Source organism: Schistocerca piceifrons, chromosome 6 (assembly GCF_021461385.2).
Source record: "Schistocerca piceifrons isolate TAMUIC-IGC-003096 chromosome 6, iqSchPice1.1, whole genome shotgun sequence".
Taxonomy (NCBI): domain Eukaryota; kingdom Metazoa; phylum Arthropoda; class Insecta; order Orthoptera; family Acrididae; genus Schistocerca; species Schistocerca piceifrons.
The window spans coordinates 291,256,812-291,400,990 of NC_060143.1; the positions used below are offsets into that span (position 1 = coordinate 291,256,812).

General features: G+C 40.4%; 1 protein-coding gene and 1 long non-coding RNA gene across 2 annotated transcripts; one reads left to right on the forward strand and one right to left on the reverse strand.

Annotated features, from left to right (window-relative positions):
• Positions 1-5,662: 5,662 nt before the first annotated feature.
• On the reverse strand, positions 5,663-51,655 carry LOC124802768. The gene is made up of 2 exons (XR_007017153.1): positions 51,502-51,655; positions 5,663-6,134 (listed from the first exon to the last, which is right to left on the reverse strand). It is a non-coding gene; the product is annotated as an uncharacterized LOC124802768 (long non-coding RNA).
• A 2,046-nt stretch (positions 51,656-53,701) lies between these two features.
• On the forward strand, positions 53,702-95,573 carry LOC124802964 (protein SYS1 homolog). The gene is made up of 3 exons (XM_047264055.1): positions 53,702-54,062; positions 73,687-73,754; positions 95,228-95,573. The coding sequence occupies exons 1-3, from the start codon at positions 53,892-53,894 to the stop codon at positions 95,466-95,468; spliced, it is 480 nt and encodes a 159-aa protein (XP_047120011.1). The 5' UTR covers positions 53,702-53,891; the 3' UTR covers positions 95,469-95,573.
• The last annotated feature ends 48,606 nt before the right edge of the window (positions 95,574-144,179 follow it).

Genomic DNA, 144,179 nt, shown 5'->3' on the forward strand with positions numbered 1-144,179 from the left:
GGATTTTGTCAACAAAATACTCGTCACAGATGAAGCGTGTTTCACTTGCGATGGAATAACTAATTTCCATAACATGCACACGTGGAGTGTACACAATCCCCACCACGTAGTGCCAACACATTTTCAGCGACGATTTTCCGTAAATGTGTGGGCGGGTATGCTCAATAATTACATTATTGGGCCCTATGTTTTACCTGCACGTTTGACTGGTAACTATTACCGAACGTTTCTAGATGAAAAATTGTTACCAACGATGTTAGAAGACATTCCGTTAGGCATACGTTATAACATGTGGTTCCTGCACGATGGTGCTCCACCCCACATTGGTCACAGAGTACACAGATTTTTGGATAGTCGATTTCCAGGACGATGGATCGGGCGTTTGGGTCCATGTCGATGGCCAGCACGCAGCCCTGATTTAAATCCACTGGATTTTTACTTTTGGGACCATATGAAGGAACTTGTTTATGCTGAGCCAGTAAATAATGTGGACGAATTGACACAGAAGATTTTAGATGCTGCCAATACCATAAAGGCCAATGCGCATGTGTGTGAACGAGTGCGACGAAACTGGGATCGCCAAAATGAAGCATGTGTAGAAGCGAATGGTGGTCAAATGGTTCAAATGGCTCTGATCACTATGCGACTTAACTTCTGAGGTCATTAGTCGCCTAGAACCTAGAACTAATTAAACCTAACTAACCTAAGGACATCACACACATCCATGCCCGAGGCAGGATTCGAACCTGCGACCGTAGCAGTCTCGTGGTTCCGGACTGAAGTGCCTAGAACCGCACGGCCACCACGGCCGGCTGTTGAACAACACACTCTACAGTTTTGTGTAGACACACACACACACACACACACACACACACACACACACACACACACACACACACACACTCCCTCTCTCTTTCTATGTTTGTTTGAGGTATTTCCTCTCTTCTTCATCTCATACTAGATGAACCAGTTTCAGGATGTTCCTTGACAGTTCAGAGCTTCCTTGTTGAAAGTTCTGCTGGAATGTCAGCCATTCCTGCTGCCTTGTTGTTATTTTCCTCATTGCAGTTCTCACCTCTTCTAAGTTAGGTGGATCCACGCTGTTTTCTGGGTCCTCTTCCTCCTGTATTTCTGTTGGGTTCCTTGGTACAACAGGTCTCGGAATAAGCAGTTTATCAAAGTAGCAATGCTATATCTCACATATCTCCTCCTCTTCACTTACAATTTCACCCCTCTCATCTTTTATTAAACTTGTTGTGCCCCTGAAACATTTCTGTGCCTTACTTACCTCTCTCTAAAAATTTCCTTGCTTCATTTGCACTTCTCAGAAGCTCCATTTCTTCAATATTTACCTTCATCCACTCCCTCTTTTACCTTTGATGGGTCCTTTTCGAATTCTCTGTTTTCATTTATATTCTTCCATTATCTTCCTGGTACAATTTGGTTGTAATGTTTCTTCTATATGTTTCATTTTTTTTTTTTTTTTCATTTGTTACTGTTTCACAAACCACGAGGTTCCTGTTTGTCTTACATTGTTCTCAAATATCTTCCTTGCTGCTATTTCCACTGTCTTTTTTATGCTTTCGTGTTGATCTTCAATGCTGTTACATTCTCCATCATTTTCAAAAGCCTGAATTATTCTCTCCTGGCGTAATTCCCTTGCTGCCTCTGGTTCTAAAGCTGTGATGTCATATTACTGTGTCCTGGGCCAGGTTCCTTTTGCTGAATTTGATATTCTTGCCCTCATCGATGCCAAAACTAGGAACTGATCCATGTCTATATTTGGACATTTTAAACTCCTTACATCCAATAAGTCTAACTTGTGTCTTGCATCAATTAGAACATAGACAATGTGATTTATTGCAATTTCATCTGATGCTGTCCACGTTCCCTTATGTACCGGGTGATCAAAAAGTCAGTATAAGTTTGAAAACTGAATAAATCACGGAATAATGTAGATAGAGAGGTACAAATTGACACACATGCTTCGAATGACATGGGGTTTCATTAGAACCAAAAAAAATACAAAAGTTCAAAAAATGTCCGACAGATGGCGCTTCATCTGATCAGAATAGCAATAATTAGCCTAACAAAGTAAGACAAAGCAAAGATGATGTTCTTTACAGGAAATGCTCAATATGTCCAACATCATTCCTCAACAATAGCTGTAGTCGAGGAATTATGTTGTGAACAGCACTGTAAAGCATGTCCGGAGTTATGGTGAGGCATTGGCGTCGAACGTTGACTTTCAGCATCCCTAGAAATGTCGGACGATCACGATACACTTGCAACTTCAGGTAACCCCAAAGCCAATAATTGCACAGACTGAGGTCTGGGGACCTGGGAGGCCAAGCATGACGAAAGTGGCAGCTCGGCACACGATCATCACCAAACAACACGCGCAACAGTATGGGGTGGTTCTAACAAAACCCCATGTCATTCCAAGCATGTGTGTCAATTTTTACATCTCTATCTTCATTATTTCGTGGTTTATTAAGTTTTCAAATTTATACTGACTTTTTGATCATCCGGTATTTCCTTGTGTGTGAACAACATGGAGCCCACTGCCATGTGTCTACATGTTCAAATATTATCAACCTTGTCCCATTGTCATTACCTAGAGTGTGTTTACCATAGATACTGCCTATTAATCTATAGATCTGTTCTCTTCCCACCACAGTGCTTAGGTCTCCAGCTGCTATTTTTATATCATGCCCTCGCCATTCATCATATGATCTTTCCAGAGATTCATTGAGAGCTTCTTTGTCCTCATTCTCAGATTCTTCAGTATGTGTGTGGGCGTTAATTATGGAGCAACTGAGGAATTTCCCTTTTAGTCTACATGTTGATAGTCTTGGGTTTACAGGTTTCAATCCTGTTACTAAGCGCTTTAGTTCATGATGCACCACAAATCTTGTCCTGAACCAATGGCTCCTTTTGTTACAACTATAAAATATGTTTGTTTCATTATTTTCTAGGATTCCACTCCCAGCCCATATTACTACTTGTAATGCTAAGATGCTCTGCTTCAGGTTCGGTATTTGGTCTAGCATCACTTTTGGGGCTCCTGGGTTGTATAGTGATCTCACTTTCCAAGTACCAACGAATAAATCCGATTTAACTTTATATTATTTTTATTTCTTTTCTTACTTTTCTTGTCTATCATTTTTTGCCCATCCTCCATAACCCTTCCATGCAAAGTTGATTATCCTTTATTTATCTGGATTTTCTTTGTTGAAGTTTCATACCAGGCTATTTTTTTTACAGACTGTGCTGTCAACACTACATCCAATCTCTATCAGAGGATGGGTAACTTTTATTCAGGGTTTTCTTCCCTTAGCCTTTGGAGATACAACTGTTGGCCACAAGGCAGCAGTTTGATAGTTTTAGTCCGCTCAGGTGTTTTATTTCCCCAGTGTCCACCACATCTGCTGAACATCGCCACCTCGGGAGGCACCCAATGGGAGACTAGCAACTCTGGCACTTCTTTGCAAATACTTTGGTTAACTATTAGCATTTTAATACTCTCACTTATGGCAGGCCTCTCTTTTAATTTTACACTGATACTTCTGGCTTTCCCACAGCCAATCCTATCAGCATTGAATGGAGAGTCACCTAATCTAAAAAGCCATAGTGTGCTCCCCACACACAGTCAGCTATCTGAGTAGTAGCCCCTGATGTGTAGTGCACACCTGACCCATTTAGGGGGACCCTACAGTTTTCAATTATATAGTGCAAGTCCAGGAAGTTGCAGTGTAGCTTGTCACATAACCTTCAAAGTCTCTGATTCAGGCCTTCCACTCAACTCAGAATCAAAAGGTCACAATCAGTTCTGGGGACAATGCTGCAAATTGTGAGCTTCATTGAAATTCCCTGTACAAGTCTGGTCTTCTCGACCTGAGCCCATATGATGGGCATCATTTTTTCCAATGTGCACCACAATCTGCAGTTGGTTGCACCCTGTTCTCTCTATGCCTGCCACAATAGCCTCTTCAACATGTTGACTGAGTCCCCAGACATCAACACTGAGTAAACCATGTGCCCTTTCCTGTCCCTTGCTGCCATTTCCCTAAGGAGTACCATCATTCACCATACATTTGAACTGCCAATGATTAATGGACCCTACCCTTTTGCATTTGCTGCCTCTTGACACCAGACAAAACAAGTTTCCTCAAAATAGGTGAAGTGATTTGCACTGGCCCAGTTTCAGTTCCAGTGAAAGACACCACCTCATACTTGTTTGTTAGGGAGATCAGTACAACACACTAAGTCCTCCCTGTCCCCATCTATCCTGTACAGGATGCCTGGAACCACCAGTGACACACACCACTCACAGTCAAGTGAACAAGTTAAATCACAGATCCCATAATTTCTGCAGAGAAGACAGGATCCAGATGAGCAGATACAAACCAGTACCACAGGTACAAGACTCTCGGGAACTCTTCCAACACAACAACCCAATACAACAACTCACAGTAGCTGCCAATTGTTTGACAGGGCAATTTCCAGCTGCTTACAAACATCAGCCAACTCATTTTGTGTTCAAGAATAGCTTTCACAGTGGGGCTGCATTTTATCTTGAGCAATGTGTTACAGGGCAGTGAACAAATAACTTTAAATTAAGCCTGTATATTATCTCTCAATCCATTGAGCTAAAAAGCTGCTACTTCCCTATAAGAATTGAATTGAACAAATACACAAAATGAAATTTCTATTCTGTAACAGAAAAACCTGAGGTAAAAATCAGTAGTTTCCTAAAACATTTTTGAGTTCGGAAACTCAAAAACAGAGTTAATTTATATTAAATGTAAATAATACAGAGGGCTACTCTTCTTTAAGGAAAAACTAGAAGTAACTACAAATTAGATTATGTGTAGGACAACAGTAGCTTCCATTAATTCTCAAAAATGCAAATTTATTTGCATTGATGTACAATGAATTTTGGGGATGATCTACTCTTTGGTAGTAACTGTCACCCGTAAACACTGATGTGTTACGAGTAAGTTACGTATCCAACACATTCATATCAGTAACTTATGAAAACATAGTTTTATAAGCATCCAAAAATTTTGAAAAATAACCTATTCTCATACAACTATACAATGCAATTAGAGAATGATTAATCCGTACATCAAGAGAAGATATCACAAAGAATTAAAAAAAAGTGTTACCTTAGGCACTGGTTCAAAGATTGACCAATTGTTATGTACTCATATCACTGAAATGATTGAAGATACAGTATTTTCTCATGAAGTGTGCACATCTATTAGTATAAAAGCAGCAAAGTAGTGCCAAACAAATGTATAGGCCAGCTGTTCACTCCATAAAATACTCTATAAGTGTTTTGGCATCATGTCGTCCTGTACCAAGGTAACCTCATTACAAAAAGGCTTACTTGAGCAATAATGTGCTGTTTGTATACTCCGAAAAACTGGACTGGACACTTAGTATGTAATGTACTTCAGAGTTACAAAGTATCCAGGAACTTTTCCTGTAAGTAATTTGACAAGCATGAAATTCAACTTGCATAAAAAATGAACATCATTTAATTTTTAAAGTTCACAATCTACCCCTGGCAGTTAATAAGTGGAAACATCATAAAAACATTTTGCAACTCATGTAAAAATGGTTACTCTTTTAAAATAAATCAGATCAGACAAAATTAATTGAAATTTTATTTATTCATCTCATCTCTGGGCTTTGAACAATAGTATATTAACATCAAAACATTATAGAAATATCCACATAAAAATTAGTAGGAATTAACATATTGTCAGCCTATATAGTGTCAGGACTGGACAAATTGACCAAGAGCTCAATGTTATCATCTTGACATTCACCTTAAGAGATTTAGGAATACCTAAACAAAGATGACTGACTGACTGACTGACTGACTGACTGACTGAGAGCAGAGGGATTTGAAATCCTAGCCTCCCAAATTCAAGTCAAGTCCAGTGCCATAAACATGTAGGAAGTACGTACTTGTGCTGAATAAATTACACATTCACAACTACACTGAAACAGTTATTTAACTTTCAATAACTACAAACGAACACCACCTGCACTCAACTTTGTTCACAGACAAACATTACTTTTCAGACTCACTTCTGGAAGAAGCTGCAGATGCAATGTACCTGAAACAGGCAAAACAGCACAAGAAAGTTTACATGAACACACTCTTTGAAATTCTGAAGGTAGCAGGGGCAAAATACAAGGAGTGAAAGGCTATTACACCTTATACAGGAACCAGACAGCAGTTATAAGAGTCAAGCATTGGTTGAGAAGGGAGTGAGGTAGGATTGCAGCCTATCTCCAATGTTACTCCAATCTGTACAGTACATATAGCGAGCTATGAAGGGAAGCAATGAGAAATTTGGAAAAGGGAATTATAAGTCAGGGAAAAGAAATAAATGTTCTGAGGTTTGCTGACAACACTGTCATTCTGTCAGAGACAGCAACGGACCATGAAGAGCAATGGAATGCCAGTGTCGTGAAAAGAGGATACAAGGTAAACATTAACAAAAGGAAAAGAAGGCTACTGGAATGATGCCAAATTAAATAAGTTGATGCTGGGGACATTAGATTAGGAAATGTGACAGTAAAAATAGTAAAGAAGTTTTGCTATTTTGACAGTAAAATAGTTGATGATGACCAAAGTAGAGAGGATATGAAATTAGTCTGACAATGACAAGAAAAGCATTTCTGAGGAAGATAAACTGTTAACAGTGAATATAAATTTAAGTTAAGTGTTATCTGAAGGTATTTGGAGCCTAGCCATGTGTGGAAGTAAAACATGGATGATAAACAGTTTACACAAGAAGAGAAAGTAGAACCTTTTCAAATACCACAGATAGACAGGTAGATGGTGTGACTAATACTGAGGTACTGAATAGAATTGTGGGACAACTTGACTAAAAGAAGGTATTACTTGAGTACTGAAAGGGGGAGGGGGTGCAGGAGGGAGGGGGGGAGAGATGGGGTCGGGGGGGGGGGGGGAGAGGGAGAAAGGGAGGGAGGGAGAGAGAGATGGGGTGGGGGGGGGAGAGGGAGAAAGGGAGGGAGGGAGGGAGAGTGAGTGAGTGAGTGAGTGAGTGAGTGTGTGTGTGTGTGTGTGTGTGTGTGAGAGAGAGAGAGAGAGAGAGAGAGAGAGAGGTGTAACATCATTGAAAGAGAACAAGAGATGCAAACTATAAGCAAATTCAAGAGGATGTAGATTGCAGCAGTTATTCCGAGATGAAGCGACTTTCACAGGATAGAATAGCTTTGAGAACTGCATCAAGCCAGTCTTCATACTGTAGACCACAAATACAACAAAAGCACACAGTAATATAGTTGGTCTGTTATATGTACATACTCAGCAAATACTGTAAGGAATTAGAATTAGCATGAACCAACGTACTTACTGAATGTGTTTAAATATATAAGTAGAAATATCAGCAAAATCTAACCAGACAAGCACAGAAGCAATGATAAAGGTGAGACATGTGATAGTAATCTGTAGACAACTGCATTTATCCCCTGAGGCTGTGCTACAGTTCAGTGTGCCACAACAATATAACTTAAAACAAATAAAAATTGTGATGTTTTATTCTGTCTGTGTTCTCTTTTGAATATCTTCTCACAGCAAAAGAAAGGTGTATTGAAAGTAGACCATCTTTCCTACTTCATCTATTTGTCAGAAGAGGCACTATTTCTGTCCATAGAGAAGTCCCTAATTTTCCTTCAGTCTGAGCTGATACTGAAATTTAAGTCAATTATATTAATACAAACACATTTGATGATCTTTTCAAACAATCTATAGAGGGCAAATTCAGAGGGTATCTCAGGTACCGAAGCTTTAGAAGGAAATGGTTAGATGTATGGATACTATGCAGTACAAAGTGACCAACTGTTTTAGAAATAAAGTTTTATTGGTTCTGTCACTATACATATATACAATAATATTTGGAGGAAAATTATTTAAGGAGAACCATTTTAGTCACACAATACAGGAAACAAAGATTATTTTGTTCTTCCCACAAGAAGCACACTAAATGAAACTATACTATTAATCTCCACAAAAATTCAACAAATTCATACAAAAAGTTCAGTATCAATCTACATCCTTAAAATGAAGGTTACATGATATTCTCTGGGAGAAATGTTGCTCTTCAGCAGATGAATACTTTCAGGATTAACAGATGACTTTAGAAAGCTATGAGTTACTAATTTATTAATATTTTGTGGATCTCATCATGAAGTCAAGCCCTCAGGAGTATATTCTTGAGTGCAGTGATAGTGTGCACTCCCCCCCTACCTAAAAATCTTGGTTGTGGTGACTCATCTATACAGTAGCCTGAGGTCTAAGTTTGATTGAAATGTGTGATTATGGTTGTGAATTAAGAAAGCCAACAAATTTTGAAAAACAAGGCCACAGTAACAGATCAATCTGGAGCTAGCCCCATGTCTATGTTCACCACTGCAAAGTTTCCTATGTATTTACAATACGCCAATACAACTTATGGTTCAGCTATTTCCAGTTTTGGTATGAATCCTTCTTAGTTAACATTCACTCCATGTTTAATATAGTCTTCTTCATACATAACAAAAACAACAAGGTACACTCAAATATTATGAATATTACATAAATGACGGAAAGCAAAATCAAAGTTGATATTACTGGTTGACTCGTGAATTATGTTCACGCTGAAAAAGATATGATGGCAAAAGAAGTCTGGGACAAATTGCATTTGAGGATGGAGGTCTTACAAGAAAAGTAGGATTATTTGTCAGTTAATTAACACTCAGCTGAAAAAATGCGAGAGTGTAGACGAATATCACTGACATGTGGGTAGGCACACTACTGTTGGCAGGACATCATTTTCACTTTAACACTGTTACTGTGATCGGTATACCTGAGCTTTCCAGCCCCATAATCGTAGGTGCAGAGGATGTAAAGAGTACTTCAAGCTGTCAAGTATTGGAGAAGGAAACTGCATCTGCTTTTTATTCAAAAAACAAATGGAAGAAATCAGTGAGCTGCCATAGATGTCAGAACAAGTGGCATATTGCATCTCAGTGCAGACAAAAAGTAAACCCAATGTCAGACACACAGCAAAAGAGGTATGTTGCTGATAGCCCAGAGAGAGGGACCAATAATAAAGGTAAGCCACTCCCATGTTTCTATTCTTTTGGAGATGCGGGTAATTGTCAACTGGAATGGATTTTGGACTCAGGTGCATCTTTGCATATTGTTAAAGACAAATCTCTTCTTTATGATGTTAAAGATAAGACTCATTAGGGAATATCTACTGTTGATGGCAGCAAGCTCCAATGTCATTTGGCTGGGAAACTAAACCTACATGTAAGTGTAAATTGTTAACCCACTATTGTTACAGCACATGAAGTTCATTATGTAAAAAATGTTGCAACTAACCTACTGTCTGCAGAGGAAATTGTCAAGAAGGGAAATACAGTCACTTTTGAGATGCATGGAGCAAGAGTTGTTGTTGTTGTTGTTGTTGTTGTCTTCAGTCATGAGACTGGTTTGATGCAGCTCTCCATGCTATTCTATCCTGTGCAAGCTCCTTCATCTCCCAGTACTTACTGCAACCTACATCCTTCTGAATCTGCTTAGTGTATTCATCTCTTGGTCTCCCTCTACAATTTTTACACTCCATGCTGCCCTCCAATGCTAAATTTGAGATCCCTTGATGCCTCAGAACATGTCCTACCAACCGGTCCCTTCTTCTTGTCAAGTTGTGCCACAAACTCCTCTTCTCCCCAATTCTATACAATGCCTCCTCATTAGTTATGTGATCTACCTATCTAATCTTCAACATTCTTCTGTAGCACCACATTTCAAAAGCTATTCTCTTCTTGTCCAAACTATTTATCGTCCATGTTTCACTTCCATACATGGCTACACTCCATACAAATACTTTCAGAAACGACTTCCTGACACTTAAATCTATACTCGAAGTTAACAAATTTCTCTTCTTCAGAAATGCTTTCCTTGCCATTGCCAGTCAACATTTTATATCCTCTCTACTTCGACCATCATCAGTTATTTTGCTCCCCAAATAGCAAAACTTCTTTACTACTTTAAGAGTCTCATTTCCTAATCTAATTCCTTCAGCATCACCCGACTTAATTTGACTATGGAGCAAGAGTAATCAATGAAAATGGTGATGATGTAACTACATCAAGTAACAAAAGGGGTATTTTTAAATTGGTTTGGTTTGTGCGGCACTCAACTGTGCAGTCATCAGCACCCGTACAAAGTTCCAATTTTTACACAACGCACTCTCACCACTGTCATGAATAATGATGATGAGGACAACACAAACACCCAGTCCCCAATAGAGAAAATCACCAACCCGGCCAGAAATTGAACCCAGGACCCCATGATCAAGAGCAGCAACGACAGTCACTATACCACAAACTGCAGGTGTACTTTTAAGCTGCATACCATTGACAGTAAACCTAGGAATGTTAGTCATTCAGTATACTTAGCAGAAAGTTTTTTATGGCACCACAGACTTGGACACCAAAATAGAAAGAGTCTGTCTTTAACGAAGGATATGGTAAAGGGAATACAGAATTATAGTGTATCCAATGTCCCTTTTCAAATATGAATAAAAGGAAAACAATTGCAGCTGCTTTTTAAGACTAGTAAAAGTAAATCTGCAGTGGTCTTTCAGTTAATCCATACAAATGTATGCGGCCTAATGGAGTGTGAATCCATAGGTGAGAGTTGTTATTTTCTTCCACTTATTGATGATTATTCACGATGTACTCATGTTTATTTTCTTCGTTCCAAAGACCAAGTGAGTGACACTTTTGAGGAATATCGTAATATGGTCGGAAGGTGGATGGGAATGGAGATTAAGATCATCATGTCTGGTAACAGGAGTGAACATATTAACCGGAAATTGAAGACACTTCTGGCAAAAATGGTAATCAGGCATCAAACTACCACAAGGTACAGCCTATCTCGAAATTGGGTTGCTGAGAGGGCTAATAGGACCATTGTCAAAAAAAGCAAGGAGCATGATAACTGATGCTGGATTATGAAAAGATTTTTGGGCAGAGGAGGTACCAACTACCATATATTTGAACAACAGATCACCTACAAAAGCATTAAGGAATGGAACCCCCTATGAGATATTGGTAGGAAACCTGACCTAAGCAACATAAGGGTTTTTGGGTGTGATGCAATGGCATACATTCCTAAACAGCTGAGAGGAAAATGGGACCCAAAAGCTAAAAAAGTATATTTTTGTATATTATTGTGAGGATTCAAAGGGCTACAGATAAATGGATCCATTGAATAAAAAGATAGTTGCACACAAAAATGTAGTATTCTTTGAAAGTAGGAAGGACTCTGAAGAGGGCAAGACTACCAAGTTAAATGCAACTAGTTCCAAGAGTCAAACCTTACGTGAAGAAAGAGAAAGTGAAGAACAGGAAGAGCACAGTCAAACGTAAATGAAGACTATTTACGATCAATGAGTTTGAGGATGAACAAAATGAAGAGAACAATGTAAGGCACTCCTCTTGCATACCAAAACCTGTGACAACGTTCCCTGCTTTCTCTCTTTGTTGATTGTCCTCAGTGTCGATGTAACGGCTGAAAAAATAGGGGATGGGCATGCAACTCTTTTACTTTCACTGTTTACAACCCCCCAATAATACACAGTTATATGGCCAGTGCACTATTGTTTAACCTTCAATAAACCTCATTTATATGTTCAGGCGAACATCCACATACTGCTACAATAGTTTACTGTTGAACATCTATGAGCAGTAAAAGCGTAACCACGTAATTCACATGTTCTTGAAGAATAGAAAAGTACTTATGGAGCAGACACTCTCATTGTTTTAACACACTGCCTAATTGTGTAACACTTATTTCACAGTTAAGTTGAAGCATTGTTGCTGTTCTAACTAACACAGGTTTCCTGTCTGAAACTCAGCTGTGGAGTGACTGTCTCGTGACCAAAAAATCGGGCCCTTATATATCCTCACAATAATAGTTGCTGAAATTACACATTGTCTGAAGTTAAATTTACAGAAATTACAATTAAAACTTAACTGAATAAATTAACTGAATACATCAAAAATTGGTTCTTTTTAACAGTTTCTTCTACTACAAGAGTTAGGCAGGATTATTTGTTTAAATGATGAAATTAACAGATATCATTATGCAAACACTGCTTTTGATGAAACTGAAAATTACTTTGGAATTAATGAATGGCTGGTTTTGCTAACATGTTTTTGAAGAGAGCCACATAGATACTTTAAGATTTCCAGTATTTCATCTTCCAAATGTTTATAATTAGAACAGAATTTATATTTGTTTATACGTCAGCAATAGACTTCAAGCTATGAAACAATTACTGGTTTCACCCTATAACAAAAGATACTATCTAGGAATAGTCAAAATAAATTATAAAATCAGTTACATGCATAAAACTAAGCACAAAATTAGATCTGGTGTTATATTCTTTCAAACTGAAGGCCAACCTTTCCCTCTTATGAAAATGCAGATTATACTCATATATGTCAATGGTAATTAATTCAAAAACAAAAAAAATGAATTTTAAGGAAGCAGATGGCAAAACAAGCTTGCTTCATCACAAGCCGAAAGAATATCCAGGTTTTGAGATGTATGCAGCCCAGTCTTTTAATGATGAGCCAGCAACAGCAGAAGAAGCAATGAGCGGCACAAACTCTCAAGAATGGAAAGAAGTGATTAAGAGGGAATTGGAATCTTTATCTCAATACGAAACATTTGAATGGGTAAATATACCAGCATATAAGAAATCATTACAGGCAAGGTGGGTATTCACTTTGAAGAGCCCGAAAATTCATCACCAAGACATAAAGCACAACTTGTAATCAAAGAATATTCGCAAAAACAAGGGGTAGATTGCAAAGAAACTTTTTCACCTGTGGTCAACTGTGCCTCACTGAGATATTTTTCTGCCTTGGCAACAAAACAAAATTTAACAATTCATCATATGGATGTAAAAACAGCATATTTAAATTGGAAATTGGACGAGGAGATATATGTCATTCCTCCAAAAGAAGTCATGAAAACCAGATCAGAAAGGGAAAGGATTTGCCGTTTACAAAAAAGTATTTACGGACTTAGAGTGGACATTGCTGGAATTGATGTCTACATAAAACTCTAATAAATATGAATATGAAGGAATCTTAAGGCAGATCCCAGTATATACTATAAAAGAGGAAGAGAAGAGATAATAATAAGAATAATAATGGCAACATGGGTGGACAACTTCTTTTGTCCTGACTGCAAATAAAAGCCAATTGAGAATTTTTAAGAAACATCTGCAAACCAAGTTTAAGGTGCATGATTTTGGAGAAGTTAAATGTAATTTGTGTATGCACATCACTAAGGATGAATAGAGACAAGAATTGAGCATAAATCAAAAATCTTAAAGAAATTTGGTATAAGTGATTGTAAACTCATAACTACTCCAATGGAAGTAGGAGTGAAGTTAAGTATAAATGAGACGTGATAAGAATGTTACATACTTAGAAGCAGTTGGGAGTCTATTATATTGGTCTCAAACATCATGATCCGACTTTGTTCTTGCCACAAATGCAGTGAGCAGATTTTGCAGAAACCCAAAGGAAAAGCACTGGAAAGCTCTAAAAAGGATATTACAATATCTAAAAGGAACTTCAAACCACAAATTAAGATACCATAGAGAGGTAATGCAAAACTAGAAAGCTACAGTGATGCGGACTGGGGGAGTGAATTGGGAGATAGGCACTCCACTACTGGCTACTGCTTTAAATTAATGGGTGGCCTCATTTCTTAGTCCTGTCAAAAGCACAAATCTGTTGCATTGAGTACCATAGAGGTCAATTATATGGCACTATCTTACACTACACAGGAAGCATCATGGCTAAGAACATTAATATGAGAAATAAAACCCAATTTAATCGTAGAAACTATAATGATCTTCTGTGACAATAAAGGAGCCATTAACCAAGCTAAAAATGATTTCACTAGTGCTAGGACAAAACATATTGATAGAAGGCACCATTTTATTCGAGACTATATAGAGCGACAGAACATTGCTGCACACAGAAAACATGTCCACTGATCTTTTGACGAAACCCTAGGACAAAGAGAAGTTTGAAAAGATTGTGGGGCTATTTGGTTTATCTTGTGAAGGCAAACCACAAAATGTATGTTGAAAGGGGGGTGTTGGAATTGTGTGAACAATGTATTTCGTGTGAGATTGCGGCAAAGTGCATCATGTGAAATACAATAGACCTCTCTGGCGCTATTGTACACTCTGAGTTTACGTGTGTCACATAATGTTCCTCGGTTGTTGTGTTCGATGTAGTTTACCTGGAAGTGCAAATATAGTTACTGGCATTATATGTCTTTTTCTCATAATTACTTATTCAGCTGTGTCATATCAATTTTGTTTCCATACTATACGATGACACATACACACAGGGTGATTAAAATTAAACTTTCACAATGCTGCAGAAATAGCACCACTGGTCAGAATGACGTCAAAATATATCAGAATATTATCGAAGAAGGGAGAAAACTTATGACATAAGAAAAACATAGTGTGAAAATTGATCAACAGATGGTGCTGTATCTGTCAGAATATGTAAATGAAAACAGCAGTTATGCGCACAACCCATTGAAGTTGGTATAAATATGCCGGGTACACAGCTCTTCCTCCTTTCACATTTGCGACGTTCGCCATCACTCTCTCAATGCAGGACCACATCCCGTTTGTAAAGCTGTATTACAAGAATGATGACTGTGTATACATTGCTATTTAGAAGTTCTGGACACTGAAGGGAATGAAAAAAGGAGTTGGTCCAATGACTGCCATGGGTCTGGAGAAAATGATTCCGAAATTCCAAAAGACGGGTTCGTTTGGTGTGCAACCTGGTAGAGGGAGAAAACAAATTGAATCAACATCAATGGAAGCAGTGGCCACAGCAATGCAGGAGCAAACGAGTGGTGGTGTGCAGATATGTAGTGCATGGAGAGTTGCACGAACACTGGACATACCCGTGAGCACGGTGCGTAAAATCCTACAAAACATTCTTCTTTGCTAACCATTCAAAATTACCCATGTGCATGAGTTGCTTCCTGTTGACTTGCCAGCCAGAGAGACATTTGCTTTAGAATTTTTTGCTCACTTGGAAGTGGACAACGATTGGCCATGGAAGATTTTGTGGACAGATGAGGCACACTTCCATCTGACAGGATATGTCAGTACACAGAATTGTCAAATATGGGCAACAGAAAATCACATGTAAATCAACCGGTACCACTTCATCCTGAAGAGGTCACTGTACGGTGCATGTTTACATCATTTATCATGGGGCCATATTTTTTCAAAGAGACAGGTGCTTTCAGTCCTGTTACCTGTACTGTCACTGGTACGTGTTATGAGTGTCTTTTGTGCAACCACATCATTCCCCCTCTCCAACAGTGTGGATATGTGGATGGGATCATTTTTATGCAAGATGACACATCTCCATACATTACAAATGCAGTTAAGCAGCTGCTGAAGTGCCATTTCAGGAATGCTAGACTTATCAGCTGCCATTTCCCTACAGCCAGACCATCCTGATCACCTGGTCTTAATCTGTGCGACTTCTGGCTGTGGGGCTATCTGAAAGATGTGTTCAGTGTTCCAATTGGAAACTTAGCTGCATTGAAGGCATGCACTGTGCAACACATTCTGAAGGTGGTCCCAGAAACACTTTGGATCAGTTGTGGAACACGCTGTTTCTCAATTTCAACTTGTTGCAGAAAATGGTGGTCATCATATTGAACATGTTTTGCTCCAGTCACACGGACATTAATAATCCAGTTTGAGTTTGATTGATGCTTTTTATGCGGTTCTTGGCCTCAGGACAATTAAAAACCAATTCTTCCCATACGATTTAATATGATCTTGCCATGGTGGATGGGCTTATGTAACTAACTGTATCACACCTATACACCCATGTACACTGAGTAGTATAGTCTGTTTAACATCAAACATACAGCTTAGGCATTGTATGATTCTTTCATCATATGTAGTTGACCACTATTAAATTATGGCACTTACAGCACCATTTATTGCTACAGTTTGTAACTATTTATTTTTCTTCTAATTATAATCACTCTTATATATAATCTTCAGACGTATGGTCAACTTTGTTTTTTTAAATGTGATGCTATAGTTTGGTACCTATTTTCTGATAGCAGCTATCAAGATGAATCCAATGATGTGTTACAGTAATGTCTTTGAAGGTCAACAAAAGTCAAATAGGTGGCATGAACGCCCATTTACAGAAGGTGTTCGAAGTGATAACCACTGGTATCAATGCAGTGCTGCAATATTCTTATCATGGATAGAGTGGTATTCCTTATCACATCGGTACTTATTGAAGCACATGCTCTGACAATTCTCTCTCACATATCTTCAGGTGTAGTTGGAATGTCTTTATAAACAATGTCTTTCACTAATCCCCACAACAAAAATTCAGAGGCGTCAAGTCAGGCAAATAAGCCGGCCACGACACATCTCCTCATCCAATCCAACGATTTGGGAATTGTCTCTGCAACTCGTTTCTAGTCATCAGCGAAAAATTCAGAGGCGTCAAGTCAGGCAAATAAGCCGGCCACGACACATCTCTTCATCCAATCCAACGATTTGGGAATTGTCTCTGCAACTCGTTTCTAGTCATCAGCGAAAAATGTCCCGGACACCCATCATGTTGATACCACAGTCTGTTCCTTGTTCCTAAAGGTATTTCTTCCAATAACAGACCTAATGTTTCTTGCAGGTATGTGGTGTACTTCCTATCATTAAGATTTCCTTCAATGAAATAGGGGCCTATAATTCTGCCCTCCAGAATCCCACACCATACATTCACCGACACTGGCTTTTAGTGTGCAACTTGCCACAGCCAACATGGATTTTCATTTGCCCAATAATGCATGTTGTGCAAATTAACATTTCCATGCTTCATGGATGTAGCCACATCAGTAAATAAAATCAGATTAATAAATGTGTCATCCCTCTGAATCTGAAGTTGAGCCCATTGGCAGAATTCAATCTGATGCATAAAATCCCTACCAGTTAATTCTTGGTGGAGACTGATATGGTAAGGATGATTTTTATGGTGATGCATAACATGAACACTAGTGCTCTGGCTCATACCAGAGTCCCTTGCAATTTGATGCAAACTAACACAAGGATCTAGAACCACAGTGGCAAGAGTACCAATTTCTGTTTCCTCATTAGTAGCTGTCCTTTGCCAGATATGTTTCTGATGGATTAAAGATCCAGTTGTTCTCAATTTATCATTCACATATTTAAATGTACAATGTGTAGGGTGAGTATGTTGAGGACACCTTTCAGCGTATACATTTCTAGCTGTCACTGAATTTCATTGGCATTCTCTGTAAATGAGAAGCATATCGACTTGTTCTTCGCAGGAATACGTCATTCACATTTGCTTGATTCGACGATACTAGTCTTACCATTCCTATTAGTGTTGTATTGCAAACAAAATCAATGGCATGTTAGATGGATATGCTGTATCCGGCAAATATTTACTATTTGCACGATATACAAGAGAGAATTGTGAGAGCATGTGCTGCTATAAGTGCCAATGTGATACGGAATACCACTCAATCCATGATAAGAAGATTGCAGCACTGCATTGATACCGATGGTCATCACTTCAAACACTCTCTGTAAATGGACGTTCATGCCACCTTTTTGACCTTTATTGACCTTCAAAGACCTTACTTTTACACATCATTGGATTCATTTTGATAGCCGCTATCAGAAAATAAGTACCAAACTTTCTTCTTCTTTTTTATTGGCCGTACAGCTCATGATGAGCCTTGGCCTCTTATACAATTTCCTTCCATTTCTCTCAGTCCTTTGCCAATACTCGCCAGTTTCTATACCCATCTTCCTAAGATCTTCAATTACACCATCTTCCCATCTGGCTCTTGGTCAACCATGTCCTCTCTGCCCTCCTGGCTTGCCTTGTAATATTCTTTTTGGTACTTCTGTATCATTCATGCGAGCCACATGTCCCGCCCACCTCAATCTGGAGGATTTCACTATCCTTCTGATGGGTTAGTCTTTGTATATTATATACAACTCATGGTTGTATCTCCGCCTCCATCTTCCTCTTTCACAGATTGGGCCGATAATTCGTCTGAGTACCTTTCTTTCAAATGCATCCAGTGTTTCAATATCTTTAGTTGTGAACGTCCACGCTTCAGAGGCATATGTAAGCACTGGTTGTATAAGCGATTTATAGATAGTTAATTTAGTGGTACAAGTTAGGAGCCTTGAGGATGAAGTCTTGTTAGGGCAAAATAGGCTCTATTGGCTAGTATTAATCTCTGCTTGATTTCATAGGAGGTATCATTTAGATGTATAACTGTCGAGCCCATGTACTTGAAATGTTCAACTCTCTCAAACGTATAATTGCCCACTGTTATTGCATTTGGCATATTTTCTCTATGTGCTTTTCCAGCTGCCATATATTTTGTTTTTTGTTTATTAATAATTAACCCCATGTTCCTACTATCCTGTTCGAGAGCTGTAAATGTCTCTTCCATTGCTTTTTGGGTTCTTGCTATTATTTATTTTATTTATTTATTTAGCATCTGTGTCATCGTACAAACGATATTGGACTTGTCATACATATAAATAAACAATATTGGATATACAAAATGAAATTGTCTACAACTGGATTTGTCATACACAGAAATTAAAATATAGAATGTACAAAATGAAATTGTCTATAATGAATGACAGCAAACTTACAGTTTCTTTCCACATAAATGGTTTATAGTAATTTGTTTCTCAGTAACAATATGTAACTAGTTCTATAGATGGTAAAGTATAATAAAAGCTGAAACAAACAAAGATAGAAAATTTTGGAGGTTAGTTTAGTTTGTAAAGTCATTTTCTTGGTCTTCAAGATATTCGTTTACTGAGTAGCAACATTTATCAATTAAAAATTTTCTAAGTTCCAATTTAAAATTTGTATTGTCCTTTAAATCTTTAATGTACTGAGGCAGTGCATTATAGAGCTCAATGCCCATGTGGCTTACATGCTTCTGAGTTCGTGTTCTTCTTACTTGTTCTATGTGGAGATCATTCTTGTTCCTTGTGTTATAGTTGTGACAGTCTGCACTTGTGTGGAGATTGCAGAGATTAGCTTTGGCTAAGAGTACACATTTAAGTATATAGACTATGTCATCTGCATAGGCCAGTATCTGCACTGATTTATAGAAGATTGTTTCCCAATGCAGGTGGTTTGCGTTTCTCATCACCTTCTCCAGGGTGGCTTTGAAGAGAAGACATGCCAATGCATCACCTTGTCACACTCCGTTTTTAATACTCAATGTATTAGACATCATTCCTCCTATTCTTACACTACCTTGTGTTTCACTCATTGTCATTCTCACCAGCCTTATCACCTTTCTCGAGATTCCCAGTTCATCTAGAACTTGATATAACTGCTCTCTATTTATGCTATCACAAGCTGCTTTGAAATCTATAAAGAGGTGATGCATGCCAACCCCATATTCGTTTGTTTTTTCCCAGATGTGTCTTAAGGTGAATATTTGATCTATACTTGACTTCCCAGGAAGGAATCCGCATTGGCACGGCCCCGTCGCCCTCTGTATGATTGGGAGTATTCTGTCGAATAGTATATTAGAGAATATTTTATATCCCAAATTAAGTAGTGTGATCATTCTGTAATTACCACACTCCATCTTATCTCCTTTCTTATATATAGGGCATATGATACCCCCCATTGTTGGGGCATTTTCTCCTCTTCCCATATTCTGGTGACCATTTTCAGAAGGCTTTGTTCCAGCTCTCTGCCTCCTTGCTTAAACAGTTCTGCTGGAATACCATTTGTCCTACCGTCTTGTGGTTTTTCAATTTCTTCATGGCAGTTTTCACTTCTTCTATATTTGGTGGGGTAATGTTGTTGTCTGGATCCTCTTCCCCATTCATTTCTGCTGGATTCCCTGGTGTAGTTATTCTAGGGTTGAGGAGACTATCAAAATACCTGCGCCATCTTTCGCTAATTCCCTTCTCTTCACTTATTATATTCCCTGTCTCATCTTTTATTAAGCTTGTTTTACTATCAAAAGGCTTCCGTGCCACATTCACCTCTCTACAAAATTTTCTTATTTCATTTTTGCTTCTCATGAGCTCCATTTCTTTGACACATGCTTTCATCCATTCTCTCTTTTTTCTTTGGTGAGTCCTCTTTTCAATCCTCCATTTTTCTTTGTATTCTTCTACTATCCTCCTCGTACAGTGTGATTGCAATGTCCTTCTATATGCTTTGTTCTTTTCTTAAGTTACTATTTTGCTTTAGTATCAAACCATGATGGTCTTACTTGTCTTGTCCCAATTCCAAGTATCTCTCTTCCCAATGTCTCCACCGTCTTTGTTATTGCTTCCCACTGATCTTCAATATTGTTATATTCTCCAATGTTTTCCAGAATCTCAGTTATCTTCTCCTGATAGTATTCTCTAACTTCCACTGATTCTAAAGTTGTTATATTATAATCCTTGCCCACACCCATGCTCATACCAGAAAATGATCTGTATCTATCTTTGAGCCTCTGAGACTCCTCACATCCAATAGGTCTGATTTGTGTCTCAAATCTGTCAACACATGGACGATCTGGTTTACTGTGTTTCCATCTGGTGAGTTCCATGTTCATTCATGTATTTCTTTATGTGGGAACAGTGTTGATCCTATTACCATGTTTCTAGGTGCTGCGAACAGTATAAGCCTTGTTCTGTTCTCATTACTTGTTGCATGTTTGCTGTGGGGGCCAATTATCGGTCTATAAATCTGTTCTTTCCCCACCTGAACATTTAGGTCTCTGGCTATTATTTTATCATCATGCCCTGGGCACTCATTATAAACTCTTTCCAAAGATTCATAGAATACTTCTTTCTCTTCTTCTGTTGGTGCATGGGCATTAACTATGGAATAGTTAAAGAATTTCCCCTTTATCCTGAGTGTTGATAATCTTGGACTAATGTGTGTAAACCCTATTACCAAATGCTTTAATTGCTGGTGTACAACAAATCCTGTCCCCAGCTCATGATTTCTTTCGCTGCAGCTTTCCTAAAAGCCCACTCCCTGTCCTTCTAATTTCTTGTAATGCTATTAAACTTTGCTTCAGATTCATTATTTGATCCAACATCACTTTCAGTGCTCCTGGTCGATATAGGGATCTCACATTCCAAGTACCAATATATAGATCTGATCTACACCTTACATTTCTCTTCTTCCTTATTTTCCCTCTTGCATTCACTTGTATTCCATCCTCTTTGTTCTTTTCCATGCCAGGTCCGTCTTCCTTCATCCGTCCGACTTCACTTCGTAGAAGTTTCGTAACAATTGTTTTTTCATAGAGCGGGCGGTCAACTCTGCATCTAACCCCTACCGGGGGACGGGTGATTTTTAATCAGGGTTTTCTACCTTTAGCCTTTGGAGACCCAACTCCCAACTGCAAGGCAGCAGTTGTTGTTTTGCTAGTTTTGGTCCGCCCCAGGTATTTTATTTCCCTGGTGTCCACCATATCTGGTGAACGTTCCCCAATCCGCCACCTGGGGAGGCACCCGATGAGAGACTAGCAACTTCACATGGGAAGTACCCAACTATAGCATCCCATTTAAAAAAAACAAAGTTGACCTTCATATATCTGACGTGACCCAACCTAGCAACAAAAAACCATCATATTATGGTCCCCCTTGCCGCCTGCAACATTTGTCCCTTCGGAGTTATTCTAAGTGGCAATAGTCAGTGACTCATCATGTATATACACACATTCTTTCAAGGTTTTTAGTAGATTTACCCATCAATTTTGTTTCCATACTTTATGAAACGTTAAATATGTAATTTCTAATGATGTGTTACAGTATGTGTTCTCATTTGTCACATATATTAATTAGAGGGACTTTCTGTGGGGTGAAGAACTGTCCTACTTCACTCCCTGCCCCACATTTGTGCTGCAATGAACCTTTAGTTCACTATGGAGGTGAAGTGCAACAGAGATTTTGCTTTTTTAAAAAGGGAAATAACACAACAAAGTGTAGTAAGTAGAAAACTGTTTATTGTAGTCCAGACCACTATAGTCTGCTTGTGTCTGTATGTGTGGATGGATATGTGCGTGTGTGCGAGTGTATACCTGTCCTTTTTTCCCCCTAAGGTAAGTCTTTCCGCTCCCGGGATTGGAATGACTCCTTACCCTCTCCCTTAAAACCCGCTTCCTTTCGTCTTCCCCTCTCCTTCCCTCTTTCCTGATGAGGCAACAGTTTGTTGCGAAAGCTTGAATTTTGTGTGTATGTTTGTGTTTGTTTGTGTGTCTATCGACCTGCCAGCGCTTTCGTTCGGTAAGTCACCTCATCTTTGTTTTTATATATAATATAACAAAGTTTGGTAGAGAATATTTTTATGTTACATTCAGAACCTTTTCCTGAAAATGTGAGAATTTTAATACACTAATACATGAAATAAATAATCTTAAAAATCTATATGCAGCTTTGCTATACTGTTCATTGCTAATTTTCACTTACTTGACTTTTGTAATATCAAGATTCTTCGGCAGTGTTGGGGAGAGAAACCTTCCTCTCCCCTGTGTCTAGATACACATCAATTTTCCATACTCTATTTGTGTACAGAACATCTCGGTTGTCAGGTACTTCAGGGAAATGGAACACTGTCATTTTTTCCATTGAAATTTTATTTAAATCATCTTATCCTTTTGTATGCCCATTATTTCTCACACACAGAGTTTTGTTCAATGGTCTTCTTCTGTGATGAATTCCATCACAATAAAGTCTGGTTTGTCCCCTTGCTGATAGTGCAAATTGAGGTTTCACTTCACTACTTCCCTTTGTAACTGCAGGAATTTGAATGTCTCCATCACTGCTTCTCCTCTCTCCCATTACTGGTAACACTTCAACCTGTTGGGTATTAGTGGAAGACTGGTGTTTGAAAATACTGTTATGGGTGGTAGAAGTTGTGGAAATATTCAGGTCAAAATCTGCAGGCAAAATGCTCATATCTGGTTGGAAAATCAGTTTCCTACCTGTGCTTCCAGTGGACTCAGACTTGGAGTGCTGAACTCTCATTGGAATTTTCTGCAGCACTTTCTCAGGATCTACTGGTATTATGACACATGCTCTTTTTATTATTATTATTATTATTACTGGACTTTAGGCAGACAGCACTTGGACAGTTTCTTCAACTTCACCAAAACAACCCTCCATGCTGTTTTAATGGGCCTAAATACACAACAGTCAGGGGCCATGTAAAATGTCTAGAATTTGGAGGCAGCACTATGAGTGACACAAACTTATCACTTCCTGGGAGAGATGACTTGGAAGACCATTCCCTATAACAACTTTTCTTCCATCAAATCTTCTCGAGCATGGCAGAGCTAATTTGACAAACCATTCTTCAAATAATTGCATGTCAAACCAAGCAGGTTTACTTGTTCCATAGTAATAGCCATCAAAACCACCTTCTGCCCAAGTTGGATAGTCTTGGGCTCACAATCTTATACACAATAAACTGGGGGAGGAGACATGAGGGCAGAGGGGGGGGGGGGGGGGGGGGGGGAGGAGCATTTCTTCATTTCCAGATACAGCAGACAATACACTGGTTGACTGTTTGCTGTGGTCAATAACTCTTTCTGTATCTCATCATCCTCTTCTTACAATGACCCTGGAAGATCCAGTCATCTGTGAAATTTGTTTCATCACAGTTTAGAAACCTTTCTGGAGGAATGTATTTCACATTAGCTACCAAGTTTTTGAAGTATACAATGGGGCAGTCTTCATCAACAGCTGTACCTGATCTCGTCACATCTTCTGAAACAGAAAATGTGAGATGAGGATGTTGATGAAAGAGATTCTGAATGCAATCCCTTCCAGGTCTACTGTTCTTGAATTTCTTCATATGATATCCATTTGAATCAAAAAACATTTTTACTGTGTCCCTAATATTATCACTTTGAGGAAGTTCCCCTCACTCTGCAAAAGTGAAAATTCTTTCTACTATTAATTTTTCATGCTCCTCACTTAAAACCTGCTAACCCCCATGTTTCTTCTTAAATTTTTGAATTGCCCTATTTGACAGTGTAGTTCTTGAAACACCATACTCTTCCGCTGTTTACCTTATATTTCTGCCACATCTCCTGTGCTCTGCAATAGCATTTTCCATTGCACGTTCATCATATTTAAAGAGTGTCCATCACCCCCTACAACTTCTTTATAGTTTCTGACCATGCCACACTTCATGCCTGAAAATGTCAATTACTTAAACAAATTAGTCTCACCAGTACATTAAAGACAATAACATCATGAAAATTTGTATACAACATAACCTCAGTACTAGGTCTGAGACTATAGGTTAAGCTGTGAACTGTATAAAAATTCTTGAAAGTTATGGAGGAGGCTTGTGAAGATACTTTATTATTTAGCTTTTTCAGTATGAAAGACAAAATGATCTGTTAATTACATACCAACAAAATTAACTTCAGACACAGTGTATCTGCTTTATTAAACTTTGCTGTCTATAGAAAGTGCAGAGATAACTTTCAGAGTGATCCACTAGATGCCAGCACCAACAGACTAACTTAGATTCTGCCTGCACTGCATATCAGTCTATCAACACTAAAACAATTTGAGGAGGGGGGAGGAGGTGCAAGCAAAATCGCTTGTTACACAGTGGGCACCTCGTGCATTTCTCTGCCTGACCCCCCCCCCCCCCCCTCTCTCTCTCTCCTCTCTCTCTCTCTCTCTCTCTCTTCTCCACCCCCCCCCCCCCCCTCTCACTCACACACACACACACACACACACACACACACACACATTGCAGAAGAGTGGTGGGGGTGAGAATACAAGAAGTGGACACTATGTAACTATCAATTTTGCTCCCACTCCATCCCCCGTCCTAAAAGCATTGTTGTTTTGACAGACTGATATGCATCACAGCAGGAATCTAGGTTAGGATGAAATGTGACAATTTGGCAAAGCCAACAAATGCAAATGCAAGTAAAGATTGTTGTAAGATTGCAGCCTATCACTCACGTTCTCACAACTTATTCAAATGTACATTTCTTCTAAATGTTTTCCAAGGTAAATTCAGAAAATGTATGTTAGAAACATAATGGTCATGTCCCTGAGGAGTATTTTTATGCCAAGGGCTTACTGTGTACATATACTGTAAATACACAACAAAAAATGCAATGATGTCCACTCTAAGTTTTACCAAAAACCAAAATGCTTACAGCTCAATTGCTCACCTGAAAACGATGAGATTTTCTACATCATTTCAGTTGCCAAAGGCACATACTGAAATCAGTATAAATGTGGATGCAGCAAGTGCAGCCAAAAACCCAAGATAAATTACATTTGCATACAATGTGTGGACACACAGTTTCAGATACTTTTTCATAGAAAAAGTTTTGTTGCAGCATATGCTGAGGATGCTTCTTATGTTTTCACAAGAGTAATGGAAATTTTGCAAAAAAACATCTAAAATTGTTAGTCATCCTCAAAATTCAGCATAACTATTTTAAAAGTTTTCCTAGATGCAATTGGTATGTAATAATCTGCACACTAGAGTAATACCCATAATATAAAAAAACTTAATTTCTAATGCATAGCTTACCTGCAAAAGCCTGGAACTGTAACATCTCTTCATTAGCCAAGACTTATTGTGAAATACCATAGACGATTTGGCAGCTGTGAATGCAGCCTCAACAAATGAAATTGCAAGATATTCACATGTCTACCCCATGAACATATGCTCCTTTTCTTTGAAAAAGTTTTGTTTGTGCAGATGAGTCTTCACACAGTTTGTGTCCATATTGCTCTGCTTGGCTTCCTGTGTGATGTGCGGGACAGTGAAGTCCTTGTTTGCTGATTATCTGTGCAGGACAGGAAAGACCTTGTTTGGTGAATGGCTGAAAAGAAACATTAATCAGGTCATTCTTTCAGCCAGTCAGGGAACAAGGCCTTTACTGTACATAGATGCCACCCCAACCATCTGGTAGGTTCTACATACAGTAAAGTCTTCTTTGGTTGACAGATGACATCACTGTTTTATCTGTCTCAACCAATCAGCAAACCAGGACTTTACTGTTCTACACAGTCAATCAGCAAACAAGGACATTACTGTACTGCACCTTGCAAGAGGATGCCAAGCAGAAGTAACATGGACACAAATTCTGGAAGTCTTGTCTGCAATGACAAAATTTTGTCAAATAGTATTTAATACAGCATATGAAGAATGATCTTGGGTCAGACACAGGAATATCTGGCAATTTGATTTGTTCAGTTTCTGAGTCCGCATAAACATTCAGGCTGAATTCACAGCCAGAACTACATGTTTAAGTTCCACTCTTTTGCAGGTAAGCAATAGATTAAAAATTAAGTTTTTCTTATATCAGCCCTATTATACTACTGTTAAGATTATCACTTATCAATCGCATCTAAGAAAATGTTTTAAATAGTTATGCTGAATTGTGAGGAACAGTTTTGGTCACACTCAAGGGGTCAGCATTCGTCTGTTGGGACAGGATGATGCCAAGGTTCCTGAGCTGGGAACTGGTATGCGCCACCTATCCTCCATCATCTCAAGCTCTGGGCATTATTCAGCAATTACCAGGCAGTGCGGTAGCAGAATGTTGTGTGTCACAGGGAATGGGTATCTTGGCTTGACTGCCCAGATCACAAGGATGGAAAAAAAAAACAAAAAACTTCAATATCAAAGTGTGCTGTACACTGATGAGATCGACAGCTGTAGAGCTGGAACAGCCATTAGTGGGCATTCTCTCATGTTGTTGTTGTTGTTGTTGTTGTGGTCTTCAGTCCTGAGACTAGTTTGATGCAGCTCTCCATGCTACTCTATCCTGTGCAAGCTTCTTCATCTCCCAGTACCTACTGCAGCCTACATCCTTCTGAATCTGCTTAGTGTATTCATCTCTTGGTCTCCCTCTATGATTTTTACCCTCCACACTGCCCTCCAGTACTAAATTGGTGATCCCTTGATGCCTCAGGACATGTCCTACCAACTGATCCCTTCTTCTTGTCAAGTTGTGCCACAAACTCCTCTTCTCCCCAATTCTATTCAATACCTCCTCATTAGTTATGTGATCTAACCATCTAATCTTAAGCATACTTCTGTGGCACCACATTTCGAAAGCGTCTATTTTCTTCTTGTCTAAACTATTTATCGGCCACGTTTCACTTCCATAAATGGCTACACTCCATACAAATACTTTCAGAAACGACTTCCTGACACTTAAATTTATACTCAATGTTAACAAATTTCTCTTCTTCAGAAACGCTTTCCTTGCCATTGCCAGTCTACATTTCATATCCTCTCTACTTCGACCATCATCAGTTATTTTGCTCCCCAAATAGCAAAACTCCTTTACTACTTTAAGTGTCTCATTTCCTAATCTAATCCTCTCAGCATCACCCAACTTAATTCGACTACATTCCATTATCCTTGTTTTGCTTTTGTTGATGTTCATCTTATACCCTCCTTTCAAGACACTGTCCATTCTCTTCAACTGCTCTTCCAAGTCCTTTGCTGTCTCTGACAGAATTACAATGTCATCGGCAAACCTCAAAGTTTTTATTTCTTCTCCCTGGATTTTAATACCTACTCCAAATTTTTCTTTTGTTTCCTTTACTGCTTGCTCAACATACAGATTGAATAACATCGGGGAGAGGCTACAACCCTGTCTTACTCCCTTCTCAACCACTGCTTCCCTTTCATGTCCCTCGACTCTTATAACTGCCATCTGGTTTCTGTACAAATTGTAAATAGCCTTTCGCTCCCTGTATTTTACCCCTGCCAGCTTTAGAATTTGAAAGAGAGTATTCCAGTCAACATTGTCAAAAGCTTTCTCTAAGTCTACAAATGCTAGAAACGTAGGTTGAGTTTCCTTAATCTTTCTTCTAAGATAACTCGTAAGGTCAGTATTGCCTCACGTGTTCCAAAATTTCTACGGAATCCAAACTGATCTTCCCCAAGGTCAGCTTCTACCAGTTTTTCCATTCATCTGTAAATAATTCATGTTAGCATTTTGCAGCTGTGACTTATTAAACTGATAGTTCGGTAATTTTCACATCTGTCAACACCTGCTTTCTTTGGGATTGGAATTATTATATTCTTCTTGAAGTCTGAGGGTATTTTCATAGTACATTGAAATGCTGTTACATTCGAAGATCAACAATACGGAATTTGTATTTACTTCATTGGATAACGTATGAAAATGCAGTGGTCGAAACTCGGGGCGGAGAAAAAAGCTCGTCTTCCACCTTTTTTTAAAATTTGTTTACTGACGCAGAGGTTTTGTCGCCAGTATTTATCTTTGTGCCTGAAAAGCATGCCTGTGTAGCGCTACATATATTTGATGGCAGACGTTAGTTGTGACGGCACCTATCAACATTTTTCAGAACTTCCGCTTACTTTGCACTCGATTCTAAGCCGCAGGCAGCTTTTTGGATTACAAAAACTGGAAAAAAAGTGCGGCTTAGATTCGTGTAAATGCTGTAGATTCTGGCTGCACAGTAACCTTGATTCTGGCTGCACTGCAGATCGCTCTGTCACCACAACAAAGATTTTAAGGGGCGAGGGAGAGAGAGCAAAATAAATAGTTACATAGTGATCACATGTTGAATTCCCCCCCACCCCTCCCCCACACACACACACACACACACACACACACACACACACACACACACACACACACACACACCAAGATTTATGTACAAAGGTGGAAATAGATGAACCATAAAGCAGTGTTCACAAGTTGTAATGCCATGTGGTAAATACACAGGAAACTTTGCAATGAAAACATAGACCATGGGCTATGCTAAAGATTTTTTTTCCCCCACATATGTTGGTTTTATTTAATCAGCTCACAACCAAAGTCATATGTACCTTTCAAACCTAAGCCTCAGGCCTCTCTATATATCAGTCACTACAATCTAGTTCTCAAGGGAATGATGTAGGGGGAGTACACACTATCACTGCACTCTAGCACACATTCCTGAAGACTCCACTTCAAATGGGATCCATGAAGCATTTCATCAGTTAATCCTGATAGAATTCATCTACTGAAGAGTAGCATTTCTACCAGAGAATATCTAGCATCCTTTATTTCCAAGAATTTACATTCATACTGATTTTTTTCTATTAATTTGTTAAACATTTTGTGGAAATTAATAGTGTAGTTTCATTCAGCATGCCTCTTGTGGGACGAGTGAAATTATCATTGTTCCTCTCACTGAGTGACTTAAATGGTTCTTCTTAAATAATTTTCCTCCAAACATTATTGTACATTTGTATATATGTATGACAGAACTAATAAAAGTGTTTGTAAAACAACTGGCCACTTTGTACTGTACAGTATCCATACATCAAACCATTTCCTCCTGAAGCTTCAGCACCAGAGATATTCTTTGAATTTACCCCTTGTCGATTGTTGAAAAAGAAGTCAAATGTGGGTGCCATTGTGTTATCAGCCTAAACTTCAGTATCAGTTCAGACTGAAGGAAAATTGTTAAATTACTCTATGGACAGAAATAGTCCCTCTCCCATAAAATAGAGGGACTAGCAGTGATAGTTTGTTTGCAATACCCTTTTCTCCTGCTGTGAGAAGATATCAAAAAGAGAAAATAGATACAATTAAGTTATATTATTGTAGCACACTTGCGTGTAGCATAGCCTAAGGTAATAAATGCAGTTGTCAATAGTTTACTGTCCTGTGTCCCATTTTTGAAATTGCTTCTAAGCTTGCGCTTTGGTTTTGTCATTATTTCTACATAAAGAAAGTTTACACACATTAAGTATGTATGTTGGTTCACACTTATTCCACTCACTCACAATATTTGCTGAGTATGTAAAGGTAGCAGGTGTACTGTTTGTTTTACTGTGTGGCAGTGGGCCTGTAGTCCAAAGGTTGGTTGGATGCAGTTCTCCATGCAACTCTATCCTGTGAAACCCTCAATGTACAGACTGAATTAACATTGGGGATAGGCTACAACCCTGTTACACTCTTTTCTTCAATCACTGCTTGACTTTCATGCCCTTAGTCTCTTATAACTGATATCTGGTTTCTGTACAAGTTGTAAATAGCCTTTTGCTCCCTGTATTTTATCCTTGCTACCTTCAGACTTTCAAAATGCCTGTCAACACTGGCAATAACTTTCTGTATTTTTACACAAGAATATATCACACATGAAGCTTGTAAGAATGCATGTGGACTCTTCCCCCTGTTACATTTTGCTTCTTCTCAAAATTTTTCTTTTTGCAAATATTTTCAATAGTGTTATTTTTGATATCAAAAATGTCAAATATTAGCACAAGACTTAGGCAATTTGACATTATTATCCATTACATTCATTTGGTTAGTTAGAAGTTATTCATGTGATTAGTTTAGTTTACCAAAAAACTGTGATAAAAACTTAGTTATCATTGTAGAGGTGGTATCTGTTCTTTCAGACATGTCCAAAAGAACAGATACCATCGGTGACCATGCAGCTCCCTAGAATGAAATGATAATTAAATCAATATCTTAAGCTGTCAACAGGCATTGATATACATCAACAGGGACAGTTGAAAATGTGTACCCCAACCGGGACTCGAACCCGGGATCTCCTGCTTACATCCACACAGAAGAAGAAGGTCAATGGCCAGTTAGCTGTAACTATATGGAGATGGAATCTGTTCTTTCAGACCAGGCACTAACCTTCTTCTTCTGTGTGGATGCACATGCACTGCCGAAACTCTTACGGGACTTGGTAAGATTGTCTGCCACGAGTAATGAGTGTAGTGGGCAGGGGCACTATGAATGTAGTGTGTGGACATTAAGTTGGGAATGTGAGTCTCACGCGGAGCGTGCAAGGGATAAATCCCTGCAGTCGCACTATCCTCTGTGCCCTCGGTGGGTCAAATGGATAGTGTGTCTGCCATGTAAGCAAGAGAGTCCAGGTTCGAGTCCCGGTTGGGGCACACGTTTTCAATTGTCCCCATTGATGTACATCAACGTTTGTCGACAGCTTAAGGTATTGATTTAATTATCATTTCCATTAGTTATCATTATTCACATGTATATTTATACCCAGTTACTAACTTTCGGATAGAACAGAGGAAAAATGTGGATAATTAATTATAGCATTTATACAGCAAATGCTGGAAATATGTTAGCAAATTCTGCACTCATTTAGTTGCAGAGTAATTAGCATTAATAGTTCAAAAATTCTTACTGAAATAGAATACCATAATTTGGCAAATAATACAGCAGAATTTAATAGCAATTATTGTTTTATCGAAAATTTTGCATTTAGAAGAATCTTCCCTTACTACTCATTTGCTCAGGAACAAAAATCTTTAACCGTAATTTATAAAAAGACAATACCTGGATGTATTCACGATGTATACGCGGACATGGGGGGAAAAAATCCCTTTTTTCCGGATTTCCTGGTTAAAAACACAGTTTCTCCAGTTGAAAATACATATTTTCCATGTTAAGTGACAGTATACTTTCCCTCGGTATTGTAAAAGTTATCAACCCTTTGAATGACCGGCGTAGAATTTTTCAGTTCTTTAGAGAGAGAGAGAGAGAGAGAGAGAGAGAGAGAGAGAGAGAGAGAGAGAGATAAAACGTTTTTGAAAGATCTTTGATGTGAGCAACATGTACACTGTATATTTTCGTAATTTGATATGCTCCATATTTTCGTGTTACGAATGTATAAATTTGAATTCCACCAAACATAGTATGTTAGTTTCCGCAGCATTCAAATTGAGATTGCGACACGATTTTGTAAGCAAATCATACCTTATGTCATGTGGTCTCTCCAGGAGATGACACCAGATATTCAGAGCATAAATGATGTATGACTTAGTTAGTCAATAGCAACATTACTGTTATGTAGTGCAAACACACAGATAGGAAAAGTTAATGGTTTAAATTAATGCACATAGTGTAGCTAGGTACAAGAAAAACTACACTTCCACATATAATACAGGTCTCGAAGATTAATAAGCTACAAGAAAAGCTAAGCTTTCACTTGTAATATTGGTCTTTCTTTGCATGTGTTCCACTTCATGACACATCACACAAAAACGTGCCAGTAAAATTTCAATAATGACATAAATGTCTGTTTTTCTAGGCTCGAAATTCTTCTTGAGGACTCAAAGTGTTAAGTTTTCAATGCAAGTCAAACACACTATGGTTTAAGAAATTCATCACACATTCTCACACGTAACATAGATCATCTTGCATAAAAGGAAATTTATTTTGATTGTAATGCTTTTCAAACAACCATTCGCAAAATTTTTCTGCTACCTGTCAGAAATAAGTTCATTTCAGATTTTCAGCAGTTGCCAGAGCGTGCCAGAACAGGTGTTACTGCACTTGCGTAGCTAACAATGACCTAAGGAAGCCCGTATATTGATACATGTAAAACATTAAGAGATCCTACATTACGTCATAGAAGAAACTGGACACCAGAGGATACTCAGGGGAAAACATTAATAAAAGCAAAATTTTTTTAACAAACTGATAAAAATAACTTTATGGAAACATGATGCATGTAGAGATATACTGAACAAACTGTCCCACAAATATCTGCACATAAATGTATATTTCCACAGTAGTCATACACATGTACACAGCAAGAGACATCAATGCAGACTCTAAGAAAATATATGGCGGCTAGATTTTCCAATCTCAGTCAAAGATCATGTTGTTCGTGGTCGATATGACCTATTGACGCCACATAGTCCCCCCCCTCCCCCCCTCCCGCCCCACAGTACAGAGTGCCACAGGTGAGTCTTGGCTGGAGACAGTGTGGGCACTGATGCTGTTGGTGGTTGTATGAGATGGTAGGTGCATGACCAGGACCACCACCTTGGCTGGGGTGAGGTGCTGAGGTGGAGTGATGGGAGGCAGGTCCACCTCAAAGTCACTGAGCCAGCGAGGGCAGACGATGCAGCGGCTGGCCCGTGAAGGTGCGAATTGTCATCGGGTCGCACTCACGAAGGAGGGTGAGGCTATGCACAACACTGGAGTTTAGCTTGTCATTTGGTGGCAAGGTCGTGGTGTCTGTGAGTAGAATGAGAACTCGGTCATTGAGAGTTACGACTGAAATGTCGTCCACGCGATGTGGGGGTACGTTGCAGAGCCGGGTGACAATGGGAGTGATTGCCTCCATAGTCGGTGAGGTAGCAGCGAAACCCGCACGCGGCGTGGTGTTGACGTATTTGAGATTCCCGTGAATGGCGACGGGGACGTGTCGGGTGAAAAAATCAGAATGGTGGCCCAAGGAGAAACATTGTCGGACTCCACGGCAAGAGACACAGACTGGCGGGAGAGAATCTGACTGAGCCAGCAGGGGGGCATCAGGGTCCAAGAATGCTGGTTTGAGTCAGTGTAACGAAACAGTTTGGGGAACAGTTTGGGGAGAGCCTTTGATGATAATGTCAAAAGTTGTATCGCCCTGCCAGAGGACTTTAAAAGGGGCCAAGGTAAGGTGGTTGCAGAGGTTGTCGGACTGAATCATCTCTCAGCATCACACAGCAGCAAGTGTTGAGGGTGGTTGGCACGTAAGTGTCCGGCAGATAGTGACTGATAGGTGGGTGCAGGTGCACATATTTGAAGTGAGTGCGCATGCAACTTATGAAATCTGGGTGGGGTGGGGGGTGGGGAATCATTGGGTACCTGTGGCTGAATGAGTTCCCCTGGTAGGACAGGATTCTCCCAGAAAGCGAATTCTGAGACAGTTCCCTGTAAGTTGGGCTTGAAAGTTGAGCGGAGGCTCAGGAGCACCCATGGAAGGGCTTTGGACCAGAGGCAGTCGTGGCACCTGAGCGCCGTTTTCAGAGTGCAGTGCCACCATTCTACCAGCCTGTTGCTTTGTGGGTGGGAGGCTGTGGTATGAATTTTCTTTATGCCGCAGATATTACATAAAATGGTGAACAGGGAAGACTTAAACTACCGACCCTGGTCGGTGGCGATGGTGGTTGGACAACCGAACCTAGCAATCTATGAGTAGATGAAACCCTTCGCCAAGGTCTCGGCTGTGATGTTAGGTAAAGGAACTGCCTCTACCCAGTGGGACATGCGGTCAATGGTGGATAGAATGTATCTGTGGCCCTCCGACAGTGGAAGAGGACCGATAAGATTGATATGTACATGACGATATCGTCCAGGGGGAATGTCGAACCTGCCCAGTGGTGGGGTGGTGTGGCAGCCGATTTTGTTGTGTTGACAGGGGACACAGCTGCATCCCAGGTCTGACAGTCCCATTTTATATTTTTCCAAATGAAATGCTTGGAGATGAGCCATGTAGTGGCGCGGACGCCAGGGTGAGCGAGGTTATGCAGCGCGTCGAAGGCCTGCCGCAGTACGTGTGTGAGTCTATATCGCTTTGGGTGTTATACAATTGATCAGTAGGTACACAGTTACTTCACACTTTGGGGAGTACAGTCCAGCGACACAAAACACAAGTCCATTTTTTGTGTTAACGGTGTAGGACTCGACCACTGTAGAGTGACAAAGTTCGAGGTTAACGTGGCTGTAGATCACGAAACGCTGTGAATTAATGGTGGAGGAATGAAGAGGTCTGGCGATCTTTATTGAGCTTCCAAATCTTTGGGCAAAGCGTTGGGGGAGGTGGCCATGGCGATGTGCACATAACCTGTTGATGCTACAACACCCAGCGTGGTAGCTGCAGAAGATGTGCAAACTTCAGGGTCACCAGTATGGGAACGTGATGTGTATAAGAGTATACTTTACAAACTGTCCCACAAATATCTGCACATAAATATACATTTCCACAGTAGTCGTACACACATACACATCAAGAGACATCAGTGCAGACTCTAAGAAAATACATGGCAGCTCGAATGTCCAATCTCAGTCAAAGATCATGTTGTTCATGGTCGATATGACCTACCAACACCACAACTTTATTGTTCTGCAACACAAAAAATGCTTGACTACCAAATACGTGCAAATAAAAAAGCAGAAATTAATAACTTATTTTAGCTTTCCATAATGATATGAATATCATGTAACTAATGAGGAGGTATTGAATAGGATTGGGGAGAAGAGAAGTTTGTAGCACAACTTGACTAGAAGAAGGGATCAGTTGGTAGGACATGTTTTGAGGCATCAAGGGATCACAAATTTAGCATTGGAGGGCAGCGTGGAGGGTAAAAATCGTAGAGGGAGACCAAGAGATGAATACACTCAGCAGATTCAGAAGGATGTAGGTTGCAGTAGGTACTGGGAGATGAAGAAGCTTGCACAGGATAGAGTAGCATGGAGAGCTGCATCAAACCAGTCTCAGGACTGAAGACCACAACAACAACGATATGAATGTATTTTAATTCACTTAATAGCTCCCGGACACAGACATCCATATTGTTTTCATTTGTCATGAGAACTGTAAACGAAGAGGAATCACTAAACTTAAACACAGGTCACTCCCCACACTACAACTCGGACTTCTCTGTACATGTGCAAGTCAGGTAGCTTGGGCGCACCAGAAAAATTTTTCTTATTAGAGTCAACACAGTTGAATAAATAATAGTGAATTAAAGACATTTAGCACCAGTAACTATATTTGCACTTCCTGGTAAAATACATCAAACACAACAACCAAGGAACATTACATTACTCACATAAAACTCAGAGCTTGCAATAGCACCAGAGAGGTATATTTTATTCCACATAATGCACTTTGCCACTGTCTCACATGAAACATATTGTTCACACAATTCCAACAGCCAACCTTTGAACATATATTTTGTGGCTTGCCTTCACAAGAAAAACCAAATAGCCCCACAACCTTTACAAACTTCTCTTTGTCCAAGGGTTTTGTCAAAAGGTCTGCCAACATGTCTTCTGTGCGCAGGTAGTCCACGGCGATGTTCTGTCGCTCTATGTGGTCCCAAATAAAATGGTGCCATATGTCAATATGTTTTGTTCTAGCACTAGTCAAATCATTTTTAGGTAGGTTAATGGGTCGGTCCTTTATTGACACAGAAGATCGTTATAGGTTCCACGATTAAATTGTGTTCTATTTCACACATTAATGTTCTTAGCCACAACGCTTCCTGTGTGGTGTAAGATAGGGCCATATACTCGGCCTCTACGGTACTCAATGCAACAGTTTTTTGCTTTTGACAGAACCATGAAATGAGACCCCCCCCTATTAATTTAAAGCAGCAGCCAGTGGTGGAGTGCCTATCTCTCAATTCACTCTCCCAGTCTACATCACTTTAACCTTCTAGTTTTGCATTTCCTTCTGTATTGCATATTAATTTGTGGTTTGAAGTTCCTCTTAGATATCAGAATATCCTTTTCACAACTTTCCACTGCCTTTCCTATGCAGAGATTGAACTTACATCTAAATACGGTACATACAAGTATGTGTAAGAAAGGTATATATTATGCTGGAGTTATATTACATAACCACCTGCATTTGCATACAAAGATGCCAACACTAAATACACTTAAAATTAAGTTGAAACAATTCTTACTTTGCCACTAATTTTATTGTGTCAGACTTTCTGGAGCAGCATAATGAGCAAACTTCACTTACACAGAACATAATCGACCCTCTGTACTTTTTGTTATGCTAACTTACTGTGGACTTGAAAAAGATGGAATAAGAGACAATGAAAGCAGGAAGCTGATACTAAACTCCAACTCAGCATGCTTTGGACACACAGAATGGACTGCCGCAAGCCAAGTTCAATGAACTTGCATATTAACCAAAATCTTACCCAAAATGATTTACATTTCCAATAACATTGTTTGTTATAATCTAATAATTGCATGCTACAATATTGTGAAAAGGAAAGTTGCCACTCACCATTCAGCAGAGATGTTGTGTCGCAGATAGGGCACAACAAAAAGACTGTCACAAACATACCTTTTGGTCAGTAGGGCCTTAGTTAAAATTACACACAAACAAACACAAACACGCACACACATGCAAACATAACTCACACACACAACTGCAGTCTCAGGCAACTGAGGTCACACTGTGAGCAGCAGAACCCGTGCATTATGGGGCACACAACTACAGTGGTCATTAGTGCCCAGACTAAATTATGAATGCACTGCGAGGCACAATGTTAAAACAGCAACTAAAAAGGATAACACTATAAAAGGCACTTTAACAAGCAAGGGATTAAAAGAAAACAGCATAATCAAATGTCCTTAGACAGGTTTCTCAAGTGGATAAAACTAAGAACACAAGCAGCTGCTCCTGCGTCATCCGCTAAAATTTCATCTAGAGTACATGGCAGGCCACGATCAATGCACAGTGTATTAAAAGTCGGACAGGATGTTAAAATGTGGCGCACCATCAGCAATTGCCCACATGGGCAGAACAGCGCCGGCGCAGCCATCATCAGACAGCGGTGACTGAACTGGTAGTGTCCAATCTGTAACTGGGCCAAAACGACCTCCTCCCACCGAGAAAGGCGTGAAGAGGTCGTCCAAGCCATAGGGAGAGGTTTCAAGGCCCAAAGCTTGTTTTCAGTAAGTGTAGACCAATCAGCATGCCACAGCAATAAAATGCGCTTACAAAAGCCCTGCTAAAATCAGATGAAGGCACACAACAAGAAGCTGTCCAAGGCTGGAGGACCGCAGCCTTGGCCGCGGCATCTGCAGCTTTGTTCCCAGGGATACCGACATGGCCAGGAACCCACATAGAGGTAACCGGAGAACCGTTGTCCACCAGCTGCTGAAGAGAGCGTTGGATCCGGTGCACGAAAGGGTGAACCGGATACGGATCACTGAGGCTCTGGATAGAGCTCAGGGAATCAGAGCAGATGACATAAGCAGAATGTCGGTGGCAGTGGATGTAAAGAACAGCCTGAGAGAGGGCAAATAGCTCAGCTGTGAAGACCGAACAATGGCCATGGAGCTGGTATTTGAAACTGTGTGCCCTGACAATAAAAGAACACCCGACACCATCATTGGTCTTAGAGCCATCTGTATAAATGAAGATTGTATTAATGAACTTCGAACGAAGTTCGACAAACCGCGAGCGGTATACCGAAGCTGGGGTAACCTCCTTTGGGAGCGAGCTGAGGTCAAGGTGAACGTGAACCTGAGCCTGGAGCCAAGGTGGCATTTGGCTCTCGCCCACTCTAAAGGTTGCAGGGAGTGGAAAATCAAAATGCTGAAGGAGGCGACAAAAGCGAACTCCAGGGGTCAGCAGGGCAGATACATACAACCCGTATTGACGGTCGAGAGAGTTGTCAAAAAAGGAACGATAAGATGGGTGGTCGGGCATTTATAATAGCTGACAGGCATACTGACAAAGCAGTATATCGCACCAGTAGGTTAGTGGCAATTCACCGGCTTCAGCATGAAGACTCTCGAAGGGACAAGTATAGAATACTCCGATCGCAAGACGTAACCCCCGATGTTGTACAGAGTTGAGGCGGCGTAAGATGGACGGCCGTGCACAGGAGTATACAGAGCTCCCATATTCCAGCTTTGAGTGGGCGATCGACCGATATAGGCAAAGAAGGATGGTTCGATCCGTTCCCCTGAGAACACAGAGGACATTTAGGTAACGGGTACAACGGGCAGCCAAATATGACACATGTGGAGAGCAGCTAAGTTTCCTGTCAAATGTAAGACCTAAAAATTTTGTTGTCTCCATGAACGGGAGAGCAACGGGACCGAGATGTAAGGACGGTGGGATAAATTCTTTGTAGTGCCAGAACTTAATACAGACCGTCTTCTCGGCAGAAAAATCGAAGCCATTGGCGACACTACAGGAGTAAAGACGGTCAAGACAACGCTCCAGGAAACATGTACGCTGCGCGCTGCAGTAGATGGTAAAATCGTCCACGAAAAGGGAGCCAGATACATCAGCTGGGAGGCAATCCATTATGGGATTGATCGCTATGACGAAGAGAGCGACACTCAAAACTGAGCCCTGTGGCAACCCATTCTCCTGGCGAAAGGCATTGGACAGGACAGAACCCACATGTACCCTGAACTTTCGATCCATTAAAAATGCACGAACAAAAAGAGGGAGGCGACCGCGAAGGCCCCTCGTATACATGGTGCGGAGAATGCCCACCCTCCAACAGGTGTCGTGTGCCTTCTCCAAATCAAAGAACACAGCCACTGTCTGGTGCTTTTGCAAGAAGTTATTCATAATGAATGCCAACAAGGTAACCAGATGGTCAGCAGCAGAGCGGCGCCTACGAAATCCACATTGTACACTGGTAAGTAGGCATCGGGATTTGAGCAGCCAAACCAAACGAGAGTTAATCATTCGTTCCATGACCTTACAGACACAGCTGTAAGGGAAATGGGTTGATAACTGGAAGGCAAGTGCTTGTCCTTCCACGGCTTAGGAACCGGGACAAGAATAGATTCACACCAGCATGTGGGAACATGACCCTCAATCCACATGCGATTATAAGTAGGAAGAAGAAAACCTTTACCCGCAGGAGAAAGGTTCTTCAGTATCTGAATATGAATAGAATCAGGCCCCGCAGCGGAGGACCGTGACCAGGCAAGTGCACTTTCGAGTTCCCGCATGGTGAATGAGGCATTATAACTTTCATGATTCGAGGAGCGGAAGTTAGGTGGCCTTGCCTCCTCTGCCTGTTTTCAGGGGAGGAAGGAAGGGTGGTAATGAGCAGAGCTCAAAACCTCTGCATAAAATTGGCCGAAGGCATTGGAGATATCTTCAGGGGGCCACAAGGACATCATTCGCGACTGTCAAGCCAGAAACTGGTGAGTGGACCTTAGTGCCAGACAGCTGGCACAGGCTACCCCAGACAACAGAAGGAGTAAAACTATTGAAGGAGCTTGTGAAAGCAGCTCAACTGGCTTTCTTTCTTTCTTTAATAACATGATGACACTGCACATGTAATCGTTTATAATTAATACAATTCACCATCGTAGGGTGGCGTTTAAAGGTGCGTAAAGCACGTCGAGGAGCATGTATAGTGTCTCTACATGCTGTGGTCCACCAGAGGATTGGTACGCGACATGGAGTAGTAGTATGAGGGATGGAATATTCAGCAGCAGTGAGAATGACTTCCGTGAAGTGTGCAACCTGACTATCGCAGCTTGCGAAGATTTGATCCTGAAATGTCACCCTGGAAGAGAAGAGCCCCTCGTCTGCTTTGGAGATGTTCCAACTAGTTGGTCATGGAGATGGAGTATGATGCAGGAGATGGATAACACAAGGGGAGTGGTTGCTCGAATACGTATCAGAAAGAGCGTACCACTCAAACCGACTTGCAAGTTGGATAGTACATATAGAGAGGTCTAAATGGGAATAGGTGTGAGTTGTGTCCGAAAGAAAAGTAGGGGCGCCAGTATTGAGGCAGACAAGATTGAGGTGGTTGAAAAGGTCTGCTAACAGGGAGCCTCTCGGGCAGGATGCTGGAGAGCCCCAAAGGGGATGGTGGGCATTGAAATCTCCAGTCAACAAAAATGGTGCACGTAGCTGAGCAATAATTTGCATCATGTCTGCCCTAGTAATGGCAGATGACGATGGAGTGTAAACAGTAAAAATGGAAAATGTGAAAGTGGGGAGAGTAATTTGGACGGCAACTGCCTGCAGATCGGTGTGCAATGTGATGGGATCGTAGTAGATATCATCCCGGACCAGCAACATAACCTCTGCATGAGCCGGAATAACTGCCACAGGGGGTAGGTCAAAACGCACAGAGGTATAGTGTGCCAAGTCAATATGATCACATGGGTGTAGCTTCATTTCCTGGAGAGCTACTACAAGTGGACAGTGCAAGCGTAGCAGCAACTTTAAGTCCTCTTGGTTGGAATATTCCAATGAAGAAGTGCCATCGTGAGAAGAAAAAGAAAAAGGAGAAGCAAGAAGGGGACAGTTTGTGATGCTATTGTAAATATAATACTGCCATTAATCTGTATATTTTAAAATTTTTTTTGTCCCATAATAATTTTGAAAAATTAAGAAAATACTATAACGAGAGTAAGCTTTTGTTAAGTGTAGTTTATCTATTTAAAATAACCTCTTTGACGTAGGTGGAATAAATGTATTAAAACATATTTTGTAAATAATTATGTAATATTTCAAGTACAACTACAATTAATTAGGTCAATTTTGTATGTATATGTTGTCATGCAATTGTAGATGGTTCATACTTAGGGTTTTTGTAAGCAGAAGTGTAAATTGAAAAGGTGTAGGGATCATAGGTAGAACGGAACTCCGTTCTGCGGTGGAATGGAAAAGGTGGTGGGGCGTGCGAATGAGATTTTGGCGTGCAAGTGGATCACACAGTCGGTAGCTGCCCTGCAAGTAGTGAACACGCATTACGTTGGTCAAGCACCAGAGGCCCCGAATTTATCCGCAAGACTGGGTTTTTGGCCTCGGACATGTTCTACATGATTGGCACAGTATGGCAATAAGTTAATAGCTCAGAAATTTGCAATTTTATCATCGCCACCAAGAGGAAGACAGAGCTATGTACATCAAGAGCCGTACCTGCGCAATGTTACTATGCAGCACCGCCTCACGCCACCTTCGACATCGGTAACAGGCAAAGTACTTTATTTAGAAGTGTATCACAGTATGAACCATCCATCTTCAATCAGTGGAATATAAGTGTTAAGTGTACCTTTGTGTTTAACCGTGATTTTCCTATGTCAATTGCCTCAGTAGGGTCCTTACCTAAACGAATTTATTCCGAGTATCCTGATGTTTATTGAACCTTGAATAATAGTAAATTACTGGCACTAGTACTGTTTTGGTAGTAAATTCTGAAAATCATTATTAAATACTAAAGTTTGCACGTATCAGTTTAAGGGCTACCACTTTGTGTAACCGTGAGGATAAGTTTTCAATAGTATTTCTGAAAGTAAAGTAACATAATTGTTTAACTGCAACAATCTTAACAGTAATTGTTCATGTTGCTACTCCATGTCAAAGAAAGTCAGACAAATATTGGTGTTAGTAAAATGTTAACAAATAACAGTCCTAAAGAAATGAAATTTAGTCATGCTAGATAATAGTTTTGATCATATGAATGATAGCTATAAGTTTACAATTTTTTTGTATCCTTGTTGAAACATGTGTGTCTCTTCTTTAAATAATTGCTGAAGTATAGTGATAAATTCCATAAGTAACAGAAAGTGGGATTAATAGTAATTACTGTCAAGTGACCGTAGTAAGTGAAAGTAGTTATTTATTCAGCGTTGAAAATTGACTTCATCTTTTTGTGTAGCCACTGTGCCCGATTTGGGCTGGCGGCTGTTTTATTAAGCGAAACAGTTTATAGTTATAACAGGCTTTGTCTGATAAAAGGTTTCCAAAAGTAATTATTCTCACTGCTTTCTCCCAAACTGTATGATTCGGAGAAAAATAGTTCGATACTTTACCATTGGGTTGAACACGGTTAAAATCTCTCTCCGAGAGTCGATGGTTTTGAGTGTTAGTGCTGCCTGATTTTGTGGTGGTGTTCCTGCCATTACTTACTACACGGTTCTGACATTCCGAATCATGGATACGGTTCTGACATTCCGAATCGTGGATCTTCAGTCTTTACGTTCTGGTACCGTATTGACGAGAACGTGAAAGGGTCATTGCAAGTTCCTTCTTGAAGGCCCATGCATCTGACTTCTGGGTCTTAGTCTTGGCAGAAGCTGATGAAGGTGCTTGTGTCTCAGGGGTGACGGGAGGAAGAGGAGACATTGACCGGGCGATCTTAGCACTGGCCAAACGGACGACCATAGCACTAAAGGTCAGAACACATGTCTGCATCAATACCTCCATGGTAGGCTGAGGAGAGGCGAGGACAGTACTGTATTTCCCTGCTAGGAGCAGCATGGGCTTCCTACTAGCAAAAAGCTTGTGAACAGCTGAGGTGGACAGTTTCTCTTTGACCCGAATTTCCTGTATACAGCGTTCATCCTTGTAGATGGGACAGTCGCAAGAGGACGCTGCATGGTCACCCTGACAGTTCACGCAACGAGGAGATGGAGGTGGACAGTCACCCTCATGGGCAACCCTGCCACAAGTGACGCATTTAGCCGCATTAGAACAAGACTGGCGGGTATGGTTAAAACGCTGACACTGGTAGCAGCGCGTAGGTGTCGGGACATAGGGGCGAACAGAAATAACCTCATAGCCCGCTTTGATGCGCAACGGCAGCTGAACACTATCAAAGGTCAAGAAAAGTGTCCGGGTCGGTACAAGGTCATTGTTGACCTTTTTCATGATCCTACAGACAGCCGTCATGCCCTGCTCAGTGAGGAAAGACTGAATCTCCTCGTCAGTCAATCTGTCTAGTGATCTAGTAGAAACCACACCACGCGACGAATTCAAAGTGTGGTGAGCCTCCACCTGGACAGGGAATGTGTACAGGAGTGTGGGCTGAAGGAGTTTTTGTGCCTGAAAGGCACTCTCAGTTTCAAACAACAAGGTACCATTACGCATCCTGGTACAAGATTTGGCAGATCCGTCTATGGCATCTACACCCTTCTGAATAACAAAAGGGTTGACAGATGAAAAATCCTTTCCGTTCTCAGATCTAGAAACGACGAGGAACTTTGGGGCAGGCGATAGTACTTTTGTCACTGATGGTTGGTCAAGTTTCCGTTTTTGGGTGGAATCCAAGACAGAAGAAGAAGAGAAATCCATTGCAGATGAATCCCCCATGATTGCCAGCGTCTCCGATGGCGCACTCCTTCCTTGTGGGGACCCTCTCAGAGGGCGCTCCTGCCTTAGGTGAATGTTTACACCTCAGGTCACACCTCCCAAGAAACGGATGGAGGGCCCAATCGGCATGGTCGGAAGGTGACAGCTCGGGCAATCACCCCTCCCCGGGCCTGGCCTTTACCAGGGGGTCGCACAGGCTCTACTTGTCGACCCAGGGCAGGGAATTACGCTTTACCCCATCACAGGCTATGCGTGCGAACGCGTGGGTCGGCCTTCAGGCATGCACAGGGAGGAAAGAAGAATAGGGAAAAAAAGGGAGAGAGGGAGAGAAAGGACAGACTGTCTCAAACGCCGAGGCGGAGACCAGAGGGTGGACAAGAAGGCAAGCAGAAGAAGGCAAGGAAAGAAATAAGGAAGACAGTGAGAAAGGGAGAAGGACAAAGAAAGGAAACAAACAAAGGAAGGAAGAAACCAGAATAAGCGAAAAACCAAAATGACCACAAATGTAAGTCGTTGAACCGTCTGTCTCTGGACGCAGGCGCAAACTATCCCCTTGACGGGGAGGGACTCCTTTTAGTCGGCTCTTATGACAGACAGGAATACCTCGGGCCTATTCTGACCCTGGACCCACAGGGGGGTGTGGTGAGAGTGGTGACTGGGTGTGGGGTAAGGAGGAGGCTGGAGCAGTGGTGGGGAGGGATACTAAGGTAGGGGTGGCGGACAGTGATATGCTATTGGGGGGTGCGCAGGAATTAGATGGAAAGTGGGTAGGGCAGCTATGTGCAGTTGGGAGATTAGACGGAGGGCAGCAGAGAGGTTGGGAGTGGGGCCTGGGGGGTGGGGGGAGTGGGGGTGGGGGAGGATAGCAGAAAACATGAGAAGTAAAAAAACTGGGTGCAATGGAAGAATGAGGGCTGTGTAGTGCTGGAATGGGAACAGAGAATGGGTTGGGTGGGAGAGGACAATGACATGAATGTATGACATACTGCACGGAAAGTTCCCACCTCTGCAATTCAGAAAAGCTGGTGTTGGTGGGAAGAATCCATAAGGCACAGGTTGTAAACCAGTCATTGAAAGGAAGGATGTCATGTTTGGCAGCGTGCTCACCAACAGGGTGGTCCACTTGTTTCTTGGCCACAGTTTGTTGGTGGCCACTCATGGGGACAGACAGCTTGTTGGTTGTCATAGAATGCCCAGTGTGCATGACAATCAACAAGCTGTCTGTCTGTCCACATGAATGGCCACCAACAAACTGCGGCAAAGAGATAAGTGGACCACCCTATTTCTGAGCACGCTGCCAAACACGACATCTTTCATTTCAGTGACTACTTCACAGCCTGTGCCGTATGGATCCTTGCTACCAACACCAGCTTTCCTGAACTACGCAGGTGGAAACTTTCCCTGCAATATATCCTATGTTCCCGTAACCTTACTGGCCTCAACCTCCATTAGTCATTGTCCTCTCCCATCCACCACCTTCTCTGTTCCCATTCCAGCACTACACAGCTCTCATTCCTCTATTGCACACAGTCTTTTTACTTCTCTTCTTTTCCACTATCCCCCCCCCCCCCCCTCCCGGGGCCCACTCCCAACCTCTCCGCTGCCCTCCGTTGAACCTCCCTACTGCATACAGCTGCCCTACCCAGTTTCCACATCATCCCTGCACACTCCCCAACAGCATGTTATTGTCTGCCACCCCTACCTTATTGTGCCCCCCCCTCCCAGCCCCAGCCTTCTGCTTACCCCCAACCAGTTGCCACTCCCACCATGCACCAGTGCTGCTGCTCACAGTGTGGTCTCAGTTGTGTGATACTGCAGTTGTGTGTGTGTGTGTGTGTGTGTGTGTGTGTGTGTGTGTGTGTGTGTGTGTGGTCTAATTTTGCGAAGGGCTTAGTGGCCGAAAGCTACATTTGTTACAGTCTTTTTGTTGTGGCTATCTGCGACACATCATCTTTGTTATGTGGTGAGTGGCAACTTTCCTTTTCACAATATTGTTACATTCCATCCTAGATTTTCCATTGTTTAATTGCAGACTACATTTGCAAATGATACTTTGCAACCATGTAAAGGGCTCCCCCCCCCCCCCACCCCCCCCCCCCCCCACACACACACACACACACACACACACAAGGCAGGTCCAATGAACTTCCTCCACATTAAAAAATGTGCATAACAAGCTAAATCTTTCCAATAATTTTATTTATTGTAATACAGTAGTTACATTTTACATTCACAAATGACAAAACATCTTTTTGTAAGTCAGGTACAAGATGCAAAAAGTTAACTGAAAGAGGGAAAGGAATTACACAAAATACAACTTGTAATTTGTAAGTATAATGTACAACTCAACAAGTAAGGGCAGCTGAACTCGCACTCAGATAAATTTATATGAAAATGCATACATTTCAATTAAATTGTTATAATTGTTACAAATCACAATACATTACTTCTGTTTCCTCACTCTGGGACAGTGTGTGGTTTGTAATTTTCTTTTTGTCACCTTGAACCCAGATAAACCAATACCTCAAACACCTACACAATGGGTGACTAATCCCTTGATCACATTACAGCAAAGCGGTACTTCCGTATGTACATCAAAAACTTAATTTACAATAGTTTTCTTACGGATACTTGCTGATAACTAATTTTCTCTATATTTCTTAATGAACCTTTCTGCAGTCCTTACAATGTCCAACTCAACTTGTGAAATGTACTTTAAGCCCCCAAAGTCTGAAAATTCATTTTGTTCTAGGTCATCATGTCCACTTTTGTCAAAAATATGTGCACTCAGTGCAAACCCCCTTTTTCAAAACAGCAGATACTGAAATACCCACTAAGTAATGCACATTATTTATGTCTAGACCACTTAAGTCATCAGTGGAAGCACTTGGTCTAAGCAAACTAGTTGGAACATCTGACTTAAGGCCATTCTGATTAGTGTCAGAGAAACTGAGCAAAGCTCTGTCACTATTAAGCAGTAGTTTGTATTACTGAATGGTGTCAGAAACTGTATCACAGTAATCAATTTGAGTTCTTTTCTCACACCTAATGCAGAAAGATTCAAACCAGCTTTCTTACATATTTGGGCAAAAATGTTTTCCAAAGAATACCTGCTTCCCATCAGGTATCTGTAGCCCTTATTGAAAGCAGCTTTAGCCAGGCATATAAATGATAGTGTGCTCATAAGATAACCTGTATGCAATGGCTCCCACCCAGAATCTCCTCTCTTGGTTTCATCAACAATTTTCACAAAATTTTCCAGAAACTCCCAACTTCTTTTAAATTGTTTTTCGTCAATAATGTCTTAATTGTTCAGGACATCAATAAAGTGGACCATTCATTCAGAAATCTATTACACCATGCTATGGTAAGAGCTTCAGGTGGCAAAATTTGCATAGTTACTGACATTTCCTGTGCACTGGCTCTTTTCGAGGACAGATATCTTAATGCAAGGCCAACATTCATTTTTTTAATAATCTGGTAGAGGTATATAGCTGTTTGAAAGACAGTGCAATGATCTGAGTCTACTCTCACTGCTTAACTCCATAGTCCACAATTTTGAAAGATAATAAGGTGTGACCACTGTTGAGTGTAACCGTCTTTATCCGCTACTTTCTGAGGGATAACAGTGTTACTGCTCCAGATGCCAGAATGCCAATTTCTTACAAGTTGACAAACACTTGCAACAAAACAGGTATCAGATCTAGCATGTTGGAAAGAAATTCTTGAGAGCACGTAACTGAAATACCCACTCCACATCACAGACTTTTGTTCATTCCTCCCATATCAGAAACAACAGCGGAGACATGTAAATAAATTTCTGTTGTCTTATCAATAAGGGCAAAAGTGAGAGTTCCAGTATCATTTCCTGATGTGCTAGGGCCAGCAACATTAATTTTGTGTAAATATTCAACCATCTGCTTCCAGTCATATGTAACACCTCTCAAAATTACAACAGTCAGATGGCTACCTGTTGCTGAACTGTTTCCCAAAGCAAAGCAAAAGAATTACAAAACATCTGCCTCTAATCATCAGATCGATCACTGCCAGAGGCTTCCATCTCATGAATCATTAGGACTAAATCCTTTTTAATATCTTTCAGAAGATCTACTTTGATCTGAACAATACAACAATACAATCAAAAACTCCAAATTATAATTTCACACCACCAATATGATTGTTCAGGGTTTCATATTAAGGATTTATAACCTTCTTTGCCCAATATAAATATTAACTTCATATCTTTTACAATGCTGTCTGCTGATCACTTCCAAATTGTATTGTTACCAAGTCTGTTGATCTGTTCTGAAGTCTGGAAATTACTTAATGTCCTATCAAATCTTTCAGCGGTTCTTTAAGAAAAGAATTCTCATGTTTCAAAACAAAGCAACCCTGTTTTTATGTTCTACTGTATCTAAATCAGGTATCTGCTCAAAGTTGTGTATCATCTACATGTCTTGATTGTAGGCATGATGGACTCAGAGGAACCATGTTGCACCTACATATTTATACAACATTAATGTTACAAATTGCAATACGTAATCACATGAGTACATTATTAATCACAATGATTTTCTTCAGTTTCTAACAAAAACCAAAGGGATCAGAAATGGTGGATAAAACCGAAAGCTCAAGCTGGTTTTCAAATTCTTTCAGGCGGTTTGTATCATAAAACTTGTGACAGGGCTGTAAGTGGCAAAGTCTGAGCTCAATGTCAGACAGAAAATTTATTGGGACTTTTAACCAGCACATATTTTTACTGTGTGTATTAGTATTCTGTGACATGTTTTTGATTACAGAGGGAGAAGGACCTGAAAAGGTGGACATCTACAATTTCTTTGTACACAACACTGTACACAAAATGAGCATATGACAAGTTGACAGAATAACTTTGGACTTATTGACAGCTGCTGACAGGGCAAACTGTGGAATGGTGATAATCATGCTACAAGAAGTTGAATCAGACCATAGACTAAATAATACAGCAAAATACATTAACAGAAATAGGAGATTGGGGGTAGGGAGAAATACACTCAAAGGAGGTGGAAAAAAGTTTGCATATACCACAAAGTAATGTGTTTGCATAACTAATCCTTGTAATGCTTATAAACAACAATGTATGGGGATCTAATTCATTCTTAATTATGTTTCTTGACAGTTTCACAACACCTGATGAAATCAGACCTCCCAAGAATGCCACTAAACTTAAGAACAATCCAAACTAGTTATTCAAATTAAGTAATGGCCTGTGAAATGAGTCGGGTAGTGTGTTTTATAGCAACTGGACTTGTTGGGGGATGACTGTGGTGTTACACAAGTGCTGACTGTAAGCATTTAGAAGTGAAATTAGATACAGTTACAATGGTAAGAGCACACAGAACTAGTATAAAAATCTTACCAAATACATGCAGCAATTAAGATACTGAGGAGACCAATGGAGCTAATGGAAATATTTTCTGAATCAATAGCAGGCCCTTATGAAGAATAACTCAGGAAGATGACGATGTTCAAAAGAGTGCGGCCAAATATGCCTGCAGTGACCACATACAAATTAGTGGTTTGATGGAATCCATTATCACAATGCAATAAATGCAGAAGGCCTATAGGAATGTACAGAAAACACAAGGGACTAAAAGCCTGGGATATCTGAAAGGGGGAAATGCCATTACAGTGGAAAAAGGCATATGTTCTAGGGTTCAAACTAACACTTGACTATGAAAGACATCTAAGGAGATCTTCATTTTTAGCAAAAGATTAGAAGATGGAATCATGTATCAAGATAAAATGTCTTTTTACAGTGCTTCTCAATCAAGTGTTGGCCACAAAAACAGAAGTGGATCACAAAAGCACAAGTAAAGTAATATTAACCCCCGCCACCCCCACCCCCCAATATAAAAATCCTCCAGTGACACAGAGTTCAGCCAGTTTCATACCAACTTTTCACTGTCACAACTGATGACCAGAACAAAATAACTAGAAACAATAAACATTAAGTCATACAGGTATGTACTAATTAATGTAAGTCCAAGCTCACTCATTTTTTGTACTGAAAAAAAAAGTAGGCCTATTGCACATCTATCACACAAATACCACCATCTACATGTAGCAGAGCGTTTAAAGATCTAGTGGGTCAATGGAAGCATCCAATTCCACCTGTCTGCTTTGACCTGTGATGTAAGGGTGTTGTGATGGGTGACATCATTACGACACGGAGTTTATGAGTTGGCTGTGTTTGTAGTTGTCTTGTTGTGTATTGGGTTTATTTGAGCCTTGGTGTTGGATGTGTGACGTCGTTGGCTGTGTTTGTAATTCCAAACGTAAGGTTTGGAAGTTTTTTCAATGAGTTATCACGTTTTTTGTTTGTGTGTTTGACGTTTTCGTTAGGTGTTGTTGGTTTGTTGTTTGTAGTGTGGTAAGACGTTTAATTTGTTTGTGGGGAGGAGGGGATCGGGAGTTGGGCTGGCCAACCTAGTTTGCAATGCCAAAATTTGTTGGTGGTAAGTTTTTTTTATTGTATATTCTTCTCGAGTTGTGGTGTTTTGTGTATTTTTGGTGTCTTGAATGTGTTTTATTTTATTTATGGATGTTTGATTTGTGGATTTTTTAGGTTGTGGTTTTGGTTTTATTTTTTGTAGTTGTAGGTGTTGGTTTTTTGGTATCAATAGTTGTAGTTGACCTATATAGGTCACTGGAAATGTCTGATCCCTATATTATAGTTTTAGTTGCAGGTACTGGTGTTTAGGTATCGTCATCTGTGGTTGACCTATATAGGTCAAGGGAAATGTCTAATTCCAACTTTCATAGTTTTAGTTGTACATATTGGTGTTTTGGTATTGTCACCTGTGGTTGACCTATAGAGGTCAAGCGAAGTGTCCGGTTCCTGCAGATTTTGTTGGTGTGGCGGAATGTTGTAATTTTTTTTTGTTTTTGTTCGTCATTTTGTGTTTTGGGTCGTGGTGTGTGATTTTTTTATTATTATATTTAGCTTGTCCTCACCCTAAAAACCCCCAATATCTCACGGTTGCCCCATTAGTGTGATTGTATTTTTTGGAGGTAGATGTTATTGTCTTATTTATTGTATTTTTGTGGTTTTTGCCGTGTGTATGTAGTGACGTCATAGGCGCGATATTGGAGACATTTAGAATAGTCATTTCTGCCATTTTCATACGTCATGGGTCAAAGCAGACGGGTGGAATCGGACACTTCAGTAATCACGATTTTGCAGCTGAATTTTTGTTGTGGTGAATAACCAATGTCTAACGCACAACTAATTGCCTTCTTTGCTAATGAGATACCCTGACAGTCTAAACCTACTCTCAGGCTATCCTACGAACAACAAATGGCATTAATTACCAGCTCACATGCAATTCATACCTTGCCACTGTGACTGGTATATATCCAATGGTACAAAACACACACGCACGACACTTCATTCTTGCGCCCTCCTACAATGATATTGTACAGGATATCCCAGGTACTCTGGAATCTGCAGTAATTGCCTTCATTTTTGTGTCACAAGGAATATTTAACACTTTTTTCCCCCAAATGCCCAGACACTCTAACCCTTAAAATGTTTAGTTGGAACTTGCTTAACATATTCTCCTATCATGTTTATGGAAATGTTTACGCTGGAAAACTTGCAGTTGATAGCACAGTGAGGAAACAATCTGGGAAACACTGAATTTATTGTAGGATTAACATCTTTTATTCACTAACTCACCATTTCTTATATATGCTTTTACTCTGGCTCTCCTCTACGGTCGCAGGTTCGAATTCTGCCTCGGGCATGGATGTGTGTGATGTCCTTAGGTTAGTTAGGTTTAAGCAGTTCGAAGTTCTAGGGGACTGAGGACCTCAGATGTTAGGTCCCATAGTGCTCAGAGCATGGAGGTAAGAATAGCCTCCATGGCTCAGAGCTATTTGAACTATTTTTGATCTCTGGCTCTCAACTGGAACTTGAGGATAGGGCACATCAAAGAAGAGTAGGGATGACATTTTGTTGCAGGTTCTTCTTGTCTGCCTGGTTTTGCTCAAACTAGTTTTCTTCAAAATGGACATCGAGTAATAATTGCAAATATTTTGATAGCACCAAAACGTTGTCATTAAGGAATATTAATTTACTCCTATTAAATTAACAGCTCCTTAAGGCGACTTGTGATTTTATACAGTTGTTCTAAATAAAATCAAGAGAAGTAGCTTACTTTAAACTTACAATGTTACGTCGCGTTATATACACATAACCTGCAGCAAAATTATAATAAACACACTCCTTATATGATTATTTCATTACCGTCCCTCTGCCAATGTGTCTCACCGAGCGAGGTGGCGCAGTGGCTAGCACATTGCCCTCGCATTCGGGAGGACGACGGTTCAATCCCGCGTCCAGGCATCCTGATTCAGGCTTTCCGTGATTTCCCTAAATTGCTCCGGGCAAATGCCGGGATGATTCCTTTGAAAGGGCACGGCTGACTTCCTTCCCTAATCCGATGACCTCGCTGTCTGGTCTCCTTCCCCAAAACAACCCAACACTCTGCCAACGTGCCTATTCCCAAAACAAAGAAAAATGCTTTTACTTACAATACACAGGTAGTTGTTCGATTTTGGTGTCCAGTCTTGGCGTCTTAAACTTATAAGGCACCTCTTACGCCCATCTATATGACAGAAACCAATAAAACTTATAACCATCAGTCTGCTATTATTTGAGCATTTTGGAGCTGCACACCCAACCATTTGATGTTGTGAAGCAATAAAATTAAGCAAAATTCATCATTTCGCTTTTCTTCGCCACACGAAGCATACAATATTCGTCGTCGTCGGATTTGGATTCAAAATTGCGTATTATTCAGTTCTGTACAATCTAGGGGCATCGTTCAAGTACTCTATGAGAACTTTACTGTACTGTGAAGGGAAACATTTCCATTATAAACAATAAACATCGATATTTATCTGCTAACGAAATTACGTACAAACATCTCAAACAATACTTATAACTGAACAAAAAGAGTCTCTTTATCTTAAGCATCGTGTTTCCTCCTTACGAAACTAATACCGTCATAAGGAAATATATTTTTCTCCTTCACTGTAGCTGACTTTTTCACTTAAAACGTTATTTAATGAAAATTGTTTTCTCCCTTATATTCAGTGTGGGTGACAGCTCTATTCTGTTACTGTAAGGCCTAAACCTAAATAATTCTTCGCATTTAGATATCTGACATCGCTTGTGGAGTAAACCTCAACGGAAAAAATATTCAAACTGTCACGGGACAGTTGCAATTTGTCACTAAAACAAAAAACAATAATAAAATTAAGATGAAACAAAACAAGATTCACTACTATCACTTGAGTCGGCGTGGAGAAAATAGGCTTTAAGATGTTAGCAGATGACGACGCCGTTAAAACTTTTTTCCCAAGAAACCTTGACGTGACGAATCGTTGATGGGCTGTGTGAATGCAGCCACTAGAAATGCATTAAGGAACGTTTTGACGGTATGGGACATGACATGACGTGATGGTCAGTGTGAATTTCTCTTTTACACGTTATCTTTCCTTGTGTCTTTTAAGCCACTATCTATATTTCATTTTCATTTCATTTATTATCGTCCTTTTCATCATTTACATGATATAGGAACTGTCATAATATTGTCCAGAATATGCGCAGCAGAATATTACAAATTTCGATCAAACACATAAAATTAACATTATATAATATGTTGAAAATTAAAACATTGAATTAATGGGTTGTTCTTTTACATGTTCTATCTTCATCAGCATTCCTCTACACTGCTCTCCCTTCTGCCTTCTAAAGTGCTGCCGAAATCACAGCGTTGTGGCATTACTTATTTTGTGAAGCGAAAGGATGTAGGTATGCTTCTCTTCTCTTCCCTTTATTTCCCAGAGATGTGAGGTATATCGAAACCAAAGATATTTGTTTTGGTGAATGCGTCATGTGTGTTGACGTCGGAGTTTGTTATGATGAAAGTTAAGCGAAGCGATGAAGAGTTTTCTCGGCTGTGGTGTTGGTGGTAAAGGCGTATGAAACAGAGCGCAGTATAGGATTACGTGCTTGTTTAGTTCCTTTTCCGTGACTTTTCAGTATCAGTTTTGAGAAAAATGAAGAAAATGACAGGTCAATTCCGCAACACAACGTGGGATCCAATACTGATTATATCGCAAATCGTAGCCTTACAAAGTGTAATGTATGTTGGTCTCGGACTGTGGATCACCATCGTAGATTTTATCGTCGGATCATCTCGCTCATTAGACCACATATTTAAGTATCAGGTTGAGTATCAAAGGACGAGCATGTTTCGTCAAATCACCAAGTGAATAATTAATAATAAGAACAGTTTTAGTAGTAATGTGCTTGTGTGGTGAGGGACAACCCGTTTATAATTCCTATTACCGACTCGTACCCGTTTGTTCTATGTGTATTGCCCATCATTACCGGAGTACTGTTCATGTTACAAATGTTCTATATTCTTGTGTGAAGTGATGTAGTTTTCAGTGTAGCAGGTGATTATAAACGTTCCTTGAAACGTTGTACGTAGTGAAATATGTTATGAAGTTTCGTCTCTAAGTCATGTTAGTGCTAGGGAAATAGTTTATCAGTTCAATAGTAATATACGATCCCACAAAGTTCGTGCGCCATTAATCCAAGAATCGATTATACAGCTCCACCAACTCTCACCTTTCAATCTAACCAAGGCTTCAGGCTACAACGCAGATCATTCTGTCATTATAAACTACACTGCAAAAAATAATATAGTTATAAAAGAAGTGTTAACGGAGTTTTATTCACTTTCTGTTTCTGTATGTCTTATGTCACATGACACATCTTAATCAGGTTATGGGATGAAGCCAGCATTTGGTATCGGAAGGTTTAGATGACCCATGTCCATCAAAATAATGACCATCCTTGTGAGATACCTGCCTGTGAACACTGACTTGAGACTCACCATTCGAAATGTTTAATAACAGTAGCAATCTGGCTTTGGTATCACTTTTATTGGTTTCAGATAAACTTACAGCGTTTCCACTTAATGTATCTCTTGGACTGAGCTGTAGATCAGTCACACCAATCTTCAGTCCACATATGTTCTGTCATGTCACCAGTCAAAACCAGTGGTCAGATTCACAATCCCTACTTGACCACATAGTAATATGTTGTTGCATTTTTAAGTAACACTAAATAAATTTTAAGAAAACTGCTAGACTGTTGCTTTCTCTCTGACTTATTATGGGAGATGGTAGCCCCACAAGAATATTTTATTTGTGCACTGGCTGTTTTCATTCTGGAAAGGTATTGGACATAGTTGCATTATTGTTACAGCTGTGTGTATGAAGTAAATGTGACTCATTTAGTAGACAATAAAGATTCAATATTTAGTCAATCCAGAGAGCTTTTCTTCTGGCAGTTATTGTTTCTTTCACCTCTGGCAATGATTAGTATATATGGAAAATTTCAAATGAAGTCGTGACTCAGAGTTCATGTTAAACTGTTAATAATTAGCTGCTTAAGTAAGTTAAATACTGGAGGAAAGCCGGAGTGTACCACCTGCAGTGTGGAGGTTAGCTGTCACATATTTGAAAGAAAGCTCCCTTGAGATTTACATTAAGAGCTCTATAAATTTATTTACACTTTTAGGCTAAGTGTGGAACACACTTTTTAAACAATGTGGTTCCAATGAGATTCATTACATTTTGCAAAGTCTGTATTGTAGTCCACTTGTATATACATGAGTGTTTAAATCTTATTTTAGCTAAGGATTACAGATCTAGTGTGTGTTACCAAAACTGTGTAGGGAAATCCTCCCAGTGGTTTAGTTAGTTTTGTGATTCTCTCTTCAAAACTTCAAGATTTAATATCAATACAAAATGACTTGTGTTGAAACAAGGCACCAATCAAGCAGTTCTGAATAAAGTTACTTTGTGATTGATAGACTGCAGCTGTGTGTGTGTGGGGGGGGGGGGGGGAGGAGGATGGCAGTATTTCCAGTGTACAGCCAGCCACATTTCACAAGACACTCCACATATCTGCACAGCAGGCAACACAGTGAGCCACAGTGCTGGAGAATGAACTACACTTGGTTGGGCCTTACATACTACTCGACTTGCTGAAATGTCAACCATACATTGATTATAATTGGAGTGTAAAGGTATGGTGTTTTACACAAAAAATTACCTTGTGGCATTTCTAAGAGACAGAGTGAGGTACAATGATTAAGTTGCTGGAGCCTTTTTTAATTATTGGTGAGAGGTCAGATCCCTGTTTAACATCCAGGTTTGACTTGTCAGAGATTTTTTTTACATTGTTTAAAGCATTAAAATACAAATTAGACAAAACCACCGAAATGTTCACAACTTCTTAAATGGCTTCAGAAAGGTAAACATTACCTAGTGGACCTGTTGAATTTTGAGACGTCTTCATTGAATAATGAAGGTTCTGAAAGCAGTTTTTGTTGTTATAACAAAAAGTGTTAAATATAGCACAAACATAGGAAGCAGGCTACACGGCAGATTGTTGTTACCACATCCTTGCTTCACATTCATTGGCTTTGCCACCTACAACCAAATTAAAACCTTCAAACCTAGCTTAGAACTCAGGGTACACTACAGTCAGTCTGTCACCACAATCAAAATTTCAGGAGGGGGAGTGCTTCCACCATCACACTCTAGTCAGGAAGATGAACGAAGTAGTGGAGTTCTTCTGGGTATTAAACTCTATGGGGATTTCTGGAAATATCTCATAACCAAACACTGACACATTGCTTGTGAACGTAGAATAAAGGTCCACTGCCTTTCTTATGCTTGGTTTCCTTATTGTTGGATGGTCGCAAATCTTTATAAAGATTAATAGCTGAAAATTTTCAAATAATAAACTGCAGTTAGTTCTGCAAATGATCTGGTTACAATGAATGTAATTTCATGTACCATTACTGAAATACTCTGCAAATCACACTTAAGTGCCTGGCAGAGGGTTCGTCGAACCGCCTTCACAATAACAGTGCGCAGAAAAAGCAAACACCTGTATCTTTCTGTGCGAGCTCTGATTTCCCTTATTTTATTATAATGTTTATTTCTTCCCATGCAGGTCATTACCAACAAAATATTTTTGCATCCGGAAGAAAAATGTGGTGAATTTTGTGAGAAGATTCCACCGCAACAATAAACGCTTTCGTTTTACTGATGTTCACCCCAAATCTGGGTTTATGGGAACATCCGATTCCACCCATCAGCTTTGACCAATGACGTCACCAATATGGCGGAAACGACCATTCACAACAACTCCCATATTGCGAGTATGACGTCATTACGTAAACATGACAACAAACATGAAAATTGATCGAAAAACCATCAAATACATATTCCTCCGATATTATAATGAACCTCACGGGACAAGCGGGGGAAATTGGGGGTTTTTGGGTGGAGACAAACTCGTAACAAACACACGTTGCTAAACCAAATGATAAAACTGGTTAAATAAACCGACCATAACATTCGCAAAATCAACTACAAACAATATCCAATGGAATCAAACACATCCCTTGACCTATATAGGTCAATGGGAAGTATCGATACCAATTCAGAAACCTTAAAACCTACAACCACTTTCACAATCATCACTACCTCAAAAATCACAAGAAAACACAAAATCTGGAATCGAACACTTCCCTTTACCTATTTAGGTCAATGGAATGTATCAATACCAATTCAGAAACCACAAAACCTACAACCATTTCCACAATCATCACTACCTCAAAAACCAAAAGAAAACACCAGATCTGGAATCGAACACTTCCCTTTACCTATTTAGGTCAATGGAATGTATCAATACCAATTCAGAAACCACAAAACCTACAACCATTTCCACAATCATCACTACCTCAAAAACCAAAAGAAAACACCAGATCTGGAATCGAACACTTCCCTTGACCTATATAGGTCAATGGAAAGTATCGATACCAGTTCAAAAACCACAAAACCTACAACCACTTCCACAATCATCACTACCTCAAAAACCACAAGAAAACACCAAATCTGGAATCAAACTCTTCCCTTGTCCTATACAGGTCAAAAGGAAGTATCGATACCAATTCAAAAACCACAAAACCTACAACCAATTCCATAATCATCACTACCTCAAAAACCACAAGAAACCACCAGATGTGGAATCGAACACTTCCCTTGACCTATATAGGTCAAAACGAAGTATTGATACCAATTCCAAAACCGCAAAACCTACAACCACTTCCACAATCATCACTATCTCAAAAAGCACAAGAAAACACCAAAGCTGGAATCGAACACTTCCCTTGACCTATATAGGTCAATGGAAAGTATCGATACCAGTTCAAAAACCACAAAACCTACAACCACTTCCACAATCATCACTACCTCAAAAACCACAAGAAAACACCAAATCTGGAATCAAACATAGCCCTTGACCTATATAGGTCAACAGAAAGCATCAATACAAATTCAGAAACCACAAGCCTACAACCATTTCCACAATAATCACTACCTCAAAAACCACAAGAAAACACCAAATCTGGAATCGAACACTTCCCTTAACCTCACAGGGTCAACAACAACAACAACACACAAAACCAACTCACCAATAACAGCAACACAACCCCCCACACGTGATCCACAAGTCATCTAACCAGATAAAAACATGAAGGAAAAAAAAAAAAAAAAACAAAATTTACCACATGAAAGCTCCGGCACTGCCTTCTAGATCGAACACCACAATCTCTCTCTCTCTCTCTCTCTCTCTCTCTCTCTCTCTCTTTCACACACACACACACACACACACACACACACACACACACAGAATAAATGACAACTAAACATACTTACCAACCCCCCCCCCCCCCCCAAAAAAAAAAAAATCCAAACAAAGTAAAAAAACCATTCACAGTCTACAACTAAAAAAACTACAACAAAACGAATCCTCCACAGAAAAACAAAAATCCACAACCATCACCCACCTTCCTCCCCACGAAACCTTACCAATAACCCCCCTCCCAAAACCTCACTAACTCACAACCCTAGGCCTGTACATATTACTAACAGCCCTTAAGAAAACCCTAAAAATACAGTACCCCTCAGGGACACTCTTCCGCCAACAGTACTCATCTAAATGAGCCTTAAGGTTGGAAGAGCTCCTCTTCCCCCTCCCTATTACAGATTTAACAGCCCCCAAAACCTCTATAGTATTTGTACAGGTCCCACTATCATAATTCTTGAACTCTACATTATGATTAACAATCAGATGCTTGTAACCCTCCCGACCCAACCCACTATAAGACGTAAACCCATCAGACACTACTGTAGTACCTTGTTCTACATAATCTTCAATCAACCCCACTAACTCCCTCTTGGTACGATTTTCCACAACCCTAAACAAACACTCAGAACAACCAGATCCCGATATCACAGCCCCCCACACCCATAAACCAACAACAGGCTTACCCCTCCCATACTTCCTTCTACCAAACTGTGACTCATCAATCTCAACCTTTACTCCAGGCCCACCCAACTTATCCCTGTATTTAATATACTCTGAACAGACCTCCCAACAAAAAGAATACCAATCAAGGACCATCACTCACTCACACCCACCTCATGTGCACAAAAACCGTGTGAGAACTGATAACAAAAATGTTAACTCAACAAAACAATTTCACGCATGCCCAACGTAGACTTCTCGAACCAGGTACCCAGGCGAATGGAGCGCCAAACGTTGTCACGCCGGCACCTCCACATATAGCGTCCGAGACACCGAAACTTTCGTCAGCTTCATATATTCTCCGCACGCAGAGCACTTCACTAGCTCAGCCAATAGTCCAAAGAGCTGAGTGACATAGCTGTGTCACCCATCATTCCCCACAGCCGAAAACTGTCCAGTTTATCCATCATATCCATTCCTAAAGACAAAAAAAAGTGATCTCAAAAATTCAAACACGACAACCCTCATACAACACTACATTACTATAAAACAAAACAAAAATTAAACCATCAGCTCACTGCACAATACACCACCAATCTTCACTTACAAGCACAACAACAGCTGACAACGTCAACAACTCAGATGAACCAAATACGACAAACACCACGCAACGCACGAACCCGCCAGAGAGCACCACCAAACCACAATGACATGCCACCTACAAACACATCACAAGCACACACTAAACCAACAACAAAACGCTATCCGCAACCTACAGACACGCCACCAGAGAGCACCACCGACAACACAAGAAGACATCCACAAACACGCGACACTCGCAAACTAAACTTTGCGCCGCCATGGCATCACACACCACAACAGACTTACATCACGGGTCAAAGCCGACGCGTGTTATCGGACCCTTCTGGTGACCCCCAAATCTTTTATCATGTCCGTGACACACTCTCCCCTATTTCTTGATAATACAAAATGTGCTGCTCTTCTTTGATCTTTCTCGATCTAGTCTGTTGATCCTATCTTGTAAGGATGCCAGACCACCTGGCAGTACTCTCGTAATTGTAATTCCTAACTATTTAGTTGAACTTGTGGCCTTTACATTTTACTGATTTATTGAGTAACCGAAGTTACACAGTTTCCTTTTAGCCTCCGAGTAAGAATTTGGGACAAAGTTATCTTACATGGTGAGCATAATGGTCTGTTGAAGATCACAGTAGTGCCTGTCTGTATTTTGAAGAATGTTCTGTTGATGGACTCAATCTTAGCATGCTAAAATTGCAGTCCAAATTAGGAGGTGATACTTCAGCTGAGAGTTGGTGAAACCAACAAATTTATCACGGCAACAGCTAGTTTTTGAAAATGAAGGTTGTGATGATGGACTGACTTTTAGTGGAGTCCAAACTCCAAATTAGATTGGAAGATGACAGTTTGGTTGAGAGTTTGTACATTGCCTGGAGAAAAAAAGAAATAATTAAAGCAGCCGCAGCATGATGCCAGGAGTAATGTCAGAGCGGCTCTCCAAAAAAAAAATTGGAAGAATAAGACCTCTCACCAGGTCACTGTTACAATCACTGACTATGACCTGATGTCATGTGCTATGGCTCCCCACAGTGTAACATCAGGAGTAACACCACAATACCTCTCCAAATAATGGGAAGAATGGGACCTCTCCCAAAGTCACTATTATACTCACTGACCATGACCTTACGTCATGCTCTATGACTCCCCGCAACATGACGCAAGGCGTAACACTGCATTGCCTCCAAAGAACTGGCACAGAATGTTGCAGGCAGTCCATTACTTGTTAACAAGATGTCACGCACAGATGTGAAGAGTTGTGATCTGCATGGTGCACAATACTGTGATCAACCAGACCCTTATAACAAGTATGCCTGCCCTCATGTTCCCATGGAGTCCACATTGGGCCACTATCACATCCAAATGCCCAAAAATTTTGATGTTGTACAATTCAGTCAACCGGCTGATTGGAGACCCACAATGAGGGCCCTTTTAAACTCGTCAGGTGCTGATAACGTTGTCTCACACAAATGTTTGTCTCACACAAATGTGCTGCATCTTCACTCTGTGATCACTGAAAATCTTATGCTCTTCACACCTCTTATATATCCTACCAGATATGGTGACAACACTAAGCATGAACTTCATGTATCCACTCCGGTGGGCATTCTATCTGTCATAGGGAATTACAACTGTAATCATTAACACACTCACCAGTGATGTGCAGTGTACAAAGTTACTTTGATATCCAGTCATGTCTTCTGGGTGTTTCACTTCTTTTTATCATGCAGTGTATTTATATAGACATCCTTGATCAAAATCCTTAGTTTCCCACTGTGATATGACATTTTCAGTTTTTTATTGTTTGAAAGTAGTAATAACAAGAATAGCGTCATCAGAGCCCTCATATTCCCATGAGAGACCCAGTGCTTTGTTAGGTAAAATATAAGTGATTGTGTGAGGCCACCATACTCATTGATAGTGTCACTGATCGAAGTGTGTACTTACATCATATTCTTCGGCATTACCATAGATAAAGAATGGTTTATTGACTCAGTAATATGTCATTTGCAGAAATGAACCTCTATGTTATATCTTTTAGCTGATTGTGTGCCGCTAGGAATGGATCATAATTAATTTACTAAGAACTTAGCTTTCTGTTTCATCATCTTGATCATCTCTTTGCATCTGATGATTGAGTGCTCTCCACTTTGGTCTGTTTTGAAAGACATCTTCCATAATGCCCTGGCTCTGTTTTGATTGTCTTCTTTCCAAATCTTGGTTAATCTGGTTGGACTGTCTCCTTGTTGGCTGGTTTATGGGTACTTCCAGTTCTTTCTCTGGCCATGTTCTGCCTGTTTTTCTCTCCCTCTCCCTCTCTTTCTCCCTCCCCCTCCCTCCTCCCTCCCTCCCTCCCTCCCTCCCTCCCTCCCTCCCTCCCTCCCTCCCTCCCTCCCTCCCTCCCTCCCTCCGTGTGTGTGTGTGTGTGTGTGTGTGTGTGTGTGTGTGTGTGTGTGCATTTTGTGGTGTTGTTATCATCATTACAAAACACATACATATACATTGATAACATATTTACAGTTTGGTGTTTAAGTTTGTCAATCAGGTCATAATACTTAGTGTCAATTCGTGCAAGTCTTTCAGACTAGGTCCTACTTTTGAAAGTGTAAAGTGGGCAGTTCCCACAATATGTCTTTCTGTGTGTTCCTCTGGAACATTTTCAGATGCAGCATTTTCAAAGTAACCTCATTTCAGAATGTGACCACATCTCCATTGTCTTATTTGAATATGGTTGAGTCTTGATCATTCACGATGAAAATATCAACCCCACAATCATCTTCATTGGGTTTTGAATTAGATACGTGTTCCAAGGTGGATGTTTATTCCTAAAGTCTTTCCACTTCTCACTAACATCAATACCTTCTCACTGAACACGCATTTGGGAGGACAACAGCTCAAAGCATTGTTAGCCTCCCAGATTTAGTTTTTGCATGATTTTCCTGTGGCAAATACCAAGGTGTTTCGTTGAAAAGGGCATGGTGAATTTCATTTGCCATTCTTTTCTGGCTCAAGCTTGTGCTCCATCTCTAATGACCACATTTTTGAAAGGACGTTAAACTATAAACTTTCTTTCCTTTAGAAAGCTTCTGTGATCAGAAGATCAACCCAAGCTTGCTTGCTTGATTTCAGACAAATCTGGTGGATTCGGAAAAATGCTTTTTGGAACTGAATTCAAATGAGACCGTGTCTTCTTAAGAATTTCTACTTTGCCAGTTTTTTCCCAAGATCTGGAGTACAAGTAACCACAGAATGGAAAAGGATTCAACATAGTGTGTAGTTATCTTATTAATTCTGAACATCATTTCTGTTGTACTTTGTCCAAATGATATTTTCTATCACAATAATACTTTATTCCTTTATAGTGATATGGGACATACTTCTAATGCTTTTTGTCCATGTCAAAATAATTTTTTCATTAACTAAGGAACACCCCTGTCAAGCAGAGCATTAAACATCAAAAGTGAAAGCACATGGCATTGTGATACACATCCTGGTATTGTGGCAGCAGTGTCTTCTGCTTCACTGCACAATAGGATCAAATTAACTTTGTGATCAGTAAAGCACGGTAGCCCCTTCAACACTGTACACATTAATAATATTTGTCACTGTCTTGGGGTAACAAATGCAGGGAAGTGCAATGTAGGGAGAATGATCAAAGTTACCTGCTGCAGAAGTTGAAGTACTGGAGTCTTTTGTAGTACGACATGGTCACACTCGCGGAACAGTTTACTTACATCAGCTCAGTGCACACACACACACACACACACACACACTCTTGATATTCAACGTCAGTCACATGTAATAATCATACTTAAATCTAAAAATTAAATAAAACATTAAGAAATAGCTGTTTCTACAATAACAATGGCTGCAAATATTTAAAACTTATTTTTTTTAAATTGTACCTGGATAAGCTGGTAACATTTTGAGAATGTGTAAAATCCTTAAAGCTGTGCCTAATTAATCACAAGTTGTGAAAAGTCAAAATTATTTAAAAGGGCATAGTACTGTAATGTAAAGGAAACAACAAAATACTGTGCTCGCGACAACATTCCATGGCATTTAGCATTTTACTAAACTCACTATGCATCACATAAACTCATGTAATATGGATGATGGATAGGGAAGAGAGGAAGGTAGGAGGAGGAGAAGAAGAAGAAGAAGAATACTGCTTTTGTATGGTATTAGAATGTAACAAAGGACTGTAATGCATGAAATGTCTTTTTAAAATTTTCTAGTTAAATTAAAACATTGAGTGCATGCAATTTCCCCAGAGGGTGTCTTGAGATGTGTTATGCTTGTGTTCATTCAACTCAGTCCACTTGCATGGTCAATGGAAGTGTCTGATTCCACACATCGGCTTCTTTTGGTGTGTGACGCCACGATGGTGCGGAATTTGGTTTGTGAGAGTGGCGTGTTTGTAGGTGTCGTTTTGATGTGCTCAGTGTTGCTCTCTGGTGGTGTGTTAGGCGATGTTTTTGATTTAGTTTGCAGGTGTGGCGTGTTTATAGATGGTGTATTGTTGTGGTCGGTGGTTCTCTCTGGTGGTGTGTTTATGGGTAGTGTGTTATGCAGCATATGGGGTTCATTTGCATGGTAGCATTGCACGTGTGTGGTATTGGTAGTAACTGTGCTTTCAGAAGAATATTTTTCAGTGAGTTAACGATTTTGGTTTTGTTATGTTGACTTTATAGTAGTTTTTTTCTGTTTGTTGTGTGTTGTGTGTTTCAGAAAACTGGTTTGAGAGTAGGCTTCTGCATAAATAAACACTTTGTTTTAAGCTCAAACATGATACTAATAAATTAAGTTGTAAAGTTAGTCCATTGGGTGCTTATAAGATTAAGTGCAACAACTGTCATAAACAGTATATGGGTCAGACTGGTAGAACTTTCGAGGCCCAAGTTAAAGAACAAATTGTAGTAGAGAGCAATAACACATCATCTGAAGATCATTAACTGATAGTAAACACTAGGGAGGACCTAGGGCCACCCATCTTGAAATTTTACATGCTATGCCTAAAGGACATTTTTTAAGCATTTTGTAAGAACTTGAAATATGCAGATATCATTTGAAAAAAACAGATTACATACCCGATCCTCAATGTATCTTCCAGAATTCAATGTACTTCAAGATTTTTAATGACATACTCAGATGGGCCAATCAGCAGAAAGTCTCCAACATTGCTAAAGCCTCACTTAGTACAGTACTACCTTAGTAGCTCACCACACTTGCTGGCAGCATGGTCACAGGCAGAATGAGTGAATTTAATTATAAAGTGGAAAAAAGTTTCATGTATTAATGTTAGCATCATTACTTAAATTGCTTCTTAATTTTAAATTACTAGTATTATGACGTTTAAACAGTTCTTTGTTACATTTTAACTGGGTGTTGTGTGTTGTCCTTAGGTTAGTTAGGTTTAAGTAGTAGGGGACTGATGACCATAGATGTTAAGTCCCATAGTGCTCAGAGCCATTTTTTTGTTACATTTTAATATTGCACAGTCAGTATTTTTTTCCTCTCGTCTTCCCACCTTTCTCCCTCTGCTATCCATCATCCATGACACATTGACCTCTATGATGCATAGTCAATTTAGTAAAATGCTAGTCACCATGTAATGTTGCCACAATCATACTTTCATGTTGTTAGCAGTTTCTTACAGCTTTGATTATGTTATATTTTAAATAGTTTTGACTTTCCACCCTTTGACTAATCAGATACAATTTTATGGATTTTAAATATTGTCAATCTGTTACCTGTTAATTCAAGTACACTTAAAAATTTTTAAATTTTTTTCATCTGTTTGCCACTGAAATTGCTACTGTATTTACACGAAACTAATGTGCCGTCAAATGTAATGTGCATCCCAATTTTAAAGATTAAAATCATAAAAAAAGACTTCATTGTTGCATCACTGGTAGGCTAAACTTATTTTACACAACAATGGTTGTATATATGAAATATCAAAACATCATCATATTTTGAGTTATCCAGTCTTAAATGACACAGTCAGTATTAAAAATGAATGCCTAATTTGATTACCTACATGACATGCAAACAAACATACTGTAAATTACAGGCATTATTAGTCGTTATTCAATAATGTCGTCATTACTGATATCCTCAGAGGAGTCTACATCCGAAACAGGTTCATTTCCTTTTTCCCCATCATCCTCAGTGTCATTCTAGAGCACATCATCTTCACTGCCATCCATTTCTGGAATTTTGTGGTTAGTGCTGCCTTTCCAGGCAGCCAAAACCCAGTATGCCATAATGTGGAGTGCAGCATGCTTAATTTTTCCTTTTGGAGTTGGTCACAGGTTGGCTCATACAAAAATTTTTAGTGTTCCTGAACATAACCTTTCAAATGTTTGTTTATAGTAATGTACAGAGGTTGTAACACGGGAGTCATTCCTCCAGGAATAATAACAATGTCACCGGCTAGGCTTCTTTGTTTACATCATCGGTGAGATGATCGTGAAATGCATCAAGGCAAAGCATTGATGGTAGCTTAGAAAGCCCACAAAGACAAGAGTTCCCATACATTTAGAAGCCAGTCTAGCCTTGGTGTATTAACAACTGCAACCACCTGTTTTGATTCATTCCTTATGGTGTCACTAGTCACAGGTTTCCCATTCTTTCTCAATTCATGGATGACTTCCAAAATTTTTACTTCAGCATCAGGATGTCTTCCTTTGCAAGGGCCAGTGGATTTATTTCTAGTAGCATTACTTGCAAATAATGCCAATTTCTCTTTCTTCTTTAAGCTACATTAAACTCGTCTCACTCTCCTTTTACCATATTTTTCAGCATAAAGAATTACTTTACACTTGAAAGCAGCATCATCCAATGTTCTTCTCTGGGGGCCTTCCGTTTTGTGACTACCTAATACAAACACACAGCACAGTAATAGGCCAATTCTAATGTAATGAAGTTGAGAACTGCAACACTGCATTGTGATGTAAGAAACAATACTTAAATTTCAGTGAGATTGCTGGTGAACAACAGATTCAATTTTTTCCTTGAATGTAATGCAATATCAAATCTTATGCCTTATTTTTACATTTGAAGGTGATCATTACTTGTGAAACTAGTTACCAAGTGTGACTGTTTGCAGTTGAGGCTGCTATAATAAATATTTAAGAACACTGTAAACAATGTTTTTTTTATCATTTCATGTTTTTTCGGATTAACTGAAGCCCTTGATGCTGCTTCACCACCTCACAGCTAAAAAGTCACCTTCCAGACTGACCTATGCCTTGAGCTACTCTGCAGATTGGTATTTCGCCACGACTAACATTTTGTATTCACATTTGTCAACTTAGCCAACTCACAACCAAATAGTCACCTATCAACTTTACCTAGACCTTGGGCTGTGCTATAGATCAGTGTGTTACTCCATTCTACAGTCCAAAGAAAAACAGAGATGCAAAGAAATATTGTCACTGTTCTCTTGTCTTCCTGTTTGTGCATATATGACCTCAAACACCACAGCATCATTACATCACAAGACGAAGCCGACAACTGATGTCGATAGGGTCAGTTAATTCCTTCCCCTACTTTAGATTGTGTTGATGATACATTTTCAATCACTTTATTAGATAGCAAGCATTCCATTCTGCCACACTTGGTTTGTGTCCAGCAGCATATTCCTGTAATCCATTTGCTTACGTCTCTCGACTCCAAAGTTTGGAACAGTTGTGGCACCATTTTCTGGAGGTCAGTGACAGCAATTTATTACAAAACTTTTAAATTTGTAATCATGTCAGAACAGTTTGTCTGCTGATGTTCTTCACTCCTCTGATTGAGACTGTGGTTCTATATTTACCTATCTACCTTGCATTTTTATTTCACAAAAGCCGCTGTTGAATTAGGTGCCTAAAATTTGTCCATAACTCAGATTGAATAAGCAAATCAGAGTACCAGTAACAAATCTCTTTTCAGCCCTACACCGTCCTCACTGAATGTCTGTCTATTTTGACTGGTAGGGCTAGTTAACACACAACTTTATACAGTCGCATAATCTGCTTTAATGATGTACTGTGGAACCTTGCTTAATGAGCTCCTCTCATAATGCACAATTCACGTAGCAAGCAAAACAAATTTTAAAAAAATTACTGACTTAATGAGCGATGTTTCGCCTGATGAGTGATGACGATTTGAAGTGACGTCACCAGCTGTTCACATGCAGTGGGGAAATGTTCAACATTATGAACACCTTTCATTTTCAGCAGCAGCATATGAACAATGTCTTTAGTACATACTCCAGTCAGGATGTAGTGCTTCTTCTGCTACCATCTTAGTGCAGTTGGTCATTACACATTTTTCTATACTTGTGTTTTTTTGTGTGCATATTTTTAATAACCTTCATAGAAATGTCCGTGAAGATAAAGCCACAAGAAGACAACCATGAGAGACAGAAAATGACCTTAGAAATGAAACATAAAATCACTGAAAAATGCGAACATGGTGTGAGTGTTGCTGATTTAACATGCATATATGTAGTCTGTCTACATCAATTATTTCCACTATCCACAAGAACAAGTACAAGATTAAGGAGAGACATGCTTCTAAGGGAGTGAAAGAGTATCTAAACTATGGTTTCTTATTCTGGACGATGTCGAAAGGTTGCTCCTTATATGGATAAATGAAAAGCAATTTATTAACAAGAACATCATTTGTGAGAAGGAAAGAATGATTTTTACTGACCTTGTTAGGAAGACGCCAGGATCATCAGCATCCAAAGAAATGTTTAAGGGAAGCCATGGGTGGTTTGACGAGTTTAAGAGAACAACGGTCAGCTGGCTCCGATACAAAGGCAGCAGAGAAATTCATCGGCAACTTCAAGATGCTCATAGATTCTGAGGGTTATCTGCAGCAACATGCTTTTAATTGTGATGAGATGGGTCTATTGTGGAAAAAGATTTCAAAGCTTGACAGAGGAGAATGTATTTTCCAGTCACAAGCCAATGAAAGACTGTCTCACACTGCTATTCTGTGCCAATGCAAGTGACAATTTGAAAATTAAACCATTGCATGTTTACCATTCAGGAACTTTATGATACTTCAAGAAGTGTAAAGTCCAGAAGAGCAGGTTGAATGTGATGTTTAGGTCCAACAACAAGGCTTGGCTGACATGTGATCTATTTTGTGATTTGATCAATGAAGTGTTTGGTTCTTTGGGGAAAAAATATTTGCTTGAGATGAATCGGCCACTCCATGTCTTGCTTGTTATGGACAACGCTTGTGCCCGTTCTCCAGGGCTACAAGACTACTTCCTAGAAGAATTTCAATTCATCAAAATCTAATTTCTGCCTCCCAACACTACTCCATTACTCCAGCCTATGGACCAGCACAGTATTTCTAACTTCAAGGTCTACACTAAAGTGCTCTTTAAGCATTGCTTTAAGTTGACTGAAGCTACCAATCTCACTCTCAGAGAGTTTTGGAAATATCACTTCAACGTCACCGCCTGCAAAAAGATGATCAGAAAGGCTTGGAAAGGGGTCACCAAAAGAACCCTCACGTCTGCTTGGAAGAAGCTTTAGCTACAGTGCTTTGTCGAATGTGACTCTGAGGCATTTGAGTCAGTACCTGTGGAGCCTGTAGTCAATGAGATTGTGTCTTTGGCCAAGAACATGGGACTAGAAATTGATAACAATGATATCGATGAGCTTGTAGAAGATCATAACCAAGAAATGACCACTGAAGAGCTTATGGAGTTGCAGTGTGTTTGACAGCAGGAAGCTGTGGAGAGGAGTTCTTCAGAGAAAGAGGAGGAGGAGGAAGAGGCAGTTAACAGCAAAGCAGCAGTCTTCTGGCGCAATAAGAGAAATGCTGAAAGTGTGGGGATTGGTTGCATCAGTTGAAAATCGTCACCCCAATAAAGCAGTGGCTATGTGCACTACAAGTTTGACAAAAATGCTTTGTTGCATTTTCACCAAGTGTTGAAGCATTAGCAGAAACAAATTACTATAGATAGCTTCCTAATGAAGAAGAATTAGGTTATGTATTATGAATAATAAAGTGCATAGTAGTGTGTTTATAATTTCCTTGAATAAATGGCATGAATAAGATAAAACTTTTAGCATGGAACACATTATTGTATTTCACATTAATTTTTATATGGGATAAATTGTTTCACTTAATGAGTGTTTCACACTACGAGTAAGATTCTGGAACAAATTATGCTTGCTATGCAAGATTCCACTGTATAAGTGTATGCTACTTAACTTTGATGGATTTGTTCAATTATTGACAAATTTCCATAACTGATTTATTCTGTTGCCCATGGTTTTATTTCTGGAAATTGTTGCTAAGAAACTATGGATTATTTGTCTATATGAAATTCATTGATTGTGAAACCGTGTTACTGATCCTGAAATGATGGTGTACAGCTAGCTTTATGCTTTGTCTGCCTGAACCAAATTCAGAATATTCTTGTCCATTCCTATTCCAGTGATGTACCCCATGGTTCATTCCCTTGTGGACAACCCAGGTGCAATACCTGTTCCACACACGAACCCACCACCACCTACCACAGTCTAGTCACAGACATTTCCTGCCCCCTTAAAAGGCAGGGCCACACTTGAAAGCAGCCTAGTTGTACATCAGCTATGGTGCAGTTACTGTGCAACATTCTATGTTGGCTTAACAAATAACCAACTGGTTACTCACATGAATGACCACAGCCAAACTATGGCAAACCACAAACTTGACCGCCTAGTTTCCGAACATGTTGCACACCACAACATAAATGACTTCAGCTGCTTCACTATGCATGCCATTTGAAACTCCCTTCGAGCACAAATTTTTCTGAACTATGCATGTGGAAATAGTCTTGCAAGCACATTATGTGTTCTCACAATCCTTCCGCCCCCCCCCCCCTACTTCTCCTCTCCCCCCCTCCTCTCTTCTCCTCTCTTCTCCTCCCTTCTCCCCTGCCTCCTTCTCCTCTCCCCCAACCCTCCCCCTCCTTGTCCTTGTCCCTGACTGTGTCTTAACCCCTACCTTCCTATCTTTCCCTGTCCCCCTCACACCCTGTCTCTCTCCAGCTCCACCTTCCTCTCTTCCCCCACCCCTCCACTGAAGATCAGACGTGCACAACTGCTCACCAGTTACATTGCACACATTCATTGCTCTCCTGAACATCCTAATTACCATCTTCTTTTCCCAACCAAGGCAGTTCACCTCCGGCATAGGCCGCCCAGGTCAGGACTAATGATTGCAGTTCGCGTGCGATCGCTTCTGTCTGAACTGAAGTCCTTGCCTGTACCACGTCTCCTCGAAATCAATTCACGTACACCACCGTGGTTTAGCTGTAGGCCGAAGCTTTGCCTGGACCTTTGGTGTGGCCCTAAGGACTTCGTTAATCCTGCAGCTCTCCACAGTCACTTTGCCTCGATTCTTGAAGTGTTCTGTGTTCTGAAGTGGTTTACACCAACGGTTGGATGGCTGATGGTAATGTTGGCTACGCCTTTCCCCACAGAGGCCATATTGAACAGCATTCCTTGCCCAATGGCTGCAGTACATTCACTGCAGAGCTGGTGGCCATACCTCGTGCACTTCAGTGTATCTATTCATGCCCCGAGGAATCGTTTCTTCTGTGTACAGACTCCTTGAGCAGCTTACAAGCTATCAGCCAGTGTTACCCTTGCTTTCCTTTGGCCACGACCATCCAGGAGTCCATCTATGCCTTGGACCGGTCCCATTATTCAATGGTGTTTGTGTGGACCCCAGGACACGTCGGCATCCCAGGTAACGAACTTGCTGACAGGCTGGCCAAACAGGCTACACGGAAACCGCTTCTGGAGATTGGCATCTCTGAACATGACCTGCGTTCTGACGTACGCCGCAGGGTTTTTCAGCTGTGGGAGACAGAATGGCATAACAGTATGCACAACAACCAGTGTGTCATTAAGGAGACTATGAATGTGTGGAAGTCTTCCATGCGGGCCTCTCGCAGGTAATCAGTTGTCCTCTGCCGGCTCCACACTGGCCACACTTGGGCGACCCATGGTTACCTGCACCCACCTCAGTGTCGGTGCAGTGCCCAGTTGACAGTGGCCCGTAATCTGGTGCACTGTCCCACTTTAACTGCCCAGCGATAAAATCTTGGGTTACCAGACTTGTTGCCACTCATTTTATCTGACATTGCCTCATTGGCTGATTTAGTTTTATGTTTCATTCTTGAGGGTGGGTTTTATCATTTGATCTTAGGTTTAGCACGTCATTTGTCCCTCTGTGTCCTCCACCCTAGTGCTTTTAGAGTGGAGGTTTTAGTGTATTGCAGAGTGGCTGGCTTTTCCTTTTTATTCTTGTGGTCAGCCAGCCACTGTAATCTGTTCTCTTGTTTTACTCTCTTCTCTTTCTAGCATCTCTTTGTTGTTTTCTTGTCCTCTTTTGTTCCTTTTAGTGTTCGTTGACCTTCCTTCGTTCTTGTGGTTTTCTCTTTCTTTCCATTTTGTGTTATATTCTTGTCCGTTTTATTCTCACACTTGGGGCATTGTTTTATTTGGAACAAGGGACTGATGACCTCATAATTTGCTTCCTTCTCCCCTCTTTTCAACCAACTGGCCCTCTCCCTCTCCCCCTCCCTCTCCCCCTCCATCTCCCTCTCCCCCTCCCTCCCCCCTCCCTCTCCCCCTCTCCCTCCCCCCTCCCCCCCCCTCTCTCTCTCTCTCCCTCCCTCCCTCCCCCCCCCTCTCTCTCTCTCTCTCTCTCTCTCTCTCTCTCTCTCTCTCTCTCTCTCTCTCTCCCCCTCCCTCTCCCTCTCCCCCTCTCTCTCTTCCCCCCCTCCACCTCCCTCTCCCCCCTGTCCCGCCACTGTTTGCCAATTCCACACTCTCCTTGTCTCTATCTCCGCCTTCCTCTTTCTGCCCCCCCCCCCCCCCCCTTTCACCTTCCCCTCTCTATATCTCATGTATGCTCTGTCCCCTCAGAACACCTTTTGTTGTCATTGTGCAGACATTGAGTCATCTATCTTTTCCACTGCTGCGTTGAGCTATTTCCTCCCTTGCCGCATGTGTCCCTCCCTATCCCACTGCCCCTCCATCAGGCAACTGTTCCTTAATAGTCAATGTCTTCATGTCTGCAATATGTGCTGTTGGATGCCTGTGTGGTTGTGTGTGTGTGATTGTGTTCATTTTCACCCAGAAAAATAGCCAGAGCTTGAAAGCTGTAAATAATGTGTTCTAATGTGTGTGACTGTGTGCCACAAACATACAGATCACTCAATTTTTAGGAGAAGTGCAAAAACATTTGCTGCTGGACAGAGCTTCACAAATAAATAGTTGAGTATAAAAGTAACAGAAATTAGTGACAGAACAACATTCATGATAGATGTTGAACAGAGAAATAAACCACAGCCCAAGTAAACAGCATGCTTAGCTGCAGACCATCTATGCAGAAAAGAGACACTATGAATGTGAAAGTTTGAAAAAATTCAGATTAAATGTAGATAGAATAGATTAAAAAAATTGCTGACGGGGTGTGTTTCTGTAGTTCATGTACAGTATTATGGATAAATAATAGATCAAAAGTCGTGACACATTCACAGTGTTAGGAATTGTGTAGTAGTAAGACATTTTTATCACAGTGTACTACAATTTGTAACACCGTTGAATTAAACTATGTCTCTTGCAATGCATTGGAACTGCACAGATATTATTTATTTTGTTCGTAACAAATTGAAATTCTAGATATTACATTAAATTGGCTTTACATGTTATTTATTTTATCTTCTTAACATGCCAGTGGAAAATTATTATTGCCCAGTGGCGTATTATTTAATTATTTTAAGTTGTTTTTCTGTAGCTTTTATGATGTCTATTTAACAATTTTGCTCTCTTTTTATTTCAGGAGGTTCATGTACGAGATGTTAATGGAAAATTAATCATTACTGCATTTGTCTTAAATGCTCTTGTTGGGTAGGTCATTATTGCTGCAGATTTTTTTCTGTTTGATAGGTATTTTATTAAGATCTTTCATGAGTTAATATTTCAGTGTTGTAAAACTTTCGAGTCCACAGCTTGGTGAACACAGTTGATTCCACCATTTGTATTAGTACTTAATTTCATTTTGTTAAATTTATTTAGTGTCATGTTCATTGAATGACATGTCTGTTTTTGGTGGGAGTAATATTCAAATGAACTTGAACACATTGTAACTGATAACTTAAAAGTTACAATAGCAATTGAAAACTTAAACAAAAGGAACATATATCTGTTTCGTTCATTGCCCTTTCTTTATTACAAATGCAGGTCACTATGGGCCCCAGCCATTCACTGGTGAGGTTGTGGATGTCTTGTAGCACACCCTTGAAGGAGGTATTGGGGCAAACCAGGGCCAGGTGGGTGATTGATTGCTCTTTGGCTCCACATTGATCACATTGGGGGCATTCCGAAGCTGCCCACTGAGTCAAGCTTTTGTTGCAGATGCCATGGTTTGTGTGAATCTACACCGACAGCTGCGTAGATACACTGAAAATCAGCATAAAGCAGAGGAAGAGGGTATCCTATAGCACTACTAGTTCCACTTGCAAATAGAATGGGGAAAACACAACTGTCCGTATGAGCCCTAATTTTTCGTTACTTACCTTCGTGGTCCATATGCACACTGTATGTTGGCAGCAGTGGAATCATTTGGCAGTCAGCTTCAAATGCCGATTCTCTAAATTTTCTCAATAGTGTTCTTCAAAAAGAATGTCGCCTTCCCTCCAGTGGTTTCAATTCAAGTTCCTGAACACTTAGGTAACCTGCCTCTGAATTGCTTCGATGTCCTCCTACAATCTGAGCTGGTACAGATCCCAAACACTAGAGCAGTAATCAAAAATTGGGTGCACCAGTGCCCTATATGCAGTCTCCGTTACAGATGAAGCACACTTTCTTAAAATTCTCCCAATAAACCAAGGTTGACCACCCTTCATCCCTACCAAAGCCCTCATATATTTGTTCTATTATACCACTTTGCAACGTTATGTCCAAATATTTAAACAATGTGACTGTGTCGAACAGTACACTACTAATGCTGTATCTGAACCTTACTGGTTTGTTTTTCCTACTCATTCACATTAACTTGCATTTTCCCACATTTAGAGCTAGCTGCCATTCATCACACCAACTAGAATATTTGTCTATGTGATCTTGTATCCTCTTGCAGTTACTCAACTTCAACACCTTATGTACACCACATCATCATCATCAGTAAACAACCACAGATTTCTGCCCACCCATCTGCCAAATCATGTATGTAGAGAACAACGGTGGTCCTGTCACACTTCCGTATGAAACTCCTGATGATACCCTTGGCTCTGATGAGCACTTGCCATCGAGAACAACAAACTGGGTTCTATTACTTAAGAAGTCTTTGAGCCACTCACATATCTATGAACTTATTCCATATGCTCATGCCTTCGTTAACAGCCGGCAGTTGGGCACACTATCAAATGCTTTCTGGAAATCTAGGAGTATGGAATCTGCTTGTTGCCCTTCATCCACAGTTTGCAGTATATCTTGTGACAAAAGGACAAGCTTAGTTTTGCATGAGTAACGATTTCTAAAACCATGCTGATTCGTGGACGTAAACTTTTTAGTTTCAAGAAAATTTATTATATTCATACAGAGAAAATGTTCAAGGGTTCTGCAGCAAACCGAAGTTGGGGATATTGGCTCTGTAATTTTGCAGGTCCGTTCTTTTATCCTTTTTATATACTAGAGTCACCTGTGCTTTTTTCCCAGTCACGTGGGAGCTTGTGCTGGATGAGAGATTCATGATAAATGCAAGCTAGGTAAGGGGCCAGTGCCACAGAGTACTCTTTGTCAAACCAAATTGGGATTCCATCCGGACATGGTGACTTATTTGCTTTCAAATCTTTCAGTTGTTTCTCTATGCCAGGAATGCTTATGTCGTCCATATGGGAGTCTGGCCGATGATCAAATGACTGTATGTTTGCACTATTTTCCTGCATGAACAATTTCTTGAATGCGAAATTTGAAACTCCAAGTTTCATTTCGTAATCTTCAACTGCCATGCCAGACTGGTCAACAAGGGCCTGAGTGGAAGCCCTAGCAATTTTACATAGGACCAGAATTTTCTCGGGTTCCCTGCCAGATCTTTTGCTAAGGTATGACTGTGGTAGTTGTTGTATGCGTCACACATAGATCTTTTCACAGAGACACAAATCTCTACTAACCTTTTCTTGTCGTCATTTGTGCATTCTCTTTTGAGCCAAGAGTGCAACAGCCTCTGATCCTCAGCATTTTCTAAATTTCATTATTAAACCATGATGGTTCTTTACCATCCTTTATCCACTTACTCTAGGCACATAACTCTCCTGACCATGACTTACAATGTCCTTGAAATTTGCCCATAATCCCTCTGCATCCATCTTACTGTAACTAAGTGACATTAATTCACTCTCTAAGTGAGATGCTAACAACTGCTTATATGCTCTACCTAGCAGAAACACTCGCCTAGCCTTCTTGACTGCTTTATTAACTTTCGTAAGTATAGTTGCAATAATGACATCATGATCGCTAATCCCTGTTTCTATACTGACAGTCTTACATCATTGTCTTCAGGGAAGAGAAAATCCTGGTACCTTCAAAGTTGGACCTGTCATGAGATGAGGGTTCATGACATTCTGATCTTGCCAGAGTGATCTCCAGTGATCATTGATGTTGAAGTCATTGAGCTGGTTGGCAAATGCTACAGGGAGTGTCTTGACTTCAGTCTCAGTTGCTGTCATTTGGGGAAATCAACACAAATGGAAAGGGATGGTTGACATTACATTTTCCCAACTGTGATTTGAGGGCTGCCAGCCATTTAGTTTGGAGAGGTAAGAGATTGTGGTAGTCATTGGAGGCCAGTTGTTCTAATAGTTTCTGTTATGGTTTGGATTGCCTGGTTTAGTTATTTGTTGGCAATGTTGGTATGGCAACTGTTGATTCACAAAGGAGCACAGAATTCTGCAGTTGAGTGTATGAGGGCTGTTATGGTAATTCTTGAAGTTTCATCAGTAGAATCCCACAACATACTGCCCAGCTTCTGAATCAGATGATTTTTTTTAGTGCTGTTTGAAGGTGAGTGTTCTTTCAATAGTGACACAGAGGTATGTAGGATGTGGATTATCTTTCAATGTGACTCCATCATAGTGAACAACAAGAGTTCTTTGAGCTTCTCTGCTGCAAAGATGGAACAATGTGACTTTATTTTTGTTTGAAGTCAGCTGGAAACCATCTTCACTAATTATGACAAGGTCTTCTGTCAGTACATCATCTGTTTGGGCCAAACTCAAACACTGAGTACCGATGGTAGTGTTATCTGCGTACATGAATTTCCAAGATGTTGGTAATGTATCTGTGATGTATATGTTAAACATTAGAGTAGCTAGTATAGATCATTGAGGTAGGCTAATTTGTAGACTATGGAAAATACATGACTTTCCATAGATGTGTTCTTGGAAAAGTCTGACACTGAACATCTTGTTGAGTAGATGAAGAAAGTGTCTGCAAGGAGTAAGCTGTTATACCATGAGTGTCAGTCCTTTCGAAACTGTATCATAGGCTGAACTTAAATTAAGAAATGCAACTGATGTTTTTTTGTTGTTGGAATCTTCTGCCTATGTAGGCTATGAGCAAGAGGACCTGATTGCAGCAGCTTCTCCCTGTCATAAAACCATCTTGCTTATTGGTATGCTGTTGTTCACAAATGGTGTTAGACATGCATAAAGCATTCTTTCAAGTATCTTGAAGCAATTGGTTAAAAGTGCAACTGGTCTGTAGCTGTCTGGCAAAGTGATGTTTTCCTTAGGCTTATGGGTAATAATAACTTTGCTGCTCTTGAAAGGTTTTGTTAACTTGCCTCTTGCAGAATATCATTGTAAAGATTTAAAAGCCAGTACCACATGTTTGCAGCCACATGTTCCATTAATTCAGTATATATGTTGTCTAACTGTGCAGCTTTTCTGCGTTTTTAAAAGTTGATTGCAGTATTGAGTTCGTTCACTTTGACAAGCTCTGATTTTCATGAAGAATTATTTATTTTTATCTTAGTTATAAACTGTAATACTGAACTGTCAAAAGAAACAAAAGAACTTAATCAACAAATTTGTGTTTTTTCTGTGAATATTGTTTCTCCTCAAACACACAAAATTACTGTCCAGTATTCAGCTTCTCTGGAGCACATCACCAGTCTCATCAGGGGGAGCCCTTAACCCTCAATCCGATTCCCACATTTGGCCATCCTGATATCATCCAACTCAGATTATGAGTAGTCACTTGGCCAGGGTTTCATAAAATCAGTGCATGTTGTTGCAGTTCTAGGACCCTTGTGGTTATCATGTTCTTGGCATATGTCATAGGTATCATTAGTTTTAACTTTTGTGACTCAATAGGGACCTAAGTTCTTGGCCTTTAGCTTTAGTGTTGGTCCAGTTTGTGTTCATTATACTCCCACCAGGTCACCAACTTCAATCTTCAAGGCTTTCTTCTGACGTCAGTGAAAGTTAGCTTGGTTTTCTTCTTGCACCTTGCTGATCTGTAGCTTAGCATCTTCCTTCAAATGACTGCATCTCTCTAAAAGTGAACTACAAATTTCTTCTTCTACAAGGTGTACAACTTTGATTCCTCCGTTTTTTTCCCCAACATTTGAGACTTTAATGAAACAAACTGGTTACACATGTGTCATTCGAAGTATTTTCCATCGCTGGCCACTACTTTCTCCCATCTTCCGGGCAGTGTACGAATCCCATGTCGAAAAAATTGTTTATCTTTTGAAGTGATCCACGAATCGATCCAATTTTGACTTCTTCATGAGATCAGAAGTGTAGGTCAGCCAGACCATGCGCCATTGATCTAAACAGGTGATAGTCAGAGGGAGCAATGTCTGGAGAATACGGTGGCAGGGATAGGACTTCCCATTTTAATGTTTCCAAGTACGTTTTGACCTCTTTTGCAACATGGGCTTCAGTGTTGTTGTGCTGCAAAATCATGCCTCTCACTGTATTGTGGCTGTTTTTCTTTTAATGCTGTGCTCGAACGCATTAATTGCGTTCGATAACAGGCACCTGTGATTGTTTTACTTGGTTTTAACACCTCATAGCACATGACATCGAGCTGGTCCCACCAAATGCAGAGCATAATTGTGGAGCTGTGAATATTCAGTTTGGCCATCAACGTGGAAGCATGGCTGGGATATCCCCATGAGTTGTTTTTAACACCTCATAGCACATGACATCGAGCTGGTCCCACCAAATGCAGAGCATGATTGTGGAGCTGTGAATATTCAGTTTGGCCATCAATGTGGAAGCATGGCTGGGATATCCCCATGAGTTTTTGCGTTCAGTTATTGTAATTAACCCATTTTTCATCCCCGGTCACAATGCAATGCAAAAATCCCTTCTGTTTTTGTCTCTGAAGCAACTGTTCACAAACACCGCTCAACGTCTCTTGGTTTCAGCTCACATGGGACCCAAGTTCCTTCTTTCTGAATCATGCCCATGGCTTTGAGATGTTTTGAAATGGCTTGCTGTGTCACACTAATTGTGCCAATTCTTCTTGAGTTTGACATGAGTCTTCACTCAGCAATGTCTCCAATTCTGTATCGTCTATAACATTCTCTCTTCCACCACTATGGTGCTCTACGGTGTTAAAATCACCATTCTTGAAGCGTTGAAACCACTCGTGACACATTCTTTCACTAATAGCACTCTTACCATACGTACTTGAGAGCATTCAATGAGACTCAGCTGCTGATTTCTTCTATTGAAACAAAACAGTAACACCTCCCACAAATGACAAGAATTAGGCTCGTAAACTGACATTTTCAATCAAGAACAACTCTATGATGCAGATACAAATCAACTAATGTTTGAATGTGGTTATGTTGACCGAGGCACCAAGCTAACTGCCTGATGTCTGCGATCTCTTTCTTTCAACTGCTACTTACCGTTGTTGCCAGCTACCGGCAAATGGCAGAAGCAAAGTTGTACACCTTGTAATAATTTTATGTTGTGAAGATCAGTCTGTTTATGCATCGTAACTCCTATCACAAATTAAAATAGGGTTTTCCCAGTACTTCTGTTGGATGTTGAACTGATAGTACCACCTTGTACCACTCATTAGAGCTATCAATACTAAGCTTAACAGTGATTTTAGTCAAAGTAGACTTGATCCTCTCAACCTGTCCACTGGCTGTAGGAAGTCTGCCATTATTAAAGTGTGTTCCTTCTGTAGTGCAGTACTCCTTGAATTCTTGAGAAGTAGAGCAAGTCCCTCTGTCAGTAATTACTTGCACTGGATTTACAAAATTGGCTTTCTGTTAAGTCCATCTTGCTAGTTGCTTCTATTGATCTTGTAGTCTTACACATGATAAACTTGATAAATGCATCAAAAATTCTTTGTTTTTGCTAACATTTTTGGAGAACAGCGATCTTGTAAGCTATAAAATTAGTGAAAAACAGTCTAGAGCATAATGGTTATTTTATGTGAACAAACTGGTTTCGGCCTAGTCTTAGGCCATCTTCAGAATAACACCCACAGCTGATGTTGATGACATCCAGAACTGTCAGTAGACCTCAGTTGCTGAAGCAGAGCAGTTTCAGCAACTGAGGTAGGACTGTTCCAGATGTCATCAACATCAGTTAATGGTGCTATTCTGAAGATGACCTGAGACCAGGCCAAAACTGGTTATTTTAAATAAAATAACCATCTCAATCTAGACTGTCCTTCATTAATTTTAAATAATTCTTAGAATGTGGTTGTATCCTTTGTACTTTGATTGAAGTGGTCCAATATGATCCATGTGATAAGCCCATAATGGTTCACTTTTATTATGATAAGGATAGTTGTTATTCACCATGTAGGGGAGAATGCTGAGTCATGTACAGGCACAACAAAAAGACTGTCAGAAAGTGAGCTTTTGACCAACAAGGTCTTTTTTTGACACACACACACACACACACACACACACACACACACACACACACACACTCACACTCAAACGACCACAGTCTCTGGCAGCTTAACTCGGACTGTGGCTTAAGCTGCCAGAGACTGTAGTTGTGTGTGTGTGTGTGTGTGTGTGTGTGTTCGACAAAGGCCTTGTTGGCCAAAAATTCACTTTACGACATTCTTTTTGTTGTGCCTATCTGTGAGTCAGCATCTCCACTGTATTTTCTGTTGTTTGATAATGGCTCAGTTTCTTTGAATAAGGGATGAAAGAAACTTTCTTTCCTGATTTCTTACTTACAATTAAACATTTTACATAATTTAAGACCCTTCTTTTGATCTTTTTAGTCAAATTCGGTCTATAATTTTGTTTTACTTCCTCCTCAGTTTGCTTAACTCAGTTCTTATGCACAAGCTTGATGATTTTACATTGCATAGTATGTGAAATTGTCGGAGTATCTCTTCTGTCATAAGACTTGAAAAGAATTCCACATCTCATTATAAGGTTTTTGTGGTGTCACCGCCAGACACCACACTTGCTAGGTGGTAGCTTTAAATAGGCCGCGGTCCGTTAGTATACGTCGGACCCGCGTGTCGCCACTGTCAGTGATAGCAGACCGAGCGCCACCACACGGCAGGTCTAGAGAGACGTACTAGCACTCGCCCCAGTTGTACAGCCGACGTTCATAGCAATGATTCACTGACAAATATGCTCTCATTTGCCGAGACGATAGTTAGCATAGCCTTCAGCTACATTTGCTACGACCTAGCATGGCGCCATATTCACTTGATATTAATGTATCATCAAGAGCGATGTTCTACAAATGTGGATTAAAGTTAAGTATTCCAGAAGCTACGTACTTTTCTTTATAGCATTCATTACGTATCCTGTTTCAGACCTCACGCCAGCCTGCATGAGTTTAAGCGCGTGCCTTTCGGCTTCCTCTCATTGTGTCTAGGCTGTCTTGCCTAGACACAACAGTTTTCATAAGGCCGTTCTTTGAGAATGCTCTTGACTGCTGCTAAACCATCATCCTTCTCTTGAGCTTACTGTCTCTAGCAATTAAACCATCTGCAAAACCAAGCAGTACATTCATACACTGACTTAAGGCACCTATATGTTTCAGCCTAGAATCAGAGTGGTATTCAATAGTGTAGGAATGCTCTTCCAAGGCTAAAGCCCATCTTGCTATTGTTGGTGACAAACCCTATGTATCCATAATCTTTTTGATTGCAATGCAATCCATTAAAATTTTAAAATGTATTCCTCACAAAGACACACTGAATTTCCTTAAGGCATTAACAATAGTTGAAACTTCAAGCTCATATCTATTGCATTTTGCTCTTGAGGTGTTTTTACTCATATGAGACTGGATGGAACTTGTCATTGTCTGTAGATTTTTGCAAAATGCTTCTCCAAAACATTCTTAGCTTGTGTCCCTGTGTAACTCAGTTTTGCATGTTGGGCTGTAGCTTTTTTAAACTGGGCCCAATGAAAGAATATCTTTGAGCTTGAATACTTGCCTCTGCTACTCTTCAATCCTATGTTCTCGATTATTCCTCAATAAGTCACTCAGGGGTTTGGCAGTTGCATGCTAAGTTGAGCAAAACTTCCTAAAGGATCCTATCAGACATAGGAAGTTTTGTATTGCTGCAATAGATTTTGGTTCTGGAAAATTTTGAACAGCTATTGTCTTCTCAGGTGGAGGTCAGATATGTCTAATCTGTATAACACATCCAAGAAATTCAACATTCCTCTTCAAGAACAGGCATTTTACAAAATTAATTTCCAAGCTGTATTCTTCTGCAGTTTCTAACACTAAATCAAGCCACTGAAGTGCCTCATGATCACTCTTTGTTGATATTATAGTATCGTCCATGTAAATAAATATTATGTTCTCTTGAGTCAATCCCAAAAAAATCGTAAAATGCTGGAACACTACAGGTGAATTTGATAAGCAAGGTGGAACTTTTCTAAACTGAAACTACACTGAGTGTGCCACAAACGAGGTATATTTTCAGCTTTCTTCTTCAACATCAATGTGGAAAAAAACATTCTGGAGGTGTTGTTGTTTGTTGTGGTCTTCAGTCCTGAGACTGGTTTGATGCAGCTCTCCATGCTACTCTATCCTGTGCAAGCTTTTTCATCTCCCAGTACCTACTGCAGCCTACATCCTTCCGAATCTGCTTAGTGTATTCATCTCTTGGTCTCCCTCTACGATTTTTACCCTCCACGTTGCCCTCCAATACTAAATTGGTGATCCCTTGATGCCTCAGAACATGTCCTACCAACCGATCCCTTCTTCTGGTCAAGTTGTGCCACAAACTTCTCTTCTCCCCAATCCTATTCAATACTTCCTCATTAGTTATGTGATCTACCCACCTTATCTTCAGCATTCTTCTGTAGCACCACATTTCGAAAGCTTCTATTCTCTTCTTGTCCAAACTATTTATCGTCCATGTTTCACTTCCATACATGGCTACACTCCATACGAATACTTTCAGAAATGACTTCCTGACACTTAAATCAATACTGGATGTTAACAAATTTCTCTTCTTCAGAAACGCTTTCCTTGCCATTGCCAGCCTACATTTTATATTCTCTCTACTTCGACCATCATCAGTTATTTTGCTCCCCAAATAGCAAAACTCCTTTACTACTTTAAGTGCCTCATTTCCTAATCTAATTCCCTCAGCATCACCCGACTTAATTAGACTACATTCCATTATCCTTGTTTTGCTTTTGTTGATGTTCATCTTATATCCTCCTTTCAAGACACTGTCCATTCCCTTCAACTGCTCTTCCAAGTCCTTTGCTGTCTCTGTCAGAATTACAATGTCATTGGCGAACCTCAAAGTTTTTATTTCTTCTCCATGAATTTTAATACCTACTCCGAATTTTTCTTTTTTTCCTTTACTGCTTGCTCAATATACAGATTGAACAACATCGGGGAGAGGCTACAACCCTGTCTTACTCCCTTCCCAACCACTGCTTCCCTTTCATGTCCCTCGACTCTTATAACTGCCATCTGGTTTCTGTACAAATTGTAAATAGCCTTTCGCTCCCTGTATTTTACCCCTGCCACCATTAGAATTTGAAAGAGAGTATTCCAGTCAACATTGTCAAAAGCTTTCTCTAAGTCTACAAATGCTAGAAACGTAGGTTTGCCTTTCCTTAATCTTTCTTCTAAGATAAGTCGTAAGGTCAGTATTGCCTCATGTGTTCCAGTGTTTCTACGGAATCCAAACTGATCTTCCCCGAGGTTGGCTTCTACTAGTTTTTCCATTCGTCTGTAAAGAATTCGTGTTAGTATTTTGCAGCTGTGACTTATTAAGCTGATAGTTCGGTAATTTTCACATCTGTCAACACCTGCTTTCTTTGGGATTGGAATTATTATATTCTTCTTGAAGTCTGAGGGTATTTCGCCTGTTTCATACATCTTGCTCACCAGACGGTACAGTTTTGTCAGGACTGGCTCTCCCACGGCCGTCAGTAGTTCCAATGGAATATTGTCTACTCCGGGGGCCTTGTTTCGACTCAGGTCTTTCAGTGCTCTGTGAAACTATTCACGCAGTATCATATCTCCCATTTCATCTTCATCTACATCCTCTTCCATTTCCATAATATTGTCCTCAAGTACATCGCCCTTGTATAGACCCTCTATATACTCCTTCCACCTTTCTGCTTTCCCTTCTTTGCTTAGAACTGGGTTTCCATCTGAGCTCTTGATATTCATACAAGTCGTTCTCTTATCTCCAAAGGTCTCTTTAATTTTCCTGTAGGCGGTATCTATCTTACCCCTAGTGAGATAGGCCTCTACATCCTTACATTTGTCCTCTAGCCATCCCTGCTTAGCCATTTTGCACTTCCTGTCGATCTCATTTTTGAGACGTTTGTATTCCTTTTTGCCTGTTTCACTTACTGCATTTTTATATTTTCTCCTTTCATCAATTAAATTCAATATTTCTTCTGTTACCCAAGGATTTCTACTAGCCCTCGTCTTTTTACCTACTTGATCCTCTGCTGCCTTCACTACTTCATCCCTCAAAGCTACCCATTCTTCTTCTACTGTATTTATTTCCCTCATTCCTCTCAATTGCTCCCTTATGCTCTCCCTGAATCTCTGTACAACCTCTGGTTCTTTTAGTTTATCCAGGTCCCATCTCCTTAAATTCCCACCTTTTTGCAGTTTCTTCAGTTTTAATCTACAGGTCATAACCAATAGATTGTGGTCAGAGTCCACATCTGCCCCTGGAAATGTCTTACAATTTAAAACCTGGTTCCTAAATCTCTGTCTTACCATTCTGGAGGTCTAGCATGGAAAACACCCAGGTATCTTGTAGTTTATCTAAAAGATCTTGTATGAGGAGCAATGGATAATGATCTTTCACTGCGATCGTGTTTAATTTGTGATAATCTCCATTTTTCTTTTTTACAACTAACACCTGGCTAGCATATTCAGATAAACTTGGTTCTGTTATTCGATGATCATGCCACTTCTGGACATGGATGTTAACAATTTGTTTCTCTCCTGGTGACAATCTTATGGGTCTTCTACATACCGGTTGTTGTTCTCTCACAGTAATCTTCATCCTGACATCACTGGACTTTGTCTTCATTGGGGTGTAATTAGTCACTAAATCCTCAATGTCTTTCTTTGTTTCATCACTGACAGAGTTTTCAGTGTCTAATTCTAGTTTGTGTGTTACATGGATACATGGAAGATGAGCTTCCCCTTCAAGTTTTCTAATTGTAACTCCACCCTTGTTTATTAAAACTTCAATTTGATCTAGAAAATCAATTCCATCTACCATTTCTAAATTCATTGTGGCTCTGGAAACCACACAAATATGTTTCAATTTTCACACAATCAGTCTCGACAATGCCTGTAAAATACGCATGTGGAGAGATGAAGTTTTTTCCAGAACCTATCAAGACTCCATCTGTTTCTTGCAAAATTGGAGCATCCACAGACTAATGAACATCATGTCATAATAAATTAAATTGGTTGCCACAGCTAATTATTGCCTTCACTTCTCAGTTAGTTACTCGTACGTATTTAATTTTGCATTCTTAACACTGTTTGCATTCATAATCGCCTTTTGATTATTCTTCTTGTCCCTTGTTGTTGTGGTTACAGTCACTTGACTTGTGACTGCTTGCATCACAGTTGAAACACTTTTTGTTTGGATCCCAAGCTGTGCGTGTAGTATTTCTGTTACTTGAGTCTTTAGCCTCTTTCTTAACGGAGTTTAAATTTTCACTGCTGCAACTCTTTTAATTTCTTTTCAGCAACAATTTCACAGCTCTTTCATAATGCCTCATTTTTTCCTTAAACTTTCTCACACTTCCAGTGCCATAAAGTAGAAGTTTTATGCTGGAGTCAGCTTCTGTTCCATCAGTCACATACTGAAGTAAGGAGTCAAGTATTATTGGCACGGCTGGCAATTTCCTTCATTACAGGAAAATATTCTTGAAGAGACTCTTCTTGTTTCTTATTTCATTGAGCCAGCAGTTGGTTAACCTCCACAGCTTTTGTTTTCATGCCAAACTCTTCCTGCAAAGCTTTCTTAAATGCAGCCCACGATGTAAGACCCTTCTCACCATGAGTAGAAATCTTAGCCAATCCTTCAAGTGATTTTGCAAAAACAAGCATATGCAGTTCACTCCAATCCATTAAAAGTGCCATTTACTCAAAAGTCCATGATCCACTTTTTAACTGGTCATCTTCCAGTGCCCTAAATGACTTAATTGCACCCTCGACATCACTAAATGACAGAGTAAATTTACATTGATCTTGTGAATGCAGTGAGATTAGTGTTTTGCTTTTATCTCTTGTTCCTAAATCAAAATCTTTTTCCATCTTCTTCTCAAGTAAACTTTATGTTTTATGACTACCCATTTGTATTTCATCCTCTTCTTCATCATCAGCATTGTCTCCATCCCCTTCACATTCTGTGTCATCATTAATTTTCAAAGTAAGTTTGTCAGTTTTAGATAAATAATAACAAATCTCAGTAGTCATGTCATTTTTCTCTAATAGCATGGCTAAGCTGTGTGCCTGTGGTTAAAAAAAGTTGTCAGGATTACATCCTTTCCACCATCTTGCAGATTTGAAGATAGGTTTCTGTTTAAAATTAAAAGAAGTTGTAGAGCTGGTGGTGTGAGTTAAAAATCTCCCTCTCTCCCTGTGTGTGTGTGTGTGTGTGTGTGTGTGTGTGTGTGAGAGAGAGAGAGAGAGAGAGAGAGAGAGAGAGAGAGAGATAATGCCAAATTTAAGTTTAAACAGTGGAAAGGACATGTTGGAATATCAACAGTTATGAAAGGATAGATTGCTATTCACCATAAAGATGGCATGTAACTGTTTGAGTTTGCCTGAAAGCTTGCAAAGCTATTCACTTTTGCTACAATTCATGCCTTGTACATTAATTTGGCATATTCTAATTTTGGAGGCAATTATCAAATGGTCCTTAGAGTTTTGTTTGCTTCTTTCTTGTCACAATGTGTTTGATAGGAGATCAAAAGACAGTTTGGCAGTATTAAATGATGGAGAGGGCAGCATGAGTACGTACTGTTACAGATGCAAGCAGCTTTACCACCTTTACCACAGTCCCGCCCCCCAGTTTTAATATTAAGACCTAAAATCAATTTTGTGTGAAAAGTGTGTACCTTACAAAGCTTATCAATAAATGATAATGAAGTGGAAATGTTTGAAGCAGAAGGAAACCTACCTACCAGATGCCGAAACATAGAAAAATCCAGTAAGAGGGGGGGGGGGGGGGGATGTTGAGGTGGAAGAAGTAATGTTGGACAACTGTTGGAACTTCATCAATTTTAACATAAAAGAGAAAACAAAATTTAATGGGGAGAAGTAAAAAAGAAATTTACATAGAGGAATTTAGGGAGATGGAAAATAACCCTGAAATGTGGTTCACATGAGAAACAAGACGTAGATAATGAGTTGGAAGTATAAAATAAGTTGGAAGTATAACACACAAGATCAAGTCACATTTTAGAAGTGCCTGACAGATTGTAGTTTTGAGAGTTTTGTTTAAATTTTCCACAGTTTGTGTGCTGACACATTATAATGCTCATGTTAAAGAGCAAGTTTTTGAGACTGAACTAAACTACTGCAAGGACAGTACTACTGATGCACACATGATTCAGAAAGTTTTATAAGAATTATTAATCTAAGATCTTGATCTAAAGACATTTTGAAATCATTCACTTTTGTAAACAGACAGTTGTTGTCTAGAAGACTGAGCTTGGTACAATACCCCCCACCCCCCACAGGGATCACAAATCTTTTTGAGTATGTGATTGGCTACCATGGGGCCTACAACTTTGCACCACAACTTCCCTTTCTGTGGTACAAGCTTATGTTTCCACTATCCCTTTCCCCCCTCTGTCTTTCTAACAGAATGTCTTCCCTCTGTCTTTCTAACAGAATGTCTTTCTGGTGCAGTTCCTGCTTGGCCCTGGTACATGTTTTATGACCTTAGTTTTCCATTTCAGTTCCAATACTGTCTACACTTTTCATTAATAAATACTTGGTCCCCATTGTTGGGTTTGACCTGCCACCACTTTTCCAAATTTTTCAGAAGTGCATATCAAGCAGGTAAAGTCTCCCAGTGTGATATGTGTTCCACCTTCGTGCCTTTCCACCTTAGCACCTTTCTGTTCCAATGAGATAGTATGCTGAAACACAGCTTAGTGGCCATCCCATTGTGAGGGGGTCATCTAGTACTTGCATGCTGGTAGCCCCTGACCATGCAGGGACTGCAATATTGTGCCTGAGCTGAAACTTCCCCATGTATGCCAAGGAGTATGTGCCCATGGTGCTGGGGCATGGGGACTCCAAGCAACAGATTACTAACCTGGTAGCCATTGCTGAGGGTGGGTGGCTCCCACGGGGGAAGCACCTGTTCCGAGCTTGTGGCACTGTGGTGGATGACTTGCATTTGAAGCTGATGGAGTTTTCTCCCACTTGTGGTCATACGGCCCCATCAGCCTACTCAGAAGGAAAAAAACTTATTCAGCGCAGAGAGATGGCCACAAAATGTTTCCTTGGCTTGCTACACCATGGGAGGAATGTAGGGCCAAATGACCAGTATAGAAATACTCCCTCCATAGAAATACTCCCTCCAATATTTGATTTATACAAGGACAGATGGCGATTCTTCTTTGATTAAAACAGCATCCCCTGCCCAGTTAAGGGCGTTGCTTGCCTGTGACTAGCTGGGTAACATTCAGGTGACTGTCACTCCCAGTAATAATCTTAACATGGTTCAAGTCATTATTTTCTATCATGACCTTCTCTTGAAATCTGACAATGAGGCGGACCAACTTGGAGCAATGGGGTGTACACTTTGATAGAACAGCTTTGTGCAACAGTTATAGAAACCGTCATTTAGAAAGCACAATATTTTTTGAATGCTGAATTTATAATCCATGGGACAAATAATTGGTACTGACAGTTCAGGCAGGCAGACAGCAGTGTTGCTAGACATGGGTTATGCAACCCCACACCCAGTCACTACTAATCACATTCTCAAATGGCAAAAACAAAAGCCTCGACAACATGCAGTTAATGCATGAATTTATTTAGAGCTGCTGTTTGTAATATATAAACTCCAAAACTTGAAAAGTGTTATTTAGTATCTAGTAAGGCAAAATATCATAAAGATATTTGTTATACTTAACTGTAGAAATGAAAACTATTTTCACAATGTCAGCAAACATTCACAGTTTTTATTTTCGTTGTTAAATAATTGCATTATGAACTAGTTCTGCATTGAGCAGCTAAATAATTTACTCAGTGGGATGACAGGATGCTGCCATGGTGCCTTTTTAAATTCTCAAGTGTGTTGCAGTTATGCTAATGGGAAAACACCACTCATATCACTGTCAGATCTGATTTAGAATAGCTCTTTTCTCTTCTGCTTGAGCTATGACTGCTCTCTCACAGATGTATTATTAAATTTTCTGTGCATTTTTCCATGACATCTTTGTGGCTGCTTATCTAATGACACATGCGGTTATGATCACAGTTTTTGTCCAAATCTTACTTGTCACTGTTTACAGCTTTTACTGGAAGATTCTTAATTATAAAGATCAATTCTGTTTGTTATTTTTTTTTTTTTTTGCAGTGTAATTTATTATTTGTGCCCATACCCATTGAATTTCATTGAAATGACAGTGGCATGGAGGAAGCTGAATGATTTCATGCCCTTGCCTTTTATCAATCTCATCAGCTCTGTATGCTGGAAATTGTTCCTTTTGTGCTACAATTTTGAGCAGTTCAGCCGTCTTTGAAAGTTGTCTGCCATCTCCATTTAGTCTTTTCATCCACTGAATGAGGTCACAGTGCCCCCCCCCCCCCCCCTCCCTCGAAGTTTATGTCTTAGATGTGAACAATAGAATGATGTGGGGCATTATCCATTATCCATAATGAGCACTGATGGCCTTGTCAGATTTGTCATAAGCAGTGTCATGAACCACTTTGAGAAAACTGTGCTGTTCATCTCTTCATTGTAATCACCTGTCTGTGTTGAAAGAAACATTAACAGACAGTTTGGAACAAAATGCCTGATGTACCTGCGCATAAATCAATAATTTTCCCCCCTTTTCCAACAGGCACTGCCATTGCATCCTTGGACATTTCATTTTTCGAGCCACTACTTGAAGAATGGCTGGCATTACTCCAAGTTTCATCTCACCATGTTGCAGCCATGATTTTGCACAGAAATCTGCAATGCCATGCAACGACACCAGTCCTATCCATTAATATATCACATCCATTAAACACTTAGAAGCTGAAACCTATGTCTTTGTGCACTGTATGCAGTGAAAATTTACTGCCTTTAAAAAGATCATCTTTATGGAGGAGCAATGTAGTTAATTTGGGATTTTCCCTTTTGTTATAATAGCCTGATGACATATAGCATGTTTGTAGGAATCGGTCAAATCTCTTACTTTTTCCTTCGCTGCTTTTTTCCTGGTGTCTGCAGCCTTGATTTGCCACTCTCATCACAATCTATATTGTACTGTTCTTCCCATATCTTTACAACAGTGTTCACTTACTTTCAAAGCTGTTCAGTTCCCTTAACAACCTGACTGACAGGATAAAGGGGCTCACTTTTCTCCTTTTCTTTGTCTACATAGTCCTTCACTGAACATGCAGATTCACAAACCTGGCTGTGTAGCACGATTTTCTTCCCCAGTTTCACTTCACATCTTGGTCTTGCAAGTTATGCAAGCATAACTCATCACAGTGGACATAGTTTGAAATTAATTGAAGTAAATGAACTCATAAAAACAAAATAAACTATGAACTAGATTTCTAGTTACACAAACAATGAAACACATGCATGTCAATTTTACAACATGGCAATGTGGCTTGTGCTACCTGCTCGAGCCCAGTCCATTACTGGCTGGCGTGCAGTGGTCACCAGACAATACAGTAACAATACTGAGCTGTCAGTACCAAAGACACATCTTCCAGACTACATTGTTGAATATGATTTAATGTTTGAGTAGGTATTGTAACGAAAAGTATTTTGATTCGTTGCCCATAAGAGAAAAAAAATACTTATTTATTTTAAGCCATTAAATGACCTGCATTGGCAGAAAGAATAATAATAATAATAATAATGTAAACCATAAAACCAGTAAGATTATAGCCAAAAATTAAATTAAATTTCGTGTGGCACTGTTGGTCAGGGACATCCCAAGGTGTGGGTTCAGCTGCCCTGATGAAAAGGGTGTTTCTCCTCTACGCACATTGGCCCCTTTCCTACAGATAAGTGAGAGATGTGTCATATGTATTTGTGGAGTGTAGATGAGTGTAATGAATGTGTGTATAGTGTAGTGTCACATTTGTGTTGTGTGATTATAGTCAGAGGGAGAGGGTGATACCTGGTGCCGGCACATAGCTTACTCCCCTTTAATAACACCAAGGGAGCAGCTCAGCTATATGTCCCAATCCTACAGATGAATTAACATCAATAGTGTCACATGCTCTCACTTCACGAGACAGTACTGCTACCGCCTCTTCTCCCCATGCCAGCAAAAAAAATTTCGTGCACCACAAGGATTCAGACCAGCAGCCTATCTCAAGAACTGCACAGGCACGTGTTAGTGACCTCAACTTTGAACATGGATATTACAGCCAAGATATTACTTGTAGTACTTTTCTGTGTGGAACTATGCTTTCTTTGTATAATATATTTTTGTAATACTGGAAATACCAGAATGAAATTTTTACTGTTTGATAAAAGTTCAGGTTTGTGATAAAAACAGCTCTAACCAAAAACATCTTTGTCTTCTAACATTTGACAGCAACTTAGGCAGAATTGACACATTACTCTGGCATTTGATGTATCAGGTTGGTTTTGTTTTGATCTGTTTTGGGCAGTGACCAACATTCGTTTGATAGGAGATATAAGCTTGGATGAAAATCTATTAATGCACTCCTTAACATGCGATTAAATGCTTAAAACTGAAATCAACAACACACATGAAACATCGTGAGTTCTTTGACAGATGATCACATTTTTGTCCGTTACCCACATATGATTAGACTAGTGACGCTTGATATACCTGTCCTTCCAGCATGTATTGAAAGAAAATTGGTAACACTCTGGAATGATTTCACATTCTTTTATTTACCATTCTGTGGGTAGTCAATTACAATGAATGTGAATTATTGTATAATCCAGCAGCATATCTGCAAGATCCGAATCCAGACAAGGTTAAGACACTAGATTTGTGATTCTCAAGTTTTCTTGGTGCGAATGATTTTAATAATGTGATTTTGGTGTTCTGCCACGTTATTCTTTCCATTTTATGCACAATAGTATGACAATCAGCCCAGTCATCATCTTTTAGGTGCTGCAAGTTTTATTGGTATGTTTACTCGCTGCTTGGGCTCCAACCAGACTGTGAACTATCGTTGTCGCACCTCAATGTGTATAGCTTTATGTTTTTCAGACCTCGCACTGATGTTCTGTGAAACACATATTCTTTCAGCTTTTTCAAACTCTGGCGGATATGATGGCTGTTAAGATTTTAATAAACTGAGTGCTGGACCTCAAGCGTTATTTAACTTAACACTACCATCTCTGATTATTTGGTTTTCTGATATCTTTATTTCAACAGAATCCTTAATTATGCTGTCCCAGAGGCAGTACCTCGAATATAATCATGAAATTAAATACAATGAGGCCAGTATTGTGATGTAAATTCTAAGTTTGTGGTGCAGCATAGTTAGTGTCTGTCATGAACAAGGACAGTGGTTTCAATTTGAATAACGCTTGGGGTCAGGCACCCAATTTATTACAATCTTGTTGGTCATCATATCCATCAAAGTTGAAAAATGCTGAGAAACTTTTGTGTTTCACAGAATACTAGAGCAAGGTCTAAGAAACAAACGTGTCAAACAGAGCAGTGGACATCGGGAATCGAACTCAACTATGAACAATAGTTTACAGTATGGTTGGAGTCTAGGCAGCAAGTACACGTAAAAACAAAACTCACAGCATGTGAAGAAGACAGTTGGATCACTTGTTGAAATATTGTGCATAAAATGGAAACAACAGCTCGATACAACACCAGGAAGCACACAGTTAATTACTAGATTTGTATTTGAGCAGCCATATTTGTAATTTCTATTTCCACGTATCAGTACAGGTGAATGTCGTTATAACCCCACCAGTAAAGACACAGCTATTTCCTTTCAATACTTTTGCTCCGATAGAGTTAGTGTGGCGTCTTTATAGATCTTTCTTTAATCGAGAGATGACTAAGATGTTCTTATTTGTGAATATACATCATTGTGTTTTGGGAACAACACAGTGGTACCACTGTTCATCATGAAATATAAAATTTGAAAAATTTGACTGTCATCTCTCTCTCTCTCTCTCTCTCTCTCCCCCCCCCCCCCCTGGCGCAACCCCCCCCCCCTCCCCCCACCTCCTCTCCCTTTGTGAGACATATTTGTGTCTGCCAAAAATTCACAAACATGTTGTAACATCAGAATTGGGAAGCAGAGAAATAGACAGGTCAGTTATCAGAAGAAAACCAAAAGACTTGAAAAAACATTGGAGGTACTTACTCATGTTAAAACACTTATTCATGTTAAAATTGAAGCCAAAGTTGCAGTACACAAAATGGAAACAGACATAAACAATTGGGTGTTTCAATTGAAACCACGTCTAGTTTCTCTTCAAATATTACGTGGGCTTTTACTCTTAACATTAATTGGTCCATTTATCACCAGTTTTTTTTTCTTTCTTTTGCAATTGATGAAAATCTTTGTGATCTATTATTTTGCACAATGAATAATGGAGGCCGCAAAGAAGGTACAAATTCTACTATAATTATTTGTCTTATGTTTGATGCTATATAATGCACATTTCCCTACTACATTAAGACTGAAACTGAACTTTGTAAAGAGTATGATCTTGTTATATCTTTAGTTAACATATTGTAAGAATAATCAAAATACTGATATACAATAAAAATGAAATATGATAAATATAAGGGGCAATCAAAAAGTTTCGGTTTGAAGGCCACACAGACCAGAATCAGTATGCCAATTGGGCAATATTACCATGAACACTGACACACTCATCCCACCAATGCACCAGCTTGAAGATACCCATTTGGTAAAACACTGTCTTGCTGCATTAATAAGTCTGTAACTGTGTGCTGCATATCCTCATGTGAAAGGAATTGTCAAATCTTTTGGGGCATTTTTTTAAGGAACCAAAGTCAAGATAATCCCATCTGGGAAAGATCAGGACTGTAGGGCTGGTGCTAGTGTGTCTCCTATTTACATTGGTGTAACATCTGCATGCTTTGCAACATTTGCAATATGACATATGTTATCATGAAGCAGCAACAGCCCATTCATAGTTTTCTTGAACATTTCTCCTTAATTGCATGCTATAATTTCTCCAGCTTTGGTCAGTACCATTCCCCAGTGATGGAGACACCAGGTTCCTTGAATTGCTGTCTGTAATGGATGAAGCTAGCCTCCCAGATCAACCAGCATTTAGTGTTGAATTACGATCAGCACAGAACTTGGCACACCATTCCACAACTGTGGTTTTTGGCCAGCATGTTGCCCCGTACACATGCTTCTTTCTCCAAAGGATGTGTACAGGTGTGTGTCCTTTGGCGGCCAAGAGAAGCACCAGTCCTTTTTGGGGTAATGCTTCCATAATTTGTTTTCTCATTTACCACATGCACATAAGAAAGACACAAATGCCACATTAATCCCTTGCCCACATGTTGGCACTTGTATACCCACATTAGTCGCGCTGCATTGCATATATGATGCAGCAATGCCCTCAGATGGAAACATTTTGATGGCCACTTACATATTCTTGTCTTACATCAACAACCCCTTTTGGTATGATGATAAACCTTGATTTTAATTTCTTTTCAGTGCTCTAGGACTGTGGTTTATTGTGCAGCGTACAAAGCAGTGCTTGGATTTTTCTTGTACAGCTCACCTAATACACCTCATTATATGCTGGTACTACAACAGCCACTTCCCAAGTGCTTTCTCATGGTGGTTGTTGAATATAGTGTGCCTCACAATCATGTGTGTGTGTGGAGAATTTCTTTGCATGAGGACAGAACTACAAGCAATTCCTTTAAATATGGGACCTAAAGCAGACCTGTGATGATTAATGGTGCAACAGATGACTTTAAATTTCCATGTTTGTGCTCGTTTTACTAGGAGAAATGTAACATTTGTCTTAAAAATAAAAATGTTCTACAGCTGCAAATGCATTTCATGAAATTTGATATGGACATATAACAGACTGTGATATCATGTGGAGAAATCAACAATTAATCAGAAATACCAATGGATATAAAGATAGAAATATTTACATATGATCCATTTTTTTCATATAACTGCCCTTTTGCTGTGATTCTTACCCCTTTAAAGCTCAAAGTCTTTAGACTTTTGCTATAGATGTTATAGGATATCCTGTTCCATCATTGAAATATTAGCCTGCAAGACAAGATTTAATTAGCTACAGTTAATTTTCCAGACACTGAGAAGGCATTCGCTCCACAGATGTTTTTGAGAGTGCAGCTGCCAGGCAAGCATAACTAAAGCGATGCCTGTAAGCTTAGCAGCGTAAGTCTACAGCAAGAAGTACTCAGGTAGAATAGCGGTTATGCACACTTAAGAATTTGTACTATCAAATAAAGGAAAATCGTGGATGGAATGTAACAATATTATTAAAGGGTAGTTGCTACTTACCATATAGTGGAGATGCTGAGTCGCTGATAGGTACAACAAAAAGATTGTCAGAGAGTGAGCTTTTGGCCAGCAATGCCTTTGTCAAAAATAGACAAAACAGACGCATATGCTCATGCTCTCTCTCATGCTCACGCATATCTCACACACGTGATCACAGTCTCTGGCTGCTGAGACCAACCTCCGCATCCAGAGTGTGTTGTCGTGTGTGTGTGTGTGTGTGTGTGTGTGTGTGTGTGTGTGTGTGTGTGTTGTCTATTTTTGACAAAGGCCTTGCTGATAGAAAGCTCACTCTCTGACAATCTTTTTGTTGTGCCTATCTGCGACTCAGCGTCTCTGCTGTATGGTGAGGAGCAGCTATCCTTGTCATAATATTGTAAGAATTTGTACTGTCAGGCCCCAAAGTGAAGTGATATGTTTGTGCAACACAGTAACTTACACTGTTTTAATAAGTCAATTTTTAAAAAGGTTAGAAAAATCGTTAGGTCACTGAAAAGCAGTGATTCTTGTGATTACGATGCTGTTTCAACCCAAGTATTAACCCTTCATTACACATTTTTTTTTAGAAGTTAATTTTTTTTTAAATTTCAAATTGTTCAAAGATGTCAGGAAAATTGTTGAAAAAATAAGATGTTTTTAATTCAGAAAAAAAAATTATTTTTATTCAGTTTGCATTTATGCAAAACTGTGGGAAACTTATCAATACACTCATAAGTGACACTTTGCACATATGCAAAACCATGCGAAGTTTTTCACACAAAAAGGTTATTAACTGTAAAAAATATTTTTTTTGTGTCAAATTAACAACAGATATGAAAGAATTAATGACATTCAAAAATAATGAAAGACACATGTCTTAAATGCTGTGGAATGCAAGAAAGCAGTTTTTGTCTTTATTTAAACTTAAATTCACTTTGCACTTTTCACACATGATAAAGGTATAGCCTTTGCAGTTAGGGCGTTTGCATGTTGTTCTCTTCTTATTCTGCACTGGCCAGTGATCATAAGGATCTAACCTTACTTCCTTTGGAGGTACTGATGATCCCTTATATCTCATCCTGTTTATCTCTATTGGATCTGTGCTAGCTGGTCCACCTCGTTTTTTTTGCTCAAGGACCAATCTGGCAAAGAGTTTGAGCCAACTCAGTTCTAAATTTCTTCTGATTCATTGGCATGTTTACTGTTGTTTTTTCCATTAGTACCCTTCTGTACAGAATCCACGAATTTATTACAATTATATCAATCAGATGGAAAAACAAATGTAAATACTAGCATTTGGATCTAATCTTTATATGACATCTTCCAATGTTGCTATCCAACAAATCTTCATTTCCCATATGTGAGTTGTAAACAGAAACAACAACTGGACACTGCACCATTCTGTGCTCTCTCTTCTTTCTATCAAATCTTGTCACTTCAGATTTTGGCAGCTCACCAACAAATGTAGACAGGAAACAGACAATATTATTATCTTTATACAAAACAGAGGAAATGTCCACATTGTCAACAGTAGTGATGTATTCCTCAGAATAGCCACGTGCTTCTTTCTTCAGTTCCTTTTCACTTTGAAATTTGCATTTTGTTATCCTATTCCTTTGTACTGTTCTTACACTCCAGATCCCAAGTTTGAAAAGGTATACAACTAGATCCATAGACGTATAATATCTGTCAAAGTAGATCTTGTAATTCTGATACCTTGGAACTTCCCTTATGAGGCAAATCACCACATTTCCAGATGCTACAATATCTGGTTCATTATCTAACCTGAATTTTGGATTATTTTCTTGCCCACTGTAGATTACAATTTTGTGTGCAAACCCCATATCCCGACACAAAACAAATAGTTTATACCCCTATTTATGTGGTTTGTCGTTCATATAAACCTTCATGTGGTGCCTTGCTTTGGTTGCACAGATTTGTTCATCAACTGACAGACGCTCACTCATTGGAATCAAAAGACATTTTTTATTCACATGATCAATTATAGGCCTGATTTTGTACAATTTGTCATGATGTTGACTCTCAGGGTCTGGCCGCTTTGTATTGTCATTGAAATGCAAAGTGGCCATCAGACTCTCAAAGTATCTCTGAGACATTGTCTGTTTTACTACCTCAACACCAATAACATCATTCCAGAGATCACGAACAGCAGTAGGTGGAGCCAAAGAACTAAAAATACATATGCCTGTAAGTTCATGAATGTCATGAACATTGCAATTAAATGGTTTGTTTGGATTTTTTTGTGTGCTGTAAAATTTAGTTTCATCAACAATTTTTGTCATTAATTCATCATTAAAAAAATATTTTAAAAACTGATATGGCGTGGGCAACTGTAGCGCTGACTGTGGCAGTGAGGACTTTCCTTTGAATATAAATTTATCATTTCCAAAGGAAGCACTTCGTTTTTTCCAGATGATTCGATTTATCTGAACCTTTTGGTGTTTTTCAGAAGCTTGTGGTACCTGTGCATCAGCAACAGCTTCATTCTCATCATCCTTCAAACAATAATTATTTGAATTATGTGTATTAACTACAGTAGCCTCAGGCTCGCTATCACTATCTGCAGATTCCAGATCATTTACGTTTATTGTCGGGTCTCCATCTGAATCGTCAAAATCTAACTCATCTTCACTGCCAGAAGTGCATTCCAGGGCCATGAATTCTTCATACGTCATCACTTTACGTCGTCCATTGTCGAAATATGAGAATGACTCCATTACAGCACTCGAACTATCACGATAAACTAAGCAAAAGCAGAAAGAAGGAAACACTACTTCCTCATCCTTCGATTGTGGATAGAAGTATTATTATGCACTACTGCACATATGCAAACGAAATTGATTTGTATACTACTCATATATTTATTAGCAGAAATACAAGATGATCGGAGCAGAATCCTCTCCAAAGGTTGTAGAAACACTACAATTTTTTTGCATTCACGTGTTCTTCCATTCAACTACTAACAATCACTGCCGAAAGAGAGCAATGTCAGCCTGACTTACAATGCTACTCACAGCAACACACATTGTCACGTCATACACTCAGTAGCGCATTCTAGTGGCAGAATCTTATCAATTACATAGCACATCAGCAAAGCAGTTTCAAGCATTAAACTTCAAGAACAACGGCGAAAAGAGAGTTGAAACTTTGCTTTGCACATCTGCAAAGCAACACAGTGAAGGGTTAAAATCATTTGCTGGCTTGATACTGCCTTCCTTGAGTTACTTTTTTAATCCATCAATGAATCAATGTGTATTTCTTAAAAGACTGAAGTATGCAGTAGTAACACCCATTTTGTCTGAGAAGGTACCTTACAACAGGATATTGAACCATTTTTCTGAGAATAATCTTTTAACAGCAGCTCAGTTTGGCTTTCATGAAGGATTCTCTTCAGAGAGAGTCATAAATGATTTCACAAATTCAGTTGTGGTCGACCTTTACCTTTTCTATGTCCTGTCACAACCTTCCAGCAGTCCACTTGCAACAACCTACACCAGTACTCCGCAAACCACCATAAAGTGCATAGCAAAGGGTACAGCCCATTGTACTGTTTATTAGTGTTTCATCCCTTTCTATTGACATATGGACTACAGGAAGAACGTCTCTGTGCGTGCGATAATTATTCTGATCTTATCCTCACAATTCCAATGTGAGCAGTAGTATATTCCTAGAATCATAATTTAAAGTCTGTTCTTAAAACTTTGTTAGTAGACATAATTTAAAGTCTGTTCTTGAAACTTTGTTAGTAGACATTATTGGAATAGTTAACATCTATTTTAAAGAGTCAGCCACTTCATTTTCTTCAGTACCTCTGTGACACTCTCCCACGGATCAGACACATCTATGAACATTCGTGCTGCCTTTCTCTGTATACATTCAGTACCCCCGTTAGTCCTTCCCACGCACTTGAGCAATATTCTAGAACCAGTCACATGATTGATTTATGAGCAAACTCCTTTGTAGACTAATTGCACTTCCCCAGTATTCTACCAATAAACCAAAGTCTACCACTTGCTTTACCCTCAACTGAGACTGTGTGATCATTCCATTTCACATCCCTACAAAGTGTTTCCCACAGGTGTTTGTAGGAGTTGGCCAATTTAAACAGTAACTAATTGATATTATAGTCATAGGATACTATTATTGATATTATTATTATTATTAGCTTAGACAAGAAGAGAATATAAGCTTTCGAAATGTGGTGCTACAGAAGAATGCTGAAGATTAGATGGGTAGATCACATAACTAATGAGGAGGTATTGAATAGAATTGGGGAGAAGAGGAGCTTGTGGCACAACTTGACTAGAAGAAGGGATCGGTTGGTAGGACATGTTCTGAGGCATCAAGGGATCACAAATTTAGCATTGGAGGGCAGCATGGAGGGTAAAAATCATAGAGGGAGACCAAGAGATGAATACACTAAGCAGATTCAGAAGGATGTAGGATGCAGTAGGTACTGGGAGATGAAGAAGCTTGCACAGGATAGAGTAGCATGGAGAGCTGCATCAAACCAATCTCAGGACTGAAAACCACAACAACAATATTATTATTATTATTATTATTATTATTATTATTATTGTTATTATTATTGTATAGAGCACAATTTTATGTGTTTGAACAGTTAAAGCAAATTGCCAATCTTTGCATCACTTTGAAATCTTATCAAGATCTGTCTGAATGCTGAATGTTTATGCGGCTATTTTTGAATGCATTATGGGAACAGCAGTGATCAATGTCTTATAAATAATTACTATTAAAAACAGTCTTGACCACAATTTATTTAAGAGGTTCCTACTCAATGGTCTGAAGATGACCACAGTAGTGGTCGAAACCGGTCACCTTATTAAATAAATTGTGGTCAAGACTGTTTTTAATAGTAATTGTTTATGCAGCTTCTTTGAGACAGTTCTTCATTATACGTAACTGCATCATCCGCAAAGAGTCTGATGTTACTCTTAGTATTATCTGCATGGTAATTAATGTACTACATGAGCAGCAAGGGTCCCAACACACTTCTCTTGGTCACAATCGAAGTTGTTTCTACATCTAGTAAAGACTTTCCATCCAAGTTAACATGCTGCATACTCCCTAACAAAAACTCCTCAGTCCCGTCACAAATTTCACTTGATACCCTGTATGACCATACTTTTGACAATAAGTGTAGGTTTGGTACTGAGTCGCTTTTTGAAAATCAGTAAATACATCATGTACCCAAGTGCTTTCAGTATGTCATGTAGGAAAAGTGGGAGTTGGGTTTCACATGTTCATTGTTGTCAGATTCCATTCCGGTTGCACGGAGAAGGTAATTTGTTTGAGATAGATCAGTATGTTGGAGCTCAGAATATGTCCTAAGATTATACAACAAATCGATGTCAAAGATATTGGACAGTAATTTTGTGGATCAATTTTACTCCACTTCCATTGCTTTTTCCTAAGAAGTGGGCACAGTTTTTTGTTAGAGTGATCTTCGAAAGATTATAGTTAGAAGGGGGGCTACCTCAGTTGCAAATTCACTATAGAATCTGATAGGGGTTCTGTCGGGCCGTGGAGCATTGTTCAATTTTAATGATTTCAGCTGTTTCTCAGCACCATTGATACTAATACTTATTGCATTCATCTTTTCAGTGGCATGAGGAGCAAATTGGGGCAATTCTCCTGGGTTCTCCTTTGCAAAAGAACTTTTGAAAATGAAGTTCAGCTTTTGCTTTGCTATCCTCAGTTTCATTTCCTGTCTCATTTGCTGGGCACTGGACACTTAACTTTGGTGCCACTAACAGCCTTTACAGATGACCAGATTTTCTTTAGTTGTTGTGACAGATCATTTGACAGTGTTCTGCTAGGCTAATCACTGAAGGCTTCATGCATTGCTCTCATGACAGCTAAATGCATTTCATTCAGCATCTCTCTATCTGTAGCCGTATGCTATTTTTTACATCTATTATGCATTAATATCTGTTTCTAAGTTAGTTTACAGTGGCTGTATACCATGGAGGGCCCTTTCCATTATGAACTGTTCTACTGGATACATATCCAACTATTCTTTTAAACTTTAGTCATAGTTCCTCTACAGGGGTGCCAACATATAAAAAATTTTGGGGTTGGGGGGGCCATACTGGTGGTCTTGCCCTGGCAAATTTTCTAAATTTTAGATGAAAAATAGTGAGTTTCAAAGCTTTTTAAGCATTTTAGAGTCATATGATCAGTGAATATATAGCTCTGAAAAGACTGAAATTATATTTAAATTAATCCTAAACTATAATTTATATTTAAATAAATCCTAAAACTATCATTAAAAGAATAAAACATAAAATATTGCTGTTGTGCAGTAATAGCACTTTGATTAATAAGTGAAATAGCTAATTTAAGCTTACTTTGAATAAAAGCAATATCTCAAAGTTAATGCTTTAATACAGTTAATGAAGTTAATACAGTATGCCTAATACTTTCATTCAAAAAGTATGTAAATAGCAGGTTTTAATTGGGTCTTACACCCTAAAAATATTTGGGTATTTGAAAATAACTAATACAGTACTACAGTAATATAGTAATACAGTATTAAACTGGTACTAATATTTTGAAACTGAAAATTTAACATTATGTATATATTTAATTCTCTATTTTATAAAATTTTTTAATATTGCTCTAAATGCCATTATTAGGGCTAGAGTATCTTTAGAAAGGTGCAAATGTCAACTGTCTGACTGGATTACTGAATATGAAGTCGTTGATGACTGGTCGAATATCCAATTCATCCAAAACATCTTGGTGGGCATGAAGAACATCCAAGTTGTTCAATCACTTCTGTCCTATTGTTGATTGGAGATATGACTTCAGATGTCTAAAGGCGCTAAATGACTATTCTGCTGTTGTTATCTTGATTGGAACTACTTGGAGAAGCTTAATGCACTTCACTACTTTGCATAACATTTCTCCAACTGTAGGCTCTTGTGTAATTTACCTTCTTACATCACACATGTTTGTTAAGACCAGCTGTTTTTTATTAGCGATATCAGCTAACATATTCAAATGTAAGCACAGCCTCTCAATGTCTAGGTCATTTTTGAAAAACTCATTTGATTTTTCCAAATTTGTTTCACCTCTGTTTACTAAAAGCAAGCACTCTTGTTCAACTGCAATGACCTATGTGAGTCCAGTTGAAGCAAACTGCTCAGTAATTCAAGAGTGCATCATTTCACAAACTTCAGTGTAAATAGCTTTGTAGGATTCCTTTGGGGTTTTGAAAGTGTGCAGTGAGCTGGCTTTCTTGTTTTCATACTTCTTTGGTATACTTCAATTCCGAGGAAGCAAAGGATCATCAACTTTTGAAGGTTTTTCTTTTAAACACAATTCCCAAAAGTGTTCTAAACTATCATGCCTTCCATTCAATATACAAATAAAAACCTCATATATTTTTTCCAGATTAGCAACATTTAGATGAAGGCATTGAATTTTTTCATTGACATTCTCTGCTGGGTTCATTGCATGCCAATAAGGATGTAAAAAAAAATAAGTCTTTAATTGTAACATTGACTCAAGGTAGCCTGCATATTTGTAACCTGCCTCTGTTTTGTCCTCTGCAGAAAATGTTTAAAAAAAACTCTAGAAGTTCTTCACAGTTTTTCAGTATTCTCAAGATACTAGAAGCTCGCATAGTCCATCAAGTTGGGCAAAGGTGTTGTACACGAGCTTGGTCGTTGGCACTCCCACAGTGTGTAATTCTGAAAAGTCCCATCCTTTTGTTGGATTCCCTTACGGTATTTATTAAGTCCTTGGCTAAAGCCATAATATCCCTCATAGATGTAAGATGGCGGAGACTGTCTACAACTGCCAAGTTTAAACTGTAAGCAGTGCAGTGCACATAACCTGCTTCTGGTTGTATATCCAAAAGTAATTTCTTCAGTCCTTTGAACTTACCTCTCATACTTGAGGTACCATCATAGCACTGTCCTCTTAAGTTATCTATTGACAAATCAAGATGAGCAAAAAAGTCTTTTAAAATAATAAACAGAGTTTGAGATTCAGTTATTGGGGTCTTGTATAAGCCAATAAAGTTTTCATGATGATTAAGGAATCATCAGCAGTATGAATACAAAATGACACTTGTTCGTGAATCAAAGAATCACTTGTTTCGTCATCCAAAATAGAAATATGTTCACCTTCTTGATTGAAGCTAATATCTTTCTCAACACAGACTTTCCTGGTAGGTCAATGGTCTCATTTTGAATATCGTGGAACATCCACTTATACCCTGAACACCCTAACCAATCTTTAAACTCAGGTATGTCATTCTTTTGGAGGTCCAACAATTGAAAAAAATTTGAGTTTACTTCTTCATGCCCTCTTATTGCTAGTCCTTGTCGGCATAGAAATAGCACGGTAGTAAAAATTGTCTCAGGAGCTAAACAGCCTTGCTTCATATCACTATCGAACTGTTCATTCAGTTGGGAGCCACACTTCGGTTAGTGATAGAAATTAGTTTCAGAACACCTTCTTTATGCGTAACGTATTTTCACGAAGACAGAATTTTTCCAAAGCCTTTTTCCAGTTAGAAAACCCTGTGGAAGTAAATGAATCTTCCTTTTTTGAAGAAAAGTGTAATAGATTTTTAGTATCTGCCTCTTTGCAGGTTTTGCAAAAACCTTTTCGGTAGATGCTTCATATTCTAGCCCTGTATATTTGATCAACCAAGACTTCTGAAATGATCTTCCCTTATCGGGTTGTCCATGTTTCGGCTGTGAACAGTTCTTGCCTGAAGACAATAAAGCAATTGACAACATAATAATTGTTGGAGATTGACTTGCAGTATCAACAACTTCCAAGTGCACCTTTTTGGTAACAAATTTATCCATTGCAAACTTAATTCACAATACACTAAGAGACTAAAGTAAACGAATAAAATACGGTCATATAAAATAGTCCACTAGACACTAAAGTTGGAACACTAAACACGTCTGCAGCATGCACTGAACAAAACTATCCTCACTGAATGACTGTGACAGCAGGGTGGGCTTTATATAGCTGCAGCGTCGTAATGCCTCAAAGCATCAAGGCGGCGCGAGGTGGAGAGTTCCAGGTGCTTCTGCTCCAGTCTTTTTGATGTCATTGTGGCTGCAGCGCTGGCCCACCGGCACCAGACTTCTCGAAGGTTCGTGCACTAGGACAAATTCTAAGTGTGCCTGCAGCCCTGTAACACTATCATGATTCACACCACTCGTTTTCTGTTAAACTCATTACTGAATGTATTTTGAAAGGTAGCTATCATCAAACAAGGAAAATAAAAAATTCCAACATAATTTTGTGATTTTACAAAGCATAATATAACTAACAATTTTATTAAATTATTGGGGGGCTCTGCCCCGCCCCCCCCGCCCCCCACCCCCACCCCCCCTCCCCCTCCCACAAACGAATTTTTGAGGGGGCTTGGGCCCCTTCAGGCCCCATGGAGTTGGCGCCTGTGTTCCTTTACATGCTCTGCCCTGTGCTGAAAGTTTCAAGTTCCTCATTGAAATGTTACACTACTGATTTTTATCAAGTTTACTGAACAGATGTATCTTTCTGCTTGTTTTAGATGTCCTTTGTACTTTGTTTGTTGCCAAAACCATGTCATGATCACTGATACCTGATTCAATGTGGACATACTCAGAGGTCAAGTCTATTTGTTGCCATTAGACCCCATACATTTCCATCAGGAACGGGTTTCCAAATTATCTATTATAGATAGTGTTCAGAGAAGGCATTTAGTAATGTTCCATAGGATGTCTTATGACACCCACCACTAACAAAACTGTAGTTTTCCCAAGTGATTGTGGAATGATTGAAGTCTCCACTGATGATTATGGTTTGATTGGGGAACTTACGTACAAGAGACTGAGGTTTTCTCTAAAGTTTTCTGTTACATCAGGATATGATTCTGGGAGGCAACAGAAGGATCCGGTTATCATTTTATGCACACCCCTGATACTGAGTCTTGCGCAAACAGTCTCACATGCAGCTTCAATTTCTGTCTCAGTGGATTTGAGTTTCTTGTCTATTGTGATAAATACACCACCTCCAGTTCCCATTTCCCTGTCGTTTCGACATACACTTAAATTGTCCCCAAAAATCTCGCTGCTGTAGAATGATATATACCAGAAAACAGAGTGCCACATGAGGTAATGGATACCACAGGAATAAGACTGCTTTTGATGTAGAAAAAGATACTTTAACCCTCAGCTGTTTTTATTTGATCCCTAATATCAACCAGTTTTGGTCATGGACCACCTTCAGCTGATATCTATCAAAAGTACAAAATAGAACTAGTAAGTGCACATGAAAAATACAGACTGCAAAGTGTGTAATAGGTTGTTGTTGTTGTTGTGGTCTTCAGTCCTGAGACTGGTTTGATGCAGCTCTCCATGCTACTCTATCCTGTGCAAGCCTCTTCATCTCCCAGTACCTACTGCAACCTACATCCTTCTGAATCTGCTTAGTGTATTCATCGCTTGGTCTCCCTCTACGATTTTTACCCTCCACGCTGCCCTCCAATACTAAATTGGTGATCCCTTGATGCCTCAGAACATGTCCTACCAACCGATCCCTTCTTCTGGTCAAGTTGTGCCACAAACTTCTCTTCTCCCCAATCCTATTCAGTACTTCCTCATTAGCTACGTGGTCTACCCATCTAATCTTCAGCATTCTTCTGTAGCACCACATTTCGAAAGCTTCTATTCTCTTCTTGTCCAAACTATTTATCGTCCATGTTTCACTTCCATACATGGCTACACTCCATACAAATACTTTCAGAAATGACTTCCTGACACTTAAATCTATACTCGATGTTAACAAATTTCTCTTTTTCAGAAACGCTTTCCTTGCCATTGCCAGTCTACATTTTATATCCTCTCTACTTCGACCATCATCAGTTATTTTGCTCTCCAAATAGCAAAACTCCTTTACTACTTTAAGTGTCTCATTTCCTAATCTAATTCCCTCAGCATCACCCGACTTAATTCAACTACATTCCATTATCCTCGTTTTGCTTTTGTTGATGTTCATGTTATATCCTCCTTTCAAGACACTGTCCATTCCGTTCAACTGCTCTTCCAAGTCCTTTGCTGTCTCTGACAGAATTACAATGTCATCGGCGAACCTCAAAGTTTTTATTTCTTCTCCATGGATTTTAATACTTACTCCGAATTTTTCTTTTGTTTCCTTTACTGCTTGCTCAATATACAGATTGAATAACATCGGGGAGAGGCTACAACCCTGTCTTACTCCCTTCCCAACCACAGCTTCCCTTTCATGTCCCTCGACTCATAACTGCCATCTGGTTTCTGTACAAATTGTAAATAGCCTTTCGCTCCCTGTATTTTACTCCTGCCACCTTTAGAGTTTGAAAGAGAGTATTCCAGTCAACATTGTCAAAAGCTTTCTCTAAGTCTACAAATGCTAGAAACGTAGGTTTGCCTTTCCTTAATCTTTCTTCTAAGATAAGTCGTAAGGTCAGTATTGCCTCATGTGTTCCAGTGTTTCTACGGAATCCAAACTGATCTTCCCCGAGGTTGACTTCTACTAGTCTTTCCATTCGTCTGTAAAGAATTCGTGTTAGTATTTTGCAGCTGTGGCTTATTAAACTGATTGTTCGGAAATTTTCACACTGTCAACACCTGCTTTCTTTGGGATTGGAATTATTATATTCTTCTTGAAGTCTGAGGGTATTTCGCCTGTTTCATACATTTTGCTCACCAGATGGTAGAGTTTTGTCAGGACTGGCTCTCCCAAGGCCGTCAGTAGTTCCAGTGGAATGTTGTCTACTCCCGGGGCCTTGTTTCGACTCATGTCTTTCAGAGCTCTGTCAAACTCTTCACGCAGTATCGTATCTCCCATTTCATCTTCATCTACATCCTCTTCCATTTCCATAATATTGTCCTCAAGTACTTCGCCCTTGTATAGACCCTCTATATACTCCTTCCACCTTTCTGCTTTCCCTTCTTTGCTTAGAACTGGGTTTCCATCTGAGCTCTTGATATTCATACAAGTTGTTGTCTTATCTCCAAAGGTCTCTTTAATTTTCCTGTAGGCAGTATCTATCTTACCCCTAGTGAGATAAGCCTCTACATCCTTACATTTGTCCGCTAGCCATCCCTGCTTAGCCATTTTGCACTTCCTGTCGATCTCATTTTTGAGACGTTTGTATTCCTTTTTGCCTGCTTCATTTACTGCATTTTTATATTTTCTCCTTTCATCAATTAAATTCAATATTTCTTCTGTTACCCAAGGATTTCTACTAGTCCTCGTCTTTTTACCTACTTGATCCTCTGCTGCCTTCACTACTTCATCCCTCAAAGCTACCCATTCTTCTTCTACTGTATTTCTTTCCCCCATTCCTGTCAATTGTTCCCTTACGCTCTCCATGAAACTCTGTACAACCTCTGGTTCTTTCAGTTTATCCAGGTCCCATCTCCTTAAATTCCCACCCTTTTGCAGTTTCTTCAGTTTTAATCTACAGGTCATAACCAATAGATTGTGGTCAGAGTCCACATCTGCCCCTGGAAATGTCTTACAATTTAAAACCTGGTTCCTAAATCTCTGTCTTACCATTATATAATCTATCTGATACCTTTTAGTATCTCCAGGGTTCTTCCATGTATACAACCTTCTTTCATGGTTCTTAAACCAAGTGTTAGCTATGAATATGTTGTGCTCTGTGCGAAATTCTACAAGGCGGCTTCCTCTTTCATTTCTTAGCCCCAATCCATATTCACCTACTACGTTTCCTTCTCTCTCTTATCCTACACTCGAATTCCAGTAACCCATGACTATTAAATTTTCATCTCCCTTCACTATCTGAATAATTTCTTTTATTTCATCATACATTTCTTCAATTTCTTCGTCATCTGCAGAGCTAGTTTTCATATAAACTTGTACTACTGTAGTAGGTGTGGGCTTCGTATCTATCTTGGCCACAATAATGCGTTCACTATGCTGTTTGTAGTAGCTTACCCGCATTCCTATTTTCCTATTCATTATTAAACCTACTCCTGCATTACCCCAATTTGATTTTGTGTTTATAACCCTATAGTCACCTAACCAGAAGTCTTATTCCTCCTGCCACCGAACTTCACTAATTCCCACTATATCTAACTTTAACCTATCCATTTCCCTTTTTAAATTTTCTAACCTACCTGCCCGATTAAGGGATCTGACATTCCACGCTCCGATCCGTAGAACGCCAGTTTTCTTTCTCCTGATAACGACATCCTCTTGAGTAGTCCCCGCCTGGAGATCCGAATGGGGGACTATTTTACCTCCAGAATATTTTACCCAAGAGGACGCCATCATCATTTAATCATACAGTAAAGCTGCATGCCCTCGGGAAAAATTACGACTGTAGTTTCCCCTTGCTTTCAGCCGTTCGCAGTACCAGTACAGCAAGGCCGTTTTGGCTATTGTTACAAGGCCAGATCAGTCAATCATCCAGACTGTTGCCCTTGCAACTACTGAAAAGGCTGCTGCCCCTCTTCAGGAACCACACGTTTGTCTGGCCTCTCAACAGACACCCCTCCGTTCCTCCGTTGTGGTTGCACCTACGGTACGGCTATCTGTATCGCTGAGGCACGCAAGCCTCCCCACCAACGGCAAGGCCCATGGTTCATGGGGGGGGGGGGGGGGGGTGTGTAACAGGTAAATAAGCATAATCTGTTCATGAATACTGAAAAGGCAAAAATAGATCAGGTACATAAATAAATAATTTTGATTTCTGTCTAACAGAAAATCCAAAATGTCTTAATAGGTACAAGAAAAGAACACAACATTTTCCACAAAATTCTAATAGAGATGTGGGCAATGTAGCAACAGTTAATGTAATGATGTACAAATGGCTAAGAAATGAAACAGTTTAGGGCTATACAGTGTAACCTGTGTAGTATAAGTCAAGGAAAATATCAAAGCACATTCTATCGATATACAGTCGTGAGAAAAAGTATTCATACACTGTTGTTCATGTACAATAACTTTATTTATTAGAACTAAAGATCACAACCAGAGATGTTATTTGGTAAACTAACAGCATGTGGATTTCTTTCTAATCTACTTCGATCAGAATAAACAAAATTTCCCTTCTGCAAAAATAAAATAAAAATTGTGGACCAGCTAACTTTACACATTGGGGAAAAAAGTAGTCATTCATACAAAGAAAATTGCAATGTACATAAATGTAATGACAATGTTAATACTTTTTTAGCATTTGTCTTGAATGCATCACTTCCATTAACCTGTTTGCCATGGAATGAACCAAATTTTTGTGGTCTGTGAGATAATATTTCTCAATTCTTGTTGTAGGCATTGTTTCAGAGCAGTCTTACTTAATATTTCATGTTTTCTGACTATTCTTTCATATGTACTCCAAAGATGTTCAGCTATATTAAGGTCTGTGCTTTGTGATGAAAACTTGAGAATATGGGGAGTATTGTACATCAAACACAGTCAGTCAGTTTCTTTTGTATGCATTGGGTCATTGTCTTGTTGAAAGTAGTAATCTGTGGCTAAATCGAAGCTATGAACACTTCTTTGCAGTTTTTCCTTTAGGATATTTGAATACTGAAATCTATCCCCATTACGTTCAACAAAAACAAATTATTTACCAGGTGTGGCCGTATATCCCCATACCCTAATTCCTTCACCACTGTGTTTTACTGTGGGTTGAATGTGTTTGGGATCCAGTTCAGTTGGTTGTCTCCACATCATTCTTCTGCCATCATTTACAAATATATTAAATTTACTTTCATCTGTGAACAGTACCTTGTCTAGAAACTTGTGATCTTGCTTATGTGGTCTCAAGCATATTTGAGTGTTAATTTCTTGTTCTTCTTGCTGGTGTATGGGTTTCTTCTCGTCATACTAGCTCTGTAACATGCACTACTTAAAATATAGCAAACAGCCTTTATTGTGGTTTCCTTCCTGAACTGATCATTAATATGTGCAGATAATGCAGAAGCTGTCAATTTAGGATCTTTTTTGACCATCCTTATTGACATATTCCATTCTCTTTACATTGGTTTGTGGTTGACCTCTTCTTTCACTATTAATGAGAGTATTTCTTTCTCTAAATTACAATATTATTGACTGCACTGCTGACCAGGTGCTTCCATTAATATCAGTTATTTCTGAAAATGATTTTCTCTTTTCATATTGGGAGATAACTATTTGTCTTTCCTCTACAGTTGTTTCCTTACCATTGTGTTGTGACTCGGCGATCTTTCAAAGTGCCGCCACGCAGTTATGCGCATCCTCTACGTGTGGCACTGTCTGCCAGCCACGCAGCAGCAGCGCCACCTGAGCGGCCAGCCAGCCAGCGGCTGCTAGACTTGGACTCAGTCATGATTTGACTGTTAAAGTGTACACACATGCCTTACTCTGTTTACTTGATTTGTGACTTTCATGTATTGCGTCTTCCTTGAGATATATTTGTTCAACTTGAAGTTATTACAATTGGCGACGAGGTAGTGATTTTTCTTTTCCATCGTTGACCCACATGATTCCATGGCTACTTTAGAGCAACTATTGCAAGGTCATAGAACAGCAAACGCTTCTCACAAATGCGATTCGTGATTTCGTCGCAGCTTCAAATGCGGGGCGTCTCTCGTCGTTGTCTCTACCTACTTTTCCTCCTTACGACGAGATGGCGGAAGACTGGTCTGAGTACGAAAAACGTCTTCGACAGCACTTCTTGGCATTTCATGTCGCAGACGAACAAACGTGTAAGTCTCTGTTCCTTTCATGGATTTCACCTCAAATGTATCGGTTATTGTTGCAATTGGCTTCTTTGAAAAATCCTGCGTCTTTGTCCTTTGCTGAAATGTGCTCACTTCTGTCCGTCTATTTTCAAAAGCAAACACATGTGGTGGCCCCTCGTGTTGCTTTTTATTGTTGTCAAAAACTACCAAATCAATCCTATCGCACTTAGGCTGCTGATCACGGCCTCAGTAGAAAGTGTCACTTTGTTACTGAAGTTCACAAAGAATCTTCTGCCGATTCCATGGTACGGGATGCTGTTATCCAATAGGCGCCCAACAAACAAGTTAGGCAACATGCCCTTCAGTTGGCAAATCCAACTCTAGATGAAGTCCTATCCATCGCTCAGTCTTTTGAAATTTCTCGCGCCCCTGGAGCGCAAATAGAGGCATGGGGCGACGTCGGGGAAATACAACCTCTGTGCGATATTGACGAAGTGTGTGCCGTGTCCCCACCGGCCGACGTGGCCACAGTACACTCCCAAGCGCAGCCTCGGCCTAACCGTAAACAAAACACTAAGAAACTGCAGCAAAGCCCACGGCAATTTCCTTCATGTCCATGGTGTTTTACGAAACATTCACGAGAAGATTGTCCACAACATTAGGCCGTGTGTCACAAATGCAAAAATGACGCTGATTCTGATTCTGTGTTGTCTGTCAATTGTACTTCTTCCCTTTCAGGGAAGTTATTCCTCACTGTCCAAATACTTGGTCGAGATGTTCGCATGCAGGTGGATACTGGTTCTGCTGCTATTATCAGCAATTCTCAGACGTATCTTCAGTTGGGTTCTCCAATCCTGTCACCTGTCACTAGGCAATTACGGACTTACAATAAACAGAAGATTTCTCCCATGGGACAATTTGATGCTGAGGTATCTTACAAATCTGTCGTTTGCACTGTTCCCATATTTGTGGTCGACCATAGTAACGCGGAGAATCTTTTTGGTTTTGATGCCTTTCGTGTTTTTGAGTTCTCCATAGATGACTCTGTCAATATCTTCTATGTCAATATCGTCTCTGATGCTATTCCTTATGCTCAATTGGATTCCTTGTTGATGACATTTTCATCCCTTTTTTCTCCTGGGTTAGGCCGTGCAAACGACTTTGAAGCCCATATCACGCTCAAACCCACTGCTCGGCGTAAGTTTTTTCGGGCTCGGTCCATTCCTGTGGCCCTTCGTGATCAGGTCAAATGGGAGCTGGATCATCTCACTGCTTCAGGGCTCTTGCTTCCTGTCACTTCCAGTGAGTGGTCCTCTCCTGTCGTTGTCGTTGCTAAGCCAAATGGTGATATTCGTCTCTGTGGCGATTTCAAAGCCACTGTAAATGCTCAATGCCTTGACACTTACCCTATGCCTCGACCTGAAGAACTGTTCACTAAACTTGCTGGAGGCCAGTATTTTTCTAAACTTGACCTGGCAGAAGCTTATCAACAACTTCCTCTCGACGCTGCTTCCCGGCAGTTTCTGGTCTTTAACACGCCTTTCGGCCTCTATGAATACTAACGATTGCCATTCGGGGTTGCCAGCGTCCCTGCTCTCTTTCAGTGATTCTTGGAAAAATTATTGCTCACTGTCCCAAAGTGTATAAATTACCTGAACGACATTGTTGTCACTGGCTCCACCACTGATGAACATTTTCAAAATCTCCGCACACTTTTTCATGTCTTACAGACTGCCGGTCTTGAGTGTAATCTTCAGAAATCACAATTTTTTCAGGCATCTATCACGTACTTGGGGTTACAACTCTCTCGGGATGGTATTCGTTCGCTTAAGCAAACTGTCTCTGTGATCGATGCTCTTCCTTGCCCTACATCTGTTAAGGAACTGCCGGCCTTCTTGAGGAAAGTAGCATACTATCACAAGTTTTTACCATCTGCTGCTTCGGTGGCTCAGCCGTTGCATCACCTGTTGCATAAAAACGTGCCTTTTCACTGGTCCACGTTATGCGATGCGGCTTTCCAGTATTTGAATACTGCTGAAACAGGCCCCGTGGCTGGATACTTATCGACCTGGCCAACATCTTGTTCTTGCCACGGACGCCTCTCAATATGGGGTCGGTGCAGTCCTTGCGCACCGTTTTTCTGACAGTTCTGAACAACCCGTTGCTTATGCCTCCAAAACGTTCACGGATACCCAACAAAAGTATTCTCAAATTGAAAAAGAAGCTTTGGCCATTATTTATGCTCTTCATAAGTTTGGTGTTTTTCTCTATGGATCTAAATTTCATCTTGTTACGGATCACAAACCACTTGTTTCCTTGTTTTATCCATCAACGTCACTTCCTGACAATGCTACACACTGCCTCCAGCGTTGGGCACTTTACTTGTCTCGTTTCAATTATGAGATTCATGTCCAGCCGACGGCTCAACATGCAAATGCTGATGCACTGTCTTGCTTTCCCATGGGTCCTGATCTGTCATTCGATAGGGACGAACTTTTGTGTTTCCACCTGGATGTTGCCGAGCAGCGGGTTGTGGACGGGTTCCCCATCACCGGGGATCAGCTGGTGGCTGCTACGGGTTCTGACCCTACCCTCTCCCAGGTTTTACCCTGTATTCAGAAGGGTTGGCCAGATCATCCGTCCACTAAGACTTCTGATCCGTTGTGGAACTACTACGCTTTGTGTTACCACCTCACTGCTAGGGATGGTGTTATCCTCCTTTCCACCGAAAATGCTCAGCCGCGTGTTGTGGTACCTGTTTCTTTGTGTGCTTTGGTCTTGCGTCTCCTTCACCAAGGGCACTGGGGTGTCTCTCACACAAAATCTCTGGCACGCTGTCATGTGTACTGGCCCAGCATCGACTCTGAAATCGCAGACGTGGTCGCTGCTTGCGGTCCTTGGGTGTCACAGGCCGCTGCCCCGAAGTCATCTTTGTCACCGTGGCCTTCGCCTGAGAAGCTCTGGGAGCGTATTCATGCTGACTTCACGGGACCTTTTCTAGGTACTTATTGGCTTCTTGTTATTGATGCCTACTCTAACTTTCCTTTCATTGTCCGTTGCACCTCGCCTACCACCGCGGCAACCACCAATGCTCTAGCTCGCATTTTCTCTTTGGAAGGCCTTCCCTCTACTCTTGTTACTGATAATGGTCCGCAATTTGCCTCTTCCGATTTTGCGGATTTTTGTGCTTGTCACGGCGTCATGCATGTCACAGCCCCTCCATTCCATCCACAGTCAAACGGTGAGGCTGAACGACTGGTCCGCACATTTAAAGCTCAGATGAGGAAACTCCTGACTTCTTCTGCTGATGAAGCGCTTCTTCAATTTCTGGCTTCTTACCGTTTCACTCCCACGGGCGACCACAGCCCGGCTGAGCTCTTACATGGCCGACAGAGCCACACGCTACTTCATCTTCTATGGCCTTCCGCCTCACAGCCGCGGGTGCTGTCACTTGGCCGGTTCACCGCCGACAACCTTGTATGGGTACGGGGATATGGCAGGTGGCCAAAATGGAGTCCTGGCCGCATCTTACGACACCGTGGCCAACGCCTGTATGAAATCCAGATGGACACGGGTGTTGCAGAGCGTCATTCGGACCAGCTTCGGCCTCATGTTCCGGCAACGCCTGTTCCGGATGTCGCTACACCATCTTCGGCTCTACCTGATGCTCGGGATACTGGAATTTCTCATTACTCACAACGAAGTCCTCTCACCATCATATCGGTATCAGCACAAGAACTGACGCCACCAGGAGACGTGCCCATGCAGGAACCAGATGACCATCATCTGTCTGAGCAACTCTACTCGCCTCCTTCTCCTACAGAGGCGGACACATCGCCCATGTCTCCTGTTATAACAACAGGACTTGCCGCAACGGGCCCCAACAGATTTGGCCCCCACATCTCCTGTCATCTCGACCCGTTATCATCGGGGACACTTCTGTCTGTACGGGAAGCCGCCTCCTCGAGACCTTACGGCCAGTCAAACAACACCTATGGACGTTAGCAATCTACAGGCCACCTCCATCAAGACCTGTGCCAAAAATTCAAAGGGGGGAAATGTGTTGTGACTCGCCGATCTTTCAAAGTGCCGCCGCGCAGTTACGCACGTCCTCTACATGCGGCGCTGTCTGCCAGCCATGCAGCAGCAGCGCCACCTAAGCGACCAGCCAGCCAGCGGCCGCTAGACTTGGACTCAGTTATGATTTGACTGTTAAAGTGTACACACGTCTTACTTTGTTTACTTGATCTGTGACTTTCATGTATTGCATCTTCCTTGAAATATATTTGTTCAACTTGAAGCTATTACACATTGTGGCCCAATTTTTCTGTTGCACAGCATTCACCGTGTATGAAAACCAACATGCATGAGGTGCAGCATGCCACTGAAGGCATTGCTTGCTGCAAGTGGTTTTATGGTCATTTTTATGTTTACATTTCTAGTAGTGTAGGAAGACTCCCGCCCCCCCCCCCCCTCCCCTCCCCCACTGTGCGAAGCTAGCTGGTTCAGAATTTTTATTTACTTTTTGAAGAAGGCTAATTTAGTTAATCCTTTTAACATGTATAGATTAGGAAGAAAACACAATACTGTTAATTTACTGAATAACATATTTGGTTTTGATCTTCAGTTCTAATAAATGAAGTTATTCTACATAAACAATGGTACTGAATACTTTTTTTCCATGACTGTATATGAAAGTTCATGTCTAGAATGGGTTGACAGCTGACAATAGCTAGATAGAATAACTGTGGGAGACATCTTAGTTGACATAAAATGTGAACAAAGGTGAAAGTGATGTTACAGTGTGAAGACACTTTTGCAATATAAATAATTAGCTGAAATTTCATGCATTCAATTAGGGTTCTCACCTGATATGAGGATCACTTAACATGTGATCATGGCACTTAATCAACTGAAGAGGGTTAACTATATAAGATTGATGGTCTATTTTTCCTTCTTCTGTGTGTTAATGTATTTATGTACTCATAAAGCTTTTACTTTGGTACAGACATTACCTACATCTCATTTTTGTCATTTTTTTTTAATTCCGATTTTGGCCGTCTAGGGACCACATTAAACAACTATTTTTCAATGTACATTTCTCCTATTGCGCTCCTCCTCTTTTCTCTTCTGCCAATATGTCTTCATCCTCTCCCTGTGCTGCTCCCTTCAGTCTTCTGTCCACACTGTTCCTCCAGTTCTTCTCTTCTTCACTTCAAATCCTTCAAAATGTTGAATTTTGTCTCTCATTAAGTCTCCTCTAAGTCTGCTTTGACTTCTTTGAACCAGGTAATTTGGGTTCTGGGGTTCTTGTCAAAAAACATGAATATTTTCTTTGTCAGTCTTTCATCATTCATTCTTTTCAAATGGGCGTAAAAGCTTACTCTTCTCTTCCTCATAGTATCTCCCACTTTCTCAATTTTGTCATACACTTCTCTATTACTTCTAAGCTTCCAAGTCCCATTCTTAAACCTCGGCCCAAGTACTCTTCTAATGATTTTTCGCTCCTTTTTTTCTATAGCTTCCATTTCCTTGTTAGTGTTCATTGCTAAACATTCAGATGCATACAGACACTCTGGCTTAATCACAGTGTTGTAGTGCCTTATTTTTGCGTTAATTGATACTGACTTCTTGTTGTACACATTCTTTGTTAGCTGGAATGCCATTTCCATTTTTCTTGTTCTTGTTTTATTTCCTTCTTTATCTGAAGCATTGGGCCGGACGATTTCCCCTAAATATTTTTGTCATTAATAATATTAAAATTTTATTTACACTCTTTTCCGACTGTTGTTATGATGAATATGCTGCTAGTTCATTATTTATGTTTTCACTTATGTAACTTTTTTTATTGTACTTGACTGGTGCCCGTTTTTTATACTGTAACCTCACTTTCACCTTTGTTTACATTTTATTTTGACTAAGATGTCGCATAGCTGTATGAAGGTGCTTTTATTTGCAACTGTGGGTTTCCTGTCAGTATAGACACATCTTCAGGTTTATCTGTCAGAAATACGTATGATGTATGAAATTATTGATGTGGTCAAAATACAGAACCATAGTGTTGACATTCAACAAATAACAATGACGAGTGTTCACAAAGCTAATATTTCTGTAATGTAGATGGACAGTTATAGAGTCCCAGCTTTCGGGAAGGTATCCATGTTAAAAGTCAAACCACAATGATGGGTTGCCCGAATAAAATTGGATACACTCAAAACATGCTTATAAAAGTGTACAAAGCATGACAGCTGAATGAACTGGTCTAAAAAAAGTGTAAAAATGTGTGTGTGGGAGGGGGGGGGGGGGGGGGAGACTAATAATGAATGTAACTGGGGTAAAATGCCTAAAAATAACTAATGTCTAGGGAAAGTACTGTATCCGGTAGATACCAACTATATAGAAACTGTGAAGTACTACTTAAAATCCCACATAATGTATGTACTTCCGATATACTGATAACCAGCTGATGTCTCCAGAATGAGATTTTCACTCTGCTGCAGAGTGTGCACTGATATGAAACTTCCTGGCAGATTAAAACTGGGTGCCAGACTGAGACTCGAACTCGGGATTTTTGCCTTTGGCGGGAAAGTGCTCTACCAACTGAGCTACACAAGCACGACTCACAACCCGTCCTCACAGCTTCAGTTCTGCCAGTACCTCATCTCCTACCTTCCAAACTCCACAGAAAAGCTTCTGTGGAGTTTGGAAGATAGGAGATGAGGTACTGGCAGAAATGAAGCTGTGATGACTGATGGATAGTCATGCTGGTAGTCGGCTTCTGAAAAACATCGAAAGATAAAGTAACACCTTCCATAGTTACACATGGATCTAAATATGGTAAGCAGTTATCTATACTGTGTCCTATTGAAAGTCGAATTTCATCCTGCAGAGTGTTCAGACAATTTACAAACTGGTTACAATCATTGTTCGAACCTCTGTACAGCGTAGATACATCATCTACATATTGCAGCCACAAAATAATCCTATCATTGTGCTTTGGTGATTGGTGAACATATTGATGCTTGAAGTGTGTCATGTAGACACTGGCAAGACAATAAAACAAACGGGAACAATTTGCCCAGGGCACCAGAAGAATTTTGAAAACGTGCAATGTTCACTTACAAAACAAACATACTGTTGAAAAGCACCAACACATCCATACCAGGAGAAAAATGGAACAGCCAGGATAGTAATAGAACACGATAACAACTGTTCAGACAAACAGCTTAACCATTAATGTTAGAAAAATTTGTGTTACATAATTCCAAATTAAAATCATTTACAGGCGCAAGCATTGGATATCACACATGAAGCCCCATCCAGTTTGTGTCTATTGAAATTCTTAGGCATCCAAATGGTCAATAAACCAAAGTGGCCACAGCATGTATATAAGTTCACCAAAAATATCAGTTTTGCCTGCTTTGCACTTAAAAATCACTTCACACAATACTGTCCTACGGCACAATTTTTTAAAGTAATACTATTACAATCAAAAAGTATTTGTTATACAAAATGTGCAGCAAGAATATTAGTTAAAGTTGGTACCTGCAGTAGTCTCTTCAGGGAGCTACGATTCTACTTGTGTGCAGTTTATTCACTCCATAATGGTATTTGTTGTTTGTTGTTAGAATGAATTTGGTATGAACTGCTGAGCAATTCACAGCCACAATATTAGAAGTAAAAATAATTCCCATACAGACTGTGTGTCCCTATCCAAGGCCAGAGTGGAATTTTATATTTCAGTTCAAAAGTCTAAAACAGACTGCTCGTACACATCAGTCAGGCAATTGAAAATCCTCTATAGTGCCTCCAATGCAAAGTGGGTTGGCTATGAGCCAGGATGGTGTGAGTGGGTGGTGGAGCCCACATGGCTCCAGAGAAAGGCAGCTGCAAAGGTAACAAGTTCTTTGTTGAAGCATCTGTGCTGCATAGGGCAGTGGCAAGCTGGTTGCTGAATTCTGCTGGGCTGCTTGCTTGCATGCCCTGCAATGCTGACACATATTCTCCACCAAGTGCCAGTGGCCTCATTATGTAAACTGGCAGCATAGTTCCCATACCAGCGACGTGTGTGCTCTATGAACGTGTATCTGCTGCACCCGTGAGCAGATGCGTCACAGCAAGGGGTATCCACCTCTTCGAGACACCTGTTCTGTGTTGGCAGCGGGAGTTGGCTGTCCTGCTGCAGTTGACAATTTGTAATTGGCAGTGGCATACTCGTGCTTAACTGCCGCTACCAGTCATATATCCTATAAAGCACTGCTGCCACTGTCTGTTCATATCCGACTTGCCCTTTACTGCACAAGTTTGCTGTTTCAGCAAGCTAACTTGCCTCGCAGCATTGTGTAGGCATTGTTGAATTATTATAGTGAGAACATCCCGCAACTGCCTGCTGTCAGCACTGTTGCAATACATCACTCAGGCTTGCACTAATATGTACTACTGGTACACTTCATTAGCCCTCTATATGAACAAGACCCAGTCCTTCAGGTTAGCTTTAAAAACAGTCTCATGCTTCATGTTCGTACCAAAATACGGGCAAATTTTAACCAAGACAACTGACGGTTTGCCCACATGGGTCATATACCACATCCAATCTTATTGCTACTTTACTTATGAGTCTATTTATTACACATGTTTTACACTTCTCACAATTTGAACCTTCATAGCTTGTCCTGTTGCTTCTTTTTATCTTAAACTTAAATTTACATCTTTTGCATATTGACACTACAAGGTTTCACTCTAACTCTCTCTCTTATGCTCTAGAAATCCAGGAATCGGGGCTGTTGGTGGTTTATGCTGACAGCTGACTTCCAACCTCAGAAGGAAAGAAACCTATGCACAGCAGAGTTAGTTCCACTGTGTCACTTGGTATTGCAGCACTCAAAATCGACATCATGTGTCAGCCTTCTCTGAATTGCTCTGAGTGCTGCTTGAAATGCTTCCTTCCTGCACAGAAATAAATTGATCCAGGGAATGGATTTGGTCAGGTTCTAGAGTTTGGTTTAGGAACGTTATATTCAACACTGACAATAATTCCAGAGTACATCTGGCCAATAAAACTGTGGTTGTGAGATGCTCACTTTCATGATTCCTGTAATTGCTGGTGGTAGATGGAACTTTAGCCCTGTTATGTAACATGTAGTCCCATTGATTAATAACTTACTTTCAGTCTGTCTGACCTCCATGAGCTTCCCCTGCTTCTGACAACTCACCATTATTACCATGTCTTCATAAATGGAATAAATCCAATGAAATCCTGCTTGCTGGAAATGCAGTCTGGATTCCACGATATCCCTCTGGCAACTTTACAATGCATTGTGCTTTGTGCTACCTTGGTCGGACAAACCATGACCTTTCCTCTTCCCTGTTTGACAATGCTTTACTCTTCCTTTGTCATTACTGCATGCCTGCTGCCATCTTCCAAAATCCCTTGGATCTTCACCTGCATGAATTTTCCATGAACTACCCACTTCACTGGGTACATGTGAAAGGTGTAACACTTACACTGTGCACATCTTTCTGTTATCTGGAATCGAATTAGAAGAATGCACAATCATGCTTCGTCATTTTTCACTTCTACTGATGTTATGTGGTGGTAGAAAGATGTGTTTTGTCTAGTGGTTCCCTGATCAGGCTTAAATCAGGCAGTAGCTTGCTCCATGCTTCCTATAGCCCTGACGATTACTGTTCAGATGACATAATGTAATAGTTCTATGACTTCCACTCTTGCCCTTAGTATCTCACAACCTAAGGACAAGCTAACATTGCCCTTCCTCCCTCCTCAGAAGGCTGCTGCTACTGGCAAGCCTACTCACGAACAAAAATAACAGAAAATAATATTTACACTAACGTATTTTATCCATTACAGTCATGCAAAATAAAAAAATAAAAAGAAATCCTTGAGAAACACCCCTCATTTTCTTACTTTGTGCACAGGCTCAAATGCATTTTCTTGTCTCTTCCCCCAGTTCCTTCTTCTCCAGCGTCACCCCTGAAACTCTAGAAATCGACTATGGACTACCTAGGAAAGGTCTCAGGTGCCCAAAATGTACTATTGGCATTCTTGTTGACAATTGTATCTTCATGTTGACTGGTAAAGTAGTCTCCACCACCTGATAAAGTGCTTAATGCCTTGCGATGAACTTCATCTTCCCTTTCAGCATGCAAGGACTGGATAACATCACCCATTGTCCTACTTTATATTGCGGTAAATGTGCTAGTCAGTTGGCAAGAACTTTCAACTCTGCTTAATGTGTTTCTTCCATGGCTTATGTATTACTTCATAGTTGAGTCTCAGGGACCTTACTAAATAGGTCCTTCAGTCCCAATAACAACTTCAAAGCAAAGCAACTTTGTCAGTTACCCACAAATTTTTCCCGTAAAGATAACATCTAAAATATGTGACACCATAAATGAGGCTCAAGATCTCTCTCTCTCTCTCTCTCCCCCCCTCTCTCTCTCTCTCTCTCTCTCTCTGAATAGTGCTTCTCCATTGCATTCAGCAGTTTTGACATGTAGGCTACAGAACGCTCCTGGCTTAAAACACATCCCAAAGCATGATTAGAGGTGTCATAGAAAAGGATAAACTCCTTATGAAATTTTGGAAATACAAGAACTCTGCTGGATCTCAAATTCTCTTAGTTCTTCAAATGCACTCCTGACCACTCTTCTGTCCAAACAAGTTTCACACCATTCCTTAACAACTGCGTACTTGGTTGTGCTATATCAGCGAACCCTTCCATAAATTTCTGTAGTACTTTAAGATCCCCAAGATTACTGCAGTTCCTTCATCAACTTAAGAACTATCATAAGCTTGAAGTTGTCTTGGAGTCTGTCCTTATTCCATCTTTACTAATTATGTGGCATAAATCCTCTACCTCTTCTAGTGTAAAATGGAATTTCTCAGTGCTCAACACCAGATGAGCAGCCCTCCATCTCTTAAACATGTCTTTCAGATGCTGTCTATGCTGCTCTGTCTCTCCTGAGAATACGATGATACCATATAAGTGAACTAGACACTGATACGGTTTCAAATTCCTCAATGCACCATCATTAACCTCTGCAATGTTGCAGGTGCATTTGTCAATCCAAATGACTTTCTCTTGAATGGATAGCTCCCACATGGTACCAAAAATGCTGTCTTCAGGAACAACCTCCAGTTGATGATAACCACTTCTGAGATCCATGGTGGAAAAGTACTGACATGGTCCCAAGTTACAGATGTTCTCAGTAATGTTGGGGATGGCGTATGCATCCATTATGGTTCTGCTGTTCAGGAGATAGTAATTGCAGCAGAACTTGTATTGTCTCAAATTATCTATAGATTTTTTAATGACCACAATTCCTGCACCCCATGGTCTATTACTATCTTCTCTTAGCTGATGGCTGGTTAATAAAATCTTACATGATCAGTTGCAAATATCTAGGTATGCAATATGGCTTGCAATACACTGATGATTCATTCCCTGTACCATTCGGTGTAGAGTCACAGGCGTTGGTGGCAATGAACCCCATGGAAAAAATAAAGTCCGAAATTCTAACAGCAATTCTTCCATTCTCTCTCTCTCTCTCTCTCTCTCTCTCTCTCTCTCTCTCTCTCTCTGCATACTTCCTTTACATCTCCACTTTCGTATGTAATGCAGTCTTAATGGCAGCTTGTGACTGCTTTTTGGCTCACACTCTTTGTGCACCACTCATTCTCAACCAGAATGTCTAAACCTACTATTAACACCACCTTCCTTAACTTCACTTACTCATCACCAAAATTATCTGTAATTACGGGTACCATTCTCCTGCCATTCCTCTCTTCTACAGGTACAACACTTCCCTTAATAAAACAGCTTGCTGGATCCAATATATCATTCTATACCCACAGGTACTTCTGGCACCACATTGATCCAAAGTGACTTCCCAGTGCCAACTGGCAAACAATCAAGCAAATCAAACCTTAATGCAGTAGTACATGTCAACTGGTCTGTCCTACACACTAGCTGCTCCTCATGGCAGTTCTACACTGGCAACAGCTTACCCTAGATGGAATATCGTTGCACTAAATTCTACAGTATGTCACCAAAGATCAGTTTTAACACAATGCTGATACGAAAAGCCTAGCCCTAGGATCAAGCTGTAGCCCTGGTCCAGCACCACCTCTACACACTGTGTAAACTGAAACACTTGTATAGGAAACTGTACGTCACTGACCCCAATGGCTTCACATCATTATCGCTGACCCCATATAACCTATAGTGTGACAAGTTCCATTGCCTCAGACACACTGTTTCTGTGCGTCTCTGTGTCCAACAAAATATTGTACTGTTTACCTCTTACAAAACCCATTACTGCACACTCCACCTCTGTATATATATTTCTTTCATCTAAATTTGACAGGAATGCCTGTAGGTGGACTTTGGGTTCCCCCTTGCTTTAATGGCACTTTACCACCTCCTTGTCCACCCCCACATCCATTACCAAAATTCTGCTGCTGATAGCTTCTATATCCTCTATTTTGATGTGGCTGGTGACACTGCCTCTGCAAATTCCCTTACATCCACACCTATAACACAATGTTCGCAGAAAATACCCCACGTCTACCCCGTACCCCTGTAGATATGACAGTTTCTTCACATTCCATCACTAACCTAATGGCAGAATGCAAATCCATAGGTGCACCTTTTGTAGAGCTCCTCTCTCATTATTAATGCCTTTTCTGTTTATTTTTAATTAAATTTTGTAGTTATTGGACTCAATTATGGGAGCTTTACATAGAGAGCATGCTTTATTGCAAAATAAACCTGATCACATGCCTATTATGCATATAGGTCTCTCTTACTTTTCAAATATTAAAGATACCCAATTGAAGAATGAAAAATCTCACTTTGGAATGATAAAAGTACAAGTCAAATTACTTTTTGCTTGTTGCTTTTTCATGTAACACACTTCCTTAACAACGCCTTTGCTCATTTAGACTCGTTTAACAGTTATGTTTGTTTCAAATTCACAGAGAAGTAACATGTGCTACATTGCATTTCCACATTAATTAAACAAGTATTCACTGATCACACAAGCACTTTAGTTTACACTCTATTACCAATAAGTTTCTCCACAACAATTACTGATTCTCAAACATGACACTATCAACCATAAATCTCATTATTAATCCGTGCAAAATAACTGAAGTACAAAAATACTTTTCTTCTACAAACTGATGTAACACTTTCATCTATTAATTCCACATTCTTCCAAATCCTTCATACTATTTATTCTTGATCAGCTGTGCATGACTGCTCCATGTGGGAACCCAACATTGACTGTTGTGCACATGCCAAGATGGCACTTGACCACAACTGCTGGGGCATTGTTGTCATTATACAGCATGGCAATGTTCCCTCAGAGAAGAGAAGCGATCGGCAATATCAGTACATTGTGACATCAAAAATAGCAACCCTACATCCCGCTAGTAGATTTTTTTGTAAAAACTCCAGAAAGATGTTTTTTTGAAAATCAAAGAAAAAGAAAATAAAACTCACACAGAAATTTTGAGCTAGCAGCAAGATTCTCATGGAAACAAATAACAAACAAACAACCCAGCAATGGTTCCCTCATGAGTTGTTATACTGTAATACAACAGAAATATCATGTACACTTCACACACTCTCATCCATACACCAATAATTATGATCTTTACAATTAGTTTGTATATGTTATAAGGAGGCAATGAAAATATGTAGAAAACAAATTTGTCATATAACTATAAGGAGTGTTCGAATGAAAAGATACAAAACTTCGTAACAACTAAACCAGTTGCAATTTGTGTATGTCACTTTGGGATAATTTAGTGAGACATCTATGGGCGTGAATGTAGCGTCACCACCTCTCCCTAAAAAATTCAAAGTTGTGCCCTCAGCAGGCAAGGTGGCGATCACCATTATTTTCAGCATCTGAGGTCCGATACTCATTGAATTCCTCAAGCATGGACAAACCATTAATAGTGATGTGTGTTGTGAGATCCTACAGCCTGGACATGTCGCCCTGCCAACTTCCATGTGTTTGGTGCACTAAAAAATATCTTTGCAAATGGAAGCACTTCAGCTGGAATGACAGACTAAATGGCAGTGGAGGACTGGCTCCTGTCACAGTAACAGGAATTTGGGGAACACGGAATCCTTCGGATCATGGAACAATGGGATGGTTGTGCCCTGGTCTCTGGTGATCACGTTTGAATAAATACTTCAGTTACACCCACAGTGTTGTCTCACACCTTTTTTTTCTTTTCTTTTTTTAACATTCCTTATAGATTAAATAGCAGCAAAAATATTAAAATTCTTCCACAGCATACAGCACATCCAAATCATACTGCTGTTAATGCATATTTATATACACTTACAGAAGTTACATGCACAGGTTGCACAGAAAAAAACAGTATCATGAGCAAATCATCATGTTACTGAAAGTAATTCTTATGACTGTATAACATACTGTAATAATATAATTCCACAAGACTAAAAATCATGATACCTCAACAGTATTTTGTATTCAAACACTCATCAGTCTATGCAGAGAAATATTTTTACGTACAGATTAGGTTAGTGCATAAGTTCATAGTGTTGTATTGTGTGTTGGTATCCTGGTTGCTATGGGTTTCTTTAGTAACTGTCGTTTTTTATTTGTAGTTCACGGTTGCTATTTGAGTTTACATATTGTCATTAGGAGGTAGTGTGTGAGGCTGTGGATGCTAGAAAGTGGAGTACCACATGGGGAAATCAGGATATTTCTGACAGATTTTCTGTTTGACTTCGATAGAGGGGGTAACAGCAATGGAGGCAGCCAGAAACTTTTGTGACTTAGATGGGGATAATGCCACTGAAGAGAGCATGGCAAGAGAATGATTTTCTCATTTTAAGGAAAATCATTTTGACGTTAGTGACTCTCCACATTCAGGAAGAAGTGCGGGGTTTGGCAGAGGTTGTTGAAACGCATTAAGACACTATGTTCCTTGTCAGTGTACTCGAGTGTTGGCAGGTGTGATGAACTCTGATCATTACACCATCATGCAACACTTGCATTGCAACGGGGAAGGTTAAAAAATTGAGCATATGGGTACCACATGCTCTAATCTAAAAATACAGAACTCAGCAGGTGCCCATATGTGCATCTCTGCTTGCTCGTCACCAGTTGGCTCGTGAAAAACCCCAACCATTCCTGTCCTGTGTTGTTACTGGTGACAAGAAATGGTGTCTTTACACTAACATAAGGAAAAGAAAGGAATGGTTGAGCCCTAACAAAGAATCGGCTCCCAGTATAAAGACCCGCGCACTTCGACAAATGATAATGTTGTGCATCTGGTGGAGGAGTAATGGTGTGATGTACTGAGTTGGATCCGTAAGATGTAACCGTCACTAGTGACATTTATTGTCAACAACTGAGACTTCTTGCAGATGCGGTCCAAGAGCAACAACTAGGAAGACTGTGTGATGTGATGTTAATCCATTCTGCTAGACTGACAAAAAAAATTGTACAGGAGCTGGGTTGGGAAGTCCTCCTTGCACCATCTTACCCATCTTTCCATATGAAAATGCGCTCCGAACCTGGTTTGATGATTTCTTTGCCTCAAAGCTATGCGATTTCTACAGTCACAGAATCAAAAAGTAACTGCAGCATTGACAGACTGTTGTAAATAATGAAGAACATAGTATTGATGACTAAAGTATCTGTTATGTGTATCTGTCATGTTTATTACACTTTTAGAAAAACACTACGAAGTTAACACTATGAACTTACGCACCAACCCCATATTACTCCTGCTCAAATTACTACCTACTTCAATACTTCCAGTCAGTAAGTTTTCCTGTATATTGCCATATCTGTATGCACAGAAGCAAAAAACATAATATTTATGTCTTAATAGTAAACAACATGTCAACATCATGTATAGTACAAATAACAGCTTCAAGAATATTAGTTCGCATTACATAAAGTAGTAGATAAAGGCTTGTTTGTGTGTAAGTAATGTAAAACAGGTAGAAAATGTGGTATTTGCGGTTGAAAGACATCAAGAAATGCAATTAATAATTATTGGAGGACATTTTCTTAAAACAGGGCACTTACCAAACACACTCGTATTTGGCACCTTCTTTGCCGCACAGCACTTTTAGCAATGCAAGCACTCACTGGCAGATGGGCATAGGAGCTGATTGTGATGGCTGAATGTTGATTGTTGCGTAGTGGCCAACAGCATGGCTGTTGATCACTGCAGGAGGCAGCAGGTGTTTGGGTTGCTGGCAGCACTAGGGCCTGGTCGGTGATCTGTGGCTTGAGGCCAGGTAGTATGTTGGCATTGCCTGTGTGAACGGAGGTCAGTGTTCTCAGACGGCTCTGTTGAGACAGTAGGGGATGAGGAGTACCAGAGTGAGCAAGCACCTGGACTGGTGCAACCCCACCTTCTAGGCTGCAGATAAGGCGGGGCGTGATAGTAGTGATGCTGCGTCACTGGCACCCACTCTGTGACGTAATGCAGTTAACATGGAAACAATAATGTGGCTCAGCATATGTACCCTTGTCGAGAAATGAAAAAAGTGCATAGCACATATAACACTCTTACTTTTGTATGTGTTTACATGTGGAATGGTAAAAAAATGAAAAAAGTGCATAGCACATATAACACTCTTACTTTTGTATGTGTTTACATGCGGAATGGTAAAAAATGAAATTTCAGTTTCATCGTTCATTATAATGAGTCTACATTGGTTCTAACCAAATGCACTTGCACATGCACAATACTTTAACATAAACAATACATAATCACCAAAGAAATCACCGTTCATAAATATTTGGCAGTTCCTTTATTTGGGGCCATATAACATGTATTTCCCCATCTCTTCTTTCTTCTGCTCTTCCACTGCATAATATTTACATCCATTTAAGCGATCAAATGACAATATATCACTTCAGGTCTGACTTTATGTTTTGTGCACACTCGTTTGACCTTGGCCAATTGCTCCACTCTCATTCCACTTCTTTCTATGTTTCTTATTGTAAGTTGGGAAGCCATAGTAATGTCACACTTCTTCACAATGGTAATCACGTCCTCTCTTGTTTCTTTCGCCTGATTTTCCTCTTGATTCCCATCACTTCTTTTCTGTTCTGCTTTGTGCGATTCTTCGTCGTAGCACCTGTACTGTTTTCATTATTAAGGTAGGCAGAAGACCATAATCTTTCAGTGTCAGCCGTTGCGTCACCCTGTGTACCATATTATTCTCCATATACTGCTGTTCAGAATATGATTTTTTAAATTCTTTTTGCAAAAATTACATGTGCATTTGGTCATATCTCTGGTCATCCAGGTTATTGAAAATAAAATGTAAACTCTCAACTTTCACACTTTTAGATCAGTATTCATCCAAAAACACCATCTCAACCTCTTCAAATGACACATTTTCTTCCCAAACAATTTTCTTCTCAAGATCTTAATGAATCTAACATTTCTCTTCTACATCTTGTTTCTGTCTCGTATTGTTTTGCTCCACCCTCTTTGCACCAACAGTCTTCACATCCTCTACCTGAATACTCTGCTCTTGAAGTTTGTTCATTATCTACTGAAAATACATCTGCATCCATACCAAGAATGTGTGCATCCCACTGAGTCATGTCATCTTCAGTGGCATGTGCTAGACATTTGGTCACCTAAGATCATATTAGCTAGCATTCTGCTAAGGTCAGGTCTGGGTGTTTCATTTAACAAGTCAGTGTCTGAAGTTGCTTTTAATTGTGACTCCGCAGGTAGTGTACAGTCTGTAACAATACTCGAATTTTGCATATCTTCATATATGTTTTTGCATTTCTCTTCTTGTCTCTCTTTGAATATCTTCACCATTCTCTTATCATGCGCCTGTTTGAGCTCCTCAGTTATCTTTTTTTGCGCTTTAAGAAATTGGCTATTAATTTTTTTAACTGTCTCTAATTTCCCTCACAATTTCATGTATTTATTTTGTGTTTTTGTTTTCTTGATTTCCTTTTAATTCTTTTAGTCCCTTCATGATTTCTTTTGCAGCTACCTTTGAAGTTTCTTTTTGGCCTTCCTGAAGTTCTTTGAATTATTTTCTATATTCTTTCATAAAAATATTCTCTTGACTTGCTCTTACAGCATATTTCCTGTTCTCTAGTCTGAGCTACCATAGCAACACTATCTATTGGTACAATATAAAAATTTACAGATGTGTCATTCTCGTCGCAGCCCATGGTTGATTGATCATAAATGTTCTGTAGGCAGTAACATCTCGCTGTGGGATATTCTCCAAACTACTCGATGATGAATGTAGAGCAGAATTGATGCGAACAATAACTGCAGTAAGCCATACTTGGTCAACATCATCTTGAATGCTTGTGGTGCGAAGTCCACTTGGCCACTACGAAAAACAGCAAACCCATGAAATCAAAAGTACAAAACACAAGCCTAACTTATTTCTTCCTTGCGAGATTCTCCACACACCATACAATTTTAAAGTTTTGCCTACAGCAACAATTGCATTATTGCAACTTTTTTTTTCCAGTGACTGTTGTGTTGGTTGCTGTGACGTATTGTAAAGCTGCAAACTGCGCCCTTCGTATTTTTGAGATCGTCATCTCGAACTATGGGAATCCAAAACGCTGTAGACTTCCATTTTACACACTTTGTTGGCAATGATGCACTTATATTACTTTCTCTGCACATAGACTTTTAGCTCTAGTCTTCACAATTAAATCTCATTATTGCTTTCAGATCACTGGTCATCATCTCAGTCACTAGACATAAAGCTCCTGTTCTCATTATTGCCATCAAAGACAGCTGTACTCCTTCCACTGTACACACCATACTTGACATGTCTGACAGAAACACCCCAGAAAAGCATCGAGTGCCCTCTGTTCAGCTTCTGCAGCGAAACTGCACTTGCTCATTATATTTCCTTATCTTGACTGTGAAATCTTCCACAGCTTCCCCATGTCTCTTCACAGTAGTGCTCAACTGCTCCCAAAAACACTTTGCACTATTCTGGTTTTTTGTATATTTGCAAAAGCCCCTTCACCAACTGCTCAAGCTTGCTGCATTCTATAATACCTCCATACATCTCACATATGTTTTGCCTTTTCCCATTAGCCATAACTGCACTAGCTGCAACATTTGACTATTGGTCCAACTATCTATCTCCATCAGTGTCTTAAGGACCGCTAAGAACAACTGCACATCCTAAGATGATTTTCCAGGAAAGGAAACAATCCTGTGGCAGCTGGATCCACCTCATGTTGTACCTGAAGCAATGCTAAGTATTTGGCTCAAGTTGTTAAATGCCCATGTAGATGCACTACTTTTCCTAACAGTACCCATATTGCTTCTGGCTCTGATACTCTTTGCGTCTCTGACTCTGCCACTGTGATACTCTTACTCATTGCAAACTAGTCTTTACATCGTACCATGACCTACCTACTCTCTCTATACAGCCTCGCAATGTGACCGTATCAACAACATGTGTAACTTGTTAGAGGCACTGCCTATGTGACACTCTCCACTACATACAAAAATAAATCATAGCTCCAAAAAAAATCATCACAAACTATTTACATTGCACCATGACCTACCTAGACTCTCTACACTGACTTGCAATATGACCAGATCAACATCATCTGTAACTTGTGTAACTTTTTAGAGGCACTGACTTCATGCATTGTGCAGTGTGTCCAAGCAAGTTACATTGCTCTCTCTCTCTCTCTCTCTCTCTCTCTCTCTCTCTCTCTCTCTCTATATATATATATATATATATATATATATATATATATATACTCCACTAGCCACCAAGTGGTGTGTGGCGGAGGGCACAATTCGCGCCAAAGTCATATTTCCCCCCTTCTGTTCCACTCATGGATTGCGCAAGGGGAAAACGACCCGTAAACTCAAGTAAACCAGTCAGCTCTTCCAGCTTAAACATGATAACCTTTAAATTATGATGACACCTCATGCCTTCCCCCCCCCCCCCCCCCCCCCGCACCCCCACCCCCACCCCCCAGGGATTCCACAACTCTTTTGTGGATATGTGCGTGGCAAGCACGGGACCCCAAGCTAGTGCACATCCCTCCCCATCCCTGATCCTTCCCCCTGCTCCTTTCTGTCCCCTTCTCACTCTCTTTGAGAGTATGTTTTGTGCCTACGTCCAGAGACGGACACTTGTGACTGTAAGACACAGTTTCTCTTCTTTGCTCTCTATGCTGGAAAGTCTGTATCCTCCCTTTGTCCTTCTCTTTTTCCTTGCCTCTTCTCTTTACCCTCTTCTCCGCTGCGGCGTTTGAGACCTCTCTTCTTTCCTTTTCTTTGTTCCTCCCTTTCTCTTCCTCTCTGTGCGTGTCTGAAGGCCGATCCACATGTAGCCGGTGACGGGGTAACACGTAATTCGCTGCCCCGGGTAGACTGGTAAGACACGTACATACCCCCTGGTAAAGGCCAGGCCCAGGGAGGGGGGATTACCCGAACTGGTATCTTCTGAACGTGCTGATTGCTCCCTCCGTCTGTTTCTTGGGAGTACCTAAGGAAGGAGTGCCCTCGAAGAGGACCCCCACAAGGAAGGAGCACGCCATCGGAGACGCCAGTAATCATGGGGGATGTTTTTGCAATGGTTTCCTTTATGTCTCCAACTTCTGCCCACAAGAGAAAGTTAGATGAGTCTCAGCCACGGACAATTTTTCCATCAGTGCCAAAGTTCCTAGTTGTTTCTCGGTCTGACGAAGGTCAAGACTCCTCCACAGTCAACCCTTCCATTATTCAGAAAGATTTTGATGCAATTGCAGGTCCTGTAAAGTCTTGTTCCCGATTACAACATGACACCTTGTTGTTAGAAACAAACAGTCAGTGCCCTACAGGCACAAAAATTGCTGCGAACTACACTGCTACACACCTTCCCTGTCCAGGTGGTTTATACATGCTCCAGTGATGGATTATCCAACAAGGCAATTCAAAATTACCTGTCTGACCAGGGTGTAACGGCTGTAAATCGAGTCATGAAAAGGGTTGACAAGGATTTGGTACTGACCCGTATACTCTTCTTGACGTTTGACAGAGTTCAACTTCCATCGAACATTAAAGTGGGCTATGAGATAATTTCAGTTCGCCCTTACATCCCCAACCCTGTGCATTGCTATCTGTGTCAGTGGTTTAATCATACCAACCAGTCGTGTTCCAATACAGCCATATGCATTACATGTGGCAGGGATGCCCATGAGGGTGTTTGTCCACCTCCATCTCCTCGTTGCATCAACTGTATGGGTGACCTTGTTGCTTCGTCTTGAGATTGCCCTATTTCAAAGATGAACGAATTATTCAGGAAATCTGAGTGAAGGAAACAGTGTCTACATCTGCTACTCATAAGTTATTTGCCAGTAGAAAGCACACTGTGCTCCCAGCGGGTAAATACAGCACTGTCCTTGCATCTCCTCCGCATACTAAGTAGGTACACATGCAGACTTGTGATCTCACCTTTAGCGCCATGGTCATCAGATCAGCCAGCCCAAAGATCACCCGTTCGACCTCCCCATTATCATCTGCTCACTCTAAGTATAACGGTACAGCCTTTCCCAAGATTCGTATGAAACGTCTGATACCACCTTTTTTTATATGCATCCGGATAGTTATCGGACAATTCAGTGCTTCCTAAGGCCTTGTATGTGTGTCTTTATATGTATCATTCTGTCCATTTTGCTAAAACACTTGATATTCATTGTGAAAGCATATAGAATATTCTAGAAGGACGTGCGTTATCGTGATTGTCAAAAGACTTTTGTCATTAATAAAATTAAGTACATATGGTACATTAAATATCTAATCAAGAAACTGAAGTAATAAATATTCAGCAACAGATAATAAGAGGCTGTGGAAATGTTGGCATAAGTAACTAATGCCTCTAATTCCCATAATTGCAATTGAGTAACGAGTAAACCTCATTATATTATCTTGAGAAACAGCTTAAAATTTATTACTAAGCAATGTATTTTCATTTGTTATCTATTTTTATGTCCTCTGTAATTAATATTCTTTGTAATTACATCTCTAATTAACTCTCCAATTGTTTATATCACACAACTTTCCAATTTCCAGAATTTGAGGCCTTGTATGTAAATTTTATGTATGTAATCGGATAAAGCAGGAGTTCTGTACTACCATTGAATGTTAGTAACCAAATCCAAACTGTAATTAATTCTGTCACTAAAATAATACAATACAAGAGACATTATTCTAATTAAAGTTCAGATTGATTTTCTTATGGAAAACTAAGGATAATACTACAAAAGATTGTCAATCTATATTGTACACTCCTGGAAATTGAAATAAGAACGCCGTGAATTCATTGTCCCAGGAAGGGGAAACTTTATTGACACATTCCTGGGGTCAGATACATCACATGATCACACTGACAGAACCACAGGCACATAGACACAGGCAACAGAGCATGCACAATGTCGGCACTAGTACAGTGTATATCCACCTTTCGCAGCAATGCAGGCTGCTATTCTCCCATGGAGACGATCGTAGAGATGCTGGATGTAGTCCTGTGGAACGGCTTGCCATGCCATTTCCACCTGGCGCCTCAGTTGGACCAGCGTTCGTGCTGGACGTGCAGACCGCGTGAGACGACGCTTCATCCAGTCCCAAACATGCTCAATGGGGGACAGATCCGGAGATCTTGCTGGCCAGGGTAGTTGACTTACACCTTCTAGAGCACGTTGGGTGGCACGGGATACATGCGGACGTGCATTGTCCTGTTGGAACAGCAAGTTCCCTTGCCGGTCTAGGAATGGTAGAACGATGGGTTCGATGACGGTTTGGATGTACCGTGCACTATTCAGTGTCCCCTCGACGATCACCAGTGGTGTACGGCCAGTGTAGGAGATCGCTCCCCACACCATGATGCCGGGTGTTGGCCCTGTGTGCCTCGGTCGTATGCAGTCCTGATTGTGGCACTCACCTGCACGGTGCCAAACACGCATACGCCCATCATTGGCACCAAATCAGAAGCGAATCTCATCGCTGAAGACGACACGTCTCCATTCGTCCCTCCAATCACGCCTGTCGCGACACCACTGGAGGCGGGCTGCACGATGTTGGGGCGTGAGCGGAAGACGGCCTAACCGTGTGCGGGACCGTAGCCCAGCTTCATGGAGACGGTAGCGAATGGTCCTCGCCGATACCCCAGGAGCAACAGTGTCCCTAATTTGCTGGGAAGTGGCGGTGCGGTCCCCTACGGCACTGCATAGGATCCTACGGTCTTGGCGTGCATCCGTGCGTCGCTGCGGTCCGGTCCCAGGTCGATGGGCACGTGCACCTTCCGCCGACCACTGGCGACAACATCGATGTACTGTGGAGACCTCACGCCCCACGTGTTGGGCAATTTGGTGGTACGTCCACCCGGCCTCCCGCATGCCCACTATACGCCCTCGCTCAAAGTCCGTCAACTGCACATACGGTTCACGTCCACGCTGTCGCGGCATGCTACCAGTGTTAAAGACTGCGATGCAGCTCCGTATGCCACGGCAAACTGGCTGACACTGACGGCGGCGGTGCACAAATGCTGCGCAGCTAGCGTCATTCGACGGCCAACACCGCGGTTCCTGGTGTGTCCGCTGTGCCGTGCGTGTGATCATTGCTTGTACAGCCCTCTCGCAGTGTCCGGAGCAAGTATGGTGGGTCTGACACACCGGTGTCAATGTGTTCTTTTTTCCATTTCCAGGAGTGTATTTTATACCTTATTCAGCTGTAACATTAGTTTCTTTACGTTTTGTAAATTTTATTTGTAACTTCAAAATTGTACAAAAGAATAATGGGTTATTTTGAAATTTATTGTTAAAATTCTATATAAAGCAATGCTGCTAGAAGTCAGTTTGGAAGTCAAAGAGATCAGTGAAGTCTGTCTGTGCTTTGTTTACATGACGAGTGTGCAGTTCAGTTGTCAGTTAATGTAAATAAATTTTGTGAAGCATGAAAATTTGGTATTCATTAATCAATGGACCAGGTGGAAGAAATTTAAGTTAAGTTAAGTGTAATGATCTGAAGAGAATGTTACACAAGTCTCACCCCTCATTGGCTCCTACTAAATCACAGGCCCCAAAATTGGATGCCTGGACTTCCAAAAAAGAGCCTACTCGCACAGATTTTTTACATACCCCGACCTCAGAACCATTGATTCCTTCCTCATCTCATCTCAACATCCTGCTTTCAAGAAGGCTCATATGAAACAAAGTTCCTCCTCTTCTCCACCACGGAGTGTTTCCTCTACAGCGCTACCCAACAGTAGCCGCCCTTGGCCGTCTTCCGTGTCGCCAAGACGCACCACTGGCAGCCGATCAAACAGTCGATCACTGGCAGCAGGAGTTATCCCCAAACAGCCGATGGATCAGGATCTTCTGCCTTTGGCTAAATGCCATTCCACGCCATTGGCCGCTGCCTCTTAGCAGTCATTGAGTTGACGGCAACCGCGATGAGATTTTTCCCTTTTCTGTCTGCCCTATGTCAATTATCCGTTGGAATACCCACGGAATTCACTCCAATTGGGATGAATTGTCGATCCTCTTATGATCGTACTCCATGGTCATCTTCTGTCTTCAGGAAACAAAGCTACATCCCCCTGATCCCTTTGCCTTCCCTCATTTCCAATCGGTCCAGTTTGATCTCCCCTCTGTTGATGGTACTCCAGCACATGGGGAACTTATGATTCTTCTCCATGGTACTGTCCATTATCACCCAATCCCTTTAAACATTTCCTTCCAAGCTGTTGCTGGACGTCTTTGCCTTTCTGGATACACTTTCTCTCTTTGTACCATATACATCCCATCATCCTCACCAATGGCAAGAGCCATCTCCTTAAGTCAGCTCCCACCCACCTATTTGCTGGTTGGGGACTTCAATGCCCACCACCCGCTTTGGGGATCACTGCGCCCTTATCTGTGTGGTTCCCTATTGATTGACCTCTTCCACCAAGGGGATCCTGTTTGCCTCAACACTGGGGACCTACATTTTTGTCTGCCTCCACATCAAACTTCTCTCATTTGGACCTTTCGGTCGGTACTTTTCAGCTAGCTCGGTGCTTTGAATAGTTTGCTCTTGCTGATACACACTCGAGGGACCATTTTACATGTGTCCTTTGATTACTGCCACAACTGCCATCTATGCGCCCAAGATGCTGAAAGTTTTCCCAAGCCGATTGGACACTTTTCTCCTCTCTAGTGACATTCGATGACCGTCAATTTCCTAGCATTAACAATCAGGTCACTCATGTTACAGAAGTTATTCTTACAGCTGCAGAACGTTCAATACCTCGTACCTCCTCTATGCCCCAGCGCCCCCTAGTTCCTTAGTGCAACGAGACGCACCATGACACAATACGTGAGCAGAGACATGATCTTCACATTTTCCGCCACCGTCCTACGTTGGTCAACTGTAGCACGATGCCGTCGCATCATCCGCGATAGCAATAAGGCAGTCTGCAACTTCTTTACCAGCTCCTTTAACACTTTCAATCCCTCCTCTGTAGTTTGGAGTCACATTCGACGGTTATCCAACATGTCTAGTTTGGCCCCCCATCACTGGGCTAACTGTCGCGCATGATACCTTAGTGAACCCAGTCACAATTTCTAACTCATTGGGTCAACACTTCATTGAGATTTCAAGCTCTTCAAATTACCCACCAGCCTTTCAAAATAGTGAACACAGTATTATTACTGTTTTCTCTATGCGGGAACTCCAACACGCGCTCTCTTCCTCTTACGCCCCAGGACTGGATGGCATCCACGTCCAAATGTTGCTGCATTTATCATACTGTAGTCTACGTTACCTCCTTCACCTTTATAATCGAATTTGGACCAACTGTACCTTTCCCATAAGCTGGCAGGAAGCTATTGTCATTCCTGTTCCAAAACCTGGAAAGGACAAACATCTCCCCTCTAGCTATCACCCCATATCACTCACGAGTAGTGTATGTAAGGTTTTGGAGCATATGGTGAATTGCCATTTAGGCTGGTGGCTGGAGTCCCGAAACCTTTTAACACCAGCCCAATGCAGTTTCCGAAAGCATCGTTCTGCAGTTGACCATCTTGTTGCTCTTTCCACTTACATCATGAACAATTGTATCAGGAAACACCAAATGTTAGCAATATTTTTTGATCTCATATGATACCTGCTGGAGGACAGGCATCCTCCGCAAACTGTTCTCTTGCGACTTTCCAGGTTGGCTACCCCTTTTTCTTCATGAATTTATGACAGACCGCATATTTAAGGTGCGGGTGAACACTACTCTCTCCCGTACTTTCTCCCAAAAAAAAATGGAGTGCCCCAGGGCTCCGTGCTACGTGTTCTACCATTTGCCATCACCATTAATCCAATTATGGGTTGTCTCCTTCCCGATGTCTTGGGCTCCCTCTTTGGCGGCGATTTCGTGCTCTACTACAGCTCTCAATGGGCCAGCATTCTTGAACAACGTCTTCAAGGATGTCTCGATCACCTCCACTCATGGAACACCGAAACCGGCTTGCGCTTTTCTCCCAGTAAGACCATCTGTGTGTATTTTTGGCATCGTATGGAGTTTCCTCCACCTTCCCTACATCTAGGTCCTGCCGACCTTTCATTTGCTGACGTTGCAAAATTCTTGGGCATTGTATTTCACCGAAAACTGTGCTGGTCTTCCCACATTTCACATCTTTCGGCTTGCTGTGTGCGATCCCTCAAAATGCTCCATGTTCTGAGTGGCACCTCCTGGGGAGCGGACCGAGTGGTCCTCCTCCACTTAATCGGCCTTAGTGCACTTAAAATTGGACTATGGAAGCATAGTTTTCTCCTCTGCACGGCCGTCTGTTCTTTGGTGTCTCGTCTCTGTCCACCACCACAGATTATGCCCTTTTTTTTTTTCAACGCCTCCTTGAATTTAGGGTATGCAGGCTGCCCTTCCTCTCTACTACCACTGGGAGTCCACTTCCGTCAACTGCTACGTTCTCTTTCCTTCCACTTTTCCAAAACCTTCTTGACAAATGGGGGTACGGTGTCACCTTGGCTTCATCCCTGGACCTGCCTGCTCTGAGACCTTTGTCAGCTTCCCAAGGATAGTACACCCCCACCCCCACCTCCACCCCCTATAGTTTATCTTCGGGCATTTGCTGCTCTATGCACACAAACGGAGGATGTCACATCTATCTACATTGACGGCTCAAAAACCACATTTGGTGTTGGGACTGCCCGTATTGTTGGCAACACCCATTATTGATTTCGGCTTCCCGACCAGTGTTCGGTTTTTACTGCAGAGCTTTACGCTGTTCTCAAGGCTGTCCAATACATCCGTTGCTATAAGCGGCTACAGTATACAGGGTGTTTATAAATGAATAGCGGGGTTTTAACACTTTATAATATTTATTATATTAAACTTAGTTATAAATGATATTTCAAATGAAAGAGCAATTCAAACAATTTACCAAGAACCTTATAAATGTTCAATGTGAGCACCATTTGTCACACAGTACACATCAAATCTATAGCCAAGTTCTTCCCAAACGTTGATAAGTGTGACTTCAGTTATTGTAGCAGCAGCTGCTTCAGTCCAGTTTCTTAATTCAGGGAGGTCTGCTGGTAGCGGAGGCATGTACACACGATCCTTGATGAAGCCCCACAGGAAAAACTCACATGGCATTAGATCGGATGAAAGTGGAGGCCATGCAAAGCAAGCCCTGTCATTGGGCCCCTTGTGGCCTATCTAGCACTTGGTTACAGACTTGATGTGTGCCTTGTGACAAATGGTGCTCACATTGAACGTTTATAAGGTTCTTGGTAAAATTGTTTGAGTTGCTCTTTCATTTGACATATCATTTATAACTGTAAGTTTAATATAATAAATATTATAAAGCATTAAAACCCCGATATTCATTTATAAACACCCTGTATTATACGCCCAGATTTGCTCAGCTCTCCCCTCAGCCTCCAAGCTCTTTATCCCATCCACCCTCTGGTCCACCGGATTCAGGACTGCCTCCACTTGCTGCACTTGGGGGGCATCTCTGTGGCATTCCTCTGGATCCCAGGGCACATTGGAATCTGCAGAAACGAGGCAGTCTATGTAGCAGCCAAGAAGGCTGCAGTCTCCCTTCCTTGACCCACTGTTCGCACAGTTCCCTAAGCGGATCTACAGAGCATTTTATGTCGTCGTGTTGCTCTTTTATGGCACACACATTGGTCTATATGTCCCGATAATAAATTACGAAACGTAAAACCGCTTCCCTGTGCTTGGACCTCTTCCTCCCAGCCTCATCGCTGGGAGGAGGTAATTTTAACTAGACTCTGCATTAGGCACTGTCTTTTTAGCCATCAACATCTTTTAAGTGGTGATCCTCCCCCGCTTTGTCCCCACTGTTCTCAGCTCTGCATGGTGAGACACCTTTTACTTCAGTACCCCTATTTTAATCTGCTACATGCCCAGTTACAGCTGTCACCTGATACATCTTCCCTTTTAGCAGCCAATTGCGTCCTTGAGTTTATCAGTGTCAGTGAGATGACATCGGCCATTTGAAGCTCTTTTTTGGGGGCAATAACCCCCCATTCAATAGTAGTTTTCTAAGATTTCCTTCCATTTTTAGTTTCCCCCCCTTTTGAGTTTTGCTCCCACTGCTGCTGATTTAACATTCAGTTTTTTACGCTTCCCTAAGCCACAGAATGGGCACTTATGACCGTAGCAGTTTTGTGCCCTAAAACCATAACAAAAAAAATTTAAAATAAAATCTCACGCCTCACTTTCATGTCTATTATGCCCTCCAAAACAAGCAAATGGTTCATCACTCACTGCACTGTGCTGAGTGAAGATGATGCGACATATTTTGACACCAAATCACAGCAACCACGGTGAAGGAAGGAGTAGCTGTGATCCAGGATGGTACAAGTGGGTGGTGGAAGTGAGGTGAGAGTCCAGGGAGCTCCAGAGAAAGGCATCTACAAAGGTAACAAGTTCTTTATTGAAGCATCTACTCTACATAGTGCACCGTGTCAGTGGCCAGCTGGTAGCTGAATTCAGCTGGGATGGTTGCTTGTATACCCCACAATGTTGACGTGGTTTCTCCTCCAAGTGTTGGTGGCCTCATTCTGTAAGCCAGTAGAATGGTCTCTGCACTAGCAACAAGTGTACTCGATGATTACATATATTATATGGACGTGGGTGATGCCTGGCTGTGTCATGGCAGAGGTGCCCACCTCGATGGCGGACAATGGCTAGTGTGCACGGGGATTGGCCTGTTGCCCATGGTCAGGAGTCAGCCATGCTGCTGGAGTTGACATGGAATGCCAGACGCACCATGACACAAAGTCCAAGGGGGTAGTGTGTAGAGCTGTTGCCCTGTCATGGCCTCAAACTGGTGACTTCTACTAGCAGGTCCATGTGGTGACCTCGTCCAGCACTGCCTGTCACACTGCTAAGGCTTTAGACTGAGAATAATTTTGTTACAAAATATCCAACACTTATAGTCTGCATTGGCGGACATTTTGTGTATATGTGACACTACTAGTCACATATCCTAGAACACCTCTGCCACTGTCAGTGGGTAAATCTGCTGTGCCCCTTACTGCAGTCTGCACAGTCCTGTAGAGTTCTCTGTTTCTGTAAGCTAAACTGTCTTGTAACATTGCTTTGGTCTTGAATTATTACAGTGACAACATCTCATGCTCACTTAATGCCATTGCTGCTGCAATGCATCATTCAGGCTCACATTAAGTGCCCATATACAAGGGTAAGTCAATTATTATCCGCAAAGTAGTTATAAAATTGTATTGTAATCAAATAGGAAACTTACAAGAACAGCATTTTTCGACATAGTCTCCTTGCATTTCAACAAACTTGGTCCATCACTTTACAGGCTTCCTGATGCCCCCATAAAAGAAATTCTCGGTTGAGCTGTAAGCCAGGAACACACTACTTCTTTCACTGCTTTGTCTGAGGCAAATCGGCAGCCCCTTAATGCCTGTTTGAGTGGACCAAACAAGTGATAGTCAGAAGGGGCAAGGTTGGGTCTATATAGAGGATGATCCAGTACATCAAATTTGAATTTCTGGAGTGTTTCAGCAGTGAGGGCAGCAGGATGCGGACGGGCATTGTCGTGCAACAACACAAAACCTTTTGACAGCAATCCTCAGCGTTTGCTTCGAATTGCAGGCTTTAGCCTGGCAGTATGCATCTCACTGCATATTGTTGTGTCCATTTCCCCATAATGCTCCAGTACTGGACCTTGCATCCCAAAAAACTGTAAACGTCAGTTTTCCTGCGGACGGTTGGGTCTTGAACTTTTTCTTGCACAGTGAATCTGGATGTTTCCATTCCATACTGTGCTGTTTACTCTCTGGCTTGTAATGATGGATCCACGTTTCGTCACCAGTAGTGATCCTGTCTAAGAAGTTGTCCCCTTTGTTACCATAGCAATCCAAATGTTTTTTGCAGATTTCCAAGTGTGTTTGTTTATGCAACTGTGTGAGTTGTTTTGGGGCTCATCTTGTACAAACTTTGTAAAATCAAAGTCTGTTATGGATGATTTCATAGGCAGAAGTGTGACTAATTTGCAGATGAGTGTCACTTCATCAATAGTTAATCATCTGTCTGAGAGAATCATTTCAAATGAACGTTTAATGGTTTCCTCATTTGTGTTGGTAAATGGTCGTCCAGCTCCTACATCATGCGTAATACTTGTGCGACCATTTCGGAATTTTTCAATCCATTCGTAGACACTCTGTTGTGGCAAAAAACTGTTCCCATACTGTATCAAAAGTCTTTGATGAATTTTGGCCCCTGATACGCCTTCTGACCACAAAAAACGGATCACTGAATGTTGCTCTTCTTTGGTGCAAATAGATAGCAGAGGAGCCATGATTAACAGCATGGCAACGATAACGAAACTAACCTAGCAGCTTGAAAATTGCAAAGATATAACAATAAATAAACAAAGCATGCGTCATCAACATAAAACAACAGTACTACCAAAATAAAAAAAAAATATAACTAAATTGCTGATAATAATTGACTTACCCTTGTATTGTCAGTATGCAACACCCCATATATTTATAGCATGATAGGGATAAATTAAGATTGACACCTGACTACTTTGTGCAGACATGTCTAATTTGAGAAGAAGTTAAATATTACTATTTGTAACAGAGGAAATGCTTGTTCACATTGCCCAAACAGAAGCACCTGTTTTAGTATGATAAATACAAATTTAAAGCCATCAGTGAATCACCAGGTTGTAGTATAGTTTAAAAATCCACTTATCATTTAAAAGGCAAAGAGAGAGGTGCACACTTGAAGAGAAGGGCAAGTGTTTCTGATTCAAGGGAAGTAGGGGTGGGGGGTGAAGTTGCAACATGGTCTAATAACAATCCTTGTAGTGTATTAGATTAAAAGAAAATTATGTTCCATTTTGGGGCCTGATTCATCACAGATAATTTTAGTGTGTGTGTGTGTGTGTGTGTGTGTGTGTGTGTGTGTGTGTGTGTGTGTGTGAGAGAGAGAGAGAGAGAGAGAGAGAGAGAGAAAAACGCAGAGAGACTGTGTGTTCCATAGATTTGCTTACCTTTAAAAATCTCAGAGTCTAACTCCCACATGTGTGTCTTTTTCATATACATTTCACATAATGTCCATGGCATAATAGCTACGGAAATTGAGGTTTACATAAAGACGTATCAATATTTATCATTCCATGCACTGTTCCCAAATGGAATGGTAAGCGGATAAAAGTAATGCTGATACGATTGTATGCACAACAGAAGTTTGTATAGTATAGATGTAGATATTCTCTGGCACTGAATGAGACACTCATCTGTGTAATGTTTTGTGCATGTGAAAATAAAAAATCATATTGTACACTCCTGGAAATGGAAAAAAGAACACATTGACACCGGTGTGTCAGACCCACCATACTTGCTCCGGACACTGCGAGAGGGCTGTACAAGCAATGATCACACGCACGGCACAGCGGACACACCAGGAACCGCGGTGTTGGCCGTCGAATGGCGCTAGCTGCGCAGCATTTGTGCACCGCCGCCGTCAGTGTCAGCCAGTTTGCCGTGGCATACGGAGCTCCATCGCAGTCTTTAACACTGGTAGCATGCCGCGACAGCGTGGACGTGAACCGTATGTGCAGTTGACGGACTTTGAGCGAGGGCGTATAGTGGGCATGCGGGAGGCCGGGTGGACGTACCACCAAATTGCTCAACACGTGGGGTGTGAGGTCTCCACAGTACATCGATGTTGTCGCCAGTGGTCGGCGGAAGGTGCACGTGCCCGTCGACCTGGGACCGGACCGCAGCAACGCACGGATGCACGCCAAGACCGTAGGATCCTACGCAGTGCCGTAGGGGACCGCACCGCCACTTCCCAGCAAATTAGGGA

What these genes read in the sequence shown, in the direction of transcription:
- LOC124802964 (XM_047264055.1), top strand. Translation starts at nt 53,892, where the DNA reads ATGAAGAAAATGACAGGTCAATTCCGCAACACAACGTGGGATCCAATA. An exon ending in ACCACATATTTAAGTATCAG is followed by an intron (nt 54,063 to 73,686) that starts GTTGAGTATCAA and finishes TTTTTATTTCAG; the next exon opens with GAGGTTCATGTACGAGATGT. An exon ending in GTCTTAAATGCTCTTGTTGG is followed by an intron (nt 73,755 to 95,227) that starts GTAGGTCATTAT and finishes ATTTCTTTTCAG; the next exon opens with TGCTCTAGGACTGTGGTTTA.